General features: G+C 42.6%; 4 protein-coding genes, 1 non-coding gene and 1 pseudogene across 6 annotated transcripts; 4 read left to right on the top strand and 2 right to left on the bottom strand.

The window, feature by feature from the left end:
• Window positions 1-6686: 6686 nt before the first annotated feature.
• On the top strand, window positions 6687-9326 carry LOC147606881 (uncharacterized). Its single transcript, XM_086791240.1, has 4 exons — window positions 6687-7028; window positions 7990-8050; window positions 8180-8324; window positions 8772-9326. Exons 1-4 carry the CDS (start codon window positions 6788-6790, stop codon window positions 9021-9023), a joined length of 699 nt encoding a protein of 232 aa, XP_086647366.1. The 5' UTR covers window positions 6687-6787; the 3' UTR covers window positions 9024-9326.
• A 17081-nt stretch (window positions 9327-26407) lies between these two features.
• On the bottom strand, window positions 26408-99580 carry LOC147606877 (putative NOT transcription complex subunit VIP2; annotated as a pseudogene). The gene is made up of 15 exons (XR_015264903.1): window positions 99383-99580; window positions 99024-99124; window positions 96468-96519; window positions 95116-95230; window positions 94804-94982; window positions 94258-94654; window positions 44404-44613; window positions 44159-44257; window positions 43961-44049; window positions 28403-28580; window positions 27834-28274; window positions 27676-27728; window positions 27449-27490; window positions 26718-26862; window positions 26408-26614 (listed from the first exon to the last, which is right to left on the bottom strand). The product of XR_015264903.1 is annotated as a putative NOT transcription complex subunit VIP2 (transcript).
• Window positions 74761-76139, top strand: LOC147606880 (uncharacterized). The gene is made up of 2 exons (XM_086791120.1): window positions 74761-75562; window positions 75664-76139. The coding sequence occupies exons 1-2, from the start codon at window positions 74761-74763 to the stop codon at window positions 76137-76139; spliced, it is 1278 nt and encodes a 425-aa protein (XP_086647246.1).
• LOC147606879 (uncharacterized) lies at window positions 91693-92539 on the bottom strand. The gene has a single exon (XM_086791523.1). It carries the CDS (start codon window positions 92422-92424, stop codon window positions 91792-91794), a length of 633 nt encoding a protein of 210 aa, XP_086647649.1. The 5' UTR covers window positions 92425-92539; the 3' UTR covers window positions 91693-91791.
• LOC147606878 (small nucleolar RNA snoR35) lies at window positions 95116-95193 on the top strand. Its single transcript, XR_015264919.1, has one exon. It is a non-coding gene; the product is annotated as a small nucleolar RNA snoR35 (small nucleolar RNA).
• A 33160-nt stretch (window positions 99581-132740) lies between the features above and the next one.
• On the top strand, window positions 132741-138373 carry LOC147606876 (acetylajmalan esterase 2-like). The gene is made up of 5 exons (XM_086790948.1): window positions 132741-133121; window positions 133711-133938; window positions 134889-135079; window positions 135370-135631; window positions 137864-138373. Exons 1-5 carry the CDS (start codon window positions 132836-132838, stop codon window positions 138100-138102), a joined length of 1206 nt encoding a protein of 401 aa, XP_086647074.1. The 5' UTR covers window positions 132741-132835; the 3' UTR covers window positions 138103-138373.
• The last annotated feature ends 5806 nt before the right edge of the window (window positions 138374-144179 follow it).

The following is a 144179-nucleotide window of genomic DNA, read 5'->3' as shown; positions in this document are numbered from 1 at the left end:
ATTTTTTCTAATTTTTAAGAAATTTTTAGAGCATTTTTTATGGTTAAAAATATATTTTCAATTCTATCCATTTTCTACCGATTTTCTGCTCAAATGCAGTAGGGGCAGTATGTTGATGCATGAAATGCTCTCCCGTGTGCGTGGGACCCTCTTCGTCTCTCAAATCTGATTTTTCTCTTCTATTTTCCTCCCGCCCGTGTGAACTCTTAATAGGGATTTTTTAATTAAACATTAATCATAATTAATATTTAATTATGATTAAGCTTGGTTTAATTAAAATCTTTAATCAAAAGATTAATTAATCTTTAATCCTCCTCTCTGTTAACATAGAAGGAGGGGGTGGAGAAGAGAATTGAATGGAGAAGGAGAGGAGAGATGGGAGAGGAGAGAGGACTCCCTCGCCCTTGGGTTTTAAAAGGCGCACGTGGGGGAAGGCTGCAGCAAATCGCCCCCCCTCCCTAATTTTTTTTAAAAGCTTAAGCTTTAAAGCTTAAAAAAAGCTTTAATTAAATATTTTGATTTTTTTTTCCAAAAAGGGGTTTTTTAATTCAAAAGCTTGTGAAAGCTTTTCAAAAAAACTTGGAAAAAAGTTAGAAAAAAAGAAATTATGAAATTTGAGATAAAAATTCTCTGAAAATTTCTGAAATTGTCTTCTTAAAACCCTTTGGCTTTCCGCATTCCCGGAAAACCTTTTGGCTTTCCGAATTCCAGAAAATCTTTTGACCTTTCGGGAAACTTTTGACCTTTCACATTTCGATTTTTTTTGTCTTTTCATTTTCCCGAAACTGTTGGCTTTCTGTATTCTGAGAAGACCATTGGGATTCTGAAATTTTTTGATTGTTCGTATTCTTATACGTTCGGGGTAAGTTAAAAATTTTAAAAAATTTCTTGAAAATTAGTGAAAAATTAGACAAAGGTTATTTTAAATTTCTGAAAAATGTAGGGTTGGTGTTTGGCATGTGGTGTGTCCATTCGAACGCCCGTGACCATTCAAATTCCTTTAAAAATATATTTTTTAACCCAAAAAATTAAAAAATCTATTAAATTATAAATTTTCATTGGATTTGAGAATTGTCGGGCGGAATTGGAAATTTCGTGAACGATGGGATTCTCAGGAAAAATTAGGAATATTCTAGAAATTATTTTTAAAAATCCTAAAAATTGGTATTTTTAAAATATCAATGGTATTTTGGCAAATCTATTTGCTAAATTTTTTTGGAAAAATATAGATTGGAATGCCATAAGATAGGTTTGGTGGAATTCAAAATTAGCATATTTTGAGGCCCTATAAAATTAGAAAAAAATCATGATAATTCTTTTTCTCAAGAATTTAATATTTTCGATGGTTATTTAATGTTGAAGTACGTTTAATCGTGCGCTGACATTAGATAGATGCGGGTTATTCGCATATTATTAATACGATTATATCTCATATTAGTAGATATTTCTATTTGGATTAAGTCTAAACGATGTTTTTATGATTTTTTGCCATTGCTTAGCCATTCTTTTTGGACATGTTCCATACTTTTGATGGCTATAATCTGAGTTCAAAGTGTGCCTCACCTTTGACACTTTTCCATGATAATTTATTTTGCACTTGTTTAAGTGTGGTCTATGCTCAATTTCTTAAGCCTAAGATAAATTCTATCATGGGTTAGTTGATCTGTCTATTTTGATGGATTTTATTGGATGTTTTCCAAGTTTTATATGGACTCATCAGGTTCTGCCTAGATCACTTGTGTCTAGGGGTTTTTTAATGAGTGATACACACATGTGTTTCACTTGCTTACTTTGGAGTTTTGTTTGAACGATACTACGTTCATATACTCCGGATTGATGAGTTGGCCACCAATTTTAATGCTTCTTTTGGCATGATTAATGACCATTAGATGTCATGCATTGATTTTTATGATCAACTATAGTTTTCATGGATTTGAGGAGCTTTTATGCTTTTATCCATGGTTTTATAAGAATCTTTTGATCTTTTGGATAATTTCATGTGCTTTGAAGGTAGCATTTGCCTTCATTTTTTGCACGTAATTTTGGACTATGCTCCTTGTACTCTTGTACATATTCCAAGTCGAATACCTAGTTGCTTATGTATCTAGGTGAGTTATTTTTCTACCCTAACTTTATTGTGTTTTGGGTAGTATCATTATTAGAAAGACGCCAATAATTCAAAATTCTTTTCTAATGAAGTACTCAGAAAGAGTTATTCCTTGATGTGGTCTCAGGAATATAGAGACAGGTTTTAGTATGTGAAGTCTAGGATAAGGCCATCTTATTCCTTTTATATAGGATTTTATTCATATTTCCTAGACGGCATACTAGGGAGTTTCAAATTGTTAAGGTGCGTATGGGTGGTATCATGGAGGTATGGATCCCTCACATATATTATCTTATGGGGGATAATTTGGGCTCAGGATTACTGCTTTGCTAACATCACTTGGCATATTGACCTCAACATTCAAAGACAATCTCATTTTCTGAATTAATTTGAAGTTGTAGTGTGGGCATTCTCTAGATAAACTTCTTTTATCTATAGCCTGCATGTATTGATGAGTGTAATCTCTTCAACATTTTCACTTGTTAAAATCTCTTTCTTTTTATCTTGTTGTGTTCAGATTAAGGAAATTTGGATTCTTCCTTTGTTGGCATTTCTTTCTCTACTTTTGTACTTTAGGTGTTTTATACAATCAACTTGATGGTTTACGGATGGACACATGTGACTCATCGAGACGTTGATGAGTCTCTATGTCGATATGCGTAACTCGGGAGGCCGATAATTCCATGAGCAGATGTGGGGTACATTGGGCCGCCGATGGATACCTAGTTCCTGCTATTATAATGCCATGTTTTCCTACTTTATTCTGAATGGTTTACAATAAGGAAACTACTTTGAGTATGAATTCCTCTGATCATCCGCAGTCTGATGGGCAAACAGAGCATATGAATCAGATTCTAGAGGATATACGTTATGCATATGTCTCTGGAAAAGCATCAAATTGGAAAAAATATATTCCAATGATGGAATTTGCCTATAACAGTTTTAAATATACGGCTATTGGTTTTAGTCCGTTCATGCTTCAACCCAGGGCACCTATTGATGTCGGTCTTAAAGACATTGAGCTTGATGCATCGAGGGATTTCTTGCATGATATGTAAGAAATGCTGACCGAAGCTCAGGATTCTATAAGGAGTGCTCAGGATAGGGCACGGTTCTATGCTGATAGAGGATGCTCAATTTGGTCTTTTGAACCAGGAGCGTTGGTTTATTTAAAAGTTCCTAAAGATTTTCAGACTTTGTCAAAAGGAAAATGCTCGAATTTATCTCCTAGATATTGTGGTCCATTTTGATTTATACATCGGATTGGCACGGTTGCGTATAAACTTAAACTACCTCCACATGTTAGAGTTCATCCAGTCTTTCATATCAATAGATTGAAAGGGAAACTGGGAGGTGGGGATAACATAGTTACTCCTCAAGAACTCGTTGAAGTCGAAGAATTATCCTATGTTCCACATGAACCTGATAAGGTACTTGAATTCAGGGAAAGGAAACTTTTTAGTTGACTAATTCCTGAGGTTAAAATTAGGTGGAAAGATAGGAAAATAGAGGTTTCGACTTGGGAGTCGGTTGAGATTGTTCAGTGCAGTTCTCCTTTCTTTTCATTGCAAGAGTGCAATGTTTTGAGAGAGAGTAAGTATGTTATATGCACATTATGTGTGCATATACTAGGAGGCTAACCCACATTAGGCTTGTGAGCATGGGAGCATGGGAACAAGCTGCTCTAGTGGAGCATGGGTTAGGACTAACTTTAAGGGTTAAGGTTAGGGTCAGGCATCCAAGGGTTACACATGGGAGATGGAGAGTCAAAAGTCACTTGAGGGCCCTCCTATATAGTAGGGGCATGGGGCACACTCAAGGGGGGCTTAGGCTATGGTCTCTTGATGTTATCTTGAGGCTAGGTTATGTTATGCTCTCTTGTGTAGAGGATCATAACTACTCACCTACCATTTCACACTATAGCTACATGCTGATGGATTGGAGTTATACCTCTTGATGGTATGGGACATCAAGGTAAAGGTATGATGTACTTCGTTATAATTCATGTGTGCATCCCTTGGGCTCGGGGGTGGTCGAGTGGATGAGTTTATGCCTAATTTATGCATGTTTATGCACAATAATTATCTAGAGAGATCTTAGGGTTTTAACAACTTGGGTGTGAGATAATTCCATGACTTGCTTATAAGAGGCATTTTTATGGTCACAACGTCTATATTATTGTGTTCTAAAAGAAGAAGATGTGTTTACTTGTAAAAAATAGGATTCTCGTGCACAAGGGGAACGCCCAAGAAGGTAAGGCTTTTTTATATTTGGAACATCTATATTATTGTGTTCTAAAAAAAGAGGAAGTGTTTACTTGTAAAAAAAAGGGTTCTTATGGCACAAGGGGAAAGCCTAAGATGGTGTCTCATAAAGAGATTATATGAAATAGGGTTCTTATGGCATAAGGGGAAGGCCCAAGATGGTGCCTCATAAAGAGATTATATGAAATTATTCACAAGGGTGTGGAAAGACCCATAAACCATTTGACAAAAAAGGAAGGGTTCTCATGGGGCCATGTACCATAAAGGATGTTCACGCATGTGGACGTAAAAGAACCTTGTCAATGGGTGTTTCTAAAGAGAAATGGAGAGGATTCACATGATTTAGCGAGGATCTCATAGGTAACTTGTAAAAGACCAAGAGCTAATCATGTAAGGAGTGAACTCCAACCCAAGGTGTAAGATAAGGAGTCACATGTGGGTTGGCTCAAAGAAAAAAATATTAAAGGAATGGGGACCAAAAGGAGCAAGATGTGAAATAGTGCATGTCTCCAAGGCACCAAGAATCTAGCGGGCCATGTGGGTGTACATATGGGGAAAATCAAGGGTCATGTGTGAGCTTGGCGGTTAAAAGACTAGGTACAATGGAACTAAAAAAAAGCTAGAAGAAAATGTTCCCCACATACATGTTATCACTAGGATTAAAGTGGACATCGAGGTTGCCAAGAAGTGAAAAGAACTTAATCTGGAATGAGGTAAAGTGTGCAAAGGATTCAAGTTTGGTCACCAATGCATATATAAATGCATCTATGTACCTATGTGTGTATTTATGCATGCGTGCATTTATGTATTCATGTATTTATGATTGCATGCATGCATTTATGTATTTACATATGATGATATTCATGCATGTATGTAGACTTAAGAACTAGTAGCAAAAAGCACTCAAAGTTTGTAAATTAGGAGGGCATGGTGAAAGTGAACTTGCAATTGATAAGTGAATTTGCAATTGAAATCTTATCACTCCATTTCCATAACTTCTTTTTGTTCAACCAAATTATATGATTTTAGTAGAGTATAGTTGGGTTGCTAAGCTTGTCCATTCCAAATTTGTCTCATTGGGTAGGCAAATATTTATGTCTGGAAGCTCAACATAGCACCCACTACATGTGGGCCACCAAACTTGCCCATCCAAATAATTAGCTTGTCCCATGGGTAGGCAAATATTTATGTCTCAAACTTGCTTTCCACATTGTACCTGCACAAATATAGGTCACTCACATTGTGTACGTTGAAGGATAAAATGACAAGTTGTCAAAGATGTTTGGTGAGGGTTTGCAAGTAGATGGGTGGTTAGATAGAAAATGGTTTTGAAGGGGTTGACAGTTTGTCATAGTGTACAATCTTATCTTTGACAACATAGGGTTGCTTTTGAGGAATTGGTAAGTTTATTTATTGAAGTTTCGATTGGGAAGTATGGTAGAGAGTCCACAATAGACATTCTTACAAAGCCATGTTGTGAGGGTCACAAAAACTTCTAGAGGAGATACTCATGACAACCAAACAAAGTGGTTAGAGCATTGGAAGCAGAGGGGGAGGACCCAAGTTTGATTCTCACTGAGCGTGGTTGTAGTGGCATCATTATAAGGCGACAAGAGGAGGTCGAACTTGTGGTTGTGTGAGTATAGACATAAATCTCTCTAAAAAAAAGAAGGAATAAGGACTTTATGCTTGAGGATGGTCCCTTTTTTTTTTGAGATGACTGGAATTGAACACCACAACAAACACACACAGTACCTACTAGTCCACGGTATCGTTCGAGGAGATTCGATCCCACGACCTCAAGAAGGCACTCAAACACTTTCACCATATGGACTACCGTTTTTGGCTTGAGGATGGTCCTTCATTGTTTGATGATAGGTGTGTCTGGTATGAAGGAGTTTACACACTTCCTCATCCGTAAAATTTTTGGGGAAAAAAGTGTGCCGTGTCTCCAAAGATCAGGGGAGAATTGCCCCGCCCAAGCTTGTGCACATGCGTCCACCGACGTTCTTGAAAAATATGTGGAAAGGCTTGCCTAGGCTCGAGGGCATGCGACCGACGTTTTCGAAAAAGATGTGTAAGGGGCCGCTGAAGCGCGTGGACATGTGATGGACATTTCCGAGAAATATGTGTAAAGGCTCTAATAAGACGTTTGGGCTTGCGTACATGAGTGCTATGTTGGTTACTTCCATAGTGATGGGTATTCATACCAACCAACCCACCCCCCCCCCCCCCCCCCCCCCCCCCAAAAAACACACACACACACACACACACACACACACACAACCCCCACCACCCCATTGGTGTAATCGTCACAAGGGGACGGACAAAATGCGTTCATGCACATAAAAGGCAGGAGAAACATTGCGTCCGCCATAGCCGTTCGAAACTTGCAACAAGCGAACAGGTTTTCGTCATGGCAGCTGCACCAGCCTCCTCTTCTCTGCACCTTACCCTGCCTGCCTCCTGGAGCAATCCACAGTCCAGCCTATGGGCGGTGAAGCAACCGAAGTTCTCTCTATGCTTTCATGCCCCGCAGATTCGGCCTCTCCGACGCAGCTCCGCCCGCGTTGGCGTCGAATTGGCCTCCACCTCGCCCATCGCCGCCGAGGCCCCGCCTCCCGCCGCATCCGACAGCGAGATCCCCATCGAAAAACGTAGGTTCCTTCTTTCATCTCAGCCATTTTCGCGCAAATCAGACTATTTAGGGTTCCTTTCTCCTGCTAATTTGGCTCTCTAGTTTTCCTTTTTCGTGCTTATCAGGTTAAGTAGAGCTGACAGGCATTCTTTTATATGCGAATCCTGCTAACCAGAGCTCACAGTTCCTCCATTTTCGTGCTTCATTTTCATGCTAATCACACTAACCAGAGCTCACATGGCCTTCGTCTTCATGCAAATCAGGGCCTTCATCTTCAAGCAAATCAGACTAACCAGAGCTCACATAGCCTTCATCTTCATGCTAATCTGACTAACTAGAGCTCACATGGCAATTTCATGATAATCAGACTAACCAGAGCATTCATGGCCTTTGTTTTCGTGGTAGCCCTCATTAATCAGGTGAATTAGGGCGTCATCTAGCCAACCATTAGCTCACATAGCCTTCATCTTCATGCTAATCTGACTAACTAGAGCTCACATGGCAATTTCATGATAATCAGACTAACCAGAGCATTCATGGCCTTTGTTTTCGTGGTAGCCCTCATTAATCAGGTGAATTAGGGCGTCATCTAGCCAACCATTAGCTCACATAGCCTTCATCTTCATGCTAATCTGACTAACTAGAGCTCACATGGCAATTTCATGATAATCAGACTAACCAGAGCATTCATGGCCTTTGTTTTCGTGGTAGCCCTCATTAATCAGGTGAATTAGGGCGTCATCTTCACCTTAATGAGCCAAAATGGTTGGCCTTAAATTGATCTACAAGCATTCATTCTACATGTGTGCGGATATGCACCCCGCGTTTGTGCGCCGGTGCTCGCATGGCACCGCAGTTTGCAGCCACAGCTGCATTTTCACAAGAAAACTTTTTTACTGTTGATTTTACCTCTCAAGCAGCTGCATTTCCTGCAGGATAATGCTCTCAATTATATCTACAGAGCTTGTTGTTGTCCACAGGTTTTCCAGCGTTCCCTACTGTGCTTGACATTAATCAGATTCGTGACATTCTTCCGCACAGGTAACATGCTGCTGCACAAAAAGGGCCATGCATTAGCTTTTTTTTATTGGTATGCTACTTCGGTATATGCTTTTTTTTTTTCTATACATGCATGTAAGGGTAGCAAAAGTTTTTATCCCTTGTATGCAGATTCCCATTTCTTCTAGTAGACCGGGTAGTAGAGTTCACCCCTGGTGTTTCAGCTGTTGCAATAAAAAATGTGACTATCAATGACAATTTCTTTCCTGGGCACTTTCCTGAGAGGCCAATAATGCCGGGTGTACTAATGATTGAGGTAGAATCTGAAACTAGAACCTAAATTTTCTATGTCAAATGAGTAGCATGCTTTCCTGCATGCATGATGCAGGCAATAACATACACACTTTTAGCAATGCAGGCAATGGCAACATGCAAATGGCCTACATACACATAATGCATGATGTAGGGAATGGCACTCACATTGCCTACACTTCATGCACCTTCAATACATGCATGATACAGGCAATGTTGCATGCACATTGCCATCAGAAGCATGCAGGCAATGTCAAATTCACATGGCCCACATATGCATGATGCAGGCAGTGGCACACGCACTCTGCAACACATGCATGTTGTAGGTAATGTCTCATGCACACTGCATTAAATGCATGATGAATGATACGTACAATGATTGCATGTCTTGCCTTGTCTAAGGAAGTGAGGCTCATTTATCTGAATCTGAGCTATTTGATACATCATGCAGGCAATGGCACAGGTTGGAGGCATCGTGATGCTGCAGCCTGAAGTTGGTGGCTCAAAAGACAGCTTCTTTTTTGCAGGAATCGACAAAGTGCGATTCAGGAAGCCTGTTATTGCTGGGGACACGTTGGTCATGCGCATGAATCTGGTGAAGTTGCAGAAGCGGTTTGGAATAGCAAAGATGGAAGGAAAAGCTTATGTTGGTGGTGAAGTGGTTTGTGAGGGAGAGTTCTTGATGGCCATGGGAAGTGAATAAGTTACAGGCATGCTTACATTAGGCAAGCTCATCTATGGTACATCAGCGTATACACACAAAAAGGACCCTCTTCCCTCATGTGGGAGAGGATTTCAAGTAGGTTGTGTAGTCACAGTTTATGACAGAATAAATTGGTATTGTTATCCTCAACTTAGCAGGGCCAATTTTGTAGAGAGAGTGATTCTTCAATGAACTTGATTTAGCAGTCTTTCAATCATGTTATTATAGGTCTCCAAATCCATCTTAAACTCCTGTGAATTGCAAAACTTTTTTTTTCCTTATTGAACAAGCAGTTTGATTATCTTTCAACTTGTATTACGGTAGTGCCTTAATTCTAATGTGTAGTGTGTGTATAGAACAGGATGTAATCAGGACATAAATTCATTGTATGGGATCGTTAATCACCTCTATTATCCTCCACCTATAAACTGGATTTTTTCGTGGAGAGCTTGTGTAATCTCCTCAAAGATGTCTCACCAAACCTGCTGTCCTTATAGTTTCATGTGAGTGGCTTCTTTCAAGGGCCATCAATCATTCCTAGTGCTTGTAAAAACATCTTGTCTGTCATGCATCATTAGTTGATTATTTAAAGATTTGCCAGTAGCCTCTCGTGAGTCGGATGGTTTTTTTTTACATCTAGAGAGTTACACATGCAGAGCTAGGGTTTGAATTATTTGCAATATGGCTACATGACTGCATTGCTTGTTATCACTTTTATCTTTTATCCTTGCTTGCTATGTTTCCTCTGGGTATTTAAAATGATTCTGTCTCAAGTGTTCTGTTGATGTTTTGACAGAAGGGTAGTTCTATCAGAACAGACAAATGATGCAATATGGCTCCATGACTGCATTGCTTGCTATCACTTTTATAACGATTCTGCCTCAGTTGTTTTGTTGATGTTTTGAAAGGGTAGTTCTATCAGAACAGACAAGCAATGGTCGTCTCCGTGTGAGAAGTCAATGTTCTGTAAGGGTAGTCCGTGTAAGGGATCGAGGAGAAAAAAACGCAAGGGCAGTCCCAAAAGTTCCACAAGAACAGTCTCTGTGTTAGGGATCAAGAACAAAAATACAAGGGTAATCCTTGTTTGCATTTTCACAGTTAGAGTTTGTATGATTAACGCATCGATACAATGAAAGGGGAAGATTGAAACAATGAGGAAACAGAAATCAGGTAAGATCTGTCTTCGAAAGAAAGAAATCATTTCATATCTGAGAAAGGTGTTTGTTCATTGCTGAGTATGCTGCAAAATCTTTTAGGAAGATGGTGTATGAAATCTAAATCTGTGAAACTTTCCATCATTACACCCTTGGAAAGTAGGAGCATTACACAACCCAAAAGGCGTCACCTTGTACTGCACTCTGTTATTAAAAATGTGCACTGTGATAAAATTTTCTTTTTTCTATCCTGGGTGCAGTGGAAAGCTGGTTGTACCTCCTATACCCATCTATAAAGACAGCTATACATTTCATGCAGGGCTATGTCATCTAGCACGGTATTCATCTATAGTAAGGGAAATTGGTCCTTAATAGTGTAAGCTGCACACGCTCTCAGCTTCGTGTTCTTCTTGACAATCACTATCGACAATAGCTAGTCAGTGTGGACGCTTCTAAAATGAATTCAGCTTTCAACAGATTATCAATCTCCTCTTTCACCCTTTCTGCATAGTTTAGATTCATTATGTACCTTTGCATCCTTACGCTGAGCATCTAATTTCAGAGGTATTATGTGTTGGCATACTTTTGGATCCACCCCTTTTAGTTCAATATGCTCCCCTTCGCATCCTTAGGCTGAGCATCTAGTTTAAGAGGTGTTATGTGTTGGCATCTACCCCCTTTAGTTCAATATGCTCCCCAAGCAAAGATAACTTTGTATTCTTGAAATAATCTCTCCATCTGCTCCTGAAACTCCTTGGGCAACTTTCTATGCCGAGGTTTACCTCTATGTTGCTTGGTCCTTGGGGATTGCCCGTTCCTATGTGTCTCGAGGTTCCTTCTCATTTTTTCTTTTCATCTCTCTTTTCCCTTATTTGGACTCATAAAATTGCTCTCGTGATATAGCTTTTTTTGCTACTACATGTTTCCACTATCAACAAATCAAATTCCCTCCATTGGAATGATATCAATTGCTATTAATCTTTCTTCTACATCTTTTGTCGGCATGTTTGTATAAGCAACTTCAGGTCTTCTATCCTTCTCCACCTTTTGCAAGTTTTTAAAAGTCATGATTGCCTGTCCATTGATCCTTAGGGTCAATTCCTTATTCCAATCATGCATAAGTTGGGTTGTTCTTATCCATGGATTTTTGAGTAACATCAAGTATGAGGTATCCACATCCATCACTATGAAATTTGCCCAAAATTCCATGCCTTCAATTATTATTGTGATTTTCTCAATCATGCCTAAGGGCTATACTGTTCTTTGATTGGCCATTCTAACTAGAAAGGGGATCAACCCCTCTATAATGTGCTCTTTACATTGCAAAGTCATAGTTGGCACTACATAATAATGTATCAGAGTGGAGTACCTTCTTGCTAAGAATCATCATGCAAAATCTTTCCTTCCAAGGTCTCTCCTTCCTCTGATCTCGTCTTAGGATCTTCTTAGATGTCTTCACTTCCTTCTCTTTTGAGTTCTTCCTTGAAGTTCTCTTTTCTTTAGCCTTTGGTGTGCTTGCCTTCTCCAAGCTGTCTATTGCATTGCAAAGTCACAGTTGGCACTACAAAATCGTGTATCGCAGTGAACTACCTTCCTGCTAAGAATGCCTCAGGATCATCATGCAAAACCTTTCCTTCCAAGGTCTCTCCTTCCCCTGATCTTGTCTTAGGATCTTCTTTCTCAGTTAGATGTCTTCACTTCCTTCTCTTAGTTCTTCCTTGAAGTTCTCTTTTCCTCAATTAGATGTCTTCACTTCCTTGTCTTTTGAGTTCTTCCTTGGAGTTCTGTTTTCCTCAGCCTTTGGTGTGCTTGCTTCTATTCTTGCTACCTCTCCCTTGGTAGCTCTTTCTGCGATCTTGTGTGACCTTGTTACCACCTCTATCTCAGGTTTTGAGCATCTCGTGACAGCAAAAAATAATCTTGGGTCTTTGGCTTGTTAGCACCTCCTCTAGCTCTCTCGTGATTCCTTCTAGTTTCTTTTCCAAATCTTTTCCTTTTTTATTGAATCTTTTCTTTTCTCTCTTCACTATCAAACATTTTAGCTCTCCAACTTTTCTTCTTCTCCTTGGACCTCTAGTGTCCTCATTTCTCTCAATGTCCTTTATTTTCTTTTTTTTTCTTCTTTATTAGCTTGGCTTCCAACTTTAGAGCTTTCTCCACTAGCTCTTCTTGGCTCTTGGTAGGGTGATAACACTCTACTTTCCAGACTTGGAAGACCTTCAAGCCCTTGAGGAGCTAGGATTGTAGATTTTGATTCCACTTTCCTTTTAAGTTGGCATAACATCTTGTTACATTTTAAGTTGTTCTTGGAGGCTCGTGGGAAGAAAATAAGCTAGAGCCTATGTAGTTTCTCAAGACAAAACCTACAACAACAAGAAGAAGAGTATCTCGGTATCTTATGTTGAGATATCAAGCTCAATTAGTGCGGATATAGATGACACACACCACAATGATAGCCTTACACTTACACCAATGGCATGGGTGTTAAGATAATTTAGAGTACCTACTATCGGAGGCTCCAACATGTATAGTCAAAGTCCCATAAGGCAACCCATCCGTCGGCCAAGTTAGGAGCATTAGAGGCTCATGGGAAGAAAATAAGCTAGAGCCTATCTACAAAAAGAAGGGTATCTGGGTATTTTATGTTGAGATATCAAGCTCAATTAGTGCAGATATGGATGACATGCCATGATGATAGCTTTGCACTTACACCAATAGCATGGTTGGTAAGACATTTAGAGTACATATCAGAGGCTCCAACATGTACAGTCGAAGTCCCAAAAGGCAGCCCACCAAGTCAGGAGCATCAAACAGACACATTCAATAGCATTTAATATTATTATGTGATTTTTTGTTGGCGACAACAGTCGACCTGTTGTAGGGATAATTCCCAAAGCCTATAAATATAAAGCCTCAATTTGGTCATAGATCATTTTATTCCCAAGTAAATCTTTGCAAGTACTTGCTAGTCAAGGATAACAACAATAGTCACAACAAGATGGAGCACTATCATATCTTGGGAGCTGTAATGCTCCTTGCATTATAAGCTTGAGGACTTGTAAGACTAGAACTTTGATTCTCCACCCAACCATATCCCAAATAGACCCTAAACACATGGTTATATAGGCATAAGTGATGCATGACCTTCCATCTTTAGCCCCTTGACCTTTCATCATTAGCTAGGCATTAGCTAGGCATGGCCTTTTTACTCTCCAATGCCTCCTTAACTCCCCCTAGAAGGGGGTGCCTACTTTTATGGCCTTAGGGCTTCCCTTGTGCACAATCTACATCCCTTTTACTTTAACCTTAATGCTTATTAACCATTTCTTTAGGTATTTCCAATTTGAAATCCCTTGAACCTTATTTATATGCAAACCTTTTAGTCTTACCTTATAGCATTTCCTATCAGTCTTATAACATTTCCTCCCCCTTGAAAAAAAGTTTTCGTTCTTGAAAACAAACTCGAGAAACTTTTTCTTTAGTGTAGCCACTCTTTCCCAAGTTGATCCTTCTTCTAGTCTATCTTTCCACTTTACTAAACATTCTTTAAACATAGAATGTCTAGTTTTCTTTTCTCGATATTCGAGAATCTTTTCAGGCTCATTTGGAAGAATAGGTGGTTCTATGAAATCAACTATTGCTTCTTTTCCAATGATGATATCATTGTTTTCCATCTTGCATTTTAGTCTACTAACATGAAACACATGATGCACTTTGGATCCTTCAAGTAAAGCTACCTTGTAAGCTACACTTACAATTTTTTAAAGTATTGTATAAGGACCACAATACCTTGGACTTAACTTTGGAACCTTTCCACTTTTTAAAGTTTCTGACTTTTCATAACCTTTACATAAACTAAATCACCTTCCTCAAAATTAATTGATCTTCTTTTACCTTTCTCATAACTAATAGAACAATCTTGCACTTTTTAACGTTGTAACATTTTACATGTCTTTGAGAAAGTCTTTTACATTCTACAATTTTTCTTTTTGTAACCCAACTACTATGGGTTCTCTAGGTTGAAATCCATACATTAGCATGTCTGCGTGGAGTGGATGATGTCCGGAAGGTGAGGCTGAAGCCGCCTGCTCTGCTGATCGCCTTATCTAGGACCTTGTAGGCTGTGCCTAGCAAGGTGATCGGTCTCCACTGTCTAATCTCCAGTCTGTCTCCTCCCTCTTTGGGGATCAAGTGAATCAACCCCTCTGCCATGCTGTCCGGCATGTCTCCTGACTCCATGATCTCCTGGAATGCCAATCTGAAACCCCTATGCAAGAGACCCCAGTACCTCTGGAAGAAAGCCATTGAGAGACTGTCCTCTCCTGGGCATTTGCCCCGAGGAAGTGCCTGAAGAGCCGCCTCCAGTTCCGCATCCGAGAAGGGGGAGAGAAGGGAGTGCTGCAAATGGGCCGGCACAACCGGTCTCGTGAAGCTCCAGACTGCCTCCCGAGCCTCTCTCACCCTGTCATCTGCTGGCTCAGCAGAGAGCAGATCCCTGTAAAAATCTGTGGCGATCGCCCGAACACTGGGGGGATCCACCACTACCTGGCCATCAGCCTGCCGAAGATGCCTGAGACCCTCTCGTCTGAAGCGAGGCCCTGTCACCTCAAAGAAATCCCGAGTCACTCTGTCTCCAGCCTGTGTCCAAAAAGATGCCCGAGCATGGAATCAGAACTCCACTCTCCTCTCCTCGAGATGGATCTGATCTCTGTGCGAGCTGACTCCATCTGCTCTGAAATCCAAGGGCTCGTAGGATCCCTCTCTTGAAGTCTCTCAAGGGAAGCTAGACTCCTCCGCAGGCTCCTCTCCTGCTCTCTGAAAGCCTCCAGACGGTCCAGGGCAGCCTGTCTGAGCATCCTACTGATCTCCTGCAAACCCCTGTCAAGATCGCTGGCTGCCGATCCTCTCCTGAACTGAAGCTCCCGCTAGACCTGCTCAACTCTGGTCGTAATCTCGAGCTCCTCTATGAGACTATCTGGAATCCGGACGCTCTGGCCTTGCTCTCCTCTCGTAGGGTCCTCGATCTGGAGAAGCACTGGAAAGTGGTCTGAAAAAGAAGAGCCTGCAAGTATACCCACAGTGCCACCTCTATTGCAAGCCCACTCATCAATGTAAAACCTATCGATGCAGGAAAGGTTAACTCCTGTGGCCCGTCTATCCGAGCGCGAGAAAGATAAACTCCCCTGCATCCTGCCAAACTCCGAGAGAGTCCACGGATCGTGGCCTCTCACTTGCAGCACTAGCTCCTCCCATGCAGCGAGCTCCGGCCCATGAATGGTCTCCTTGCTGCCCCCCATCATGTCCTCTGCATCCTCCAGCATGTTGCAATCCCCCCCTAGGCACCAATGGTCTACCATGGGGAGGGACTGCCTAATGGTGCTCCAGAACTCAGCTCTCCCGGTCGCCCCATTAGGGGCGTAGAAGTTGAGGAAGCCAATGCGGTCTTCCCCAACCCAAAGGATGATCCACTGCGCTCGACCCTGAACCAGAGTGCCAGAATCCACAACCTCGGATAGAAGCTGCTCGCTGACTGAGATGCATACTCCACCCTGGTTCCCCTGGAAGCCATATGCCGGTGACCAAAAAGTGTGACTCTTGCCTGGCAAGATCTTCCCGCAGGTGCGGGTGCGCCCGGCAGAAAGGTGGTGCTCCCTGGATGAAAAGGATATCTATGGGCCCTCCAACGAGAGCCCTCTAGATCTCCTGGTGAAGTCTGCCCCGACCAATGTAACAGCGAGGTCCACCAAGACCCTGGATGTTCCATGAGAGGATCCTCATGGATGAGCTATGGCAAGTGAAGCAGCCGCCACTGGCTCACCCCTCTCAGCCGGCCCGGATGAGCTGCCCTCCACTCTGTGAGTCTTGGGCACCAGCTTGGAGGGAGAATAGTCACTGTCTGTCCGGGTGCAGAGTCTCTCCAAAAAGAGGGTGACCTGTCTCTGTGTCCAGCCCCACTCCACCTTCGCCCTGTCCAGGGCATAGGCGTGAGACCAATCCTCTGCATATATGTATCTAAAGGTGGGCTACATCCTCGGGGCGGCATGGAGGAGAATCAGCAGCACCGCCTCAACTGAGGTGTGGACCGGATCCGCCCGCCAATCTCCTATACCAAACAAGATCATGCGGGCTGAGTGTAATCGGGTCTGCAATAGGTCCGTGAGCCCCAAGTCACTGAAGTGGTGAGAAAACTCCAGTATCTAATCACACAAAAATTCCTCTACAGAGTTGCAATCCCATGCTGTGTCTGGGGCAACACTGAGAGGAAAGGAGAAGGCCACCATGCTGCTCAAAACTGAAGGAGAACGAGATGGATGGCACACCACGCATACTCGCAAGGGCGCGACCAGTGTCTCGAACGGGCCAGCATCCGGGCCAGCATCCAGCTGGAGACACCTGAAGAAACCGTAATCCACTGGGAGCCCCATCACTCGTGGGGGTCCCCCAGGGGAGGCTGGGGAGAGAACTCTGTGTGTGGCAGGCGAAGCTAGGATGGCCATCTCCACCGACCCGGAGTGGCGGTGGAACTGAACTCTGGCCTACCCAGCTGCGCTGCCCCGGGGGCAGTGGGTGGTCTGCAGGAGTATCCTGGAGAGGCCGAGGGAGGGATGGTGGCTCGCGGAGAGGAGGGGGGAGAGCGAGGAGAGGATGGAGAGGCATCTACCAGAGGAGAGGTGTCAGGGGGGCCGCCAGGGGAGGCGGGAGGGGGGGGCTGGGGGGGGGGAGAGGGGGGGTGGAAGGGGGGAGAGGGGAGAGGGGGGGCTGGGGGGGGAGAGGGGGGGTGGAAGGAGTGCTCTCCGAGTGAGGGGAAGAGGGGCCGGGGGTCGCGGAGTGCGGCCCGGGATCCTCAAGAATCTGCTCTCCATGGAGGGGGCGGGGCTCGGGGGGAGGCGGGAGCGGGGTCTCCACATGGGGGGCTCCACCGGCGGCCTCAACAGGCACTGAGATTGAATCCTCGTCCATCGGGGTGGGACCTGCTGGCCGCCTATCCCTGACTGGAGCATAAGTGCGGGTAGGTGTCTAGACGCCAGCCTAGTCGCCTGTCCGCCAGCCTGTCCGCCAGCCTGTGCTGCCTGCTGGCATCTGCGACGGTCCCTACGGGCCGGGCGTTTCCGCCGGCGAACCTCCTGTCATCCGCCAGCCTCCTGGGTCTGCGACATCCTCCGCCGGGGGGGCCTGCTCGATGATGGCGGCTGCTGAGACGAGCCAGGGATGTCCGGTCTCTGAGGTGGATGGCCACCCCTCGGGCCTCCTGAAGGGGGTCCAGAGGCGGTAGAACGTGAAGGATGAACCCCCTTGCGGGGACAGGCGCGTGCGAGGTGGCCCATCTCCCGACAGATGTAGCACTGGTCGAGGAGGCCTGAATACTCCATGCGCTGTATCAGATGTCCTCCAGAAAGACAAGGGAGGAGGATCGTCTTCGGGGGACTCCGGTGAAACGGAACCACAACACGAATGGCCGGGAGTCCTGCTGCCCGAGCTATCACTGAAACCGCTGTCTGAGGCGTCTTCATCACCTGCCCGAACGCCTTGCCAATGGATGACAAGAGGGGCAAGTACTCCCTGCGGAGTCCAGGAAAGCAGATAGTGATGGGGAAACCTGTCGCGCCTGTTAGCGGGTCAGAAGCGGGGTCGAAACCGTGAGTCCATCGTGCCAGGAACGCCCGGGATGAGCGAAGGGCAATGGGGCTCCGAGCCAGCACCGTCTGAGCTGCCTAGGGGGACTCGAAATCCACCTGGTAGTAGCCACGTCCCAAAAAAATCGACGCTGACGATCTTGGCAAGCACGCCAACGAGGCTGCCTTGCAGAAGGTCGCGAAGCTCTCTCCGCATCGGACGGCTACCCACTATCTTGCAGACCAAGGAGAAGGCCTCAAGAGCGGATACTGTGGAAACAAACAACTGATGATCTGCATCTGTGAACTCCAGACGGGGTAGTCGGAGCGGCTTCCATGGAGTCCTCCATAGGGAAAAGGCCAGAGACCGGGGTCACCAACGGGAGGGACACAGCCCTACGAGGAAACGGCGAGGCGGAAGGAGAGAGGATAGCGGGGGCGGAGCGGCGGGGGGGGAGGGGGGAGCTAAGGCGGGGGAGGAGAAGGGCTTGCACACACATCAGTATAGCAGGCAGAGAGAGGGGAGGGAAGGGCTTGGGGGAGAGGGAGGGGCAGGCGACAGGCAGCGAGGGGGTGGGGGGGCATGCGCAGGCTGAGAGAAGGTGGTGGGGATGGCGCAGAGAGGAGGAGGGAGGGACTAGCGCAGCTGCACAAGAAGGAGAGGGAGCGAAGGAAAGGCAGGAGCTGGGGGCGCAAGGAGGCGAGGTTCGTAGGCAGGCCACCGTGTTCCTAAAGCTACAACTTCAACCAACTTAGTCCCAAAGTTGTTGGGCACGGCTCTCTTGCTTTAGATCTATCTTACTAAAATATTTAACATCTTTGAGTTGATCAAACAACTCATCTATCTTGGGAATATGAAATTTATTTTTTATTGTGATTGAATTCAATCCACGATAACCTATGCACAAGCGCGTAGATATGACTAATGTGATGAAAAATTTCTACATGGACATGTGTCTACTCTACAAAAAGTACTCATAACGATTTTGAAGCAAACATCTTTAAAATTCAATTTTAACCAAAGATAAGTTATGAGAATAAAAATTCTCAACAATTTGTTTTATTATGGCAAAGCACAATCCTCACAAAATATAAAATTAGTAGGGCTCAATAAAAATATAGAATGTTGATACAAAAATGAGCCGAGCTCAATAAAAATACAGAATCTTTACAACGTTGTCTCTGGACATATAAAAAATGCCTCTGAGCGGTTTCGAGCTCTGTAGTCTCAGCCTTGGCCTCCTCCTTTGACTCAGCCTTGGCCTCCTCCTTTGACTCAGCCTTGGCCTCCTCCTTTGACTTAGCCTTTGGCGCCTTGGCCTCATCCTTTGTCTCTTTTGTTACCTTGCCTGCCTTGTCCTTGCCCTTGCCTGTGCAAATGGAAGCTTCCTCTTTGCCTTGCCCTTGCTTCCCTTCTCATCAGCAAAGGGACTCCCTGTTTAAAATTGAAATGCTTAATAGGGGAATGAAACGGCATCTTTTTTCTCTTCTTTGATGCACTAGTGCCAGCAACTGGTGGAAGTGGCGAGTCAGGGTCATCAGGCGTAATTGCATTATTGAGGATAATGTTTATTGCCTTTGCCCGCACACTCCATAGCCAGAACTCGTCTAAGAGCGAAAAGACTACAAAACAACATAAAAGTCAATTAGAATAATGCACGATCTCTCATGAAATGAACATAGAGAAATTATATTACAGTGACACAAGAAACTTACACAACTGTCAAAATTAGTGTACTTGGAAAGGAGGAACTTCCAGAAATTTGCGAGCCATAAGAGTGCGAATCCTTTTGTATAGGAACAGGTTGGTTGAGAAATATTCACTCTATATCCTTTTTCAATTCAGGACATAGAGTTTCAATCAATGCAACCGCCCTCTTACGTGCCCTACAGTCAATGATATAACAAATGACTTAAAATCAACAATTAGGAAGAAAGAAGGAAACGATATAAAGAATGACTTAAAATCAACAATTAGGAAGAAAGAAGGAAACGATATAAAGTAAAACAAGCAGACCAATGCCCTTTGAAATTGAGCAAGTAAACAAAAAATATAAGAAACCTAACACAGGCAACCAATAACTTAAATTCCATCAACAGCTTGAAATCCAAAGAAAATACATACTTCTCTATATATGGCAGCACAACAAAGCAAGTACCCGGACTAACTCCCTGGAAATAAGGAGCAAGGTCCTCTTCAAACCTCGACAGGTCAATCAGGATAGTTGATACCAAAGGATCACAAATATATACTTACTTTGCCTGGTCTGGCAAAATCTCTTTCAATAGTACCCTGCAGATTGAATTAAAAACATTAGGAAAGTAAAAAAGAAATCAAAATAAGAAAGCATTCAAAAAAATGCGAAGAGTACAAACCTTAAACAAGTAAGCACAATACTGATATTGATCTCTCTATTCTTTTCAACGAGCATATAAACATCCGTTGGAGCGTTATGGAGGTACTTCTCCTACTCAGCGTTGTACAAGACATTGCATAAATATGATCTGACCAGGCACCACCTTTAAGTCTGTCGTTATTCTCTCCCTCCAAGTTTAGAAGGTTTTCTGCCAATTTATCCCTAACGACATTATGATCTGACCAGGAACCGCCTTAAGTCTGTCGTTATTCTCTCCCTCCAACTTCAGAAGGTTTTTTGCCAATTCATCCCTAACGACATTCTCTTCTAATAATGTCACGGCATTCTCTTCTAATAATGTCTCCTTTCCCTTCAAATATGCCCCCTTTACAAGCCTCCTCAGCCCTTGTGGACCTGGTGTTGTCACCTCTTCAATAACCACCTTGTCAAAAGCCATGTTTCCTCTTCAAAGCAGCAGGAGGAATAGAGAGGATTTCTGATGCCTTCCTATCCCTGAATGGTAGAGGTCGCATGAACTTATCATACCTATACGTAACTGTGCTTACTAATGTCATGTCCTTAGTGTGACCCTCCTGGCATGGGCAGCACAAATGTTACTATCATTTAATAAGTCTATAAGAAAGTCCTCACATGACTCTTGAAGACATGCGAGGGCGCTACTCTGCCATTTAAAGTAACCTGTCCACTTTATTCTATCGCTAATGGATCTGACAATCCTCAAGAAAGGAGCTTTGGGGATGAGGAGATTGACAGCTACCTGCACCTTCCTTATCTCCGCAAACATTTTTCTTTGCCTCTGCAAAGTGACCCTGGCCTTTGAAATATTCTTGCTAGTGCTGGGTTTGACATAGGAAGCATAGGTTCGCTTGTGACGTCCTTTGGAATTTCCTCTTGAAGATCTGGAACCGGAACTGGATTCGACGCTGGCACTGAAAACTCTCCTAATGGTCTGTTTTGTGCGCGCCATTGCAATACTAGAAAAGAGAAGGCAGAGTAATTAGCCAAAAGTCACATGACCACCATCCACCATGTGATAAGGTGAATCCAAATGTGGACCAACGTTCATTTCGCGTAGTGAAAGAAACAAGAACTTATCAATAAAATTCACCCAATCGTCAGGGAGCGATATGTCAATTCAAAAACATGGAGAATAGCCATTTCGCACCATGAACGAAATCAGCGAAAGCAAAGGGGAAACAGAGAACTCGTCAATAAAATTCACCCAACCACGGAGCGATATGTCGATTCTCTTGGATTAGTAAGAAGCAACCCAGAGTGACACTTTCTTCAACTGAAGCTAAGTACAAGGTTAGAGATCCAATTAGACTCGAGATTGGGATATTGTGACTTCAATTGGACTGGAGATTGTGACACCAAAAAGTCAATTTCTGAATGTTTCCTTGGATTAGTAAAAGAAGCAACCCACAACACTTTCTTCAAATGAAGCCGAGTACAAGACCACTTGTTTTACTACATATGAGACAGTACAATTGAGGATTCTAGCAAAATGGGAGTTCCACTGAGGTCAACCACACGACCTTATGATGCGACAATTAGAGTTCATGGCCATTCCAAAGAACTTTGTGTTTCATGCTCGCACAAAGCACATTAAGACTCAATACATTTATGTGCGACAGTTGATCGAGGATAAGATTGTAGAGCTAGAGTACTGTTGTACAAGATACACACCTCAGTATGTATCTCATATTGATGTATGGTGCACATTTGTACAGCCCCCATTATGAGGAGAAGCCATTGATGCACATGTCTTTATGGAAAACCGAGCTTAGATACTAAAAGGAATCATAGTTATGATCATTAATGATTAGGAGATAACTAGGGTGGCAAATAGAGGTTTGTGCGTAAAGCTACTCTAGTATGAGGTGTGAATCACATCATGATACAAGCATAATGTCATCATGTGACTTAAGCATGATGTCACCCATGATATCATCGTATGATGTCACCCATGACATCATCACACATATATGATGTCACCCATGACATTATCGCATGATGTTATCCATGACATCACTTACATACTCCCCTTTCATCACCTATAAAAGGAGCCCCTTTGTTGTAGCTTTTTAATGTGTGGAATCCAATGCTTGTGATGATATATTCCCTATACTCTCAGTAGATAACACCATCATATTATACCTATCTCTTGTTTGGTATATACACAGAATTTCAAAATTCTCTCCATTCTCTCTATTGCATTGTCTAGTGTACTTTCTCTTGTATTTTTTTTCGTTGTGCCATATTCTTACAACACCACCCCTCAATGTCTACCCAAACCAATGAGTGATAGCATCAATAACGCCCATCAATATTTTAAGATGAAAAAAAACATATATATGTAAACTAAAAATAATTGGTATTTGTATCATGTATCCAAAGTCAAAAGATTATTTAAAAATCATAGCTTACAATTTGGTGAACACTAAATAAGAAATATTGGGTGCTCCTCTAATTGAGACTTGTTCACAACCACATGTCCAAAAAGTACTACTTTGATAATCCAAATGCTACTTTTCTTTGTGTTCAAAGAATGCAACTTTCTTTCACAATAGTATTTTACAATGTAAAAGAAATCCAACCATTTTCTTTATCAAGTGCATTTGAAATAATAATGGATTGAATAGAAAAACTAGGACGTATAGAGCATTCTTGTTAATAACTAATAAACCTTGTTATATCTTTCCAAAAAGGTAAGAGTTGCAAAATCTTCTTCACTGTGAGAAGAATGAGGATTATCTTACATCGCAAATTTTTGGAAAGTAATTTACAAGGCCGAAAAGGGTGAATTTTGCATGGCTTTTAGCAAAAAACTTCATGAATATGACTCTTTATTTTTGCACATCAGAAGGCAACAAACACTTTCTAAGGTTTCATCACATTTCTTTAAAGGGTCTTCTACATACAATATATCTTGCTTTCCTTAACTATTACAAGGGTGGTGGTGTGATATAAAAATAAAGTTGGGGATAATATTAAAATTTGACCTACAACTTGACTCGATACAGAAGTAAAGTTTTATGCAGATTATCGTGCACAGAGCTTTCTACTAATAAGACATAACATCTATTTACTTACGTACAAAGAGACTTCAACACACTGCATAATTTCATATAGCTTAGGTTGATTCACATCACCCACCACCAATTTCCTTTCACAATCTCTGATGAACACCCATCAAGGAAGATGTAACAAAGCCCGTAAATAATGGCACGAGCATGAGGAAGAGGGCCATGAGCCTATAGGGCTAATTGGAAGGCCAAACAAGTGTAAATAGTTGAATGGGGTCCCATTGGCATGGTCAAGTGTGAAGGCCATGAGTTAATAAGTGTGAACAAGGGTCCAAGTATAAAAGACAATGTGTAATAGTCTAATCATAATTAACCAATACTAATCAAGATTTATAGCTTTGAGCTCTCTCAAGCTTTCATGGTGGCTTCTCCCTTGAGAAAGCATGTGAGCCCTCCATTCGGAGTGCTAAATGCTAACAGTTGCTTGTAGTGGTATCAGAGCCTCCACTTTGATCCATTTCTTGCATCTTTTCTCAGTTTTCTTCTCCATTTCCAAGCCATGTTTGTAGCTTTCCTTTCAATCCAAGAAGCCCTAGTTATGGCCATTTCTTGTGAGATTACTTCCATATATAACTAGCTCAAATCCTACATTAGCCATATGTTATGGAGCACTTGTGTGAAGTGATTTGATGGCCACAAAACCCACTGGATACTGGCATAGATTTGCGATTTTTCAACAGTATATTTGCTTTGATTGGATGATGATTACACATTATGTGATGCCTATTGAGAGATTAGCCATGGTTACTATACATATTAGAGATCTTTTCTTGCCAAATGGAGCTTTCTTTTGCTTGGATTGAAAACTTTTGATCAAGAGACCAAGAAGAGCAGTGGATTTCCAAGAAAGCCACATTCTCAGCAATCTCTACAAATTTGAAGCTAATCAAGCATTGGTGAGTACCTATATTCAATCCCTCATTGTATTTGGTGATTCTTGGCATCTAAGGACAAGATTTAGGATTTATCCCAAGAAAACCCCAAATTCTTGACTTAGAGTTGAAATTGGTGATTCAATCATGCTATTGGCATCTACCATGAATGTAATATGCTTCATATTGATTGGAATGGCTGCTTTATGAGCCAAATGTCAACCCTAATGCACTAGATTGGGAATTTGTGAGCATTGAGGCTATAAGCTTGCCATTGAGTGATTTCATAGGCCATTCACATGCCTCTGAGCCTTATGGATATGTGGTTACATGCTATGTGATGTTAGGATGCCTATATTTCACATGAGATGCCAATGGGGATGCCATATGATGTGATGATGGTTTTTCACACTTCACATTGTCTTTTGGTGGTGTTGATGAGATTGGAGCCACTACATTTTGGATCACATAGGACTTTGTTTGAGAAGATGCTTACACTTCTTCAACAATGCAAAGAGAACATGAAACGTGCTCAAGAGAGGATGAAGGTTTATGAGAACCGACATAGGAAGCCAATGGAGTTCAAGAGGATTTTCTGTTTTTGAGAATCCCTAAGTCTAGATATGCTCCTCTCAAAGGCAACACCAACACTAAATTTGCTCATCGATATTATGGTCCATACAAGGTCTTGAGGAAGGTTGGTGAAGTGGCATACCAACTCTTGCTTCCACCACCAAGATTACATGATGTCTTGCATGTATCTCAATTGAAGCCTTATGTGAGACCGGAAGTGCAAGTGTTTGATGAGTTGCCACCCATGAATGAGTGTTGCGCAGCAGTGGAATACCTCATCAAATGGAAGGGTTTACCAGAGGAAGAAGCTTCATGGCAACCCGCATCAATGTTGGAAGGGCATGAAGAGGTTTGGCATGCAAATGAGGGATGAAAATGGAGCGGACAGCAGTGAATATACTTGCTGGAATTTCTGAAAATTCACTGTTATGCAGCCTAAACATGGTGGATATGGATCCTCATCTTTTGGAAGCTTCATGCATGTGAAGTGTCAACCTTGCACACTTGTTTGGGACTGTTTTGAGAGCATTTTACACAGTTTTCATGAAGCCTATGGAAAGTGATGCTTCCAACCTTGGTGAAATCATATCCAAGTGTGGCTTCTTGATCTCCAATGCTACACTGAATGATGATGATGCCCAAGTTTTGAGGACGAAACTTATTGGGTGAGGATGGTTTGTAACAAAGCCATAAATAATGGCCACGGGCATGAGGAAGAGGGCCATGAGCCTATGGGGCTAATTGGAAGGCCAAACAAGTGTAAATAGTTGAATGGGGACCATGGACATGGTCAAGTGTGAAAGCCATGAGTTTATAAGTGTGAACAAGGGTCCAAGTATAAAAGACAATGTGTAATAGTCTAATCACAATTAATCAATACTAATCAAGATTTATAACTTTGAGCTCTCTCAATCTTTCATGGTGGCTTCTCCCTTGAGAATGCATGTGAACCCTCCATTCTGAGTGCTAAACCCTAACAGTTTCTTGCAAATGAGACTACCAATTACGAATAGTAGCCCAAGATGGGTGCTGCCTTCTAAACCCACCCGTAGTTAACCACCCACACAAGTCATATATTTTATCAATGAAGACATGGACATTCGTGTGTAAAATGAAAACTTACAAGAAGCCTTCAGTTCAAGGTAGGAATCCTGTAGAAATGGATAAATACATAGAGAACAGGGGAACAATTATACATTCCCATGACAACATGAACCTTGAACAGGGGTAACTTATAAACATTCCCATGATGAACTCCATAACTTTCGGCCAACATAACCATGGTGTGTGACTTACCATCTGAACCCACTAAGCGTCCAAAAACTGGTAATGCTATTACCTTCATAAAGATGAAACACATTTAAACATTAAAAACTGAATAAAGCTGGATAGACGAGTGATAGTAAAGAGCCTTTTTCAACTTCATCAATTGAGAGAGGGAAAGAGGGATGGAGGAGGGGCGTGCGTGGGGTCTGTTAAATAATTTGACTACTAAAAATTGGTTCTGCATACCATTTTGAAAGAACTTCCTTCTGCCATACCATCTATTTAGAAGGCAAGCAGAGAATCCCAGCCGTCATCAAGAGAGGAAGAAGGGAGGGAGGCTGGCAGCCTTGACGTAGCTCACCCAACATGCAGGGAATAACTGTAGGCTTCATTAAAACTACCCTACAACAAAAAATTAACCTAGGACTTTCACAGATCAGAAAAATAACGTGAATTTTTTTTTTAAGGAAAAATCAAATGGACAAATCGATCTTTCCCTTTCTAACATCTCATTATAATTTGTGCTACACGTTACAAAGTGGTTGACTTGCAACCAGTTCTATCGACAGGGGGGTGGGGGGTCCTACTAATGCTGGGGAAGTTGTGGTATATTTTCCACCATCTCATACTGAAGCACAAAATGATCCTGCAAGACAAAACTCACTCAGACCTTGCAGTGCATGTGACTCAAATTAGGAGCCCAAACACAATCAGCCTGGAAGATGCCAAAAAAAATTTGAAAACCTTACCTTCCTCCCTATCTCCCAAGCACTGACATCAAAAAAGAAGTACGACCCTCGCTCGTAGGTGGGTGTTTTCACAAGAGGCTCCATGTCAGGTACGCGTATAAACCAAGTGCGTAGTTCTTTATGATAGAACCAATTCCTTTTGTACCTGAAAATTTATCATGTACCATCTTGAGACCACAAGCATAGGAACAATGGACTCCACAATGTAACTAGACCTTTGTGCCAAGCAATCACCAAAACATCTGTAGAGATTTCATCATAACCCACACAAATGCTTCATAGTTATTTGTATACAATGGCCAATTCAAAAGGGGCCCCCTCAGAGCACATAACAATGGCTACGTCATGTCACGTTATCACAGCAAACATGTACCAACACCGCAGGACTTTATATCAATCAAGGAGCTTGTAGATTTTGTCACAGGTGTGGTCCCTGAACACCTCAGCACGAAGAGTCAAAAGTGGTCTTTAATCCCATTCCAGATATTAAACGCTCACATAGAAACTTAAGCAGAGTATTCTTAAGAGCCATTTGAAAAGGCTGACCATATAGAACATGTAGCATTTCAATCTTCACATTCCAAAGCACCCAATCTACTATCCTCGCATCAGAGAGAAAGGCCCAAAGCCAGAGCCGAATTTCAAACATTGTAAAAAGCTTAAGAGCAGACAGAGACATGCATTGCCATGGCAGTCAAAAGAGACAATGGTAATCTTTTTAGCACACTTACAACTCACTCGCAGCATAGATTTGGGCTTCATCATTTGGCATGCTGCAAAGCCCAAACAAGAAAGATAAAAGACATTAGTCATGTCACACCATATGAATGTTCCTTGACAATCATGCCTACAGTTTGAACATATCCTTAAGACATCCCGAAACCTTGTCAAAAAGAAAGCAAAGAGCTTATGAAAGCTGCTCAATCTATGCACTTGAAGGTGTGAAAAGAATCCACACCTGTAAAATATGTAGAAAAGAGTACCCTGCTGGAACTTTGTGAAATACCCTGGCTGCACCATCCCAGATTTGTCAGGATAAAAGAGTACCTCAAGAAAAACCTTTATAAAAAACTTCTGAAGATCTTGCATTGTGCTTGCAGAGATATTTACACCAACCTGGAGCGTGGGAGCTTCATGGACATAGCACTGAGGTAAAGTGAACTCTGGCTCGCCTTTTGCAGGCCCCTCAGCCCATGGTGAGGCAAATGTCCTGTACAGATTATCCCTAGAATTAAGATTGAGTCCTAATGTCGTAAGGTCTGTACCAAGAGCTAAAGTCGTCAGATCAGGATTTGTCATCCTGATCACACCCAGCAGACCGAGAAGACCAAAACGATCAATCGCCATTGTCCGCAGTCCCTGTTCTCTAGAAGACTGGCCCACTGCAGCCAGTTGTTGATGAGCACCTAGCCTATACTGTGATTGATTATGCTGTTGCTGATACTGCTGAACAAGCTGGTCATATGAACCTATCCCGGATGTTGGGTTACCAGCTGATCTCAAGCTAGATATGGGTACCTGACCACTGTTTGCACCAGAAGGTCCAACTGCTTGAGCCTGTAGATCAAACCCCAGAGAAGTCAAAATGCATCACACCAACCTGAATTGCTCACATGATTAGCCCAAAGAGGGCAGAATGTTCATTTCAAAGCAGCACCAATTTAAACCTTGGCTGCGTCTGATACCTGAAACATTTCAGCAGCGGAGTGCATTTGCAACAAATCAGAAGAGTTGGCTCCTGTAAATGATCCAGATGCAGAGCTTGTAGACATGATAGGCGATCCCTGGTGTTGTGAAGGCTGTTGCTGCTGTCTATGCGGTACATAAGAGCCTCCTAATTGTAAAACCTGCTGACCTTCCAATCTGCACATTGAAAAAAACAAACTAGTTCAGTTGTATAATACCAAATAAACACCCATGCTTGTAATCATTTCTACTCCCCAAGTTCACCACATACTTAAGCTGTGTCTCCTTAGCCCAAATGTTCTATTGATGTCGATCAGTGTAGGTCTAGCCTTAAGCTCGGGGTGCTCACAAAGGGAGCTATGGTTGGGTCATGAGCTAGCCAGCAACCCACCTTTGTGTGGGAATGGGCCCAAAACAATGCAAAGAAAATACGGAAGATTGCATACATAGTTGCCATGCATTTCAAAAACGTCTCATATGTTTGTGAAACATTTCAAATACGTTTCAAACCTTTATGGGTGCACCAGTGTTACAAATCCCACGTTCTCTAGCAGGTATGCAACCTCTAAATCCTAATAATTGCAATTAGTAGGTTAACAAATATTCAGCATAAATAGGAGAAAACCCTAATTGGGAGTATAGACTATAAAGGGCTTAGCCAATGCTTGGGTTGGCAAATGTGAATTAGAAAGGCCTAAGGGGATGCCTAAAGGCACTAATCGAAGGATTAACACGAAATCCCCAAAGAGGTTTATACCTAGAGAAGTAATTGACCACATGGCAAGCATTTGGGCAAGAGGAGGAGGAAGAGAGAGAGGTTGGCACGGGGGACGGGCGGGACGGGGGGGGGGGGGGGGGGGGGGGGGTGGGGGATGGTCAAGTAAAGTGTCGTGCATGAGAGATAGACCACACTATTGCTATGAGGTAACGAAGGAAGCTAGCTCCTGAAACCGATCCCGTCAAGTGGGAATAGACTCCGTTGGACACCCATACGCGTAATAGCACAACAGCACTAGGGCTGGAACGGGCCGACCCCCCCCCCCCTCAATATATGATATATTATTGGGAGTATTTAAGAGATACAATGCTCCATGGGTTCAATGAACCAGATGATGTCCCATGTACAACTGAGATGAATACAGTTACCAAACAAGAGACTTGAAGTAGACGTTCGAAGGAGAGCGATCCACTTGAGGAAGTCTAGTCTCTACGGTCCTGTGCCTTCACTGGACTCCGCAGAGAGCGCCCCACTGGTGTTCCAGGACCTTGCACAAACAGGCGCTCCCGTACTAACGCCTGGCTCTCCCGATCTCGGCACCCATGGACCGTGGTTCTCCAGAAGCTTGACTACCCGGCACCGACGGGTGTTAGCAGCAAAGAGTATCCCTTATAAGATTTACATCAACGACCTTTGCTTAAATCTCAACCCACTTACCTTGCAAAATAATGGATATGGCCTTCAGAAGTAGTAGGCATCCACGTATGAAAGGAGAAGTCTCTTATTACTGCTGTTGCTGCCAGCCCGCAGGTGAGAGAGTCGCTTGTAGCTTGCTAGTGGGAGAACAAATATCAGAGGCGCCTAAGTGCAGCTGCATAGGGCTAGAGAAGGACACCTGGGCGCAGCCGCCTGGCTGGCAAGAGAGAGGAGTCCTGTGCGCAACCGCCTGCTAGGTGGAGAGGATGGCGTCTGGGCGCAGCCGCCTGTTGGCCAGAGAGGAGCGAAGTCTGCACACAGCCGCCAGCAAAGTGGAGAGGGTGGTGTCTGGGCGCAGTCGCCTGCTGGCCAGAGAGGAGCGAGGTTCTGCACACGGTCACCTGCAGGGCAAGAAGACAGCCAACTGCAGGCAAGATGAAGAAGGTGGCGTCTGGGCGCAACCGCCTGCTCGCCAGAGTGGTGTCTGGGCGCAGCCGCCTGCTGACCAGAGAGTGGCGTGTCTGGGCGTAGCCGCGCCTGCTGGCCAGAGAATGGTGTCTGGGCACAGCCGCCTGCTGGCCAGAGAAGAGTGGGAGGACCCGGAAGGCAAGAAATAGCCGCCTGGTGAGCAAGATCAAGGTCGCCTATATGTAAGCGATGGAGAGGTCGCATGTGCAGTCCGGATCCGACACAAGGTGGTGTCTGCATAGCCGTCTATAAGCAAGAGGAGGATCACCTACGAATGATGGAAAGGGCACACGTCCAACAGCTGGCCGGCCCCCCTAGCTTGCATGGAGGCGGCCAGTTCCAAAGGTTCCAAGGTGGGGGGTGGGTAGGTGGCCATGCACCCACCCCCACTCACATGAGGGGTTCCCTTTCCCACCATGACTCAAACGTGGGTGCCCCAAAATGGGTGCCCACCCTTCAAAAGTACTATGAAACATTGGGAAGGGTGCCCACTCATTAATGAGTGTGAAACTGCACCTTATAAAAAACAAAGGTTAAAAAGAATGCTAAGAAATAAACAAATGCAATACACTTACCACTTGTTCACACGCAATAAAACTCATCAGAAGATAGCAAATTTCACGACTCACTGGCAGGCGTCCCCGCTCAGTAAGTGGCACGTCAAACAGGCAAACACAAGAATACAAGTCATGCGAAAACAGTTCCAAACATGCAAAACATGAATGCATGTGCAAACAATTATCATGGACATATCTCCCGTTCATGGAACAAGTACTAAACATTTCTGTCGGGCACAATGATGGCACGACGACAGAAAACATAAATCCCAGTCTTCCTATGGAGTGACAATCCCATAGGTAAGACACAGATCCAGGCATGAGCCTCCCTATGGAGTGACAATCCCATAGGCAAGACACGGCACAAATACTGGCTCTTCCATGGCGTGACAATCCCATGGATAGAACACAGTCCAGGTCATACACGGGTGGCACCAGTCTAGCTCCCGTCCATACGACACATCCTACTAACACACGGGTGGCACCAGTCTGGCTCTCGTCCATGTTATGCAAAAATACTGGCCCCTTTACATGAGACACCGGCCTGGCCTCAAGTGAACAAGACACAAATCTGGAGATGGACCAAATGGTCGGCCAATTGGTGACATTTCCTCGGGCTTCTAAAGAGTTGTCCTCAACTGAAAAGCCTCAAGATATGCCTGCAACAGCTGTGGGTAGTCAACAAAATAATCCTCATTTATCCACTTTGAATCAATGGGCAAATAATTCTTGAACTTCACAAGGTATCTCCTGGAAAGCTTTCCTGCAGGTAGCTTCCTCTCCTTATGGAAGACAATCTGTTCTGGCTTGAGGATCTCCTCAAGCTCATCAATCTCTGGTGGATCTTCTGTGACAGGCTCGTCAGGATCAAGCCCGACATATTTCCGGAAAAGACTCACATGGAATGCATTGTGAATCTTCCAACGACTAGGTAAAGCAAGCCTGTATGACACTTCATTGATCTTTTGAATCACCTTGAAGGGTCCATAATAGCGAGGAGAGAGCTTAGGATATGATCCTTCTCGTCCTGGCCTCTTCCGAAGCCTAGCTTTCTCAAATTTCAACAAAAACCCAATCACCTTCTTTGACTTGCATGTCCCTTCTATGCTTGTCAACAGCCATTTTATGCTTATCTTGTGACCTTGCAATGGCTGTCCGTACCTGAGCAAAGGCTACATCCAAGTCACGAATATACTCATCTGCTGCAAAAATCTCATCCTTTGTACTAAGGATGGGTGGCAAGACCACTCTGCCATAAATAATCTCAAACAGGGCCTTTCCCGTGGAGGCATGGATCGTATTGTTGTAGGCAAACTCAACAAGTGGAAGATACTATCTGCCACATAACACTTCAACAAATCCAACACAGCTGAATTTGCAGCTTCACTTTGGGCATCCGTTTGGGATGATAATCTGATGAAAACTCAAGTTTAGTGCCCATGTTATCAAATAAACCGCTCGTAGTCCTGGGATCTCTATCCCCAACAATGGATTTAGGCATACCATGATGCTTGAAAATATTTGCAAGAAAAAACTTCACCATATGATCAACTTAAATGGTTTTCTTGACGGGCAAGAAATGAGCTTGCTTGCTAAACCTGTCCACAATGGTCCAAATAGCATCATTCCCATGCTGGGATCTAGGCAAGTCCATAATAAAATCCATAGTAATACTTTCCCATGGCTGCGAGGGAATAGGTAATGGCTGAAGCAAACCTGGAGGTTTTTGCCTGTCAAATTTCACTTTTTGGCAAGTAATACATGCATGTATATATGCCTCAATGTCTTTACGCATGCTAGGCCAAAAGAAATATCTCTCAATCATGCGTGTAGTAGGCATGATACCTCTATGACCAGCATAAGGTGGAGCGTGACATTCGTCCATAACCTTTGGACGCATATCCTTCACCACACATAAGGAGTTATCCTTCATAAGTTAACCCTCTTTGATCACATAAGAGATATGTGAGTGACCAGCCATCAAATCAGTCCATAAATGGCAGAAATCAACATCCAAATGATACAAATCTCGCATAGCAAATAAGTCCCCATGAGAGGTCACTGAAACTGCAGCCACATAAGGCCTCCTGGATAATGCATCTGCCACCACATCTTTCTTTCCCGGAGTATGCACAATCTGAAAATGAAACATGGAAAGAAAGTTTGCCATTCTCATCTGCTTCTCCGAAAGCTTTGTTTGAGACAAAAAGTATCTCAAGCTTTGATGATCTGTCTTGACTACAAATTCAGCCCCAAGAAGATAATGTTTCCATATCTTTAAGGCATGAATTACAGCCAAGAGCTCTTTCTCATAGATATCCATATGAAGCTGAGCATCATGCAAACAACGGCTCTCATATGCAACTGCATGCCCTTCTTGATTTAGGACAGTCGCCACAAGCATCACATTCCACTATGAATGACCTTTGTAAGTCGGGAACAATCAATACGGGTCCACATATGATAGCATGCTTGAGCTACAACAAGGCATCTTGTTCTTTTGGGGTCCATTTGAAAGTGGTTTTCTTCTTTGTGAGATCATGTAGAGGGGTGGCTACCATAGCAAAATGCCTTATGAAACGCCTATAATATGAACATAATCCCAGAAAACTACGTACTTGATGTACATTTTGCAACTCTGGCCAATTCCGAATGGTTTCTATCGTTACAGGATCCATTGTTACTCCATCCTTGGATACAATGTGACCCAAATAATGTATCTCTGAAAGAAAGAACTCACTTTTCTTGGCATTAATGAAAAGTTTATGCTTCCGCAACTCTTTGAAAACTGTGACCAAATGAGTTCTATGTTCCTGCTCATTCTTGGAGAAAACCAAGATGTCATCAAAGAATACACCTGTGAATTTGCGATGGGATCGGAATATCCTATCCATCATACGATTGAATGTGACCGGGGCATTGGTGAGCCCAAAAGGCATCACCAAAAATTCATACAATCCAAAAGCTGTCCTGAATGCAGTTTTGTGGACATCTTGTGGCACCACTCGTATTGGTGATAACCACTCTTCAATCAAGACGGCTGAAACAAGCCGAGCCATCAAGCTTATCCAAAATGTCATCAATACGCCGGATTGGGAATCTATTCTTGATGGTAAGCTTATTTAAAGCTCTATAATCCACACACATGCGGAATGACCCGTCTTTCTTTTGAATAAGAAGCACGGGAGAGCAATAAGGTGAGGAACTTCGCTGAACCAAACCTCTCTCTAAAAGCTCATTTACCTGCTTCATGATCTCTTCTTGTTGTGCGGCACTCACACGGTATGCAGGTTTGTTAGGTGGAGAACTACCAGGCACAAGATCTATGCGATGATCCTCGGGCCTTTGGGAAGGTAATTCACCTGGCAATGCATCAGTAAAACAATCGTTGAATGCATGAAGAAAATTCAGCCTATCATGAGTCAAAGCATCCACATTTTGATGACTTGGTACAATGCTATCACGAACAAAAACCAAGTACGCAGAAAGACTCTTTTTCATTGCTTTATTAATCTGGATGCATGAGTCAAAGCATCCACATTTTGATGACTTGGTACAATGCTATCACGAACAAAAACCAAGTACGCAGAAAGACTCTTTTTCATTGCTTTATTAATCTGGATGTGAGATATAAGTGGGATCGAATCCCCTTCCTTGCCGGCATCAATGATATGCATGTGACCTCTATGCATAAAAGAAATCATGTTTGTCTTGTACTCTTTGTGGGGCTCAAGCCTATGATGCCATGGCTTGCCCAGCAATACATCACATCCATTAAGTGCTGCAGCTAAGAAATGCTCATGATCAAGGTAACCCTGGATATGTATACGCAACTTCCCTATTAGGGGGGTACCCTGCACCTCTTTACCAACAAAGGCAGCTTCTGCTTCAATTTGAGTTCCCATGTTCTCAACCTCAATACCCAAGGCAACTGTCATTTGAATAGAGATGAAGTTATGGGTTGCACAATCATCAAACATAAATAAGGCGGACTGATCCTTGATTTGACCCCATGCTTTGCATACCATCCGTTCTTTTGCATCATGTTTTGTGTTTCCCTGTACATCGGGAACTGCATGCACATTAGCCTTGGTTTGCTTGTCCTCATGCTTTGGTTTGCGGTCAGAGCATTGTCTAAACATGTGCTCTTTGCTGCCACAAGAAAAACATTTCCCCTCCTTGGCATATTGCTCCCTTTGCTCGGGGGTCAAGCCAAATTTTTTCTTCTTTGGCCCATGATCTTTAGATGAGGTATTTTCAGCTTTACCTCGCTTCCGGATCTCCCGAAAGCTCTTTTTAGGTGGCTATCCACCTTTTTGCAGATTTGGGGGACACCCTTATCTTTGCCCTTTGAACCGCCTTGATCTTGCTTAATTTTGAGCACCAATTGCTCCGTAGCAAGAGCAGAGGCTATAAGCTATTGCAAAGTGTGTTTCGGGTGCAATTCAATGCCCGAACGATAAGTTGGTTGCAATCCGGAGCGAAACTCTCTCTTTCTTTCATCCTCAGTGATTTGCATAAAAGGAGTTACCTCAAGCAACACTTTCCAAAACTTATTGGCATACTATTGCACACTTTCATTATCTCTTTGCTCAAGTCTATCCCACTTTTGGGTGAGAGTTTGCTCCGCATTAGGTGGCAAGAACTGGGCATAAAATCTGTCCTTAAACTCTTTCCAAGTGCAAATGGGGTCTTTGGTGATCTTTTCAGTGATCCACCAATGAGCAGCGGTCCCTTTTCGTACCGCGACAACTATGATAGTGGCTAGTTTGAAACATCGGTTCCCCTTCTTCATTTAGTATTAATGTGTGAGGAGGGGATAATTACGTGACGCTAATCCGTGAGATTAGGAGTCTAATCTACCAAGGTCAAAGGAGTCCTAAGAATAGAGGAAGGAGGTTGATACATGTTTCAAAGGTAAATCTAGGTACACTGGCTGTCATGGTTGGATAATTATTTGTAGCAGCAATAGTCACTATATAAGTGAGGTATGGGTTATTATCATTATTGATTGTTGGTCTATGCCTGGACCAAGAGTAGTCACACTGGACATGCAGTTCTCAAATAGCTTTCCGAAGGCTTTAGCACGCAGGTTGTGGTGGTATGGCACGTGAGGGGTGATTGGCATGGATATGTGGGAGTGAGCCTTAGCCCCTGGCTCGAGCAGATGCAGGCCGTGGTTGGGTGCATACACCCTTCTATTTGATTGTACGAACTTTGTGTTTAGCCTGTGATTTAGGTGATCCTTAGGAGGAGTATTACAAGTATGAATGCATACACAAATGGTCAAAGGAAAATCTCACAGCTTTCGAAGCTTGTAGCTAATAAAGTTTTCAAGGAAAAGGTTAATTTGGTGACACTTGCCACCTCCTAGTTTGTTGTGTAGCACCCATGACTCTCCTAGCAAACGACCTTGATATAATCACTTTCTACTGGTCAACCTGGTGCTCACGTTTGTCGTTGCGTTGCTCGCCGACCTGCTGTGCATCACCATTTTGATCAAGCTGGCTTGCTTCACCGCGCCAACCCACTGCAAATGGTTGTTGTGAACCACCCGTGTTGAGTAGAAAAGGGGTGCCCCTTTCCCCCTTCCACTCATTCATCAACTCACTCATTGAAAGCAGTACGATAGTTTGTAGCATGCAACAGCTGTGACTAAGTTTTTATGCATTCATCTCTTAGTAAAATAAATCACATTTTTATTTGCAAATCTTTTTCAATCAAGTATCTGCTTTATTTGTTGTAATCTTTCCCACTAGAACCCCCTATCTGTGACCTTTGTAAGCATAGTTGCAATGAAATACGTTTCATACACTGGAAAAGGCATGAAACATTTTGAAACCGTTTCATATATCTCATGCCTTAGAGGCACTGTATAGTGAAGTTTGGGCTGTAGACTCTATTTGTTCTTCAATGAGAATTAAAAATGAGGAATCAGATTAACCTGCTTATACAAGAAGACAAATAAAATCATTCTCAGAGGCAATGTACAGTGAAGTTTGGGCTCTAGACTCTATTTGTAACTCTGTTCAATTCTTCAATGAGAATAAAAAATGAGGAACCAGGTTTCACAATGGAAGCTGTTAAATTTTCATGATGGGAAATCATGAAGATGACAAATTTCACATGTTCTAGAACGTTTCCTACCTTTACCCCTCCTAAAGGTAGGAAACGTTTTTCTCTAAACCCTAATTATTGCAATTAGCAGCTTAACAAATATTAAGCATAAACGGAGAAAACCCTAACTTTTACGGGAGATGTCACCAATTGGCCGACCATTTGGTCCATCTCCAGATTTGTGTCTCGTTCACTTGAGGCCAGGCCGGTGTCTCATGTGAAGGGGCTAGTATTTTTGCATAACATGGACGGAAGCTAGACTGGTGCCACCCGTACGATACTGTATGATACGATACGATTTTTATTTTTTACACTTACAACCTATGGAGCTTCAAGCTTGAATGTGAGGGAAGGTTGGGAGGGGAGGAGTTTACAATGCTTGAGGAATCTGAACATGGATATGTGTCTCTCCCAGTTGGATCTCCCGATTGTCTCCAAAAAAGAACCTAGATGGGTAATGCAATACCAACGGTCTCCCAGTGTAGCGTTTAGGACTAAGGGACCGTCCTTGCACAAATACGAGCAATGCATCTAGGGTGATAGGTTTAGGGACTCCTCTCTAGATCAAAATGGCCATGTCCAAATCTTCTCCTTCGTTATCTTTCCACTTAAAATGAAGAAGGGGAACCAATGTTTCAAACTCGCCACTATCTCCCAAGTTGATTCCTCCTCCGCCCCATCTTTCCACTTATAAAAAAAACAAATTGCAAAAAAGTGACGTGGCCATGGTGCTATGGCACTGACACGTGGTAGGATAACAATGCATGGCCACCTTACAAGCTTGGAATGATGCGACTAGCTTTTGGAAAGAAAAAGATTAAAAGCTTTTTAAACACTAAAAAGAAGAGAGATTTTATCATTAAAAAGATGCATTTTGCAAGGTAGGAGAACATCTAGCGCATCCCTGAGCCCCCCCCCCCCCCCCCCCCGACTGTGACCTGCCTACGAACCCTCGCATCCTTCAGCCCCCCCCCCTCTCCGCCTACATGCTCCCCCTTCACCCCCTCTGCCTCACTTTCCTCTCCGACTCCTCACTTTCCTCTCCGACTGTGCCCCGCCTCTCCCCTTTCCTCTCGCCCTCTCCTCAACCCGCCCCCCCCCCTTTTGTTTTTTGTTTTTTCTTCTCTCTTTCCCTCCTCCCCCCTCCCGTTGCCTCTCCTCCATCGTCTCAGTCCGAAGCCTCTCCTCCCTTTCCTTCGCCCCCTCCGTCATCTTCAAGCAGATATCTCAGTTCTTGGGGTTCATTCTTCTCTCGGTAAGTCTCGGCTTTTTCTGGCCTTCCCAGAAGGACTCCATGGCAGCCGCTCAGTCATCCCCAACCAAGGCTGCCGTTACTTGCTTATCCTTTTCGGAAGCAAACCTTCAACTTCTCGCTACGACTATTGCATCATTAGAGGCTTCTACTCTGGTATGCAAGATTGTCAGTAGCCGCCCAGCGCAAGGACAACTCAGAGATCTTTTGCAGGTGCGTCTCATTGGTGGGCCTGCGAAGATCATCCTCTAGGACGCAGTTACTATCACGCTAAGTTCGACTCGCCAATGGTGTCAAATCGCGTCATGCAGCTGAGCCCCGTTGCACTGTCTACAGCCCAGGCCTTCTTTGCTTCGTTAAATTTCAGTTTCGCCACATATCGCACCTTTCCGACAATTTTCAAGTCGTGCCCAAACCGACCACGGATCTTTCGACCCATTCGGCTTTCCCACCCATGTTGCCTAATCGGGTGGAAGGTTCCAGCAATATCCTTATCGGGAAGCAAGAGAGGAGCTTATGGAGGGATCTGGCTTCTTTACAGCGGCTTCAGGAGAGTTATAGCTCGTGGATTGAGATTCAGTTTGTTGCCACCTGCACGGAGATTAGATCGATAAAGGAGACGAGGGTGGAGTACATGTACCATGCCAGAGTTTCCTTCTAGACCCAGGCCGCGACAGAGTCACAGGGATTTCTTTGAGATGGCCGGCCTCCCACAGGAGGAGAAAGGACATTCTTGCACGTTGCGTGGCCAGGATGGAGCTATTGTTTCTGATCCCCCCCATGTGAGAGCCATCACCACGGATTTTTTTCAATCTCTTCTACGGGTGTGTCCCATTATCCCCACAGGTGATGGACGTACACGAGGGGGTCTGGCCGCACACGAGAGAGGTGGTTACCCCCTCTCTTTGGTCCTCCTTATTGACTCCATTTGCTGTTGAGGAGCTAGCAGAGGCATTGACGGCACTTCCCAGGGGCACCAACAATCATACACAGGAGAAAGAGGTCAATCTAGAGGCAGAGGGAGCCAAAGAGGCCGAGGTGGTTGGCAAAGAAATCAAAATGCAGATAGCATAGAGTGCTATTACTGTGGCAAACCAGGACACATGGCAAAGAACTGCTACAAAAAGCAGAATGACATTAAAAGTGAAAAGTTACAGCGAGGCAACTATGTGATGACAAAAGTGAGCAGTTGTTTGTGATGCAGCACATGCAGATGGTTGAGCAGGGTCTACAAGTACGGTTTAATCCTCAAGGATGTTTTGTGGAAGACTTCAAAAATAAGTGTCGCCTGGTTACAAAGGGTAACAAAAATGACAGAATGTTTACTTTGGATGTGAACATGCCTGAGATAAAGACAGCCATGTTTACGCATGGGACAGGTGTCATTGCAGATATTGACATATGGCACAAGCGCATTGGTCATGTGAATGTACAGTGACTGAAGTCTATGAAGGCCCAAAATATTGTTGCAGGTTTGCCAAAGTTTAAGGTTGACAGTATGCATAAGGTATGTGAAGCATGCCAACTTGGTAAGCAGGCTAAACATGCTTTCCCACATGAAAAGCATATCAATGCAAGGTCATTGGATGTCATACATTAAGATGTATGGAGACCGACCAAGACTGCAACAATTGCAGATTGCAAGTACTATGTTACATTCACTGATGACCACACTAGGAACGTGTGGGTTTATTTCATGAAGGAGAAAAGTGAGGTATTTGCTCACTTTCAGAGATTTAAAGTCTTGGTCGAGAAGGAAAAAGGCATGCAAATAAAATGCCTAAGCTCAGATGGTGGGAGAGAATATTCCTCCAATGAGTTCAGCGATTTCCTGAGAAAGCAAGGAATCAAGAGACAGTTTACGTACAGGTACACGCCGCAACAATAGAATGGTGTTGTAGAAAGAAAAAACAGACACATTGCAGAAGTGGCACGTGCTTTGATGGCTGAAAAGAATATGCTACATTACTTTTGGGCAGAATGAATAGCAACTGTTGTGTACATTATGAACAGGACACCCACTGCAGCTGTTCATGGTAGGACTCCTGAACAAAAGTTTACAGGCATAAGACCGGATGTGTCTCACTTGAAAGTGTTTGGGTGTATTGCATATGTGCATGTTCCCGATGAAGTGAGAACAAAGTTGAATCCAAAGGCAGAGAAATGCATCTTCATTGGTTATGCTATGGAGCAAAAAGGTTATAGATGCTATAACCCTACCACTCGTCAGATGCGAGTAAGCAGAGATGTTGTCTTCGATGAGATGAGTAACTCGTATGCACCAATAGTGAAGGCAACAGAAGATGCAAATGTAAGAAGGGCTGATATTGCACCACATGTAGAGCAGCAGTCCACGAGTGCTGAGTGGACCTGGGGAGTCCTCGAGCAGTGGATCTAATGTTAGCCCATGGTCAGGCGGGTTGAGGAATGATGCAAGTACACATGTATCACAGAAGGGAAGAAAAAGGTAGATAAACCTTTTGTGCCTGATTTGTCAGCAAGTCACTCATATGTGGATGGTGACTCTAGTGGCTCTCAGCAGAGCCTTGATGAGGAGCTTGGCATTCCGTCTGTGATTACTCCTGGTGTAAGGAGAACCAAGGTTGTTTTGAGGACACCTGGGAGTGATCCAAGTATACGCAGGTCTACGAGGGTTAGATACCTTGTTGACAGGTTGAGATATGATGGATATAGAGCCTATCATTATGCTTACATGGTAAAAGCAATACGTGAGGTTGAGCCCACTTGCTTTGAGCAAGCAATTGGAAATAAGAAATGGAAAGATGCCATGGATGAGAAGATGGCAACATTGGATACAAATGCAACATGGGAGTTAGTGCCTTTGCCTAAGGAAAAGAAGACAATTGGATGTAAGTGGGGGTATAAAGTCAAGTACAATGCTAATGGTTCCGTGAGCAGGTATAAGGCAAGATTGGTTGCCAAGGGCTATGCGCAAACTTATGGCATAGACTATGAGGAGACATTCAGCCCGGTTGCAAGAATGGCAACTGTGAGAGCTGTCATTGCTATGGCTGCAGCGAAGGGTTGGTCTTTACATCAAATGGATGTAAAGAATGCTTTCTTGCATGGTGATTTGCAAGAAGTGTACATGCTGCAGCCATCAAGTTATGAGAGTGATGCACATCCAGATTTTGTGTGCAGGTTACGCAAAGCCTTGTATGGCTTGAAGCAGGCACCCAGAGCATGGTCAAACAAGATCGAGGAGTATCTTGTTACCATTGAATTTCAGATATCCAATGCAGATTTTTCACTATATGTGAAAAAGCTAGATAGAGGGATCATCGTGTTAGTCATCTATGTGGATGACTTGATTATCACTAGTGATAGTGATGCAGATATACATAATGTCGGGATGCTTTTGAAGCAGAAGTTTGAGATGAAGAATTTGGGTGAGCTGCGGTATTTCTTGGGCATAGAGGTGGTGAAATCACCTCATGGCATTTTGCTATTGCAGAGGCAGTATGGCTTGGACATGTTGTCCAAGTATGGTATGACAGGCTGTAAGCCTATTTCAATGCCCTTGGAGCAGAACACGAAGCTTTCCGCAGATACAAGTGAGCTTTTGGAGGACCCTACTACATACAGGCGCATAGTGGGTAGTTTGATCTACATGACCATTACAAGGCCAGACTTGAGCTATGCTGTTGGACTTGTGAGTCAGTTTATGCAAGCCCCTAGGAAGCCACACTTGGATGCGGCTAGACAAATCCTCATGTATATAAAGTCCACAGTTGATTATGGACTTTTCTATGAGACTCGTACGGAGATACAATTACATGGGTACATAGATGCTGATTGCACTGGTAGTATTGCAGACAGGAGATCTACTAGTGGTTTTATGTTCTCATTTGGGAGTGCTGCTGTGAGTTGGAGCAGTAAGAAGCAGCCAACAGTTGCCTTGTCGAGTTCAAAGGCAGAGTACAAGAGTGCTGCTATGGCAGCTTGTAAGGTAGCTTGGTTTCAGAAGCTACTTGGTGACATGGGAGAGCCCGTGGATAGGACAGTTGTCATATATTGTGACAACATAAGGAGCATATAGTTGGCTAGTAACCCAATATATCATGCTAGAACGAAGCACATTGAGATGCATTATCATTTTGTGAGGGAGAAGGTTCTAGCAGGAGATAGATCTGGTATATGTCAGTGTACAGAGGATCAAGTAGCTGACATCTTCACGAAGGCATTGGACACAGAGAAGCTCCACATGTTTACGAGCTTACTTGGAGTGCAAGGTGTGGAATTGAGCTCGAGGGAGAGTGTTGAGATATTGAGCTCAACAAGTGCTACGGCGGACATTGATAACCCACCTGGATAATAGCTTCCGCATCTACACCACTAGCATGGTTCGTGAGATTATGGGTGATATGTGGCCAGTGGGATGACAGGCTATGTGACAGCCATTTTGGATTACTAGAGACTGGCATAGTTATAACGCCAGCTCATTTAGTCGGCTTCACATTATGGACCGACCCTTGTATGTTGTAGTAGTTGAGTACTAACCCATATAGTGTGTACTCTTATCTTTATGTTATGTTGGTTGAGTAGAGAAGAAGTAACATTTCCCAAGAATTGGAAGGACTTCAAGAAGCAGTTTTATGATCAATTTTTACCTAAGAAGTTTGAAGATGATGTGCACCTTGCATGGAAAAGATTGCAGATGGAAACACATGAGACAGTTGATCACTATAACAAGAAATTTTGCGATGCATATCTCAAGATTACTCCTTTTAAAGAGATTTTTGAGAAGTCTGTAAGTTAAGAAAGTATCGGCCCAGTTTGCATGACAATGTATGCCTGAATGATACCAACCAAGATTTGATGCATTCAGCTTCAATTGCTACCAAGGTCTACATGGTAGACGAACCAAAGAAAGCACAACTTTTGAGACACTTGCAAGAGCTTCATTTTCCATCGCAATGATATGGGGGTGATGGGATTATATGAGTCCGTGATTAGACAGGTAGGAGGACCAAGACTACCCGGTGAGATCGCCAGCACACTTGGGGTCAAATACAGGTGCCCACTCTCTCCAACTCTATCCGGACTACACATTGATGAGATCTCTGAGTTCATTGACAGGCTGGGAAATAGAGGATAATGGCTGGCCAGGACAGTAGTGCCTATTTTTTGTACACTGAAGACAGTCCTTGTTTCACATTCAGCAGAGGGACTAAAAAGACACATCAATTCTTTATAGGAAAATAGGGATCTTACAATGAATCTTGGTAAAACCAAGATTATTATTTTTAATACCTCACATCAGGTTGGGTGTATGACAAAGACTTAATCATAAGGAAGAGACCATATATATGTAAAAACTCCAATCTCAAAAGCATGACAATCTGTACAGCTAATGTGCTGCATTCCCCCTTTTAGTTTAAAGCAAGTAACCCTCCCTATAAATTCACATGCTTTATGTAGCTGCATGCTCTGCATTCTGCCACTATAACAAACTCCATGGGCACTCAAACATCAGCCAAGGAAACCACTACAAACTTTCCAAGATAAACATGAAAAAAGATCACTCATTAGTGTTGCACATGTATTAGTAAAGTGAAAAGGTATCATTGACATTCAAAACAGCTATAACAAGCCTTTCAGCCATTTACCCTATCAGTTAAGCCATTCGTGAGCATTTAGCTCTTCTGAGGTGCCATTATGCAGGAATCAAGCGTGATGCACACGAATTGTTTGAAAGAAACAAAATTGAGATACTTCTTAGCCTTACCGCAAAATGCTGGGATTGCATCAATGCAAGAGCAGTTTCATGTTGTGGATCTTTTTGATGCAATTCTGTTGTGAAATCACCATTTCCACCTAGACCAAGATTTGTTACAAAAAAGGCCTCTTCAAACATCTTTCTGGCTCCCAACAGGTACTAATCAAACAAGCATCTAAAATCTCTGAACAAGTATTAACTGCACACCTTTGAATCCTGGCAACGCAGGAAAGTCCTCATTTTGAATGCTGAATTCCTGACTCTGTTGAACAATCGGATTGACACCAACTTGCTTTCTCAAAGAGGCTGCATAAAGCATAGAAGATGAGAGGTGACAAGCAAACTCTTCCTTAGTCTGTTACATTAACTATCTGGTGGCATAACATGGAACAATATGTAAGAGTCCATAGTACTAACAAGGAAGACAGTTGAGAAAAAGCATGTGCACAAACCTATGCCTCCTTGAGATCCTGCAGAGCTTGGACGAGTTGATAGCTGTGGAAAATCGTTCAAATCAAAAGCTACCCCATCATTTGAAGAACCGTCACTCACCAATCCCATAGAGGTCAACTGTCCATTTCCTGCGGCAGGTTGTCCTTGTGCAATACTTCCTAGTGAGTTGGAAAAATTGCTCCCCAATAGTGAGACCATTTGTGGAGATGCTGCAAAAATGTAGTATATGTACAACATTTTAAGAAAAAATGAGGTCTAATCAATTAACTCCCCCCTTAAAAAAGGTTATTTACACAACATCTTAAAAAATAATTTGCCTACACAACATCTCACGCTATACCTTAAAGATTATTTACTGCTACCTGCTGTGAATTTTAATTCAAATTCATAGCATCATAAAAATAAATAAAATCATTAATTAGCCAGTTTGTAAATTTCAGAGACCGTTACCTCCCAATCTTTATACTGCAGGAGGCATGAGAAAAATAACTCGTAAATTCCTCTTACCGTTCTTTCAAAACACTTGACCACCCACAGCATGTCAAAGTCTTCCCTGACATATGGCCTAGCTCTGACTGCATTAAATGCCACTAGAGAATAGCCAAAGAAACTTTGCTTCATTCATCAGGTATATCCCACTGGTATCAAATGCATTCAACCTTAAGAGGTAGGAAGGTTTGAATCTGGATCACCTCAAATGTAAGCAAACAGACAGGGAAGCTAAATGCAATAGTCAACTTGCATAGGCATGTGTATGAATATGAGTTGAGTTTCACTCAGTTTCTAGAACTTTGAAAATGGATGACAGCCTGTGAACTGACATCCAAGAACAGTACATGAGAAATTTCTTAGGGATGCACAAGCCAGGTGATGGCACCCTTGAGAAAGGACTCACTTGACATAAGCGCACTGACAACCAGTTGGTATTAATAGTGACTTGGAATGAACTTTGAGAGTCACCCTGGAGAGTTAAGATTTGCAGGTTGATATGAGATCAAACACGAGCAGCAATTGAGGATGTTCTATTTCTAATTGCAAATCTCAGACAAAGAAACTAACAATTGTAGCTGATGGTGCTACAGTTGTAAAACGCCAAACATTTGATTATGTATGGATATCAGTTGAGGCATTGATTGTTATGGGGTTAAAGTAAGAGTGTAGGCTGAGAAGGTTAAGCTACACTGGCCAAGAACTTATATCAACATCAAGGTAAACTCATGTAAATGGTCAAGCCTTGAAGATACCTCTCTTTTGGAGACCTCAAGGTTTATCATCTAGGCATCAGTCCATTCACTACACACGGGAGGATAAGTGAGATTGCTAAAGAAATCAACATAAGAAGGGTGTAAAGCATATCCATTTTTTATGTAATCCAATGAAGAAGAAAGTTAAGTGCTGAAAGCAATTCAGAAGTCGAGTTGATTCGGTACATGTTATACACATAAGAAAATAGGAATTGAGATATGAAAAAAAGACAACATACATGTGCTTGTGAAAGTAATGGTGAAATTGAAGGTTAGCTTTGTGAAATTTCTAATTGAATACAAGGATGTATTTGCAGAACGTTTAACCTTGAAGAAGGCATGCATTCTCTGCTTCTTGGGTATACCCAAAGAATATTTCCAATTGGGCACTCACTCAGCTCACATGATAAATATGATCACTTGGTTGCGTCTCCACTCTCAACTTCTGCACAAGTTTGGTATTAACGAAGTTATGAGTACTACCATATGCTCAGTCTTCCCCAATACCGATCCATACATCCATATAAGATCATTGGGACGGAAGACCAACATGTTGAAGTTACCTACCATGCACGGCGCACGCACTATGATCTAGAACTGTAGTATCAACAAAGGAGATTCTAGGGTTACCTTTTACTTTGGTCATGTGAGCTGCCTAGGGCGCTTTCTTCGCCTATAGATAGTTTGCTCTCATATGGCCCTTCTAGCCACAAATGAAGCACCTGCCATCTCGAAAAGGTCGAAGACCTTGATGAGTTTTCTTCTCTTTCTTCACATTGGAATCACCCGAAGCCTAGGATTTTATTCTGTGAAGCTTTCCCAAACCTAAACTTACGTTTACGGTCGAAACCCTACTCAGAATTTCATGGAGAGTGAGATTTCTAAGAGACCTATTTTTTATTTTGATTTTCGCTAGCCATGGTCTCCTCATAAATTCTAGCATACTTGATGGCATCCTCAAGCATCCTGCTATGGTTATTATTCACTTCGAGTTTGTGATCTCGGGCAAGACCACAGATAAAAAGTCCGCATAAAGTAGTAGCATCCACATGCCCTACACGAGACTGCAATTCCCTAAATCTTTGTAAATACGTGTCAAACGACATGTTGCGCATATCCAAGTCTGCAAACTTGGCCACAACATCAAACTCGTCCTCAGCCTCGAGGAACTCGTCACAAAAATGTGCCTCAAAATTTGCCCAAATAGTAGGTTTATCTCCAAGTTCTCTCTACCAAGTAAGAGCCTTCCCCTTTACGAGACCCCTCACCATCTAAATCTTCCGTGAGTCTGGAAAAGGATGAAACTTGAAGTGCACATTCCACCAGTTGAGCCAAGAGTCTACAACCTCATGTGTCCTCTCTTCTTCTTGCCTGCAAAAGCATCCGGCATGAAAGAAAGCGCGTCTGCAACCGTACTTGGAGTAGGGACCAATCCAAAAACTTCCCTATGTAAGTGTCACGTGCATCCCGCACTTGGATGCCACGTGGACAGTTCTGTACAGTAGGTGCAAGACCTCGATCGGTAACTCATCTCTTCTGAACCCTAGTCCAGGATGAGTCAGCTTACAGTTACAGTAGATTGTGTATGGTTGAGAAGACTATTGGCTGATCTTCGTGAGTGTGAGCAGACACCCACCACCATTCTCACTGATAGCCAGAGTGCTATGGCCGTGGCACGAAATCCAGTATTTCATGCACGTACCAAGCACATAGAGATTCATCTATGTCAGAGAGGGGCTACATGCAGGGGAGATCAGTTTATCTTATTGCCCTACACAGGATAATGTTGCAGATCTATTCACAAAGGCTTTACCTCGAGAAAAGTTTGAAGCTTTCCGCATAGCTTTGGGCTTACTCTCATACAAAGAGTGATCTGCTACCTTGTACAGGTTCACACTTCCACTACAGGGGGGATTTGTAGGCATATGCTCACTTATGGTAGTGCTATGTGTGAACAGGGCTTAACCAAGGGCACTTTTTCCCATGTGGTTTTTCCCCTTGGACATCAAGTGTGAAAGGACACTCTAACATATATAATATTTTGTACTTCTATATTATATGGATGTGGCACACATGCAAGGGTTGACTTGCATTTTGTGTATACCACACTTTTGGCTCTCTCTCTCTCTCTCTCTCTCTCTCTCTCTCTCTCTCTCTCATTTTTGTGTGAGCTTCTCTATTCTGCACCTAACCCTAATGTGCAGGTTTGTGTGTGTGAGTGTGTGAGTCCAACATCCAACAGTTTTGACATACCTGTGGTGTTGTATTTATGCATCCCGCAAACAACTATGGTTGCAATCGCGCCTTCTTTCACTCTGGATGCTTTTGCGGGTGAGAAGAAGAGAGGACACATGAGGTTGTAGACTCTTGACTCAATTGGAGGAATGTGCACTTCAAGTTTTATCCTTTTTTAGACTCGCGAAATGTTCACATGGCGAGGGGTCTCCTAGAGGGGAAGGCTCTTACCTAGTGGAGAGAAATTGGAGATAAACCTACTACTTGGGCAAATTTTGAGGCACAGTTTCATGACGAGTTTCTCGAGGCTGAGGATGAGTTTGATGTTGTGGCCAAGTTTGCAGACTTAGGATATGTGCAGCATGTCATTTGACACGTATTTACAAAGATTTAGGGAAGTGCAGTCTCGTGCAGGGCATGTGGATGATACTACTTTATACGGATTTTTTTATCCGTGGTCGTACTCGAGATCACAACCGTGAGGTGAGAAATAACCATAGCAGGATGCTTGAGGATGCCATCAAGTATGCTAGAATTTATGAGGAGACCATGGCTAGCCAAAATCAAAATAAAAAATAGGTGTAGCAAATGGAGAGGAAAATAGCATACACGAATTGAAAGCTGTGGTCGAGACGACACCAGATGGGGTCCCAAATTACCCACTGAAAAGCGCCCCCCCCAAACCCCCCAAGGGGCCCCTGCCTTGCAAGCAAGAGTATTTGCTTTATTTCTTTTGGAGAACTGAATACAAGCTGAACTATGTCCACACGAGTGAGCGGACAAACTGACTGACTGACCGCCAAACGCAAGGACAAAGTGACCAAACGTTGGGTAGAACTGTGCATAAGCTATAGGCGATTGTGAAGCTATCTTCGAAGAGAATACATCGGCCCGAGGGCCGAGACTAAGGGTTGGTATGCTGAGAACTCTGGGAAGAGACTGAGCTTCGGATGCCTTGGGCTTGAAAGCACAAAGGAATGCTGAAAGTATGCAAAGGCTGGTTGCCTAAGCACACATGCTTGATTGATGTTGAGAACTGGGATTTTTAGCTGATGATTTATGAACTATGGTTGGCTCGCCTTTATATATGTCCATAGTCGGCTGGCATAAAGGCTGTCGGCTTGATTTAAATCCGCCACAAGTGAGTTTATTAACATTAAATGCTGTTGGTAGTCGTGATGCTTTCTCTAGCTGCTGGCCGACTGCTGTCAGCTTTGGCCGATTGCTGGCAGCCTTGGTCCATTGTTGTCAGGTTGGCTGATTGCCGCCCAGGCTCTATCTAGGGCTACTGATTGGGCCTAAATGATGGCTGAGGGTATTTACACCCGTTGCAAGGCTGTCCCCTCCATGGGTTGGCCTTGGGCTGGCCCCTGACTTAACATGCTCTAATGCATTCTAACCTAAGGTTGACATCTACATGAGGACTCCTTGTTGAATTCTCCTAAGTGGGTTAAGAGGACTGACCTGACATTGACCTGACAGACCTCTATGGCTCGGAGATTGACCTACGTAGCTCGTGCTTGACATGTCTCGGACTAGGGCTCACAAAGGGGTCACGACATACGACAAAATATCCTATCAAAGTACTACTTATGTACATGTACGGATTGGCACTGCTCCATGTCCGGATCTCGGAACATGCACACCTGACGAAGATCACGTACAAGACTTGTACACTTGACCCTGGATGCTTAGAGTGGAACCAAGACTGCCCTGTACTCAGCCTCACAAGTAGATGTAGCGACAGTGGGTTGCTTTTTACTCAACCAAGATATGCATGAACTGCCAAGAAAAAAACAATTCCCACTGGTAGATTGCCTGGTATAATAATCACCAGCCCAATCTGAATCGTTGTATGCATAAAGCTGCAAGCTACCCCCCTGGGATAGAACAAACCAAGATCCAGGGTACCCTTAAGATAACGAAAAATGCATTTGACTGCTTGCCAATGCTTTGTGCCTCGGCTGTGCATGAATTTGCTCAACAAAGACACCCCAAAAGATATGTCTCGCCTCGTGTTACACAAGTAAATGAGGCATCCCACTGCCTGGCTGTAAATGCCGGCCTCAAAAGGCTCTCCAATATCATGCATAGTAAGCTGTACACCTGGTTCTACCGGAGTAGAAATGGGCTTACATTCATCCATGTGAAACGTTTTTAGCAAACTTTTTATGTACTTAGTTTGCTGCATAACAATGTCATCATCTGTATGCATAAACTGTATGCCGAGATAGTAGTGTAAAGGCCCCAAATCTGACATATCAAATTCAGCTTTCAAATCTGAAATTTGTGCTTTGCTAGTACCTGTAATGAGCATGTCATCTACATACAAGATGACTATGAGAATATCGGCATCGGTTTTCTTCACATACAATGTACTTTTAGCTGGACTATTCTTACAACCTTGGCTGGTTAGATGAGCATGTATCTTATCATATCAAGCTCTTGGAGCTTGCTTTAACCCATACAATGCTTTGTGTAACCTGCATACTTTATGTTCCTCACCAGGAACTACAAAACCAATGGGCTGATTTACATATACTTCCTCCTGTAAATCCCCATTTAAGAATGGGGTTTTGATGTCCAATTGATGCACTTTCCATCCTTTATGTGCAGCCAATGCAATCACTGATCTTATTGTGGTCATTCTCGAAGTAGGAGCAAAAGTCTCTTCATAATCTACTCCCTTTTTCTAGGAGTAGCCTTTAGCCACAAGTCTTGCTTTGTACCTGTCAATAGTACCATCAGACTTTCTTTTGACTTTGTACACCCACTTTGTTCAAATGACATGCTTGCCTTTAGGCAATTCCGCAAGATCCCATGTATTGTTCTTCATTATAGAAGAAATTTCAGCTTGCATAGCTTGCAACCAATACTCATTCTCATGTGCTTCTTCATAAGAAGAAGGCTCTTCTAAATCAAAGAGACCACCCATTGCTAATGCAGACTCCCCACGATGTATATTTAGAGCATGGTTGGAACTAGCCCTTGTTCTACCTGTGAGTGGAGCTGCAAGTTTGCTTTCTTGCAAAGTTTTCAGCAACCATCTTGGCACTGACTTGGCTGTGTCTATGGCTGTTTGCTCTTCCCTGACAAGATCATCCACTTCTTCCATAGAAGGGGGCTGAATGGCTGGCTGTTCCACATGTTCTACATGAGGATTTTCTTGTGTAGGGGCTGGTTGATCTGAATTTCCCCTAATTGCAATGGGTAAAAGTCCATCAAACATGTCCTGTATGCTTGTATCATTGCTTTTATACAAGTTGTACATGGGCTGTTCTGAATTTTCAGCAAATACCACATCTCTACTGACAAAAATCCTTCGTGTAGTTGGATTATAAAGACGGTATCCTTTGCTCTCATTGCTGTAGCCCACAAAAATGCATTTAATTGCTTTGTAATCTAGCTTTGTTCGGAGTTGTTCTGGCATATGTGCATATGCCAAATGTACGCATATAATCCACTGTTGGCTTTCGGCTATACCAAGCCTCAAATGGTGTTATGGTTTTCAAAGCTTTTGTTGGACACCTGTTCAACACATGAGCTGCACGCATTATAACTTCCATCCAAAATTTGTGAGGCAACTTTTGTGCTTTGACCATGCATCTTGCCATCTCCATGAGAGATCTATTTTTCTTTTCAGCTACACCAATCTGCTGCAGTGTATAAGGCACAGTACATTGGTGTTTGATGCCCTTTTGAAGCATATAATCCTTGAATGCATTTGACATGTATTCTCCACCTCTATCTGAGCGGAGTGTTTGGACTTTACATCCACACATATTTTCAGCCATTGCTACAAAGTGTCGAAAGCATTTAAACACATCTGCTTTCGCTTTCAAGGAGTAAGCCCAAGCAAACCTAGAGTAGTCATCAATGAATGTGACGAAGTAACGATGCTCCCCTATGGATGGTGTCCGCATAGGACCACATACATCACTATGTATGAGCTGTAATTTACTTTCAGCTCTAACAGCTCCACCTTTGGGGAATGGTTTTTGTTGCATCTTTCCCAAAATACACTCCTCACATACATGTCTTGGTGGAGACTCAAGAGGCGGAATATTATCAACCATATGATGCTTCTGCAAAAGCATCAAACTCTGAAAATTTACATGCCCAAAACGAGCATGCCATAGCTCTGCATCATGCATAGCAGGAGTGTGGGCAGCCACTGTATTTGCATCATAAGTGCGCTTGTCATAGCTGTCCAGCTTATACAAGCCTTTGTATCGTGTTCCAGAAGTGACTATTTCATAACCCTTTGATGGGTCTTTTACCAAACATTTCCCATCTTCAAATTCAACCTTTAAACCTTGGTCGTTTATGGCTGAGACGGAGAGCACATTTTTCTTTATCCCTGGAACATACAATATATTTTTCATACATATATTGGCACCATTGGCTGCAATAAGTATGACATTACCAATTCCCTTTACTGGATATGTAGTATGATCTGCACATGATACAGTGCGGCCATTTGAAGCATAAACCAAGTGCTGAAATACATCTTTGCATGAAGTGATGTGGCTCGAAGCACCACTATCAAAATACCATGATGCATTCTGTCTCTCAGATCTCTCTCTCTCTCTCTCTCTCTCATATTTCTGTGTGAGCTTCTCTATCCTGCACCTAACCCTAATGTGCAGGTTTGTGTGTGTGAGTGTGTGAGTCCAACACCCAACAATTGGTATCAGAGCTGAAAGCTGGCCCTTAAATTCTGTTGTTGGATGAAAGCCTGCGAATTTTCATCGACACTATGTTTTTCCTTCGTCGTCGTCCGGCCACCAGAAACGGGCGGCATTAGTGGGGAGCCCACCACCGCCGCTCAGCCCACTAGCAGCTCCTACTCCAGCCGGCGGCGACCATTCCGCCCGTCAGCACCTCCGTCCATCGGTGTTCCGTTCCGGCTGCCCTGCATCGCCTCCCGTTCGACGGCTTCTGTCGCTACTCCGTTCCCACGGCTTCTGGCCGTCGACTCCTGTGCGTACACGTCCGGCTCTCCGCTCCGTTGCACCCGCTTTCGACATTTCATTCCGGCCTTCGTCGCCCAACAGCGACTCCCCTCGCCGTTCCGTTCCGGCCGTCCAGAGCCGAGTCTTCACACCTCTGTCTCGGCCGCCCATAGCTGCAGCCATCCGCTGGTAGTCATTCCAGCCATCGTTCGCTAGTAGTTGCACTCGCCGCCGTTCGCTGCTTCGTCACAGTAGCCGTCGGCTCCGTCTTCACCTGGTCCCGCCTCTGACTGGTCCGGCACCTGCCCAGTGCCCGCCTCTGCCTACGCTTGCCTGGCCTAACACCTGGCGCCGCCCCGCCTCCGCCTGCCTCGTCAGATGTGTGCACCAGTCTGCAGATCTCCTCGACACCTGCAGCTCTACACGGCTCCGCCTGGTTGCCACGTGCATATACCCACATGCAGCGCGCCTGAGCCCCGTATGCAGCTCTGTGCTCTGTGCTCCTCGACAACAGTTGCAAGCCTCTCGACTGGGTGCTCCCCGCCTAGCACTTGCTTCCTCACACGTACTGCCAAAGGTATTCTTCTTGCACATTTTCTTCCAAATACAAACACAGATTTTGCAGCCATTCCAATGCAGGTCATATGCAGATTTTGCAGACACTTCTGTGCAAGTCAAATTCAAAGGAAAATTGCAAGTGCAATTTGGGGGATTTCTCAATTTGAGGCAAAATTGAAAAGTGCAATTTGGGGGATTTCTCAATTTGAGGCAAAATTGAAAATTGCAATTTGGGGGTTTTCAAAATTGAGGTCAAAATCAGCAAATTGAGCCTCTTTCAGTTGCAAAAAATTGGGGCTTTTGTGAAAATTGGCCAATTAAATGTACATTGAAGCGATTGGAGTGCATAAAAATTGGGGATTTTCAGATTGGAGCATGTAATTCGGCATTACAGCTGCGATTTGTCGCGTATGTATACACATTGTGTGTAATTGGACAATTTGGTGCAGGTTTACACTTGCTTTGGTTTGCAGGCATACATTTGCACAGGACATTTGGTTGCCTAGCAGTGCACATTGGTGCTTGATTTGCTTGCAGGTATATTTTGTTGACATGGCACAGAATGCTACAGATGGATTTGGTGTGCTCACCCAGGAGGACAAGCTGGATGGATCTAACTACTCCCTTTGGAGTTTCATGATGAATTTGGTTTGTGTTTTCTTTGTCTAATAACATTCCACCAAAGAGCTGCACTACCTACCAAATGATTAGTAGCACATAATTTGCTGGTAGCCAAAGGGCTTTGGAGCATCGTGTGTGGTGATGACACACGCCCACTTACCATACAACCAGCCATGCCTCAAAGGGGAGGTGCTCAAAGAGCTCTTGATGTAGAACCTGCTCCCACACAAGAGCAGAAGAGATGTTACTCTAGAGATACACAGGCCATGTCATTGATAGCCCTTTCAGTGAAAAGGACTATTATTCCGCACATTTGTTCATGCAAGACATCGAAGCTTGCATGGGACACATTGGAAGCAATGTATCAGGTACGCAACGAGGCAAGAGTTGCCTACTTGAAGAGGCAATTGGATCTTCTTTCTATGGATGAGGGTGACTCCATGGCAGATCATCTCACCAAAGTGAAAGATTTGCAGGAACAATTGCTCAACATTGATGAGGTTATCCCAGACAGACAAATGGTCACCAGCACTCTTCATTCTTTACCGCCTTCCTACTTGGGCTTTCACACCTCTCTCAATCTCTCAATGAGAGGAGGTGGTGATCCCGTCACTTTTGAAGAGCTCGTGGGTTTACTCTTGCAGGAAGAGCAAACAAGAGCAAACTTATCGAGCAACCGTGGTGGAGACAAGGCATTTACAGCCAAGAATAAGGGTAAAGCAAAGAGCTTTAGGCATGGGGGACAACAGTTTAGCAAGGCTGGTCATGGACAGCCCTCTTCTAGTGGTGAAAAGTCTGACAAAGGGGATGCAAACAAGCCCAAAAAGAAGGAAAAATGTCACTACTGCCATAAGCCTGGACACTACATCAGTGAATGTAGGAAGCGGATTGCAAAAGAGAAAAGGAAAGAAGCAGGCAATGCAGTAGCAGACTCTTAGGATGCAATAAACATGAGGTTTAATGAAAAAGACCACTTATCTCTCGCATATGTCAAGCCAACCAAGATAAAACAACACCACAAGCTTAGACAAAAAATACTACCTGCGATATCAGAACATTGTTACGACCTCCTACAATACTGCTTAGATAAGCAGGGTGGACAATGCCCCTTTCGGATCATAGCTTCTAAGGACTTTCCACACGCTCTCCACTATTAAAGCCAAAGGCAAATACCCTTTTGCAAGAGAAGGATAGTGAGAAGATTGAGGGCTCCCCCTCCACTATAACCACCTACTCGCAGATAACCACTCCTAACCTGATAGAAGAAGCATTCTAGATGGCATATAATAATGCCCCATATCTCTATGCATAGGCCATATGCATAAGCCATATGTAAAGGCCATATGCATACGGCCTATTCATATGGCATATGCATACAACGTACGGCCTATGCATAGGCCATATGCATACGGCATACGGCCTATGCAAAGGCCTTATGCATAGGCCGTATGCATATGCAAAGGCCTTATGCATAGGCCGTATGCATAAGCTGTATGACGTATGCATAAGGCCTATGCATACGGCCTCATGCATAGGCCCTATGCATATGGTATACGGCCTATGCATAGGCCCTATGCATACGGCCTATGCTTACCTAAACCCTAAACCTAATCCCGGCACCCAAGGGTGCAAAAACACGAATAGAAGAAGCATAAACAAAGAGGGCTTACCTCTACTACCTGAATCCGTATGAAAGGGATGTGTGGCCTATACCCTTGGAGGTCATTCTCTTGAATAGACCTACAAAATATTATCATATAAAATTAAAACATTAGCTCATTATGCATAATAGGGGCTTATGCATAATAAGGCTATACATAAGTCTTATTGCAGAAGCGGGCTAGCATAAGAGGCCTATTTCATAAGAAGCCTTAAGCATAAAGAGGGCTATGCATAAGCCCTATGCATAAAGAGGGGTATGCATAAGTCCTATATGCACAAGCCCTTATGTATAAAGAGGGCTATGCATAGCCTAGCCCTTATGAATAGCCCTATGTACAAAGAGGAAACACCAATCCTCCAAGCATTTCCAAGCATGTACTCATAGACATAAGTCCCCACGGAAAGCCAAGTCCACAGTATCACATGAGTGGCATCAATCCCCGGCATAGGCAACTGCCATGGACATCAATCCAATATACATACATAATGAGAAAGCACGGGTGGACAAATTGGGTGGCCAAATGGTGACAAGGACCTTGGTTGTCACGTGCACCCATGCACTGTGGTACACAGTGACACACTGGCTCATCAACAGTGCAAGAAACATGTACAGAAGTAGTACCTTGATAGGATATTTTGTCGTATGCCGTGACCCCTTTGTGAGCCCCAGTCTCGGACATGCCAGGCACGAGCTATGTAGGTCAGTCTCCCAACCGTAGAGGTCTGTTAGGTCAATGATAGGTCAATCCTCTTAACCCACTTTGGAGAATTCAGCAAGTAGTCCTCATGTAGATGTCAGCCTTAGGTTAGAATGCATTAGAGCATGTTAGTTGCACAGGTCAGCCCCAAGGCCAACCCATGGAGGGGATAGCCTGGCAACGGGTGTAAATACCCTCAGCCATCATCTAGGCCTAGTCGCCAGCCCTAGATAGGGCCTGGCCAGCAGTCAGCCAGGCCAAACAACAGTCAGCCAGCTTGATAGCAATCAGCCAAGGCTGAAAGCCCTCAACCAACAACAAGGAAAAGCATCACGACTCTCAACAGCATTTAATGCTAATAAACTCACTCGTGGCATATTTAAATCAGGCCGACAACGTTTACGCCAACCGATGAAACCGATCCCGTCAAGTGGGAAAGACTCCGTTGGACATCCACACGCTTAATAGCACAACTTTAAAACCACAAATATGAAATGGACAACTTAAAACAACTTGAAATTTAAATGAAATGAAATGGAAAATGGACACCAGCACTGGGGCCGAAACGGGCCGACCCCCCCCTCAATATATGATATATTTACTGGGAGTATTTAATGAATACAATGCTCCATGGGTTCTGAGAACCAGATAATGTCCATGTACATATGAAAACAATACCAAACAAGTAGGCTCGGATTTCGATGATGAATACTCGAAGCAGTACGACCACTGGTGTGGTCCAATCGCTACGGTCCTGTGCTTTCACTGGACTCCGCAGAGAGCACCACACTGGTGTTCCAAGACCACGCTCAGACAGGCGCTCTCGTACTAATGCCTGGCTCTCCCGATCTCAGCACCTTTGGACCGAGGTTCGCCCATATAGCTTGGACAACCCGGCACCGAACGGGTGTAGGCCGAGCGGGACGAATCTTTTACCAGATTTAAACATATAATACTTTACTCAAATCTGAAAATCACTTACTTGAATATGGTTGATAGGAAACCAATACTTGTGGTTTGCTGAGGATGAAACCACCCTTGTTGAAGAAAGAGTAGCCTCGTGAAGACTCACCACGATAAATTCCACCACAAAGGGCACAGCCACCTACTGTGAGAGAGAAACTTCCACTTGCAGGTGGTGGACAATGTCCAAGAAGCAAGAGACCACTCGTTGACGATGCACACGCAGCCTGTAAGGACTGGACCACACAGCCAGTTGCTTTGAAGGGCTGCGTAGAAAGGAGAGGATGTAGTCGCCTTGTGAAGGTAGCCCACGTCCAAGAGCAGCCACAGCAATACCTTGTAAAGGGGCAGTTTCAGCAGTCGCCTAGGGTAGTAGGCGCATGCAGGGAAGGTGGAGATGGAAGTCAGCCGCCTGCTGATGGAAGACAGCCGCCTGCAGCAGCAGGTTCCGTCACCTGTAGAGGAGTATGCGCAGCTGGCAGAGCAAAGATGGAAGACAGCCGCCTGTGAGCAGTTCGCAGCCACCTGCAGCAGCATGTGTAGAAAGGAAGCGACCGGCTGTAGAGGTGCACTCAGCCGCCTGGTTGCTGTAGGAGCAGCCTGTAGGAGATGACTACGTGGAGTAAGCAGCCAGCTTGTAGCAGGGTTCAGCCGCCTGTAGAGGGGTATGCGCAGCCAGCATCCAAGGATTCTGAAGCAATCGCCTTCATGAAGAGTATGCGCCAAAGGAAAAGATGGTCGCCGGTTGTCTACGTGAGAAGGAAGCGATGGGATGATGTTTACGCTTGATGGAGAGCCATATTAAATAAAATAATGAAGTGAAGATAACCTTAGAGATTCTACGCATGCATGTGGGGGTCTAGTGGGGGTAGGTGACCATGCCCACCCCCACACTCACTTAAAAGTGAGGCTCCCCACCTTGGCCCCAAAGTGGGTGCCCAAAGGGGGTGCCCATTTTTAAATAAGTGTGGACCCCTAACCTTATAAATCAAAGGGTTAGAATTTAATAACATTAAACAACAAGTACCATATACTTACCACCTGTTCACATGCACTGAAACTCGTCAGAATACAGAGCACACTTCACGACTCACTGGCAGGCGTCCCCGCTCAGTAAGTAACACGTCAAGCAGGCAAACACACGAATACATGTCATGCGAAAACAGTTTCAAGCATACAAAATATGTGTGCATGTGCAAAAAGTAACATGGACATATCTCCCGTTCATGGAACATGTACAAAATATCTGTCGGCACAAAACTGGCTCGACATAAAACATAAAAACCTGGTCTTCCTATGGAGTGACAGTCCCATAGGTAAGACACAGTTCCAGGCACGAGTTTCCCTAGGTGTGACAGTCCCATAGGTAAAACACGGCACGAATACTGGCTCTTCCATGGCGTGACAGTCCCATGGATCGAACACAGTCCAGGTCATACACGGGTGGCACTGATCTGGCTCCCGTCCATACGACACCATCCTGCTAACACACGGGTGGCACCAGTCTGGCTCCCGTCCATGTCAGCAAAATACTGGCCTCTTCACATGAGACACCGGCCTGGCCTCAAGTGAACGAGACGCAAAAATGTGGGAATGGACCAAATGGTCGGCCAATTGGTGACATCCCCCCGGGCTTCTAAAGAGTTGACCTCAACTTAAAAGCCTCAAGATATGCCTGCAACAATTGCGGATAATCTGCAAAATAAACCTCATTTACCCACTTGGCATCAATAGGCAAATAATTTTTAAACTTCACAAGGTATCTCCTGGAAAGCTTTCCTGCAGGTAGCTTTCTCTCCTTGTGAAAAACAATCTGTTCTGGCTGGAGGATCTCCTCAAGCTCTTCAATTTCTGGCGGATCTTCTGTGACAGGCTCATCAGGATCTGGCCCCACATATTTCCGAAATAGACTCACATGAAAAGCATTGTGAATCTTCCAATGACTAGGTAAAGCAAGCCTGTAGGACACTTCATTGATTTTGTGAATCACCTTGAAGGGTCCATAATAGCGAGGAGAAAGCTTAGGATATGATCCTTCTCGTCCTGGCCTCTTCCGAAGCCTAGCCTTCTCAAATTTCAGCAATACCCAATCACCTTCTTTGACTTCCATGTCCCTTCTATGCTTGTCAGCAGCCTTTTTATGCTTATCCTGAGATCTTGCAATGGCTGTCCGCACCTGACTAAAAGCAACATCCAAGTCACGAACATATTCATCAGCTGCAAAAATCTCATCCTTGGTACGAAGGATGGGTGGCAAGACCACTCTGCCATAAATAATCTCAAACGGAGCCTTTCCTGTGGAAGCATGGATTGTATTGTTGTAGGCAAACTCAACAAGTGGAAGATACTTCTCCCATGCACTCTTTTGATCTGCCACATAACACTTCAACAAATCCAACACAGCTGAATTTGCAGCTTCACTTTGGCCATCCGTTTGGGGATGATAAGCTGATGAAAACTCAAGCTTAGTACCCATATTATCAAACAAAGCCCTCCAAAATAGGCTTGTAGTCCTGGGATCTCTATCCCCAACAATGGATTTGGGCATACCATGATGCTTGAAAATATTAGCAAGAAAAAGCTTTACCATATGATCAGCTTTGATGGTTTTCTTGACGGGCAAGAAGTGAGCTTGCTTGCTAAACCTGTCCACAATAGTCCAAATAGCATCATTCCCATGCTGGGATCTAGGCAAATCCATAATAAAATCCATCGTGATACTTTCCCAAGGTTGCGAGGGAATAGGCAATGGCTGAAGCAAACCTGGAGGTTTTTGCCTGTCAAATTTCACCTTTTGGCAAGTAATACATGCACGCACATAAGCCTCAATGTCTTTACGCATGCTTGGCCAAAAGAAATACCTCTCAATCATGCGAGTAGTAGGCATAATACCTCTATGACCAGCATATGGTGGAGCGTGACATTCGTCCATAACCTTTGGACGCAAATCCTTCACCACACATAGGCAATTATCCTTCATGAGATAACCCTCGTTGATAACATAAGAGGCATGTGAATGACCAGCCATCAAATCAGTCCATATATGGCAAAAATCAGCATCCAAATGATACAAATCTCTCATAGCAGATAGATCTCCATGAGAGGCCACTGAGACTGCAGCAATATAAGGCCTCCTAGATAGTGCATCGGCCACGACATTTTTCTTTCCTGGAGTATGCACAATCTGAAAATGAAACATGGAAAGAAAATTTGCCATTCTCATCTGCTTCTCTGAAAGCTTGGTTTGAGATAGAAAGTATCTCAAGCTTTGATGATCTGTCTTGACTACAAATTCAGCCCCAAGAAGGTAGTGTTTCCAAATCTTTAAGGCGTGAATTACAGCCAAGAGCTCTTTCTCATAGATATCCATATGAAGCTCAGCATCATGCAAACGACGGCTCTCGTATGCAACTGCATGCCCTTCTTGATTTAGGACAGCTCCTATGCAATCACCACAAGCATCACATTCAACCACGAATGACTTGTGCAAATCAGGAACAATCAATACTGGACCACATATGATCGCATGCTTGAGCTGCAAGAAAGCATCCTGTTCCTTTGAAGTCCATTTGAAAACAGTTTTCTTCTTCGTGAGATCATGTAGAGGAGTGGCAATCATAGCAAAATGCCTTATGAAACGCCTGTAGTATGAACATAATCCCAGAAAACTACGTACTTGATGTACGTTTTGCGATTCGGGCCAATTCCGAATAGTCTCTATCTTTGCAGGATCCATTGTAACTCCATCCTTGGATACAATATGTCCCAGATAATGAATCTCTGAAAGGAAAAACTCACTTTTCTTGGCATTGACGAAAAGTTTATGCTTCCGCAACTCTTCGAACACTGTGACCAAATGAGTTCTGTGTTCCTGCTCATTCTTGGAGAAAACCAAGATATCATCAAAGAAGACTCCTGTAAACTTGCGATGGGTTCGGAATATCCTATCCATCATACGATTAAAAGTAGCAGGAGCATTGGTGAGACCAAAAGGCATTACCAAGAATTCATATAATCCGAAGGCTGTCCTGAATGCAGTCTTATGGACATCTTGTGGCACCACTCGGATCTGGTGATAACCACTCTTCAAATCAAGTCTGCTAAAGCAAGCTGAGCCATCAAGCTTATCCAAGATATCATCAATACGTGGAATTGGGAATCTGTTCTTGATGGTAAGCTTGTTCAAAGCTCTATAGTCCACACACATACGGAATGATCCGTCCTTCTTTTGAACAAGAAGTACAGGAGAGCAGTAAGGTGAGAAACTGGGCTGAACCAAACCTTTCTCTAAAAGCTCGTTTACCTGCTTCATAATTTCCTCTTGTTGTGAGGCACTCACTCGGTATGCGGGTTTGTTAGGTGGAGAACTACCTGGCACAAGATCTATGCGGTGATCTTCGGGCCTTTGGGGAGGTAATTCACCTGGCAACGAGTCAGCAAAACAGTCTTTGAATGCATTGAGAAAATTCAGCCTATCATTAGACATAGCATCCACATTTTGATGATTTGGCACAAGATTATCACGCACAAAAACCAAGTACGCTGAAAGACTCTTTTTCATTGCTTTATTAATTTGGATGTGTGATACAACTGGGATAGAATCCCCTTCTTTGCCAGCATCAATAAAGTGCATGCGGCCTTTATGCATAAAAGAAATCATATTTGACTTGTAGTCTTTGCGGGGCTCAAGCCTATGGTGCCACGGCTTGCCCAACAATACATCACATCCATTCAGAGGAGCAACTAAGAAATGCTCATTATCAAGATAGCCCTGTATATGAATACGCAACTTCCCAATCAAAGGGGTAACCTGCACCTCTTTACCAATAAATGCAGCTTCGGCTTCAATCTGAGGTCCCATGTTTTCAACCTCAATTCCCAATGCAGCTGCCATTTGCATAGAGATGAAATTGTCAGTTGCACAATCATCAAACATAAAAAGTGCGGGCTGATCCTTGATTTGCCCCCAAGCCTTGCAAACCATTCTCTCTTTAGCATCATGACCTGTATTACCTTGCACATCAGGAACTGCATGAACATTTGCTTTGGTGTGCTTGTCCTCGTGCTTTGGTTTGCGATCTGGGCATTGCCGAAACATGTGGTCTTTGCTACCACAAGAAAAGCATTTTCCATCCTTAGCATATTGCTCTCTTTGCTCCGGGGTTAATCCAAATTTGTTCTTTCTTGGGCCCTGTTCTTTATTTTCAGCTTTACCACCCTTGTAGGACTCCCGAAAGTTCTTTTTAGGTGGCTGTCCACCCTTTTGCTGATTTGGGACAGCCTTGTCCTTCCCCTTGGAACCTCCTTGATCTTGCTTGATCTTGAGCACCAATTGCTCTGTAGCAAGGGCAGAAGCTGTGAGTTGCTGCAACGTATGTTTTGGGTGCAATTCAATACCCGATCTATATGCAGGTTGCAATCCAGAACGAAACTTCCTCTTTCTTTCCTCCTCAGAGATTAGCATGAAGGGAGTCACTTCCAGCAACACTTTCCAAAATTTGTTAACATACTGTTGCACACTCTCATTATCTTTTTGTTCCAGCCTGTCCCACTTTTGAGTGAGAGTTTGCTCTGCATTGGGTGGCAAGAACTGAGCATAAAATCTGTCTTTGAATTCCTTCCAAGTAGAGATGGGATCCTTGGTGATCTTTTCGGTGATCCACCAATGGGCAGCAGTGCCTTTTAGAAACATGCTAGCATGGCGCACCTTCGACTTTTCTGTAAAGTCCTCATCGCTAAAAGCAATGTCGAACTGTGCCACAAACGCTAACACCTTAGAAGCATCATGTTCACCATGAAAGACATCAAATTTGACAGATTTATCACCTGCTTTGAACTCCTTAAGCTTCCTGGCATGAGGCTCATGGTCCTCTCTTTTTCTTTTCCCCTTATCCAACAGGGTAGCCCTGTCTGCATGGGCTCCATGGGCCGTCAAAGAAGCTTCATGGGGCACGGTGGCATGTGCTCCACGAACTTGAAGCTCAGATGCATGTGACTTACCTGCATATGGCATAGTCTCTCCATGAGACAACTCAGAAGGCAAAATTTTTCTGGAAGCAGACCTGTCACCATGAGATACATATCTTGCATGCATGTGACTTTCATGCCCTCCATGAGCACTGGCATACATAAATCTGTCGGGCTTAGTGCCTTGGGGAGAGGATGCATGTCGAGAGGTGACAGTCACCTCTTCCTTTTGCATATAAGATTTCAGCCTCTGGGATGCGGGATCTCCATGCTTTGAACGAGGTGGATTTCTGAATTTTAGTTCTCCGTCATCCCCCTCTTTGATATCACCTTTGCGAAGGAGATAGGCAAGTGCCAACTCCCTTGGTTTCTTGCCCACTTCACGAGCCATTGATTCAAAGGTTACATCAACCATAGCATCTGCCTTCCTGGCTTCAATAGCACTTTGTAGATGAGGATCTTCATGCAAAAACTTCAATTCTTGCTCTTGAGCCTGCAAAAGTTTTCTCATATGTTCCATTTCAGCCCTCATAGCATCAGGGTCTTGTTCAAGCATAACTGTCTTTCCTGGAGACAGTTGACCTTTGGATTCACTATCCATAACCCTTTCAAGGGGCTTGTGCCTACCTCGCAGGGCATCAGACCCACGAGAAGCACTAGATGGACCTCTCGAGTTTGGCACTTCCAAAGGGTTGCCTTGGCTGTCCATTGTGTTCAAAGTTTGCTAGAAGCGGGATGTCCAGTACACAGGTTCGTTTCCCCACTAGGAAGAGGGAAACAACCTGGCTCTGATACCAATGAAACCGATCCCGTCAAGTGGGAAAGACTCCGTTGGACATCCACACGCTTAATAGCACAACTTTAAAACCACAAATATGAAATGGACAACTTAAAACAACTTGAAATTTAAATGAAATGAAATGGAAAATGGACACCAGCACTGGGGCCGGAACGGGCCGACCCCCCCCTCAATATATGATATATTTACTGGGAGTATTTAATGAATACAATGCTCCATGGGTTCTGAGAACCAGATAATGTCCATGTACATATGAAAACAATACCAAACAAGTAGGCTCGGATTTCGATGATGAATACTCGAAGCAGTACGACCACTGGTGTGGTCCAATCGCTACGGTCCTGTGCTTTCACTGGACTCCGCAGAGAGCACCACACTGGTGTTCCAAGACCACGCACAGACAGGCGCTCTCGTACTAACGCCTGGCTCTCCCGATCTCAGCACCTTTGGACCGAGGTTCGCCCATATAGCTTGGACAACCCGGCACCGAACGGGTGTAGGCCGAGCGGGACGAATCTTTTACCAGATTTAAACATATAATACTTTACTCAAATCTGAAAATCACTTACTTGAATATGGTTGATAGGAAACCAATACTTGTGGTTTGCTGAGGATGAAACCACCCTTGTTGAAGAAAGAGTAGCCTCGTGAAGACTCACCACGATAAATTCCACCACAAAGGGCACAGCCACCTACTGTGAGAGAGAAACTTCCACTTGCAGGTGGTGGACAATGTCCAAGAAGCAAGAGACCACTCGTTGACGATGCACACGCAGCCTGTAAGGACTGGACCACACAGCCAGTTGCTTTGAAGGGCTGCGTAGAAAGGAGAGGATGTAGTCGCCTTGTGAAGGTAGCCCACGTCCAAGAGCAGCCACAGCAATACCTTGTAAAGGGGCAGTTTCAGCAGTTGCCTAGGGTAGTAGGCGCATGCAGGGAAGGTGGAGATGGAAGTCAGCCGCCTGCTGATGGAAGACAGCCGCCTGCAGCAGCAGGTTCCGTCACCTGTAGAGGAGTATGCGCAGCTGGCAGAGCAAAGATGGAAGACAGCCGCCTGTGAGCAGTTCGCAGCCACCTGCAGCAGCATGTGTAGAAAGGAAGCGACCGGCTGTAGAGGTGCACTCAGCCGCCTGGTTGCTGTAGGAGCAGCCTGTAGGAGATGACTACGTGGAGTAAGCAGCCAGCTTGTAGCAGGGTTCAGCCGCCTGTAGAGGGGTATGCGCAGCCAGCATCCAAGGATTCTGAAGCAATCGCCTTCATGAAGAGTATGCGCCAAAGGAAAAGATGGTCGCCGGTTGTCTACGTGAGAAGGAAGCGATGGGATGATGTTTACGCTTGATGGAGAGCCATATTAAATAAAATAATGAAGTGAAGATAACCTTAGAGATTCTACGCATGCATGTGGGGGTCTAGTGGGGGTAGGTGACCATGCCCACCCCCACACTCACTTAAAAGTGAGGCTCCCCACCTTGGCCCCAAAGTGGGTGCCCAAAGGGGGTGCCCATTTTTAAATAAGTGTGGACCCCTAACCTTATAAATCAAAGGGTTAGAATTTAATAACATTAAACAACAAGTACCATATACTTACCACCTGTTCACATGCACTGAAACTCGTCAGAATACAGAGCACACTTCACGACTCACTGGCAGGCGTCCCCGCTCAGTAAGTAACACGTCAAGCAGGCAAACACACGAATACATGTCATGCGAAAACAGTTTCAAGCATACAAAATATGTGTGCATGTGCAAAAAGTAACATGGACATATCTCCCGTTCATGGAACATGTACAAAATATCTGTCGGCACAAAACTGGCTCGACATAAAACATAAAAACCTGGTCTTCCTATGGAGTGACAGTCCCATAGGTAAGACACAGTTCCAGGCACGAGTTTCCCTAGGTGTGACAGTCCCATAGGTAAAACACGGCACGAATACTGGCTCTTCCATGGCGTGACAGTCCCATGGATCGAACACAGTCCAGGCCATACACGGGTGGCACTGATCTGGCTCCCGTCCATACGACACCATCCTGCTAACACACGGGTGGCACCAGTCTGGCTCCCGTCCATGTCAGCAAAATACTGGCCTCTTCACATGAGACACCGGCCTGGCCTCAAGTGAACGAGACGCAAAAATGTGGGAATGGACCAAATGGTCAGCCAATTGGTGACAACCGACCAGCGGTGGACATATACTGCACCAAGCGACCTCTAGATGACATCTGCGCCTGTCTGTATCAAGGGAGCGGAGGTGCTACCCCCCTCTTGAGCATCAGGCAATGCCCCAAACCCATGTCCTGCTGAAGCTGAATGAGCCATAGCAAGAGTTGGCTCCAACTCAAAGGCATCGAGATAAAGCTGCAATACCTGAGGTGAATCTACTAAGTCACCCTCCTCCATCCACTTCGCATCCATTGGTGAATAGTTCTTGACTTCACAAGATAGCGACAGGAAACTTTACCTTGTACCTTTCTTTCCTTATGTGCCAGTATCTGCTCTGGAATAAGAATCTCATCAAGTTCCTCAACTTCTGGCTGAGCCTCATCTGATACATCCTTAGGCACATCCCCACGGAAAGGTCTAAGTAGATTGACATGAAATGCATTGTGAATCCTCCAGTGATCTGGTAACTTCAAACAATAGGCCACCTCACCAATCTTTTCCAATACCTGAAAAGGTCCATAACAGCGCATGTTCAACTTAGGGAATAAGCGCTCTTTACCCTTCATCTTTTTGAACCTAGCTTTCTCAAATCGCAAAAGAACCCAATCACCCAATGCAAACTTTAATGCACGTCTATGACGGTCTCCTGCCTTCTTTTGCTTTTGCTGAGTTTTTTGGAGTGCCAACTTAACTCTGCTATAAGCTGCATCCATGTTCTCCACATACTGGTCAGCCTCAAAGATCTTATCCTTTGTGTGCAAAATGGGTGGTACCTTCTGTTAGAAGTCATCTCCTGTCTATTTTTATACACCAGGGCCTTTGTTGTGGGTGTGCCCGCCCTTATGAGGTGTTTTCTCATTTTTTCCCACTCTTCGTATTTTTCTCCATTTTTCCCTATTTTTTCCATGGCTTGGGTGGCTTCCCAGGGTTGGCAGGAGGGCCCATGTGCTGGCCGACTGATGGTACTGGTCCACGACTCCATACCTGAGATGGCCGACTGCTGACAACTGGCCAACAGGCTGTATTTGCTGGTCGTGGAAGTTCAGGGCCAATCGACTGCCTTTCGCACAGGCCGACTGGGTATTTGGGGCCATATAAAATGGCCCCATGGCCCCCATTCCATTTTGTAGTATTCTCGGGATCTTCTTATGTATATAGAGCAGAGTTACACGCCTCTATCTCGCTCTCTCTCTTGTGCTGTGATTTTCTGTACTGCGTTTTGCTCGTGTTCCCAGATATGGTCATCATCTCTGCTGCGTATTCTGACATGGTATCAGAGCCTAGGCTCTAGATAGTTCTTGGGATTTGTGTGAGCAAGAGGGGGCTGTTGTGTTGCTGATTGGTGGACCGTACGGGACTGTTCGGGAAGAGGAGAAGCAAGAGGACGGCGGGCTGATTTGCTGGACAGCCACTTGCAGGTGTTAGTTCTTCTTTGTTCCCACCCACCCACCCTTTTTCAGTGTACATCCCCGCAATGGCAGATCTGTTTGAGATGGCCGAGAGGCATGTGAAGATCCCGACACTCCCCACGTTCCCAGTGGACAGTCAGTTGGAGGGGAACAACTACGGCATATGGAAGGTTATGATGGAATCTGTTTTAGAGTCTTACGACCTCGCTGATCTCGTCATTGTTGGGGTTCCACGGCCAGAAGTAGAGGAAGGGGAGTTACCGTCGATCCAAAAGGACCAGGAGGCTCAGACACAAATGTGGGATCGTGTCAACGCCAGGGTCCGTTCGTTTATCTCTCAACTGCACACCACAGGTAATCAATCATGTAAAGCTTATGACGCTAGCCAGAGGTATATGGCAGCATTTGGCCTCTCTGTAAAACAGGGTATCGCCCATGAAGAGGATTTCCTTGGAAGTACAGATGCGGGTTATGAGCCCTGCAAAGTCGTGATGATGCGGGAGCATATTAACAAGCTGCAGGCTCTTCAGCAGGAAGTTCTTCAGGCTGGGAAGGAGATATCGTCAGAGGACATGGCCATAACGTTGCTGTCACACTTGCCCTCTCAGTACTCAGCATTTTACTCGTCTTTGATTACCAGTGGCAGGCTCAGCACCATCACATGGGAGGAGCTTGTGCCCATGATCCTGGACCAAGAGGAAGGATTCACGAACCCTCCTCAAGGTCGAGGTTCGGAGGCCTTAACTGGCCAACGGTCGAAAGGCCGTAACACGGGCAAAGGGAAGGATTCGTCGGAGAAGTATTCTGAGAAGAAGTCCGTTACTGACCGCGAGAAACTAAAGGCAGAGAGGACCTGTAATGATTGTGGCGAGAAAGGCCACTATTGGAGGCAGTGTCCCAAGCGGAAGACCGAGAAGGGTGAAGATTCCTCAGCAGCAATCATGAAGACTCCGGCTTTTGTGCACCTGGATGTGATGGACACCGATGTTTTATTTTCTTCACGCAGGGAGGAGATTGGAGGATTCTCCGCAACGGATACTCGGGAGTGGATTCTAGATAGTGGTGCTTCTAGGCACATGACTCCTTCCCGTTCCGGTTTACAGGATCTCTGCAGGCTTTCTAGTCACATTCTTAGTGGGGATACATCCACTATCCCAGTTCACAGTGAGGGCAGGATGAAGATAGTTCCCGATGGCAGAGGGGGGAAACATTCCTCCCAGGTGTTGTATGTTCCGTCACTTGGTTTTCATATGTTGTCAGTGCATTAGGTTTGCAAGACTGGCGTACGGGTGGAGTTTGATGAGCACTTTGTTGCTCTCCGAGACAAAGCAACAGGCCAGGTAGTTTGGGAAGGCGGAGTGGAGAATGGAGTTTACAAGCTTTCAACACTCTCTCCCCCGGGTCCTCAGGTATGTGATGAGTGGCAATCTGGTAATGGCCACTTAAGTGTGGATACGCTGCAGGTACAGGCTTTCCGAGACCAAATGGTGGATAGCTTGCCAGTAGATGGCAGCAGTTGGCAGGAACTCTCCAGTACTGATGTTGGTAGTTCTTGTGTTTGTCAGCCGGAGGAAACTGGACAGGTAACTTATGCTCTGATGTCTCATAGTATTCGGGACAAAGAAACTCCTGTAGATGAGGATGTTCTTTCCACGGGGACCTTTCGGAAAGCCGGGCAGGTGGCAGTTGATTACTTGCAGAAGGAGGTGGTTTCTCCAGGCTTTGTGGTTCCGGATTCAGAGGGGGTGGTTGACAGGTTTCAGAAGGCCTTGCGTGGTCTTCAGCAGGTTTCCAGGACTTGGTTTTGCACCGTAACAGGTGTTGATCCTTGTGAGCAGTGTGATGCCTCTTTGACTCACAAGCAAAATGGTTCATTGATCTGGTTGATGGACACCAAATTGGACGGGAGCTTCCTAATGAGGCAGTTGAGCTCATGGTTACAGATGACTCTTTGGGAGGTAGGATTGCGTTTCCTGTGGTTTCTGCGGCATGCGAAGGATCATGGACTCTTGTACACAGGAGGGGGATTGTTGGATGGAGTCCGACTCCACGGTTGGAGTGACTCAGTTTGGGGAGGAGATCCGTACACGAGGAGATCTACTTCAAGCCCAGGCGTAGTTTTTTGGAGCAGTAAGAGACAGTCATCTTTTGCCTTGTCGATGACAGAGGCAGAGTACCGGGCTGTTTGTGATGCTGCTTGTGAGGTGGTGAGGTTGCAGAGGTTGCATTTTTGCAGGTTTGGGCTTCCACTGGAGGAACCCATGGTCATCCATAGGCACTTTGTTCGTGAACAGATCGTTGCTGATGACATCTTGCTAGAGTTCTGTTCGACGGAGGACAGCACGATGGACCTCTTCATGAAGTCGCTATCTCTGGATTTGCTCAGGCGGCACCCCAAATCCCTTCACAGCCAAGAGCTGAGAGGGGGTGTTAGAAGTCATCTCTTGTCTATTTTTATACACCAGGGCCTTTGTTGTGGGTGTGCCCGCCCTTACGAGGTGTTTTCTCATTTTTCCCCACTCCCCGTATTTTTTCCCATTTTTCCCTATTTTTTCCATGGCTTGGGTGGCTTCCCAAGGTTGGTAGGAGGGCCCATGTGCTGGCCGACTGATGGTACTAGTCCACGACTCCATATCTGAGATGGCCGACTGCTGATAGCTGGCCGACTGGCTGTATTTGCTGGTCGTGGAAGTTCAGGGCCAGTCGGCTGCCTTTAGCACAGGCCGACTGGGTATTTGGGACCATATAAAATGGCCCCATGGCCCCCATTCCATTTTGTAGTATTCTCGGGATCTTCTTGTGTATATAGAGCAGAGTTACACGCCTCTCTCTCTCTCTCTCTCTCTCTCTCTCTCTCTCTCTCTCTCTCTCTCTCTCTCTCTCTCTCTCTTGTGCTGTGATTTTCTGCACTGCATTTTGCTCTTGTGTTCCCAGATCTAGTCATCATCTCCGCTGCGTATTCTAACACCTTCCCTCCTTCCACAATCTCAAAAGGCGCCTTGCCCGTCGAGGTATGGATGGTGTTGTTATAGGCGAACTCCACCAAAGGAAGATACTTTTCCCATTGTTGCTTGTGCTCTGACACATAACACTTGAGAAGATCTAACACTGTGGAATCAGCCTCTTCCGACTGCCCATCTGTCTGTGGATGAAACGATGATGAAAACTTGAGAGTTGTATCCATGTTGTCAAACAACCCTCTCAAAATAAACTTGTCATCCGTGGATCATGGTCACTAATGATGGACGATGGCATGCCATGATACTTGAAGATGTTCGCCATGAACAACTTCACCATGTGATCAACTTTGATCTTCTTACGCACGGGAATGAAATGAGTCTACTTACTGAACCTGCATATGATAGTCCAAATCAAGGTTGGATCAAAACATACGTACGAATCCAATCCGTACCGTACATCCGTACAGCACGGGGATCCGTACGTACGGATCGATCCGTACGTTTTTTTTGGTGGGGTTTTCGTTGTTCGCCTGCGATAAACGTTTTTTTTTGGGGGGGGGGAGGGTTTGCATTCTTTTGGGTTTCGCCGATAGCGTTGGACTCCGTACTGCCGCCAGCGATAGCACCTGGACTCCGTACAGCCGCCAGCGCACACCTTCCGGTACAGTCTCTCTCTCTCTCTCTCGTGGTACAGCTCTATTGCTGCTTTGTGGATTTCCGCAAGGCATTTGACACAGTACCACGAGAGAGGCTCTTTCAACGCCTGCAGTCTCTTGGCATACCAGCAGATATGACATGGGGCATCTATGCATTATATGAGCAGGTTTTTGGGCGAGTCAGATGTCCAGGAGGTATGTCCGAGACTATTGCTAGCACCATTGGTGTGAAGCAAGGATGCCCACTTTCCCCCACGCTATTTGGGTTATACATTGATGAGGTGGCTGACTTCATTACACGGGGAGGCGGAGATGGAGTTGATTTAGCAGGTACCTCAGTACATATTATGCTCTATGCTGATGATATTGTATTAGTGTCTGAGTCCCCCGGTGGTCTACAGCAGCATCTACATGCACTCCATGATTTCTGCACACAGAGGGGTCTTACTGTGAACCTTGGGAAAACCAAGGTTATGGTCTTTCATACATCGAGACAGGGCAGGAGTCAGCTGACATTCACTCTCGCAGGATGCCAGGTGGAGGTGGTGACATCATACGTGTACCTAGGGGTTACCTTCTCTGCAGCAGCCACACGCTTTACCATGGGTTCAGCAGCCAGAGCTAGATTGACACGGGGATATGCAGCATTGGCTATGCTAGAGAGACAGTGCCACCAGGCGCATTTTCAGGAGCCCCGGACGAAGGGGTGGCTATTTGACACATTAGTCACACCGGCATTGATGTATGGAGCAGCAGTATGGGCGCCAGGCCTTGCTACCCATTGGTGGACACAGATAGAGAGACCACAGGCCCTCATGATGGCACGCATGATACGCAGCAAACCGTCAGTACCTCATGACATTATCCGAGCAGAGTTTGCTGCGCCTCCTATGATGGTAGAGGCCATATTTCAGACTATATGCCTGCTAGACAGATTCAGAGAGATGCCACAGGACAGATTATCATACAGAGCTTTTCAGGCATCTAGACAGTTGGCTGAGGCAGGAGACAGAGGATCATGGTATGCACAGGTCACACATTGGTTCTCACAGCATGGCCTAGACATGGATCATCTACCACCATTCCAGTATGACAGGGATGCACCACATATCCGTCTCTCTCATAGTGAGAGGAACAGAGTATTGAGACAGGATCTATGGCAGCTCTATACACGAGAGACATGGATATCGCCTACACAGCCTCTTCCACCGAAGATGCTATACTACAGAGATCACTTCATGAGTATCACTGATGATGGATTTATAGAGAGGCCTAGATACATGGAGGGCTTTTTACCACACGGCTCCCGAGTGGCTATTGGTCAGCTCAGAGTTTCATCACACCGATTGGAGATTGAGACTGGCAGAGCAGCACGGATCCCCCGAGAGGAGAGGGTATGCAGATTGTGCAGAGAGGAGGTGGAGAGTGAGGAGCATTATGTATGCAGATGCAGAGCATATACAGCCATCAGAGAGAGATATCCCATTTTATTCAGAGAGCCACATTCCCTACGCCAGATCTTTGAGGCAGCAGACCAGCGCATACTGGGGAGATACATTCTAGACATACAGCGCCATAGAGAGACATTATTACAGGCTCAGACAGCTCCAGAGGGGGGGCGACAGACACAGATTACTACATTTTTTCAGAGATCCATACCCCTCCCAGTCCCTACACGGCAGGGAATTACTCTCCAGAGAGCAGAGACACTTAGAGCCCGCAGGAGACAGAGGACACCTGGCTTTCGGACACCACGCCTATACCAGAGAGAGATGACAGAGATCAGAGCTCAGTTTCACAGAGAGAGTGAGGAGCGACTGGCTCGCTTCAGAGCACACCCAGGCATGTTCTTCAGGGAGCTGTGGACACCCCCTTCACTGATGTATACCATTTTATACCCCCAGTATGGTACAGGATGGAGCTAGCTAGGTTGCATATCATGATTGTATACTCCATGCATATAGCTTTGCATTCTCCTAGTAATAGAGCTCCATCCCCTACACACCCAAATTCAGCTTTTTTATTCAGTACTTTTTCATTTTGTTGGGATGACAGAGGATACCCCATACATGTACTCCGATTTGTCTCATAGGCCGAGTTCGGTCTTTTGGAAGACGTTAATAAAATCTCTCTCTCTCTCTCTCTCTCTCTCTCTCTCTCTCTCTCTCTCTCTCTCTCTCTCTCTCTCTCTCTCTCTCTCTCTCTCTGTGCAGGCCTTCCCTTTGCTTCGCCATCTTCTGTGTTCTTCTGCTCTCCTCCCCCTTTGTTGCCACCGCCCTCCCTTTGCTTAGCCATCTTCTGTGTGCTTCTGCTCTCCTCCACCACCACCACCACCACCACCACCACCACCACTCTCTCTCTCTCTCTCTCTCTCTCTCTCTCTCTCTCTCTCTCTCTCTCCAGGCCTTCCCTTTGCTTCGCCATCTTCTGTGTTCTTTTGCTCTCGTCCCCCTTTGTTGCCACCGCCCTCCCTTTGCTTAGCCATCTTCTGTGTTCTTCTGCTCTTGTCCCCCTTTGTTGCCACCGCCCTCCCTTTGCTTAGCCATCTTCTGTGTTCTTGTGCTGGCACCTTCCGGTACATTCTCTCTCTCTCTCTCTCTCTCTCTCTCTCTCTCTCTCTCTCTCTCTCTCTCTCTCTCTCTCTCTCTCTCTCTCTCTCTCTGCAGGCCTTCTCTTTGCTTAGCCATCTTCTGTGTTCTTCTGCTCTCGTCCCTCTTTGTTGCCACGGCCCTCCCTTTGCTTAGCCATCTTCTGTGTTCTTCTGCTCTCGTCCCCCTTTGTTGCCACCGCCCTCCCTTTGCTTAGCCATCTTCTGTGTTCTTGTGCTGGCACCTTCCGGTACAGTCTCTCTCTCTCTCTCTCTCTCTCTCTCTCTCTCTCTCTCTCTCTCTCTCTCTCTGCAGGCCTTCCCTTTGCTTAGCCATCTTCTATGTTCTGCTGCTCTCATCCCCCTTTGTTGCCACCGCCCTCCCTTTGCTTAGCCATCTTCTGTGTTCTTCTGCTCTCGTCCCCCTTTGTTGCCACCGCCCTCCCTTTGCTTAGCCATCTTCTGTGTTCTTGTGCTGGCACCTCTCTCTCTCTCTCTCTCTCTCTCTCTCTCTCTCTCTCTCTCTCTCTCTCTCTCTGTGCAGGCCTTCCCTTTGCTTAGCCATCTTTTGTGTTCTTGTGCTAGCGCCCCCCTTTCCCCACCCACGCACCCACCCACCCAGCCACCCACCCTTGCTCAGGCCCCCAAGGCAGCAACATAACTCTCTCTCTCTCTCTCTCTCTCTCTCTCTCTCTCTCTCTCTCTCAGAGCCTTAGGCCACCATCTGTGGACCATGCACTTAGCTCTCAGCCTCTCTCTCCCTCTCCCTCTCACTCTCAGCTGAGCTGCCCACTAAATATTATGCATTGCAATGTTGCATGATTGCTGAATCCTGATTGAAATTGTATGGTATTGTGCATTGAATTTGTCAGAGCAATCATGCCGAAGCGAGAGAACCCATACTGGAAGGAGCACACAAACGTCATTCGCATTGTGACTACTCCAGGGCAGGCAGGTAGTGGCACTCGACAATGGCAGTGCAAGTACTACAATTTCACCCTCACGAGTACAATTACTCGTGTCATCAAGCACCTCACAGGCATTGGCACCACCAACAATTGTGCAGGGTGCAAGAGTGTGCCAGAAGCATTGAGAGGTCAGTTGATTGCTGAAAATTTCCCTGCAATGGGGGCAGCTGGAAGAGGAAGAGGCACACAAGAGACACAGGATGCGCTTCATGATGCTCTTCTTGGGGACTTGGCCGGTCCATCCACGCAGGTTGATGAATCTCAGCCTGCCTCTTCTGAGCAGGCATCGTCTGCCAGAAAGAGGCCTTCTGTCATGCAAGATGAGAATGAGGGTGATACACATACGGAAAGGCAAACCACCTTGCCTTCTCGTGTGCATGCACAGTCTTGGGTCAAAGAAAGGCAAAAGGTGGCTGAGATGGAGATTGCTCGCACTCTCATAGAGTGCAATATCTCCTTCAATGTTTTGAGGACTAACCAATGGAAGAGGATGGTCAGAGCTATAGCCCAGGTTGGACACACGGAGTCATGGTCAGGGCTTGAGTACAAAAAGATGCGCACCACGATGCTTGATGAGCAAAAGGCCTTGATAGACAAGGCATTGGTGCCAGTGAAAGCAGGTTGGCAACAATTTGGTTGCACTATCATTTCGGATGGCTGGAGTGACACACGGCGACGACACATCATCAATATTCTTGTCTCTTCATGTCTTGGTATTTCTTACGCGCTGTGGATGCTGGGAAGGTAGGCGAACGCATCACTGCTGAGAGTATCTACGAGCATATTCGCCAAGCAATTGCTGAGGTTGGTCCAGAGAATGTGGTGCAGGTTGTAACAGACAATGCTGCTAATTGCAAGGCAATGGGAGACATGGTGGAGGCGGAGTTTCCTCGCATTGTGTGGACTCCATGTGCAGCCCATTGCCTTGATTTGCTTATGGAGGACATAGGCAAGCTGAGTTGGGTGCAACCCACAGTTTTTGATACCACGAAGATCACTAAATTCTTCAGAAAGAAGCAGCAGGCATTGGCTATCTTTAGGAGCCACAGCAACCTAGATATGGTGCGGCCATCCAAGACAAGATTTGCCTATATGTATTTGGTGCTACACAGGCTATTCAAATTGAGAGATCCACTATTACAGACAGTTGTGGATCCAAAGTGGAGAGATATGTATCATTCACAGACAGAGCCCACCAAATACATACAGAGACGGATACTGGATGAGACCCTCTGGACGGATGTGCAAACTCTCTTAGTGGCTTTGCAGCCAGTATTTGTACTTCTGTGAGTCACAGACATGGAGGGCTCCACTTTGGGCTTAGTGTACCACCTCTTCATGCAGATGAAGAGTCATATTGCAGCCTGTACGTCCCTGACACAGAATTGGTAAGTAAAATCTTGATTCTTGATGGCCGATTACAGAATCTTGATTCTTGAGTCTTGACTTACTAATTGCTCTACTTCTCTGTTTATTTTACTCTTGCAGCCGAGATGATATATTGGCTATTGTGGATTATCGCTGGGGGTATATGAGTCGCCCCATTCATGGGATGGCTGCATTCCTCCATCCTTTCTACAAGAGGCCACTTCTCTTTCATGATAGGGAGCTGCTCACCTTACGAGATAGGTACATTAATAGTATGTATGATGTGGAGCAGCAATTGGAGATTGATGCGGAGCTCTACAACTGGGTCAACAACTTGGGACCCTCATTTGCTGCTTCTAACGGACAGGCACCCAAGTATGGACGGGCGGGCGGCCAAGTGTGGACGCCCGATGACCGGCCAAGAGCCTATAAAAGGGTGGCCAAGGTTAGTTATTGGATATAGAGAGTCTCGCGAGTTTGTGAGAGCTCTATGGTCTTGGAGCCTGGATCTAGTGCAGACGTGTACCTGCTTTATGCAGCCGAGGCCGGCCGCAATCTCGAGGCCCGCGAGGGCAGCTTCGTGGCGGTATGGGACGTCGCGAGGAGGAGATTGGTCGGTACGTCATCCTAGTTAGCTCAGCTCGTGGCTCGGTGGGGACAGCCAAGACTGTGGGCTCGCCCACGGCTGTCATGGTTGGGAGGTGAGTCAGGCCTGCACCCCCTTGCTTGTTTGTTTGTTTGTTTGTTTGTTTGCAGGATTCGAGTTTCGAACCAAGATGATCAAGAGGGGATCCGTGGGGATTTGACAATACTGCTCTTTCATCTCATCAAGCTCATGATGATAAGCAAGTGAAACTGCTGAGACCTGTGGCTTGCGTGACAAAGCATCTGCCACAACATTTGCCTTCCACATCCACAATCTGAAAGTGGAACATAGACAAAAAGTTGGCCCATCTCATATGCTTCTCAGAAAGTTTAATTTGCGTGAGGAAATAACGCAAGGTCTGATGATCTGTTTGCACAATGAAATCAGCCCTAAACAAATAGTGTTTCGATGTAGAAAGGCCATGAATTACAGTTAACATCTCTTTCTCAAAAGCCTGTTAATTGCTTCTCGGCATTCTGTAGTATACGACTCTCATAGGCTATAACATGTCCTTCCTACATGAGAACTGCCCCAATGTTGTTTCCACATACATCACACTGGACAACAAAAGCCTTTCGGAGATCCGGTAATACCAATACGGGATCCGAAGTAAGCTTTTCTTTAAGCTTTTTAAAGGCCGCAATTTCCCGATCAGCCCATCGAAACGGAGTTCCCTTCTTTGTTAAAACATGAAGGGGCGAAGCAATCTCAGTAAAATAACGTATGTACCGCCTGTAATAGGAACGCAAGCCCAAAAAGCTGCGTACATCATGCACAGTTCTCAAATTTGGCCAATTGAGAATTGCTTCCACTTTTGAAGGATCCATACGGACTCCATCTTTAGACACGATATGCCCCAAGAAGTGTATCTCTTCTGAGAAGAACTCACTCTTCTTGCCATTAATGACCAACCTATGCTTCCAGAGTTCTTCAAACACAGTGGCCAAATGCTTCCTATGCTCCTCCTCTGAACATGAATGCACAATCATGTCATCAAAGAATGTACCCATAGCAAAAACCCCATGCTTAGAGGTGGCGGGAGTATTTGTCAAGCCAAAGGGCATGACCAAGAACTCATGTAGCCCAAAGGTGGTCCAAAATGCTGTCTTATGCACATCCTCGAATCTAATGCGTATCTGATGATACCCGCTTTTCAAGTCTATCCGACTAAAGACTGTGGATTCCAGTATGCGCCAAGAACCATCTTTCTTTTGCACTAAGAGCACAGGTGAGCAAAAGGGTAATGAGCTAGGCCAAATCAACCCCTTTGTCAACAACTCCTATACCTGGCTCATAATTTCCTCTTGTTGGGCTACACTAGCACGGTACAGTCGTCTATTTGGTGGGGTACTCCCCGGAATAAGATCAATAGCATGATCTTCTGGCCTTTCTGGAGGAAGTTATGACTCGGAAAAACAATCTTGGTACTCATGTAGAAAATCGGTCCTGTCTTTATCTAACATAGACAAATTAGATTTAGACTCATCATCTTTTGCATCCTTTACAAAAACCAAGTACGCAAAAAGATGCTTTTTCATTACTGATGAAATGGCCGAAGCCGATAAAATAGGACCAAATTCCCCTTTAAGCTTTACATCTAAAATATGCTCTCTCTCTCTATGAGTCGAAGTAATCTTCCTGTTGTAAGTATCCACCACCGCATGTACTCTATGACACCATGGCATACCCAACAAAACATCACACCCATCAAGTGGCATGATATAGAACTCCTCACAGAAGGCTTTGCTTTCTTAGACTTGGGCTCCCCTTTAGTGTCAGATACCTTTTGGGACTTACGCTTGGGACAATTGAAAGACATATGTCCCTCTTCGGTACAGAAAAAGCATTTCTTAGCATCCATCAAAGCATGTCTCTCCTCAAGAGTTCTCTTGGGCATTGGTAACTTCTTATACCGCTTCTCTATAGGCACTGTTGCATCACGCGAAGCATGCCCTAACTTTTCAGTTTTCTTGCTTGTGTTTTTGCTACCCTTAAATCCAGTTGAAACTCCAGTGAGTAACGCATTCGCCGTCATGGCATTCTCTATCATCTACGACGTATTTGTTACTCGAGTCTTTATGCAATAGTCACGCACTCCAGTGAGTAACGCATTTGCCGTCATGGCATTCTCTATCATCTGCGACATATTTGTTACTGGAGTCTTTATGCAATAGTTACGCACTTCGTTGAGAAACCCACAACAATACTTCTCAACCGGCTCAGACAATGGCATTGCACGATAAGAAGTAACTGGGAGTAAAGCTTCCCAAAACTTCTTGTTGTAATCCTCAAGATTCTCACATTTCGATGCATCCAACTTATGCCATGTTGTCATTACATCCACCTCAAATGTAGATGTAATGACAACATGGCATAATACTTTGCATGATGATCCACCAACGTTGGAACCGTTTTCTTGAGAACCTTCCTTGGTATGTGCCCCCAAATGGCATCCGACCCTCGAGGCTACTATTCCCTTTGGTTTTGCTGAACAGCGACCAATCCCATGGGAATTCTACCCTGGCTCTCCTTGGACCTATGCACCTTCTTGGGACACTTCCGGCGAGCCTAATGCTCTGATACCAATTTCACATGCACGGAAACTATGTATCTTCTTTTAGCCCTAAGCAACTGAATAGGAACCTTTATGCAAGTCACCAACAAAGATAGAAAGGAAGAAAGTTATATTAAATGTCTTCAAAAGACCCAATGGGTCTATGAGACCACAAGCGATACAATAGTGTCCATGTAATCTCATCATGTTACAAAAGAGAACAAAGACTAGAGGTATGAGCCGGAAAGTCAAATCCAAGCCATATGATACAAAATGGAACCATCATCATCATACAACCTATGGAGCTAGCCCCCCGGGGTAGGAGGAGAGGGCCATCAAGGATATCAAGCATGGGGTTAGCGGGTAGAAGGCTCTGTAGTTCCGTTGGGCATGGGAAGGTGGCTCTGTGCCTCTCCAAGATCTCCTCAAGCTGGGGCTGATGGGAGAGAGAGAGCTGTATTTTCAGTATATTGTATAGTACAAAAGCTGTCCATAGGACTGTACAAAATCTGTGGTGTGAGGTTTACTGTTATTACTTAGTATTTCATCCATTTATCTGTGTATTTAAGACTGAAACTAAAAGTAGACTTGAACACAGATGTTTGATTGATTGATTGATTGATTGATTGATTGATTGAAATTGTGATACAACAGGCTCATTATATAGGAGTTCAAGAGACACGAATGAAAAGACACATCCCATGACCAATAGTCATGACTCTAGGCGAAGAGACACATCCTTTGGAGGACGAATAGCTGCAACCACTGGATGAAGAGTTGCAACCCTAAAGCGAAGGGGTGTGACCAGTCGTCGAAGGAGTGTGGCTCTTGATGAAGAGGCATGTCTCTAGAGCGAATAGTCGTGACCTTCTGAGTGTAGGGGTCCTCTGTAATCATGTCACTTCAGTATGAGGAGACTGTGTATAATGAACTAAGTCACGATCGTGACATTCCCTCCCATTTAAAATAAAACCCTTGTGATTAAATGAGAGTCGGTCGTCTGCCAAAGAATTCTTGGAGGAGTTGAGGATATTGTTGCATTTCTTCATCTGTCTGCCAAGTAGAATCTGACTCATCCAAGTCCATCCACTTAACAAGAAATTCTGTAGTAATCTTCCGTCTTGTTTCTTTCTGACGAACGTCAAGAATCTTCTCAGGAACAAGAATAATGTGATCATCTTCGATCTCAGGAACATAAGAAGATAACTCCGGAATAGATGAATCTCCTTGTATATATTCCTTGAGCCAAGAGATGTGAAATGTCGGATGAATTTTTCCCCAAGATGGTGGAAGATCCAACTTATAACTGACAACTGAAATCTTCTTTATAACTTTAAATGGACCATAGAAACACAGTCGCAACTTCGGAAAGACTGACTTTACTGCCTTATATCGATGCGGTGCAACATAAAGCAAAACCAAGTCACCTTCTTGAAACTCAGTATGCCTTCTGTGCTTATTCGCATACTTCTGATATTTCTGCTGAACATGAACCAGTCTGTCTCGAACTTGCACAAGAATATCTTGCATTTCTTGAATCAACTGATCTGCTAATGCCACCTTGTGTTGAAGAACAAAGTTTGTCGGCACAAGCGGAGTGTGACCATATGCTGCTTGAAAAGGAGTCATTCCAGTGACTGAATGCGGAGAATTGTTGTAAGCAAACTCCACAAGAGGCAAATATTCTTCCCAAGAAGCTAATCTTGTGTTGAAGAACAAAGTTTGTAGGCACAAGCGGAGTGTGACCATATGCTGCTTGAAAAGGAGTCAAGCCAGTGACTGAATGCGGAGAATTGTTGTAAGCAAACTCCACAAGAGGCAAATATTCTTCCCAAGAAGCTAATCTTGTCTAAATATAATGTCTAAGCATTTCTTCCAAAATTTGATTTACCCGTTCTGTCTGTCCATCTGTCTGAGGATGATAGGCAGAACTGAACAAGAGATTCGTACCAAGAGATTTGAATAGGGAAGTCCAAAAATGTCCAGTAAATTTCGGATCTCTGTCAGAAACAATAGATCTTGGCAATCCATGAATTCTAAAAATATGTTGTACGAACAACGCTGCAAGATCTGGAGCAGAAACTGTCTTCTTGCAAGGAATAAAATGTGCCATTTTGGAAAACCGATCAACCACTACTAAAATTTGAGCATTGCCTTTCTGCGAACGCGGCAAAGTAGTGATGAAATCCATGCTTATGCTTTCCCATCTTTCCTGAGGAACTGGCAAAGGCTGAAGCAATCCTTGAGGAAGTTGTCGTGAAGCTTTCATAATTTGACAAGAGTGACAAGCTTTAACAAACTTAATAACATCCTGTTGCATCTGAGGCCAAAAGTATGTTGCTGATAACAAACGATATGTCTTGTTAATTCCAAGATGAGCTGCAAAGGGTACTTCATGATGCTCTTGAATAAGGAGTTTCCGCAAAGATGCATTGTGAGGAACACAAATGCGATCTAAGTAATAAAGTAAATCATCTGCAATTGTATATGCGGCAAACATATTCATTTCTGCAACAGTAGGATGAAGAGATTTGAGAGCTCGAAAGACATCTCCAAAGTCTCTATCTGTCAAATACTCATGCTTAAAACATGCAGGAATCTCCATCTGCACATTTGAGATAGCAAAGTTCGTAGCTCGAGACATGCGGCTCAAAGCATCTGCTACCACATTCTGTAATCCAAGAACATAGAGTATCGCCATGGGAAAATTTGCCAAAAATTCAACCCATCGTCCTTGACGAGGATTCATCACTGGCTGAGTAAAGATGTAAGTCAAAGACTAATGATCTGTCTTAACCACTGAATCTGCACCAAGAAGATAATGCTTCCACGTTCTATAAGCATGAACAATTGCCAAAAATTCCTTGTCATAAACGGGATATCGCATTTGAATAGCCGAAAATTTATGACTATCAAAAGCAATAACACGATCATTCTGCATAAGAACGCCTCCAGATGCTCTATCCGAAGCATCGGTCATGACGTCAAACGGCTGAGTTGGATCCGCAATAGCCAAAACAGGCGTAGTTGTCAACGCATACTTAAGATCATTAAAGGACTTTTCAGCTTCAAGTGACCATTGCAATTTACCAAGAAAGATCGCACATCTGAAATTGTAAGTGGTAAAGGCCAATCAACAATGACCTTTATCTTCTTAGGATCAACTGCAATACCATGTCCAGAGATGATGTGTCCAAGATATTCCACATGATCTTTGAAAAACTGACTCTTCTTCTTGTTGATGTACAAGACATTCGTACGGAGTACGTCGAAGACAATCTGCAAATGCTGCTTGTGATCTGCTAAAGTCTTACTGAAGACCAAAATGTCATCCAGATAAACGATGACAAACTTATCCAAGTAAGGACCAAAGATGTCATTCATCAAAGTCATGAAAGTAGCTGGGGCATTGGTTAACCCAAAAGGAATGACCAAAAATTCATAATGTCCATACTTTGTTCTGAAAGCTGTCTTATACTCATCTCCAATTCGAATCCTGATTTGATGATAGCCTGACTTCAGATCAATCTTCGAAAATACCTTCGCACCAAGCAACTGATCAAAGAGCTCATCGATGCGAGGCAATGGAAACTTATTCTTGATTGTCTGCTTATTAAGGGCACGATAATCAATGCAAAGTCGCATAGATCCATCCTTCTTCTTGACCAATAAAACTGGAGCACCAAAAGGACTTTTGCTTGGACGTATATAACCTTTATCCAACAACTCTGCCAATTGTCTCTGAATTTCTTGAGATTCTGAACAAGAAACTCGATAAGGAGCTCGAACTGGCGGTGGTTGTCCAGGGATTAGATCAATCGTATGATCTACAGAACGTCGAGGAGGCAATGTCGTTGGCAGCTCGTCAGGAAATAAATCCTTATAAGGTTGAAAGAAGGGCTGCTGTAAATAAGAAATATCTGATGGCGAGGATTCCGATTGGTCAACTGTATTGTCTTCTGCTTCTCGCAACATAACTAAGGCAGAAGTGCTGTCGCGTTTACGCACTAAGCGTTTGACTTACATAGCAGAAACCACAGTAATCGGCTTAGAATTAAACAGACCTCGTAATTCCATTTCTCGATGATTATGATAAAGTCGAATGGAATGATCTCAAAAGCTGATCAAAGGATCATACTCATATAATCAAGACTGTCCAAGAATCATGTCATAGTGTGACAAAGGCATAATAGAGAAATTCAGCTGATCTTGATAGTCCTAAATCTGAAAATGCAACTGCTAAATCCGTTTACTGCAATGCAAGAAAGAACCATCTGCAAGTTCCACTTGGAAAACTTCAGCACTCTGCTGAGTAGGTAATCGTAACTTGCTGACGAGAGTAGTTCCCACAAAATTAGTTGAGCATCCACTATCAACAAGAACATTGATAGGATGCTGGCCAATAAATCCCAATAAGCTCAAAACTTGATTGGAAAGGTTAACAGGCACTGAAGTATGGTTGTGGGCATTCAGCATTAAAGCACTGACAACTTTAGAAACTCGTACTGCATGAACCACCTGCTTGCCTTTTTCTGGCGCAGAAGGATGATGATGTCCTTCTGGGAAACATTCCATGTTGAAATTCTGGCGAGAATTACGCTTTGGGCACTCATACCACCTGTGTGGTCCATTGCAAATCGTGCAAAGACCTGGAGGGTTGGCTTGAGAGGTAGAAGGTGCCGATGTAGAGGCTTGCTGACCTGCTGAGGTATCGCAGCGAAAATTGCGGCGATTGTTGGGTCGGCGACCTTGCCATTTGCGTCCTCGATTCCGATTGTTGTTGTTGGAAGAGGATCCTGTTTGGTAGGCTGCTGCTTGACCTGAAAATCTAGGCCGAAATGGCTGTTGCCGAGTAGATTGCTGACCAGAGGATTGGGAATATTGAGAGTCAGGTTGAGATAAATTTCCTCTGCGATTGTGCTCGGAGAAACGAGCACTGTTTGAGGACCGATTGCCAAAGAAGGATGTCCTGGGTTGTTGTCGTAGATCTCCAAGGCGCTCTACATAGGCAATGGCAGCATCTATGGTGAGAGGGTTAAACTTCTGCACATCTTCCTAAACTTCTTCACATCTTCCTGTAAGTTGGGTTCAAGCCCATCGATGAAGCTGTGTAGCTTGTCAGCGGGGCTGAGGCTCTCTTCCAGAGTTAAACGTTGGAACTCTGTGATATACGCGGCTGAAGATCCTGTTTGCCTCAGGCAGCGGAGAGCAGACCGGGCATGGTAGTCCGCACTGGCAGGTTCAAAGGCCTTGCGTGAATGGGAGAAGAGATTAGGGTTAGACATTCATGTGGGAGACATACACAAAGAGAACAAGGGAGAGAGAGAGAGAGAGAGTTGTGGGGATAAGTCAACTCATGGGAATGAGTGTGTGACTCCCCTATCACACATGTATATTGCACTAGTACACATAGTGCACTTAGTACATTAAAAGTACTAAGTGTACTATGTACTATAACTTATGGGCTTGTACACACTATAAGGGTGGGCATAATGCCTTTACCCCAACAACCTCCCACTTAAAGGCAAAGTGCCCTTAAATGAAGGAAAAGAAAAATCAGCATGTACATGATAATATACAAGGCCATATCAAGGCTGAAACTGGCCTCATCCAATGCCCATCAAGTGTCTGCAATGAGCAAACCGCTCCGGAGGCAAACTCTTTGTCAACAGATCAGTCGGGTTGTCATCCGTATGAATCTTAACAAGCTGAATTTGCTTGTTCTCTATCACCTCTCTGATGAAGTGATACTTCACATCCACATGCTTCGTCTTTGCATGAAAGACAGGGTTCTTTGCCAACTGGATGGCACTCTGACTGTCACAATGCAACAATGGAATATCCCCTGTATAACCCAAATCAACCACTAACCGAGATAGCCATAATGCCTCCTTGCAAGCCTCTGTGGCTGCAATATACTCGGCCTCTGTAGTAGATAAGGCTGTGCACTTCTGCATCCTGGATATCCATGACACAGCACCTCCTGTGAATGTAAACACATAACCGGTAGTAGACTTCCGGTAATCTGGATGATTGGCATAATCCGAATCCCTGTAACCATGCACTAATGCATCCTGTTTGCCAAAACAAATGCACATATCCTTTGTGCCCTTCAGGTATCTCATGACACCTTTCACTGCTTCCCAATGCTTCTTGCCAGGGTTGGCCATGTATCTAGAAACCACTCCCACTGCAAATGCAATGTCCGGCCTAGTAGCAACCATGGCATACATGAGACTGCCACAAGCTGAAGCATACGGAATCTTGGCCATATCAGCCCTGCCACTATCTGACTGTGGGCTGTCCATAGCACTGAGTTTCACATATGGAGGCAAAGGAGTACTAGTCTTCTTCCCCCCGTCCATATTGAACCTCTGCAAAACTTTGCCAATGTATTCCTTCCGAGACAAATACAACACATGCTGATTTCTGTCCCGAAGTATCCGCATACCAAAAATGTGATTTGCATCACCCAAATCCTTCATATCAAAGGTTTGATGCGGCCTCTGCTTCAAGGCATCCATCTCTTTACGAGATTTCCCGGCAATCAACATATCATCAACATACAAGATGAGGATCAATAGACTGCCATCCAAAGCTTTCTTGGTGTATAAGCAATGATCTATGTCACTTCTCCTAAATTTCTGGGATTTCATGAATGTATCAAATTTATGATACCATTCTCTTGGTGCCTGTTTGAGCCCATAAAGACTCTTTTTCAGCTTGCATACAAGCTTCTCCTTTCCACTCACTGCATAACCCTCTGGCTGCTGCATATATATCTCCTCATGGAGATCACCGTGAAGAAAAGCAGTCTTCACATCCATCTGAATCAAGTCCAGATCATCATGTGCAACCAAAGCTAACACAGCTCTAAGTGTGGTCATTTTGACCACTGGAGAGAAGATCTCCTCAAAGTCCACACCATATTCCTGCTTGAAGCCCTTAGCCACTAACCTGGCTTTGTATCTTGGCTTTGCATCAGGTGCAACTTTGAGCCTGTAAACCCACTTGCATGGCAAAACCTTCTTGCCTGCAGGCAAATGCACCAACTTCCATGTTCCATTTTTTTGCAGAGAATCCATCTCTGACTTCATGGCACGCTCCCAAAGAGCCTTGTCTGCCCTCTGTAAAGCCTCCTTATAACATGAGGGCTCCCCACAGTCAGTAAGCATCAAGTAGTCAACCCCTGGAACAAACCTGTCAGGGGCTCTGGAGGGTCTTGTGGACCTCCGTACCCAATGACCATCATTTGCAGGTTGCTGTCCAGCCTGCATATCACCCATTGGTGGCTCCTGTTCCATGCCATAAGGCTGAAATATCATGCCCGGTATTTCTTCTAACTGTGGTATATCCATAGGGATATCTTCTGCCATCTCTGGCTGTCCATTTGGACCATTTTCAGCACCATTTAAGGGCTGGTTTTCCTGCTGTAATGGCTGATTTACAGCCCTTTGTTGTTGTCCATGATGTCCATCATCATCAAAGATGACTCTGCCAGGCTCCTGTTGCCTTGCAAGCTCCTTATACATGCATGTTTCATCAAAAATGACATCATTGCTGCGTATAATCTTTCTATTCACGGGATCCCAAAGTCTATACCCCATTTCACCTCTGCCACCATATCCTAGGAATATGCATTTGTGAGACTTAGGATCAAGTTTGGTGCGCATTTCCCTGCGTATGTGCACGTACGCAACGCAACCAAACACTCTCAAGTGCTTGTATGACGGAGGCTTTCCTGTCCATACTTCTTCTGGCACTTTCCCACCAAGCCTCGTGTTAGGTGACCTGTTTATAAGGTGAACGGCTGTCATAACAGCTTCAGCCCAAAAACCATGAGGTAATGCAGCATGTGACAACATAGAACAGACCTTCTCCTGAATGGTCCTGTTCATCCTCTCTGCTGTCCCGTTTTGTGGAGGATCATAAGGAGTAGAGAGCTCCCTCTTGATGCCTTTAGCATCACAAAAGTCCTGAAACTGTTTGGACATATACTCTCCACCATTGTCGGAACGCAAAGCCTTCAGTGTTTTGCCAGTTTGATTCTCAACATGAGCAACAAACTTCTGAAACACTGAGAATGTATCACTCTTCAAACGAAGAGGATAGACCCACACCTTGCATGTGGCATCATCAATAAAAGACACACAGTATTTTGCCCCTCCCAAAGAAAGCTGAGGCATCTCACATACATCTGTATGCACAAGCTCTAACTGAGCATCTTTCTGTCCAAGAGCTTTCTTGTGGGGGCACTGGAGTTGCCTGCCATATATACAATGCTCACAAAACTGAAAACTTGAAAACTTTAGAGAAGGCAAGTAACCCAAACGAGACAATTGCTCCATTCCCTTGACACTCATGTGTCCCAACCGGCTATGCCACATAGAGATTTCCGGTTGCATTTACATTAGCATGGTGACAAACACCTACATGCATGAAGTAAAGAGTGTCCACCTTAGAGCCTCTGGCAACAACCAGTGAGCCCTTACTAATTTTCCACTTTCCACGACCAAATGTGGTAACATAATCAGTATCATCAAGCTGTCCAGTAGAAAGCAGATTCTTCTTGATCTCAGGCACATGCCTGACATCATGGAGCATAAGCTGTGAGCCATCTGAAAACACAAGCCTCACATCACCTCTGCCAAGAATCTTGCATGCATGGTTATCACCCAAATAAACCACTCCTTCATTGCCAGCAGTATACCTGACAAACAAGTCTCTGCAAGGAGGCACCTGAATCAATGATCCATGAGTGCATACCATGACCACCTGTAAGAAGTGAATGGACATCAAGTGAAGACGTAAATAGGACCTCATCCTCACTGTCACCTGCATGTGACACATTGATTTCTTCAATCTTGACTCCACTTTTGCCCTTTGGCTTTACATCTTTGGCTTCATCCTTGTCTTTGTCTTTGCCTTTTTCCTTTTCTTTTTGATCATTTTTCCATTTGTAGCATTGCTTTTTAATGTGTCCCTTCTTGCCACAATAATGGCATTCCAAGTCCTTTTTGGAGCGAGACTTGCTCCTTCCCCGTTCTTAGCTTTTTCCCCTTTGCTGGGATCTCCCACGTGCATTCATTGCATTGGACTTTCCAACAGAGTTGTTTTTCCTGTTCATCTCTTCTTGAAGAAGAGCACCCTCAACATCTGCATATGACAGCATAGCATGCGAATTGCTAGTGGCTGTCCTGAATGTGTCCCAACTCTCTGGCAAAGTGCATAAGAGAAAAGTGGCTTTGAACTCATCGTCCATTGCCAACTTTTAATTAATGACCTGGCTGACAATACCATTAAACTCATTTAGATGGACTGCCATAGACGCCCTTTCCTTTATCTGAAGACCTATGAGTTTCTTCAACCAATACACTTTGCTTGAGGCACGTTGCTAGGCATACAAGTCCTGCAATCTTTGCCACATTCCCCAAGCTGTCTTCTCTTCACGAATGCTGAAAAGTAAAGAGTCTGACACAGACAACATGATAGTAGATCTTGCCAGCTCATCCATATCTTCCCACTCTTCAGCAGTAAGAGAAGCGGGCATCAAGAAGCTTGAAGGCTTACATAACTATGATATTTGGCAAACCCAGTGCTACAATGTGTTGCTCCAGAAGAAGCAGCACAAGCCTATCAAAGAAAGAGGTGTGATGCCCGCTTCTCTTACTGCTGAAGAGTGGGAAGATATGGATGAGCTGACACAGACAACATGATAGTAGATCTTGCCAGCTCATCCATATCTTCCCACTCTTCAGCAGTAAGAGAAGTGGGCATCACACCCCTTTCTTTGATAGGCTTGTGCTGCTTCTTCTGGAGCAACACATTGTAGCACTGGGTTTGCCAAATATCATAGTTATGTGAGCCTTCAAGCTTCTTGATGTGAAGCAATGAAGAGCTCTCACCTATGGTTGCCATAGCAATATGCAACCTGTCAATGCCTGACTCCCTGCAAAATGTGCAAACACTGCACCAAAAGCACACAAAGTGCTCACAGTTGTTCTCCCAAGCTTTATCTCCCACTGCGGAAGCAAGAATGCAACTTTTCTCCCACTTTATGTGATGAAATCACCAAAATCTGGCTGCTGCAGATTTAGGACAGCACCTTAAATGTGCTCTGTTGCCCTTCCAAAGTACTGTACAGCAGTACTAAGTGCTCACCAATGATGTACCAAACCTGTACCAACAAGTACAACAACTGAAATTGAACCTTTTCCTCACTCAAATCAATGTACAGCCATGCCAAAACTTGCACAAAGCTGTGCCAAATCTGTACCAACAGGTACAGTAGCAATAAATGCTCTCCTGGCTGTCCAAATGAGTGAAAATCAGACTTTTACAGTCCCGAATACTGTATACAACAGTTCCGAACAGAAATTGGGCAAAAACCCCTTGACTGCAAGCTGATTTCTGAGGATTCAAGGCATAAATGTCTTGCCTGCTGCTTTGCCAAGCTTAACAAGCATAAAATCTTGAAAAGCCCCTTGATTTAAGATCAATTGCTGATCATACATGGTACATTGACGCACATGAAGGCATCCAAAGTCTTCGCGATGCTTCCCCCTGGCCACATATACATCCAGTACATAAAAGCCCCTTGATTTACAGGCACATTGAGTGCTTGTAAGGCATCAACACATTATCCACAGCATCAAATGCGATTGCCTGCATGCAAATCAATCCAATCGGCACAAAAGCCCCTTGATTTGCACTGCAATTTGCTGCAATTTTGCCCGAATGTGCGATTTCTCACATCATACAGCATGTATGACTGCTTAATTGCACAAATACATTAAAAGCCCCAAATTTTGACATCCAATTTCTTGCAAATTGATCCTGATTGTGACCAATGTCACCCAATTTTTCCAATTTTGCTCAAAATTGAGCAATTCGACACTTGTACCTGCTCAATTGCAAATCCCAAAAAAAAATTGAAGCATGTACCTCGTAAATTTCTGATTTCTGATGCAGGAAAAGGGGGGAGGGCTTCGTATTTGCTGCTGTGCAGTTGGGCAATAGCTGAGGAGCTCTGAAACCAACGACCCAGGTCGGCTTCCAAGACTTCTAATTCTCCAAAGTTCCAACACTTTCCTCAGCAATCAAGGAACAGCCAGGTAATAAGGCTGAACCCTGAAGTCTTCACACGAACCAAAAAAAAATCTCGGAAAAGTCTCTGCACAGCCCGTTACCACTTGGGCGCAGCAACGCACCATGACAAGGTAGAGATGCGCGAGGAGTGAGTGGGGCTAGTCGATGAAGCCAACGAACCAAGCGCACCATCATAACTCCTCAGCGGGGACAGACACACACACGGCAGAGACAACGATCTTGGGAACCGAGGGACGGAGACGTCGACTCAATGCTTGGCGATTCGCTGTCTTTGACTGCAGGAAGCCTGCTCCGCCTTGTAGACGTCTCGCTATCGACAATACAATAGAAAGATTCGAACACGTCTCCGTCTGCCTCCAGCGCTCATACGCGTGTTCGCCTGGCTATGCGCCTGGTTACGCCAGAGTATGGACAAAGGCCTACGTGTCCGCCTGAATTGGACACCTGGCGCTGCTGCTGTAGGCGCCTGGTTGGCAGGTACAGTAGCGCTGGCCTTCTCGCTACCCCAGCTTCTTGATGCCACCGACTAGACCTCCTCCGGCCTCACTCACTCACTGCACGCCTCACAGAAATCTGATAGAGCCGTCCAGCAGTGAACTAATGGAGGCGGTGCCTAAAATGATGGCAAATCTACCGAGGCCGTTGTCCATCTCCGATTTGTCGCCGTCCCCAATGCATGGCTCTGATACCAGTTGAATGGGAGAATTAGGGTATGACCAGCATCGCGGAGGGCGCACCGGAATTTATCCCAAGTAGGAGTGTGCTTACCATCTGCAACACGTCGTTGCCACCATAGAAGTGCTGTATCCTTGAGTAGGGAACTGGCTAAAGCCACCTTCTTGCTTTCGACCAAATCGGTATTGGTCAAATATACCTCCATTTTGAATATCCATTGGTCAAGCACGCGCTTGTCGCGGCGACCATTATAAGGAGCAAGCAGTTTGACATCGAGTTTCTTTTTTTGTGCAGCATTAAATATTTTATAAAGAAGTTGGAGTTCTGCATTGTTTACCTCGGCAGTTGGATCTGGTTCATCTTCATTTTCTGCTACCGAAGTCTCTGAAGAAGATGGTTGTGGATCACTAGCTGGTGTGCGCGCTGGATGGGGCCGCTGCAACTGGTCAAGTCGTCTGCTGATGGTAGAGAGACTTGTCGAAAAAGTCTGCTGAAGTGTCTCCATCTGCTCGCGTAATAATGTAATGGCCTGCATTTGCTCGTCTTGTTGCTGGCCCTCCTCCTCTGAGATAGATGGCATGTTGGGTCTGCTAGAGGGAGTAGCGCGGAGAAGCTGGTGAAATATGTGGTACTGCTGGAGGAGAGAGTGACAGTGAATCGTCTCCCAATTCTGCTAAGAAATTGGAGCCTAACTCCAAAGGCTCGAAGTCTTCCACCTCGTCGAGAGGAGGTGTCTCTGCAGGGGTTAAGGGAGTGTAATCTGGCACAATGAGCTCGCTGTATACTCGAACCAAGGGCTGAAGCGAGATGATCCGGTTTACTGCATCCACACGGCACTCGTCCAGGAAATATGCCAAATGTGGGTACCGTCCCAAAATAAACTCGTAATGAGCAAGATGGTGAGCTGGACACGTCAAGTAAATATGCCAAATCACCCACGCCTGGAACTGAGTGGCATGGCAGTGACTCACGTATAATAAAAAGTCCAGGGGACCTGGTACATGAACTGGAGCCGGAACAGGTTCTGGAGCCGGAGCGGGCGCAGGTTCGGGTGCCGGAACAGGCTCTGCAACAGGTTCGGGTAATAGGGCGGGCTCCGGTGTGGGTGTATCGGGTATAATAATTATTTCCGGGGCTGGGCGAGGATTCTCGGGCAATATGGCTTTCGGGACCTCGTCTATGTACGAGATGTAAGGCGCGGGCTGATTGCTATTGGGTTCCATTGGACGCCTTGTTGAGAAGGGGAATGTGTGCCAGAGTGGAGAGAAGTCCCTGGCGTGGCAGCGTGGAAGAGGAGCGCACCTTTCCTGGAACGGCGTGCGAGAGAAGCGAATGGGCTGGCCGGCGGACGAATTCGTTGCGCTGGCCCCATAGTCGCTCTTTTTATTTATTTATTTTTTGATGTATCAAAAGGGTACGTGGGTTAATTTTAAAAAAAAAGGGCCGCCCAAGTTAATTAATGGGCTGGCCGGCTGGTCGTTTTATTAAACCCACGAAGGGCTGCGCTGGCTGAATCGTGGCGCTTATTGCACAAGCGGCCAATAGCGAAGAGGTGCCATCGCTTGGGAAAGGAGTGCCGCCAAGGTGAAGGAGTACCTGCCGGCTGATTTGATGACCATTCGTGTGAAGGGATGCGAACCCATGCACCAAAGGGCACAACCCGATGAAGAGGCACACGAAGGGCTACCAGCAGGCAATCTCTCCACACTTACCAGGTACGCCACACACACATCTGTGCATCTGTCTTCTATGTATGAATTGAGAAAGAAGGTTTAGGTTACCTCATGCTCGTAGATGTAGGTTCCATCTTTCTTCTGCTTCCATACAACGCCGGGTAGGGGAGTAGAGCGGAGAGGGTGAGAGGCTCACAACCGTAGGCCCGGGAAAAAATTTTGCTCTGATACCACTGTGAGGTTTACTGTTATTACTTAGTATTTCATCCATTTATCTGTGTATTTAAGACTGAAACTGAAAGTAGACTTGAACACAGATGTTTGATTGATTGATTGATTGATTGATTGAAATTGTGATACAACAGGCCCCTTATATAGGAGTTCAAGAGACACGAATGAAAAGACACATCCCATGACCAACAGTCATGACTCTAGGCGAAGAGACACATCCTTTGGACAAATAGCTGCAACCATTGGATGAAGAGTTGCAACCCTAGAGCGAAGGGGTGTGACCAGTCGTCGAAGGAGTGTGGCTCTTGATGAAGAGGCATGTCTCTAGAGCGAATAGTCGTGACCTTCTGAGTGTAGGGGTCCTCTGTAATCATGTCACTTCAGTATCTGTAACCATGAGGAGACTGTGTCTAATGAACTAAGTCACAATCGTGACATGTGGCCTTTGGCCTTTTTTTGGTGCCTTGTCTCACTCATCTTCTACGCAAAGAATAGCCAATGAGGCTTTAATGCCATGTTAAAGTTTCAATGATGATGGCGAGCTCACTAAATCTAACAACATAATACTAACTTGCATGAAATACACATCCTGGTGGATTGTCACTACTCTAGTGCACATCCTGGCGGACTGTTACTACTTGACGTCCAAACCAGCTTTGAGAGCCTCAAGAGGTGAGGGAGACTCAAAGCAGAGCCTGCAATCTTTCCCCCTAGTCATGCGGATTTACCTGCACTTTCACTACCTAGGAGGTGCTTGTAGCCACAGCTGTTCGGCGGGCCCTTTCTTGCCTTCAGGGGCGGTAGTCTCTTTAATTCTCAGTCACCCGAAGTGTGCACCCTCCCCCTCCCCGGGCCTCTTTCCCGATGTGATCTCCCTCCAAGAGTGGCCAGCCAGAGAGGGAAACCCCCTCCTTTGCATTGTACTTTTGACCTCCTTGGAAAGCTATGTTTCACTCATGGGTGAACTCCTTTTCTTGACTACTAGAAGAATTTTTTCATGGGGAAATTTTTTATTTTAAAAAATAGATTAAACAAAGAAGTAAATGGTAACATCCTAAATTTTCCTCAAATTATGGAAACAGAACTTTCTACCTAAAACAAGTCAGCTTTTACAAGCACATACATGAATTGGAGATAGAGAATCCTTTCTACCTTGTTGAAGAACATTACTTAAAGGTCGTCCAGGACCTTGCATACCAAGCCCTCCAGACACGTTGCTTGGCCCTAGGTTCACTCGTGAACCACTAAAACCGGGAATGCTGAGGCCGGTCCCTGAGTTGATGGTTCGGCCCAGACTCCCCCCCAGAGCTCCACTAATCATACTGCCAACTGAGCTTGTAATTCGAGGGCCAGCACCTCCAATCATGGATGGAGAACCTCCCAATCCAGGAACTGTTCCTCTATTATTGACAGCTCCTGAACCTGGAGATGGTCCAGAAACAGAGGTGACAGCTCCATTCATACTACCACTGTACGCACTGCTTCCCCCAACACTTAAACCCGTTCGACTTGCTATCCCACTGTGCCCATGCAGCCCTCCATGGGATATCTGAAAGTCAATCCAAGCAAATCATAAATTTAATCAGATAAACAGCACATCAGTTATTCAAATGAAATCATACATCCTGTAGATGCTAAGCACATCTTATGATGCACAAAGTAATGGAAATAATGTTCACAGAATAAACTGAATCATGCCTGTGACATCGAAACCGGTAAGTTATTGGTAGCAAAACGTCCTGTTGGTAGGCTTCCTGATGGTTGGTGAACAGCACCAGCAGGTGCGGCTCCGAGACCAGAATTTCGTGATGACAATGAAGAAGGCATTGTAGGCATATTGTAACTCCCATGCACATTATGCAATCCTGGAATGCTGCCTGAATCATAGCCAACCCAAAATAATCAATCCTGCATGAATCAAAGAAATGTAGTGACTCCCTTTTTTGATATAGAAAGTAATATTAGAAACTGAATTTTTTATGACCCTTTCAAAGCAGCACACATTAATACCTGTGTGATGAAAAACAGGGGCTGAGCCGGTTTGAGCAGAAAATGATGAAGCAAAAGGTCTTGCTGTGCTGTTAGAATCGAGTAAGTTTGAAGCTGCTGAGCTGTTGAGCATGGACTACATTGAACAAGAAAACCCAAATCAGATACACAACACTGCACCATTTAAACTTTGCTCTTCAATACACAGTAATAGCAGACAATGAGACCCAGGGCCTATATAGTCAAATTTCCAACATGAAAACACTTCAACTTGAGGAAAATTCTGTGGAAACTCGTTTTAAGAAAATTCAAATAATGAAAAGGTCCAGGTAAAGAACAGCTAGATCAGCTAGTGTTAGCCAATAATCTGTGTTTTCCTGTGAAAGAACAGCTCCAAATATATACAGGTGTGGTGTCTTAAAAATTCAGCATTCTACCTAGTACTACACTTGAACGAGTCTCCTACGTGATCTGTATACTCAACACATGATTCCCAACTGCCTTTCTAACCAAGAGGTCTTTGCAATCACAAAAGAGTACACTCCAGCCTCCTACCTCAATTTCGGAGAGAGCAGGAAATTTGTTGACACTGAAGGTCACCCATGGAGCCTGTAGGCTGTGGCCAATAAATGTTGCCATACTTCATACCCTCAAAAAATGACCCCACTATTCATATGGGGAGAAAATTAGAAGTGAAAGTAAACCAATCATCAGACATTCAAGCATTTCCATACGCAAGAGAGCTTGTTCCCACAAGAAAAAAAGATGGCTACTTCTTGTGCCTTCATATTGAAATGTGAGCATGCGCATGCTCTGCTATTTCTTCTGTACATCCATAATTGATTACATGATATTCAAGAGAAATAGGTGCAAATTCTGAGGCACCCAAAATAGTCTATGATTTACTGATTTTCACTCAGCTGAAAAATGGACTCCAATAATTTCAGGATAGGGTATGCAACTGCATGATATGCATTTCTTCCCTATGACATGCCACCTGGGTATGACAAAACCCTATGATAAGACCTAGAAAATGAAAGATGTGATAAAGTACATCATACAGTTCCAATCGTATAGCAATCATTGCCCAATATAGAGGGAACTTGGACTTGTATAAAGGTTACTTGCTCGTACCAAGGGTGGGAAAGAATAAATGTTAATGGAAAATTCAACATATTTCCCAAACTTGACCAAAACCAAAGTGCAATCTTGATTCCATGAGAGTCTACTCACAAAGCTTTGAATTATCGACTTCATCCTGCATAGCATAGACTACTTGCTACGACATCGCCACTTTGTACTACATAATAAATGCAGCAAAAACCCAACATGCGAGATGGTTTGGAGAAGATGGAAGCTTTGTTGCAACTCACCAAAATGAATGCTTGAGCCCGTATGTAAAATATGCAGATGAACACAGAATGCCTACAAAAATTCAAGGAGGAAAATTATTAATATTTTAGGGTACAGAAAACAGGTATGCTTCCCTCAAAGGCAACAACAGCCCCAAGCTTGCTCATAGGTACTATGAATCATACAAGATCATTCCTACATCCTGCTCTTATCCAAGAGCATACACTCTCTCTAGCTCTCCTCACTCTCTATCCTTGCCTCTCCCATCTATATTTCCTCATTTATAACTCTTCCACCTTTTCTCAAGCCTAAGATAGTAATCCATCTCTCTTGTTGTAAAAAGTAATCGTGTGGTAACCGTCTCCAAACACGAGATTGTGACCATCAAAATGACACATCCAACCCTGCAACTTTGCCCTCTAAATCTGTTTGTAATTCTGACAGAAGTCTCTCTCATGAAACCCGTTTGTTTTTCCACTCTCCAAGGATTTTTGAAAAATTAATGACCCAATTTTTGGATTTGTTAAACATGGATCTAGTGCCAAGCTATGGTGGATCAAACCACTTAAATCAACTCCATAATGGTAGTATTAAGATAGCTAGGCACTTAATCAAATGAAGCTCAACAAGACCGTAATGCTCAATCACACCAAATCTATTCCATAAAACTTACACAAAAGGTGAGGCGAAGTACAACATTTAAAGCCAAAAAGGCTTCTCTCCACATCATGGCTTACGTCACTCATTTGACCTCATTCCTCACATTACTCAATCTTAACGATCCTAGTCGCACTATCCAACTCACCAATCACAATTATACACTCATATGGTTCTAGCTAGCACACGTGTGAACACACACTCACACACACACATGGTGCATACACATGCACACAAAGCTATTGAGCTTATAGATTCAACACCCTCCCTAAGAGCGAAAATAGGACACACGTGATCCCTCTCACAATCTAACAATCATGAACTCTCTCGCCACCCTCATAACTTGGTGACCCCTCATCACACTACTGTCACTTATGCACACAGACACACAGCTCATCAAGGCTGATACAAAACATTTTAGGCTTTACTTGGCCAAGGCAGCACACCCTTGTACAAATACATGGCACACATCGCCATTAAATATCCATGCTGCTCATGGGCAACTCACACACACATACGAGTGCCTCAACTTGGGCACACAACACACAAGGAGCTCTCGGCCACTCCCATGCCACATCTTGGGCTCCAAGTTTGGGATCCTCTCTGGACCCAAAAGAGAATCATCTCAATCTCCATATTGATTCTCCATTGTTGATGACAACACCACCTCCTTGAGACATCTTTCCTGGCAACGTGGTTCCCAAGACCACCAAAAAACCAGATATGACTCCATTTGGGCATCTTCACACCAACGAAACTTTCCACATAAACGCATGTGAACACAAGCTCAGAACAAGGACGCTTCACACTTGTACTTAAGGTTTGTTTGAACCTTAAGTTAATGATATTTCAATAAAGATGCAAATCATGAACTCTCTTTCATGGATTTTTATGTTTACATGCATACTTTGGACTCAATCTAAAGTTATCATACATCATTCTGCATCCAATTCGTGTTACTAACAAGGCATACTGTAGCATTGCCCATCTGATTGTGGAACATATCCACTTGTTCAAGAATTCCAAATGCTATTGCTATCTAGATACAGCATGAAAATAAACTAGAATCCATGACTTAGAAAACTGATGCTTGAGCAAGTCTAAGCCACAATCTGAATGGCTGACCTATTGCTTATGCTTGATCGTATACTGGTAGCAGAAAACACTAGCACGCAGTAACTGTCACAACAGAGATTGTTGAACACCTTGAAATCACCAAAAACAAAAGGCAACCTCATGACTCAAACTTCAAGAAATGACTAAAGGGGGCTTGAGACCCTCAAACACCTGAAAGGGATCATTTGACCATAAAACTAAGCGCATGTTGTATGCTAGCAACTGGGGCAATTCTTGTCTCACCAAATCAATAAGACACCCATGTAAAGCTGGTGTGGAAAAAGCCCGTTACAAGTGGGAAGAACCCGCAACCTCTGACCTAGACAGACAAACAGCTTTATGTGCAAGGTCCTATATTAACTTGACGATGTACATTCATGAGAGGCTAAATTGTGATTTGTAACACTTGGAAAATTGGACTTGATACTGGGGATAAATACCTCTAATGATGACTTTACAGCAAGACAATTAAGCGATATACCCCATGACAAAGTTGTTAAAATTCTAAAACTAACTAGAAATTTGTGGTGCCTCTTGGCTGAAAAACACAGAAAATGATGGCGTATGAGAAAGCTTACTCGCATGGTGTACGTATTTGAAAGAAGTACTTCAAATATTTGACAAGATCCTTGAAAAAAAAAATACAGGGAAGACAAAAACAAGTGTGTGCGTGCGTGCGTGTGTGTGTGTGTGTGTGTTTTTATGCCTGCAAACATGTGCGTGCGGGCGTGCGTGTGTATGTGTGTGTGTGTGTGTGTGTGTGTGTGTGTGTGTGAGAGAGAGAGAGAGAGGGAGAGAGAAACCTCTTTGGCATTTGCATCGTGGCGAAATGGGAAATACATGATAGACTCGTAGTCATAGAACGAAACCCCAGTTTACTTTGAGGCCTCTTCTGCCAACATCTCTGCTTTTAACACACGGGCATCAGCTTACAAGTGTTCATATCAGTAAGCAGAGCCAACTGTAAGCAGAAGGCAGCTAGCAAGGCCGAAGCAAACGCAATGTGCTAACCCTAGTGTCCTCGAGAGAAATGTACATCCAAGGCTAGGGTTTCATCTGTGAGGTCTTCGAGAGTAACTAATTAGGGTACGATTGCCTTTGAGTCAACCTGATTTAACAGTACGAAGAAGAGAAAATATGCTGCACAGAGTTGAAATCTAACCTGCAAAGAAGCTCGGGTCGTGGCGAGAACCTGGCAACACTGGGTTGAAGACGGCGACAGTGGGAGCTCTGAGCTTCTGCCGACGGAAACAAAGGGATAGATGATGAGCAGGGGAGAAATTAGGGTTTGCAAAGCTTCGTGAGAGCGTGAATCACAGTAAAAGCTCTTCCGCCGAGCGCGAGGGTTTCCTTCGTTTTTTGGTTTGGAGCTGCAGACGATCTGACTTGATATGTAGCAACAATTACATGTATCACTCAAAGGGGTTATTTAAATAATGATGCAAAAACCCTTTATTATTATTAGGACAACCCCACAAGTAGTAGGGAGAGGGCTGGGGATATGTCCCTTTAAGCATATGAATCAAAAGTGTGAGAATTTTATCATGACACCTTAGACCTTGAGATGATTGACTCTCAGTCTCTTTAATGCCATATGACTGTACCAAATGGAAGTTGAAATCACTATCTCAATGGAAGTTTAAACCACTATCTCTCGTGTGCACAATTTGAATTTCCTTATCTTAGGATATCCCTCCATCTTGCATCCGCATTCCTTTTTCTCTGTCTTACTTGTGCCAATAAAAGTTGATCACATAATGATCACAAAAAGCTATATCTCTTTTATCTTCTTCTTCGATTGTTGTTTTGCATGCTATCCTCTGATGAAGAGTTGTACTTGCTAAAACAAGTTTGTAAAAGTGTAATCATCTAGTGTTTTCGGCACTTGCGTTTTAGTTCCATCAGCATGCCTTACTAGTTTGGTTTGCCCCTCCATGTATGGGTTTGCCCCTCCATTATGTCATTGCTGGCTAGACCAAGTCGAAGTGGTAGAGAGAACAATTATTGCTTACTTGACATGTTCTATGAACATGTCAGCTATATACGCTAACTTTGCATGCACATAGGAACACACACACACACACACAAGCAAATATATCCTCGTAGTGATTCCAAAGGAACATAACTTCATGTGAATAAAAAGAATTTGTAACACACACACTTCTGGTAGTACTGATAAAATCCATGCCTTGAGAGCTTTTCGGGAACCTAATCACCACATTGAAGAACCTGCCAAATCTTATCTTGGAAGGGGTCATAGCCTCCTTCAAGGAAGAAGAAAGGAGAGGGGGACAACTCCTTCTTCACAAAGAAAAACTTCAAAGGTAAAAGGTGTTCTATCTATAGAAGGAACAATCATGCAAAGAAGGACTGCTATGCCAAAAAGGCTTGCAAACATTGTGGAAAAACTAATCACAATGAGAACAATTGCTTTCACAAAAATACAAAGGCCAATGTCACACAAGAAGAAGAAGAAGAAAAAGCTTGCAAAGAAGATATAAACTTTGTAGAGTATGAAGAGTCATGGGTCTCTCAAGGTCTACTACATAGAATGTGGCTTGACCACCATCGTAATCTGCTCCAAGGATAGAACCACGCACAACTTCTAGTGAAACTATGTCATAGGCATAGATTTAGTGTGTTCTTATGAGTTGTTTGCACTTTTCTTACGTGATGCACTGTAGCCACTTACAAGTGTGAGCTACTCATGTGTGTGTGTGTGTGTGTGTGTGTGAGAGAGAGAGAGAGAGAGAGGGGAACTTAAATAAATAATAAATAATAAATAATCATTTGATAATTAGATAGAGTAGCTTCTCCAAGTAAGTTTTGATCTTTTTTAAACAAAATCTTCCAAAGCATGGTTTAGTATTTGAGAAATGCTTACTTCCAAACTTGAACTTTCTTAACTTTTCATTAGTAGTGATCTAACTTTTTGATGTAGGAGTAGCTTGTCCAAGTAAGTTTTGATCTTTTTTAAACAAAATCTTCCAAAGCATATTTGAGAAATGCTTACTTCCAAACTTGAACTTTCTTAACTTTTCATTAGTAGTGATCTAACTTTTTGATGCAGGTTTTGCAAATGACAGACTTTATACTAATGTTGGACAAGTTTGAGAAAGTGACATATATAGACTCACTATGGATTAATAACCATAGGTATGTACATATTTGTGATGGCCCAACCCAGGAAGCTCTAAAGTTCATCAAGTTTTTCACCAGTAGACTGAAAAAGAAGTTGGGTGATGACGATAATCTCGTAAGTCAAGAGATCCTAGTAAAAAAAGTATTGGATTTCCAAGAGAAAAGAACTCGACACTTTGTACGATAGGAGTGTTTAGTCAAGTGGAAGGATAGACCAGAAGAAGGTTCTACCTAGGAAAACGTAAGCACACTCAAAAAGAGGTTCCCAAATTTCATATTCGAGGACAAAAACTCCTCTTAAGGGGGGAGTAATGTTTCAACAATGGCATTACTGCTGGGAGCCTAGAGAGCTCAACCATCTAGACAAGGCATGGGCCACGGGTTTAGGGGAGCCAATACGACTAGTTATGGAGTTAAGGGGTGACTGGGTACTAATAAGAGTGGCCGGGCACACCTTGTAAGAGGACTGTTCCTAGTGCATCATTACTAGCATCCGTCTCTACCATAAAGGGTTTATTCAGATCGACAACTTGGAGAATGGGAGCTGTAGCTATAGCTACCTTAAGTTTTTCAAAACGTCTTTGCTGGGAATCCCCCAAACGAAGGTCTTTCCCTTTCCTTTAAGCTGATTTGTCAATCAGAACGACTATCTTAGCTCAGTCCCTTCCATTTTCAACACAATGAAAGTTAATGGGAAATCACATCCGGCTATCTGGATTTTAGAATTTCGGATGCTTAATTATTTTGTAGAGAATAAAGAAATAAAGAGGGAAACTAAACTATAAGTGAGTTATGGACCAAGGATAAAGGTGAAATCCCCACACTTTATCTTATCCACTTGTATATAATTCATTTTCTCTACTTTCTAAGAACCATGCCTACTTTTTCTTAAACTATAATTAATCTCTTTTGATTTTCTTATGTGGATTCTTCATGCTATGCTCTAATGTGAATTTCTTTGTGTATATTTGAGTTCCTTTATAATTATGAGTGTATAACACAAGGTTAAGCTCTATTATTATTGTTGTGGGTGAGGTATCCTAGATAGAAATTTCTTGTGTGAAAGAGAATACTTTCTTACTACACTTTAGACTAGAGTGGAGGGGAGACATGGTAGGAAACAAAAAGCTATGAGAGATGAGATTTGAGTGATTAGTAGTGATTGGGGAAGAGGAAAAGTGATAATGGTATTGATTAGGGAAGAGGAAAAGTAAAAGAGAAGGGTGTAAGTTGAGATAAGTTATGTGAGACCCAATTGAGGAGAAACTGTTTCGATTATGAGACCCAATTGAGGAGAAACCCTTTCCATTGTGCAAATCTCAAGGATCTTGGGTAGTAGTAGACATTTGGAGAAGAAACTTCATTCCTTCTTCTTAGGAAGTAGTAGACATTTGAAGAAGCAACTTCATTGCAAGAGGAGCAAACATTAGAAATAAGCAGGATATATATAGCTCCAAGGAACAAATTCTAATATCAAGGATTGAATCGCTATAGAATGATATGATGCACATACCACTATGGAGAGAACACAAAATCTTGCTACTTGGATGAACTTCCAAGTCACATCAATGGAAAGTGGATTCAAAATATAATACCTTGAGGTAGGGATAACACTGTTAAATGATATGAGTGGTCATGATAGCATGATTGTTTTGCGAGGGATAATCCTAATGTACACCCTATCATAGGAGGATATTGAAATAATAGATAAAATAAAATTTATCACAACAAGTACTTCTTAATACCCCCATCACTATCAATTCCTTTGATGGTTACACTTAATAAAATATAAAATTTAGCTCTTCAAAAAAACTATAAACTTGATATAATATAATAAATTATTTATCCATAAAAAGAGTAAATTGAAACATATTAAAAAAACATTTCAAGTGATAAGAGTAAAATTTGGTTAATCCTATAGTTCTGCCTATAATTGACTACAAGTGTAGACCTTGGGCTTATAGATTTTTGTTTAGGGATAGAGATCTGGCAAGAGTCAAATGGAATCTTCATTTCGCAACAAAAGTATGCACGAGAAATTATCAAAGCATTTGGCATGGCTAAGTGCAAGTCAGTGGTTACCCCCATGGAGCTTGATGCAAAGGTTTCTATGGAAGATGCTTCTCCACTTGTGGATATGAAGGAGTACATGAAGTTGGTGGGGAATTTGATCTTTTTGTGCAATACATGGCCTAACATCAGCTTTGCAGCAGTTGTTGTCTCCTTAGCACGTTCTCAAATCAGCCTTGAGAGAACCACTGGTGGGGAGTTTAATCTTTTCGTGCAATACATGGCCTAACATCAGCTTTGCTGCTATCCTTAGCAGGTTCTCAAATCAGCCTTGAGAGAACCATTGGTGTTGAAATACATCGAAGATACAATTGGGTATGGCATCAATTAGGAATCAAGAAATTCATTGACTAGATTTTGTGACTTGGATTGGGTAGGAGATTGTAATAGTAGGAAATCTTTGTCAAGTTACTATTTTCTTATTGGGTTCAGAATTACATTCTAGATCTGGATCACTAAGAAGCAGCCTCTATAGTGGCACTTTCTTCTATAGAGGCTGAGTAAGGCATCATGCTTTACTTCATGTGAAGTAGTTTGCTTGATGATGGTTAATTTGAAGCAAAAAGTGCTAATTTTTGAGCCAAATGAAGTAGTTTTTTTAAAATTTTGGTAGTTTTTAAAGCTGAAATTTAAAAAAGGACTTATTTTAGCTAGGTTTTTATGCATTTAGGGATTTATTTTAGGAGTTTAATTTATTTTTAGGGTGTACGGTTTAATTTTGAGCCATTCTGATGTATTTTTTTTTCAATTTTTTTTTCCCCAAATAAATTGATGGGAGCTCGAGAATGTGTTGTTAAGTCTGATGGAAGTGCGGGAATCTATAAAAGTGAGTAGATTTAGCAAATATATCAAATTTAGGAGTAAAAATAAGTGAGAAACGACCACTTTTGGGTGCTTGGACATTCGAGACATGAAAGGGTGCATTTTTAGTGTGAAGTGTCCTTCAAGCTTAAGGGAAGGAGGAGGTTGTAAGGAGAAATTATGAATTTGAGGGTAGCACCATTTTGGAGGAGAGGGGTAGATAGAGTTAGATATGTTTGAATAGTGCAAGGAGATAGTCAATCTTGGGGTGTTAGGCCATGTCAGACATGATGGAAGTATCTATTCTACGTTTTGAGGCATGTAGGAAAATTTATTAGTAGTATTAATCATTTTAAGGATAATTATTAAGTTTTATGAGACGGGATAATCATTGATTAGAGTAATTAGAGATGGATTAGTATCAAGGAGCAGGAGATTGGGAGTCTAAAGTACTGAAACAACATAGTCTCTGACTCCATTGTGTTCAAATCAACCATTTGTTAAGGTAATGCATTTTGTTACTAAGTGAAAATCATAATAATTAAGGAATATTAAGAGTTTGAATGCATGCATTTGATCACTAAAATTAAACATGATTAGTAGCCATTTTCTTAATCATGATAGAATTTTAATTAATCGATAATAATTAAGGAATATTAAGAGTTTGAATGCATGCATTTGATCACTAATTAAACATGATTAGTGGCCATTTTCTTAATCATGATAGAATTTTAATTAATGTTTCTAATTTTAAATTAATTTCTAAAATAGACTACAAATTAATAATTAATTAAAATAGGTGGATTAATCAATGAATTATGCCTAATGGACATAGACAGAGCTATATTTGGTATTAATCTACTTGTGATAAAAAATTAAATAAAAACTTGATTAATTTGATAATTATAATTAAGAAATTATATGATTTTTGGATATACTACCAAATGAGTTAGTAATTATTAATAATTAGTAAATTATATTTAATTAAGACTAATAAATAAGTAAGTAATTATTAATAATTAGTAACTAAATTTTTAGATATACTATTGAATAAGTTTGTAGTTACTAATAATTATATATAATGTGTAAAATATTACCAAAAATTAAGTAAGTGTTAGAGAATCATTCTAAAAGTGTTAGATTATGAAAATGTACTTTCTAAGAAATATTATCTAATTTTCTTTAATTCTAGATAATAATTTAAAAAATTAATATCTCATAGAGGGAGAAAGGAATTAAAGAAATTTTTGAATTGGGTAGATCAGACAAGTTGGCAAGTCTTGTAGAGTAGAATCAACGTCCTTGAAGCTAACGATGATCAAGAAGTCTATGAGTTGTCCGCAAGTGAGGTGGATATTTATGAAGCTCACATCCGAGAACTCATGGATAGTTTATATATGTAGGATATATTAAATCTGGTGTGCAGGTGGATCTGGAAGTGGTGGTGGTGAAGAAGATGGATCTCTTGGTCTTGTTTAGCAAAGCAGGAAGGCCAAAACACTTAGAAGTACTAAGGGCAGATATCAAGGGATCCTCAGGGCAAGGGCGAGCATGTGTGCTCAAATACAGATACTGCTTTGGCCCAACTCCACATGCAATATATTGTGATTGAGGAGCCTAGGCATTTCACCACAATGTCAAGCAATATAAGAATGAGGTCAAGGCACTAAACTGGCCAATCAGCATTTGGAGAAGCGTAATGCTGAACTTGAAGATGAAAAAGTTCATGATTTGGCCAAGATTACAAAATTACACGAAAAAGCTATTGCTTCTACTTAGCTGAGAGATACTTTCAAAAAGTTGGAATAGTATGAAGAAGAACTTCAGCGCCTGCAACATGAACATACATAGTATGTAAATATGAGTGAAGGCAAAGGAAGAGTTTTGGAGGTGCATGCAAGTCAACTTAAAAATTCAGTTCAGGTTCTGGAAAGGGAGATGGAGCGATGTTTTATATGCGTACAAGAAGCAGTGAAAACTTTACGCTCCCATAATCTTCCACTTCCCTCTAACTAGCAAACTGTGCAGAATATCGTGGCCCATTTTAGTACAAAAGTGCCACCTTTGAACCAGCAACTGCCTCCGAAGGATCATCGTCAAGCAACTCCGAATTAATGCGGTAAACTTTGAAGCACCCTTCTTGATACAAAGAGCCTACACACAAAGGCCAGTCCTCTAAGGGTTCAACTCATACACACAAAAAAGGTGCCATTACCTGACTATATGGTCAGAGTGACCATTCAAAGGTCGCGAAGTAGCTTGAAGATCTTCCAGAGTCCGACAATTTGGAAGCCTACCAACCTCGTTCTTTTTCCCATTATCTAAATTCTCTATCTTAATCTTATAAACAAATCCTCTATCTTAATCTTATAAACAAATTCATCCATCTGCTCGCATTATAGATGTCAATTTCAAAAACCCATTCGATAGAATTGGATTAGGTTTCCAAGAAAACTTTTCTCAGGAAGATACAAAATCTGGTTTTGTCATTACTTATCCTTATCGTCAAGTGGGTTTGTATCTTAATCGAAAACACCTTATAACACAAAGCGCAATCACTTTGAAGCATATCTACACAAAGAGAGAAGTAGAAATATATGCAAATACAAATGGTTTGCCGACTAGTCTTTTGAATACTTTTGTCTTTGTGTTATTCATTTATGTTCTTTGTCTATAATGTGTTATCATGAATAACGGTACATGTTGGCTATCTTATGGCAATAGAGGGCAAAAAGCTAGACCCATGGGATTGGACGAGATTAGGCTGACCCTGTAGATCTGGTCAAAGTTATAATGGATTAAAACTTGAAAGAAAGAGGTCAACTAGACCCGAGATTGTGGGTGCTTTCCAAACATGAGACCCAATCTGTTTGCAAAATTTAGATACTTGGAAAAAACATGGATTAGATTTAGATTTAAGGAATTAGCGAATTCTTGGTAGGATTGGACACTCTTGTATTAAGCCTCTGGGAGCCCCAATGGATCCTCCTTGTGAGAATCCAGAAGAAGACATTTACTTGGTGGAATCAACTTCATTTTCGAGTGGAAGGTTTAAATCGGGTAGGGGTCTCACATTGGGTATCAAATCTAGGTTTTCCATTTTGGAAATGAAACTTACAATATTTTATTGGGTTTCATTTTAGATAGCCCAATTTATGATTTGCCCTTGCCTTTTTGGGATTACCAATTTATCTTTTAAGCATGACATGATGGCATTCACCTTCTAGCATCTCTTGTCTACTACTATTGGACTAGAGGAGAGAAGTTATCTTGCTTGACATTACGAGGAGCTCTACTTTCCTACCCATATTCTCTGGAGACAATGATGGTATTGTGGTCATAAGATCAGTGCCATGGTTAGCATCGAGATGTGGTCAAATAATGTCTCACTTAGAATGATTCTGATTCACATTGGCATTCGGAGATCAAATTTTATGGACCTATAAGGATCGCTCTTAGAATTTATCATAGGGTAGAGTTCTTTACTCCTATGTACAGCCCATAGCATTGAAGCACTCCCATATGTCTCAAATAGAGTTTATTGAGGGGTGTCTAAATGTGCTTATAAACGATCTATGTATGCAAGAATCTTAGTTTTTTCTGCTAGATTGTAACCTGTTTAAAAATAATAGATATATGATGTCTCCTTTCTATATGTTATATAAAATTATATTTCATTTTAATATGTAAATTAAAATTTAGTATGTCCCAAAACTTTTCTTCTTCCTTGGAGTGACAAGCGGTCCAAGTAACTTTTGACAGTGATAGAGTGATGGTGGCTGTAAATTTTTATCTTAATTATCGAGATTTTTATTTTAAGTAGCCTTATCAATCTTTGTTTATATGGAATGCCTAGATTTTGGAAAGGAATATAGAATTTGTAGTAGAAGTCTTTTTACCCTAGATGAGTATTTAGGTAGACTTGAGCATGTATCTTCCTCACATAAAGTTTAGATGAGTATTTCGCTAGACTTAATCACATGAGCATGTATCTTCCTTACATAAAGTTTGTAATTATAACGATTATAATTGTTTCCAACTTTTTGGATTCTAGGGTTAAGTTTATCCCCCTTGGTTATGTAATAAAAACTTTTGAAAAAATAAAAGACATCCTTTTCTTATTATGTAATAATTACCAAAATTTTGAATTAAGAAAAGTATAGGCGAATATTGTTGTTTCCAAATTTTGAGGTTTTTCCCCTTTGGCATGTAATAATTTTTTTTGAGGAAATAAAATACATTATTATGTAGTTATTACCAAATTTTAAATTATAAAAATTTGTTTATTTCAAAAGAATCGTGAGGCGTGGCCATCGTCAAGCTTGAAACTTTATACTCGTAATAGAGCCACTAGATAACAACATTAAAGAAGTGCTCCATAAATCTCAACCTGTACCCTTCTAAGGAAAAGGCAACAACCTTGGAGAGGTAATGTTAAATTGGATAGACTCCATGGACGATTACTTTGATATTGTAGTGTACAATGTTGGGAGTAAGATGGCTCTTACTAGATTAAAGATTACTAATGCAGCCCGAAGCAATTGGAGGAATTATCTTGAATCTAACAATCTTAATTAGGACTAAATGAGATAGATGGACATAAAGAATTTCCTTCATTAGAGATTTTCCTCCCCTGAATGAATTCATAGAGCTCTCCCAAGCTGGCACATCATCATCTTACATAAGCCTTGTCAGATATGCTCCAGGGAATGGATGATGAGAAGCTTCTCCATGGGTTTATAAGAAGATTGGATCCTACTTTGGATAGTTCATGCAAATCCTTCATCTAACTAAAGGCAATTAGGATGGCAAAAGATTTTGCATAAGCCTTTCCCAAAGAGACGGCCCAATAGAAGCTCTTTTTCCCCCTCCTCTAAAGCAAGCTACTTCAAATTCTAGTATGCCCAAAATAGGGGTCATGACTGGAGCCCAAGTGTTTGAAGCTATTGGGCTTAGAGGTCATGACTCTTTCTCCCAAATGCCAAAAGATTCGCAATTCTAGCTTAAGAGAGAGCATAACGGCTTTAGACATGCCAATAACTAGGATATTTAATGAATGATTACCTAAATGCACGAGTTTCTCCTCCGACTCCTCCTACTTTAAGATTTTTTTCCAGAGACCTATAGTTTTAGCCTAGGATAATCAAGGAACTCCACCTTAAAATTGGAGAAATCAGAGGAGGCCAATTCTAGTTCAATCAAGATGCTTCTAAGGTCATGATGATAACTAACCGCGAGGAAGAAGAGAAAGGAAAAATCCATGCCACGGAAAAGCATCGAGGTTAAAATCAATAGATCTCTATAATTCAAACCCCTGCCAATTTCCAAGGTAAAGATTTTAAGCTTTTAGTTGACTCGGGGCAACACTCATTCTTTCATTTTGCTTGGATCTGTGCATAAGTTAGTAATTGACCAAAAGCACTGTAAACCAAATGCAAGTGGAATTGGCAAATGGAAAATTTCTTTCATTTTGTTTAGATGTGTGCGTAAGTTAGTAATTGACCAAAAGCAGTGTAAACCAATGCATGTGGAATTGGAAAATGGAAAAGTTCTTTTCTCATTCCATGAGATAGGCGCAATTCCATTCTCCTAGGATGGGAACCTAACCGAATGTAAATTAAGGATCTTGCCCTTAGGTATGTATGATGGGATTATTGGTATGTATTGGCTCACACAAAACCAAGCCAATATTCATTATAACAAAGGAATCATCTCCTTCAAGGATCTTCAGGGGGAACAAGGTGCAAAAGATTGGACTAACTGGAGCTCTTACCCTACAACTTGTTAAGGTGTCAAATTTATTGAAGGGACTCAAGAATGTTAACCCATTCCTAGGGTTAACAAGAGCTACTACCATTATCTTACATCAAGGAGCCAAGGTAGATACACCAAAAGGTCATACATTCAAGATATGAAGCAATGGTGTCCAAATCTATAACTTGGACGGGCACTCGTAATGGTCCGATAGAATACTTAAGGCGATTACCGCTTCAATAGCATGTGGTAGTAAGTTAGGATGAATTCCTAAGTGATGTACTTCATGGATATATTATGAGAGTAGTCATTGTAATAGCATTAGATCTCTTATGAGTCATGTGTCTGGCCGGCCACAATTTAAGTGTGAACACTTATGGCCATGTATATAAGTGAATATCTCTCATAATATAAGGATACTCTCCCATTGTGCAATAGAGTCTTGCTCTTGCTAATCTCTCTCCCTAATGCATGCTAGTGAGTGTGTGTGAGTGGAGTGAGGTGAGAGGAGGGACGAGTATCTGTAGTTCAACGTGGCGATGTGACAACGCTTGTCGGAGGTACAGTGGAATTGCTTCTCAAGGAGTTGTAGAGCTTGGAGACCTCAAGGGTTATGAGCTCGGCCATTGGAAAGATCCTCACGACAGTTGCGGTTCACTAGGTAATTCTTGTTGGATGTGTTTCAAGGGAGGCTAGGGTGAACCATAACATTTTTGGCGCCGCTGCTGTCGAGAAGCCATCCCTTGGCTTTTTCCATTGTTTTTCTCTAATCTACGCATTACTCATTGCGCATTGTCTTGATTAATGGTTTTCCATGAAAAATATGTGGATTTGAAGGTGATTTTTGTGTGATTTGGTGTAGAATAGCTCTCTTTTTTGTTTTTGTAATAAAGAATGTTTTTTTGCTTAATTTATTTTTTTAATTTTTGATAATGCGGTTTTTAATGTTCTTAGGACTTGCACATAGCGTGTATTACCATTGCATCAAACAATACAATAGAATGCAATTTTTAGTGAATGTTAGCTCTCTTTAGAGTTAAACATAGAAGTAGAATCATTAATTTTAGCTTAAATTGTGTGTTTTTTGTTGGAATTGTATGCATTAGAGTGTTAGCAAGCATTAGGAGTAGCTTAATCTTTTAAATTGGATTTTGTCAAAGAGTAATTAATCCACTTTAAGAGGCAAAAAGATTAGAAAATATATTTTTTGGGGTCTAATTTGGTCATATAAGCATTCGAAATTAGTGTTTTGGGAGCATCTAAATGCATCAAAACATCTAACTGCATCAATTTCTTCATCAATTGGAAGAAATTGGCTCTCTTTTACTTAATTTTGCATAAAGAGGAGACATTAATTAAGAGTTTAATGAATCTCTAATCATACATTAATTTACACATTAGTTGATACACTTAGCTTAGCAATTCCATAATCTATCCAATGATGTGCTTAATGGTGTGACTTAATTAGTGATTAGTGCTTAATTAGAGCCCTTGATTAGTTTAAAAAAGAGAAAAGATTAGTGAAAAGATTAATCTTTGATTAATTTCTAATCACTTTTTTACATAACTCATTAAGGGTAATGAGCATTGAATGAGTAGATACCCATGAGTTGTCAAATTATCCATTTTGGGAGTCATTTATGAAGGGTGTAAGGGGGTATTATAAAAAGGTTGACTTTTTTTTATTCCCACTTGCCTTTTTGGGAAAATGCCCATATCTCCTTAATTTAAAATTAAAAAATATTTCACCCAAAACAAGGAAATTCAAATCTCCCTCTAGACTTTCAAAAAAATAAAAAAATCCGCGTGAGCCATGTGTGAACCATTTTTACACTCTCACGCCTTAAGGGTTCACATCTTAGGAGTCCGCGCCAAAAAAAACCCATGTGAGCCATGTGGCTCATGTCGTGAACCATTTCTACACTCTGATGCCTTAAGGGTTCACGTCCTAGGAGTCCACAAAAAAAAAAATCCGTATTATGAGCCACATGGCCCACACCGTGAACTATTTCTGCACTCACGCCTTAAAGGTTCATGTCCTAGGAGTCCGTACCCCAAAAACAATTCGCGTGAGCCACATGGCTCACACAGTGCAACATTTCTACACTCTCACGCCTTAAGGGTTCACGTCCTAGTAGTCTGCGCCCAAAAAAAATCCATGTGAGCCACGTGGCTCACATCGTGAACCATTTATACACTCACGCCTTAAGGGTTCATGTCTTAGGAGTTCACACCCTAAAATAAAAAATAAAAAATAAAATTCATGTGAGCCACGTGGCTCATGCCGTGAACCATTTCTACTTACGCCTTAAAGGTTCACGTCCTAGGAGTCCGTGCCCCAAAAAATATATTTGCATGAGCTACGTGGCTCACGTCGTGGACCATTTTTGCACTCACGCCTTAAGGGTTGGTTCACGTCCTAAGTGTTTCACACCGTGAAGCCTTATTGTTTAACATTGTGAAATAGTTCCGACGCAAAAATAAAATAAAATCCGTTCACGTTCTAAGCGTTTCACACCGTGAACCCCTACTATTTCACATCGTGTAACAGTCTCCGCGTAAAAAAATCAAATTTGATAAAATCCGTGAAGTTTGTTTCATACCGTGAACTGTACCCTGCTAGTTCACGTCGTGAAAGGGGTCCGTTCATGTACACAAAAAAAAGACTGGAAAATAGCCCTGTTTCAAGACTTGTATCTCCTAAACTGTGAATCCGATGAATGCGCTCTAGTGCTCTCATCGAGCTCTTTGAAATTGGTTGTGACCATCCGAGGGCAGAATCGATCCTTTTGGCATTCGACCAGCAGCCTAAAAAATTGGCCCAAAAATCAAGGCAAAAAATGATTCCTAAAGCACTAAAAATTCACCCAAAATAACGCGAAAACGACTGCGAACCATATTCAGGCTACTTTTTGAGGGTCTAAACGACAAAAATCACGAAAGACTCAGAGAGACAAAGTTGTAGTACTCAAAAAATACTACAACTCTCTCATGGAGAGTTTTTCCAAATTCCTTTTAAAACACCTTCAAAATCAGGCTGCGAGACAAGAAAAAATTCTCAAAAAAAATTTTGCATCTTTAGACAGTGATGAAAATTAGGTTTTAAGATCTCCTCTTCCATCTGGGATACTAGCATGCACTTTTTCTAGAAAAATATCCATAAGAGGTCATTCACATGCGTGTAGCACATAAGTTGATTAGGGTAAATGGACACTTGTTTGACACAATAAAGAGTACACCAGGCCTCTTGAGGCTGTAAACGGGCTGTGAGAAAATCTAAATAAAAAATAAAAAATGATGCTCGCCCATTAAGGAGCAATTGACAGCGTTAGACATGGCAACGATAGAGGAACTACGTGGGTTGACACTCTCGCTGAACCCAATGGCTGACATCTTCAAGCCATTGAGATCCATGTCCTCCGAGCTACAACTCCCAATACCATTGCCATGCCGACATCAAGCATGTCATTGGGTATTACACCCCTTGTCACTTCAATCCCACCGGGCTTTGGTCCTTTACCTAATATTCCTCCAAATCCTATAGGTACCAACCATTTACAACCCCTAGATGCCCACACCTTGGATATATTGACTCATCTAGGAAGGGGGGTTGCCCAAGGACTAAGTGAGTCCCTATCCACACAAGAGCACTTACACACGGCCTCAATGACATACAAAAATACGACCGTACAGATTTCAAAAATCATGGGCAAATATGATGGAATGACTAATCCTGTTCAATTTATACAAATGTTTGAACAACAATGCGAAGCCTTTGGGAATCTAAACTACCCACCAAGGTACATGCGTTGAACCTATGCTTAGTGGGAAAAGCTACCTGATGGTTCATCACATTGATGCCTACGTTCAAGACAAACTTCAAAACCTTGAAAATAGCCTTTATCCACGGCTTTTCGAGACAAGGTGATTGGTGGAGTGCAACGACAGAACTCTATTCAATTGAGCGAAAACAAAACGAAACCATTAGAGACTTTATTCTTTAGATAAAACTCTTGGACTCACGATGTGTCATGGGAAAAATTAAACGATTCTCAATTGAAGAGATGTTTCATGTGGGCTTAAAGAAAAATAGCTTACACAACTTGATCATTATATCTAATCCAAAAACATTTGATCAATGTTGTAAAGAAGCAATACGGTTAGATGACAACATGATGAAAGATAATCATGATACGAGATGTTCCTCATCTAAACCAAGTGAAGCAATGGCTAACGAAAATTTAATCTCGGAGTTTTCATTCCCTAAATTCTATGCAGCGTTGCTTAAAAGCTTACAATCGACATCTCTAAGAGAGGATGGGCTCCTCCAAAACCAAACATCCTTAATGCCTCTCCAAGTGATGAGCAAAATGCCTTGTGTTTAGTGCAATCACTATACGACCATCCCAATTCCCATTTTGCGTACAAGGCACCTATTTTTCTGTACTGCATATATTATATAACCTTTGGTCATAATACTACCTAGTGTCCTAATTCATCAATAATTGACTCAAAACCTCCATCTCCCATGCACCAAATAGAAACAATCAAAAGGGTAGAAACTTCTCAAGAAGCAGTTAAGCAAATACTTTAGTGTTTCTATTGTCATGGACCATACAAAGTGGCTGATGGCACAGTTTAGAATACTTTCATGCCCACAATCACTGACACTTTTTGTAACCCCTGGGTGAACTTTGTGGCATTGACCACATGTTCCAAGATTGCCTAAGGCAAGTTGCTTCACTACAGCTTGTCTCACACAGAATATAACTACAAACACCTTAAGTGTAAAAACGAGCAATTGTCTATGCACGGTACCCTTGAATGTGCTTTAGTGATTGCAATCCAAGGCCTGAGAAATGGTCAAAAAGAACACAAAAGATAACACTTTGAAATGCACTCCAGTGTCGTCTATGTCTACGAGTCCGACGAGACGGCATGCAGCTTCTCCTCTTCCACGTCCACCGAGGAGACATACCTCATCCCAGACACACTCATGCACACCCTCACAGCCACCATCACGTGCTCCCTCAGAGCCACCGTCACGTCAGGGCTCACAGCCACCGTCACGTAGACAATCCCCTAGTCGTGACTCCACCCACAGCAGTAGGAAGAGTGGGAGTGGAGGATGCGGCGGGTGCTTTGGTGGGGGAGGTGGGGGAGGTAGTAGGGCACGCGGTGAGAGAGGAGATAGAGGGAGAAGAGTTAGAGGAGACAGTTCGAAAGAGGAGGAGATGAGAGAGGTGGAGAGAGTGATCTGCTATGATGTGACGGATAGGGGCGGGATAGTGATGGATGCGAGGGGGAGGGAGGTAATGGAGTACATGCGTGGGGTAGTATCAAACTCGTATAGAAATTGTTTTATTAAATTTAAAGGTCAAAATAGCTGATTAGTTGGGGAGGTGATAGAGGCTGTACATAGTCGGTACCCCAATCCCCCACATGCTACATTCTCGGATGTATGGGGAAGGATGCGAATAAGGGAGATCTTAAGTAATAAAAGATCTCACCTTAAAAAACTCGCGTACGATGACCGGCTAAATGTAGCTGCGGGTGGCTATCCTGCTGAGAAACCTGCCACTGCGCACAAACGCGAGTGGAAGGAGGCAAAGAAACGAGCAGAGGGTGGCATGAAGAGCAGGCAACATGTGGAGGCACGACGGATCTAGATGGAGACCATTGGATCTTCGCATTTTGGATCTGGCGGCGTCGAGTCATGGGAGGCAGAGTTCGTAAGTATCTTGCCACTTTATTTGATTGTTTACTTAATTCATTGATTCTATGATTGTTTTAATCTTACAAATTGTGTTGATTATGATACAGCGAGACGACGGGTTACGGGGAGGAAGCCCACAACCCACGATACTGCGTATGCTCGCTGGCATAGCAGACGTGACACATGGGCCATCTTCAGAGCCGAGGGACGTATTACGGACGCGCAGTTCGAGATGGCCATGAGACCATACGGTCGACAGGTACTTGAAAATTCTAAACGAATGATTTTGGTTTATTGAATTACATATATATATACTTATATACTATATATTACTTGAACAGGCACAAGCTGCTGATGATCCACCCGCCGCCACTGTAGAGGGTGGACGTGAGCACTACTCATCGGACATTCCGACCGATGTGAGCTCATCTGAGCATGGAGGGAGCATCGAGTCATCATCTGGGTCTGAGTAGTACTCAGACTTATAGTATCACATTCCATATTGAGGATGTGGTTGTATATATTTTTTTGTAAACTGAAGCCATGGGCTACTTCAAGATATGGAATCCCTTGTATATATGTGTGAAATTTTGATAGTAATATTGAATCGTGAATCGATAGTATTACATTCATGTCTGTCTTGAATCGTGTATTGACAATGTATGCATTCATGTCGTTCTTGTCTTAATCTTCCTCGTGCATATGTTCTTCGTGGATGGTCTAATGCACCAAAAAAATAAAAATCCAGAGAGTGTTATTGGGTGCTGGAATGCTGGAACAGTATTCAGGCACCAAATAGCACTCTCTGGATTTTTTTTTTGCTCTCTGTTCACGTGTATAAACGCGTCAAAACTGCTAAAAGTCGCGTGTATATACGCGGATAATCTGTAAAATATGCGTATATAAACGCGTCAAAACTGAGAAATACGCGTATATAAGCGCATCTACATTAACAAAACGTGTGTATAGACGCATGTATCAACGTGTCTAAATGCATCTGAACTGAACAGAATGCGTGTATACACCCGTGTATGAGCGCATCTGAGCAGTCCTATACACGCGCTTTTACACGCATGTCTCTGGCCGCGATGATACACGCGCTGATACACGGGCCCGCTACTTTTTTTCACAAGTCATTTTTAGTGGCTAGGAGCGCGGGTATGAGCCCGATCCCTTGCAGTGACAACTAGAATCAGTCCAACACATTTTGCTAACATATTTTCATGTATGACCTACTTGCTTTGGACATGCACCTTCCATATATATGCATGAGGCTACAAGTATGCTTATGTTAACAATGCTTGTGCACATGTATAGAAAGTGTGGGAGTATCAAAGGTGTAGAAAATGTATTCTCCAGTGTGTTGTGAGCATGCAATATGCAATGTAGTGTTACTAAAACTCAATAAAGCACTATTGCCCACAACTTGAATTTTTCTAGGGATGTTTTGGTATGCAACACACTTATTACAAAACACGACAAGTGAGGAGTCATCATTGAAGCAAAAATTTTATTTTGTAAGGTATTCAATAGGGACATTGTTTCATGGATGACATTGTGAGCACACTCACTCCATTACCTCCTGGAACAGCATGGTAATACCCTAGCATGCATGTGCAACACACCTCTAGAAAAATTCAGACAAGCCAGGCACCTGAACAAAAATTGGCTGCACAACATGTGTAAAGATGCTCACCTCTGTGCTTGGAGTGGCATCTGAGCCTAGCTGCATGTTGAACTTCTTGCTTGGTGTAGTAGGTGATTTGGGTGAAAGAGGATAATGCCCCTTTCTTATAACTCCTTTGGCCTTGCTGTAGCTGAGGAAGGAGAGGAGGAAGCTAGCACCCTGTGAGATTTCCTGGCTGGGGATGGCTCTGGAGAAGATTCAAAGCCTGAGGAAGTAGGAGAAGAAGTGGGAGAGGAAAATCTGCCTGCAGCATTTCCCTTGTGTGTCCTGGTGTCTGACCTCCCTCTCGGCTGCTTTGTTGTTGCTCTCAAGCTTCTAGCATTTCCACGTTGGCAAGCTTCCCCCCCAGACGAGGGCCCCTGTTGCTGCAACCGACGAGCACTCCTCAAATTTCCATGCTGGCAGGCTTCCCCCCCAAATGAGGGCCCTTGCTGTTGTAACCGACGGGCACTCCTCCTGATGGTTGCAAGACATGCAAAGGTAGTGCCCCCACTCCTTTGAATTGAATAAAATAAAAAACTTTTGGAAGTCTTTTAAAATTCCCAACACTCCTATGGGTACCAATTGAGCTACCTCCCAGCTCCCAACCCTGAAATCTGGTAGCTAGTGTACCACCTATTCATGCATATACCCATGAAGCATTATCCAAGTCAACCTTGTATTATTCTGGACACTTAAATGATTCTTCAAAACCTATGGTGTAATCCTCGAAGGTGAAGGTTGAGGTTCCAAAATTGGTGGAGGTGATGACACATTTTGTGCATTGTAAATCCCCTTTGAAATAGGTTGTTGTGCCATTTTCTCAACATTACATTGAGGTGTTATAGTAGGCATTATGGCATGTGGTTGTGATAGAGCTAGTAAAGCCAACTTCTAAGGTCTAGAAGGACTACTAAGGGTTTGTAAACACATGTGGCACTGTGAAGCCTCATGACCATAACATCTACAAAAGGTACAATTCCCATTATAGCGTGCCCTTAGAGAACTAGACACTCATTGGTCAAATTCCCTTGTTGGTAGATTGAGCACCATTGAAACTTTCTCCTTGGGTACATCTGTAAATTTTCAAGAGATTTATGTACCTTCATCCCCTCCTAGAGTGCTTTCATAAAGTCTTTGAAATTCATCTCCACTAAAGTGTTACCTTTAGCAATGGGTCTGAGAGTAAAAGTGCTATGTCGAGTGACCCTAGAAGCAACAAATTTAGAACCTGGTGCTTTAGCTCCCTTGACCATCAAATTATCTTCTAATTGGATGGCATTTGTTGTGACTTCATCCCATGTAGTGATTACTCTAAATGACTAAGCCATTATAGATCGCTTCATGTTTAAGACCATGGATAAATCTATCAAGCAGTTGATTATTTGAATAGTGTTCATACAGAAGGCAATGAGAGTTCAAATGCTTGAGCCGACTAATAAAATCTTGTACACCAGCTCCTCTTCTTCTCTCTCTACTTTGTGTAGCTCTATGAAGCTACACCCCATAAGATTCCTCTATGTGCATAAATTGCTTCAAGAAAAATATCCTAAGAGCAATGAAGTTCAAGCATTCCTTGACCCAAAGAGTTATGTACCAATCCCCATTCTTTCCATCTAATGTTAGACTAAAGGCATTGGTCTTGGCAACCTCATTTCATTCTCCTAAGGCCTCACACACTAGATCAAATACCTCTAGATGTCTTCTAGGATCACCATCTCCAATGAATCTCTGAGTTATCTTGGCTATTTGGGCAACCATTCCATAGTTATGTCAACCCCCAGATCTCATAACATGCACTATTCTCTCAACTACTGTTCTTCCTAGGGCTTGTGCAAAAGCAACTGGGTTTGTGGGGCAGATCTGATGTTAGCATGACATGTGCAACAGGTGTAAGTGTAGCATGCGACTATATGAGGATACATTTGTCTAAATCTCTAGGTGGAGCTGGATGTGCAACATAAGGTGTGTGTCCTACTAGTTCCCCAACCAATAGGTGCTGCAGTCATATGGGAATTAAGTATAGTTGGTCTCATAACAGGAATTGGTGGTGCACTCACTCTAAGAAATGGATGTGGGTGCACTAGAATGAGATGTGACAAATGGTGGATGTGAAGTTAATAATCCTCTCTTAATGGTCGTAGTAGATGTGTAAGCGTAAGGAGGACTATGCGAAAAGTGGGGGTGGCTTCTAGCATGGTGTGGACCTATGGCTCATAGGTAATAATGATGTGTTAGTTTTATCACTCGATCAGGTACTCGATTTGGTAGTGCACTAGCAGTGCCTTGGGTAGGGACAACTCTAGGATCTAAGAATGCGAAGCTCGTGCTAACATGCTCTTGAGACCCTACATGGCCTTGTGGGACAATAGATGTGGGTGTGTCCATGGTATAGCCAAGTGATACTACAAAAGTAGAATCTATTGAGCTCATAGGGGGTGTTACCATTTCACTCGTTGTTGGTGCTCTTTCTTAAATGTCCCAACTTGCATCATAGGTCTTTAGATCCTTTCATGTTCAATGATCCTATGTATGCAATTTCAAATGACCTGGACAGAACTGATTGAACAATCTCTTTTGAAAACTAATACCATAGATTTGAGCTGTGCCTAAATCCAAAAGGGTTTCGATTCACCATGTCATACTCTCATTCTCTTGTAAGAAGACATTGGTCCAAAACTTACATGTGCCTAGTTCTTTCCTCGAGGTAGATGGAATGTTATTGTGTGTGCGTAGGTTGTTGGGCCCTACTTGTGTGCTCATGGCTTTGGATATAATGAGATGTGTAGGATACTATTGCGCAATTGTGCCAATTGCAAAGTCTCTTCTTCTTTGTCTCTAGTAACCTTGATTAGCACCTCTACTTCCTGCACTTCTTCTAATGTTCTACCATCAGGCATAAGCATTTTTTTAGGTGGTGGGTCAATGGTCATAGTTGTATTAAAGGTGCATGGATAGGGATATCAACATGAATGCTCCCTACTTGTAACATAGGGACTACACTGGTGGGTGTCCTTGTGGAGTTTAAATCAACTCCTCCATCATGTGTTTGGTATGTACTAAAGTTTGGTTCAGAGGTAGCAGTTGAGGTCAAACCTCTAAGGTAGCTGGCTACATGGATAAAAAGACTAGTAGTAGCTAGCCGGGCTAGTGAGGCCTAGTTAGGGTTCTCACTTCTTAAGATTGGGGATCCTTCCATTGACTCAAAGTTTGATGAAGTATAACTCTGGCCCCTATTTGCATGTCCTTGTACAATGCTAATTTGGGTTTCGATCAAAGGTCGATAGCCTAATGTAGGGTACTACGCGCCTAGCTTAATAGATGCATTATCGTCTAAATAGGACTCTAATACACGTCTCTAAACCGTAAGTGAAAGTGAATCTAGGCTTACTAGGGTCCAAGGAAGCACACTATGAAGTTTGATTTTTTGGTGTTAAGGAAACGTGTCCAAAATAGGTTTTAGATAGTTCTTGATACCTTGCGAAAGTTTAGGTATACACTTTTTTGGGGTACTTGGGCACCAATTTGTAGTGAATTCACTATACAAAATGTGAATTTTTGGGGGTGTTGTACAGGTTGCACCAATGTGATTCCCACAGCCCAAAATATGAATTTTTGTGGTTGTTGTACAGGTTGCACCAATGTGATCCCCAACGGTCCAAAATGGATTTCTATAACTTTAAGGTAAGCACTTTTCCCAAATTTCCCATACTCTTCTCTAGCCTACCTTTTCCCTTTTAGCCTTTCTCTAACTTTTTTACTCTTTATTTTTCGAGGGTGTTACGGTTTGCGATTCCACAACTACCCAAAAGAGGTGTTGTAAAAGGATTTCTGAATTTTTTCCTTCTTCCAATTTGTCTCCTTTGACTTGTGGCCTAAAAGCTTGACAAAAATCCTATCCACATTAAATATGGCTAGCTAATCAAGACTAACAACTAGTGTCCCAAACTATAGGGAGATTAAGCCCCACTAATTTGCATTATTAGCACTAATGCAAAAATGTTAAAAAAGAAGAAAAATGTAAAAACTAATCCACCCTAAATCATTTTTTCTCGGGACATGGAATATACATTTCATAGAACCAGCCTAATCTTAACTATAGCTACCTTAATTGGTTTGTTAAGAATGACAACTGAAATAGGTAAGGGTTGGCAAGGGAGTTGGGGATTGCTTAAGATCATGCCCCAAGGGAAAATTTGATTGTTAAACCGCAGCCACAAGTGACATTCATAATGTTGATGCGGGCCACCTTACCATCTTCAACAATTTTTTCCAAAGTCACTAGAAATGTTGGATTTCATTCTTGGAATGTGCTTATATTGTATTATTTTACATGTGTGATCACCGCTTATGTATTAAAGGCACACCATGGGATCTTATATGGAGAGTAGGTGTTTGTACAAGCTAGAGTAGCTGAATGAGCCCTAGGGCCTAATTTTTAACTTTGGTCACCCGAGTGTAAACCCTAGAAGCCACACATAAAAGGCAAAAGGTAACTCTCACCACTCATTCTCTTATGCATAATCTAAGTGAGTTATTTTTTCCTCTCCTCCCTTGCTCATATCTTGTGTGTTTCGAGCTCTTATGTGCTCCATTGTGTGTGTGTGTGTGTGTGTGTGTGTGAGAGAGAGAGAGAGAGAGAGAGAGAGAGAGAGAGAGAGAGAGAGAGAGAGAGAGAGAGGTCGAGCTTCTATTGGAGTGCGGGCGGTAGCAAATGGAGTGGAGCTCTCAAGGTGCTCTAGCATGGCAATGCTATCTACGAGAATCCCAAGCGACCTACGTTCATGAGGTGAGTGACACATCCCGACCGTGCATTTGTGTGCTAGGCTAGGACTTGTTGGTTTCTCAACCGAGCTATTGTACTCCCGAGTGTGAAAAAACAAAGCCCCACGATATGTGGTTGCACCATGTACTCTTCCCATAGTGCTAGGGCTATTGTACTCCCGAGTGTGAAAGGACAAAGCCCCACAATATGTGGTTGCACCATGCACTCTTCCCATAGTGCTAGGGCTACCCATAGGTGGCGCCACCACGTTGCTGGTGCCACTTATGGGTGAAGCCCCCATGACATGTGGTTGCACCCTGCACCCTTCCCATGGTGCTAGGGCTACCCATGTTGTTGCACCCTAGCACCCTTCCCATGGTGCTAGGGTTACCCACCATAAGTGGCATTGCTACCAGCAATAGGCGAAATAGCCCCATTGCATAGCCATAGTGCATTTTGAATGCTTGATAATGGTTTAATTTCATGAGATTTTTGTTTTTGGTTCAAGAATGAAGTAGGAAGGAAACCCCCAACAAATGGTATGTTTTGCTGCATTGTGATTACTTTCTGTTATAATTTCTTGTTAATTTTTGTTGTAATTTCTTAATAGCTTGGAGAATTAATGTTTAGCTTTTGCTTCTAACTTATACAATTTCTATTGCAATTTTTGTTTAGCTTAGGGAATGAATGTTTTTTTTAAATTTTGGGTGTGTTTTAGTTTCTCCATAATTTTTTTTCATTTTATACATTCACACAAAAGAAAAGAAACATTAAATTAGGCTACAAATTGAATCAATTGGGGTAAACATACCTCAAAATTGGGTTTTGGGCATATGATATATCCTAATTTTGACTCCTTGTACACATAGAAGTTGGAGCCTCTTCCCCTCCCCCTTTTCCTGGATGGATCTCTCTATAATACTCCTCTCTACCCACCAAGGTTGTGAGAAAGGATAGGATTTTAGCATTCAATGCTTCTCCCCCTTGGAAAAATCTATCTTGCCCTTGCAACATCATTGTTTGTGTGTAAGCAAGGAACTCAGGACTAGTTATCATCTTCTTAATATCTTCCTTCGTATAAAGTTATTCTTTGGGTTCTTAAAATTTTTTTTATAGATGGGTTCCACTAGACCATAAGGGGTAGCCATAGATTATGAGATATTGGCACATATGCTTATAGGTAGACTCAAAATGTTGTTGGAGTAGACAATATTATTTTTCTCATTAAATTATTCTAAAATTATGAAGTTCAAAATATTAGAGTGAACACTAGTTTGATTTAGTAAGTTTTCTTTCCTTGTGTACTAATTCTAGAGTGAACACTAGTTGGATTAGATAATATTATTTTTCTCATTAAATTATTCTAAAATTATGAAGTTCAAAATATTAATTTTATTGAAGGCCTTGTGTCTGTATCTTCATATTTATATGGTTCAACATTTTCTCAAGTAAGTAGAGTGAACACTAGTTTGATTTAGTAAGTTTTCTTTCCTCATGTACTTATTCTAGAGTGAACACTAGTTGGATTTAGTAAGTTTTTCTTTCCTCACATACTTATTCTACTAAGAAATTATGCCAACTGTGTTAGAGATTTTTCTCATTATTGAATGCATTTTAAAAGCTAAGATATTAGAATTATGAAGTTTACAAATTTACAAAGATATAAATTCTTCTACAAGCACTACAAGGGATCGGGCTCATGCCCGCGCTCCTAGCCGCTAAAAATGACTTGTGAAAAAAAGTAGCGGGCCCGTGTATCAGTGCGTGTATCATCGTGGCCAGAGACATGCGTGTAAAAGCGCGTGTAGAGGAGTGCACAGACGCGCTCATACACAGGCGTATACACTCGTTCTATCAGTTCAGATGCATTTAGACGCGTTGATACAAGCGTCTATACACGCATTTTGTTAATTTAGATGCGCTTATACACGCGTATTTCTCAGGTTTGACGTGTTTATACACGCGTGCTTTACAAATTATCCGCGTATATACACGCGAGTTTTAGCAGTTCTGACGCATTTATACACGCGAATAGAGAGCAAAAAAAAAAATCCAGAGAGTGCTATTTGGTGCCTAAATGCTGTTCCAGTATTCCAGCACCCAATAACACTCTCTGGATTTTTTTTTTGTGCATTAGACCATCCACGAAGAACATATCCACGAGGAAGATTAAGACAAGAACAACATGAATGCATACATTGTCAATACACGATTCAAGACAGACATGAATGTAATACTATCGATTCATGATTCAATATTACTATCAAAATTTCACACATATATACAAGGGAGTCCATATCTCGAAGTAGCCCATGGCTTCAGTTTACAAAAAAAAATATACAACCACATCCTCAATATGGAATGTGATACTATGAGTCTGAGTACTACTCAGACCCAGATGATAACTCGGTGCTCCCTCCATGCTCAGATGAGCTCACATCGGTCGGAATGTCCGATGAGTAGTGCTCACGTCCACCCTCTGCAAAGGCAACGGATGGATCATCAGCAGCTTGTGCCTGTTCAAGTAATATATAGTATATAAGTATATATATATGTAATTCAATAAACCAAAATCATTCGTTTAGAATTTTCAAGTACCTGTCGACCGTATGGTCTCATGGCTATCTCAAACTGCGCGTCCGTAATACGTCCCTCGGCTCTAAAGATGGCCCACGTGTCACGTCTGCTATGCCGGCGAGCATACGCAGTATCGTGGGTTGTGGGCTTCCTCTCCGTAACCCGTCGCTGTATCATAATCAACACAATTTGTAAGATTAAAACAATCAGAGAATCAATGAATTAAGTAAACAATCAAATAAAGTGGCAAGATACTTACGAACTCTGCCTCCCATGACTCGACGCCGCCAGATCCGAAATGCGAAGATCCAATGGTCTCCATCTAGATCCGTCGTGCCTCCACATGTTGCCTGCTCTTCATGCCACCCTCTGCTCGTTTCTTTGCCTCCTTCCACTCGCGTTTGTGCGCAGTGGCAGGTTTCTCGGCAGGATAGCCACCCGCAGCTACATTTAGCCGGTCATCGTACGCGAGTTTTTTAAGGTGAGATCTTTTATTACTTAAGATCTTCCTTATTTGCGTCCTTCCCCATACATCCGAGAATGTAGCATGTGGGGGATTGGGGTACCGACTATGTACAGCCTCTATCACCTCCCCAACTAATCGGCTATTTTGATCTTTAAATTTAATAAAACAATTTCTATACAAGTTTGATACTACCCCACGCATGTACTCCATTACCTCCCTCCCCCTCACATCCATCACTATCCCGCCCCTATCCGTCACATCATAGCAGATCACTCTCTCCACCTCTCTTATCTCCTCCTCTTCCGAACTGTCTCCTCTAACTCTTCTCTCTCTATCTCCTCTCTCACCGCGTGCCCTACTACCTCCCCCACCTCCCCCACCAAAGCACCCGCCGCGCCGCATCCTCCACTCCCACTCTTCCTACTGCTGCGGGTGGAGTCACGACTAGGGGATTGTCTACGTGACGGTGGCTGTGAGCCCTGACGTGACGGTGGCTCTGAGGGAGCACGTGATGGTGGCTGTGAGGGTGTGCGTGAGTGTGTCTGGGATGATGTATGTCTACTCGGTGGACGTGGAAGAGGAGAAGCTGCATGCCGTCTCGTCGAACTCGTAGTAGGCATAGACGGCACTGGAGTGCCCTGGATACTCGCGGTAGGGGTATAGACACCATGCATGGAAGGAGGGGGATGGGCATACATGTACTCTGTAAGCTCAATTGGACCAGGATGGTGCCCAAAATGATTTAGCATCTCCATCAGCCAATTGCTGTACGCAAATGGATCGGATGAAGAACCTGGAATATCCATAAAGAATCTGCAAAAATAATCCTCATGTACATCATGGGCTGTCTCTTGACACACAAATATCATCATTCAAGTCACCTATCAGCCTGCAAACCATAGAAACAGGAAACGCAGCGTCAAAAAATGTGTGTATACACCCGTCCAGAAATGCATGTATATCCGCGTGAACAGACTGTGCAGACAGGATACACGCGCTTTTACACGCGTTTCTACACGCGACCTGTGCAAAATTTTTTTTGAAAGGGACCGACTCCAACAATGTGTCCTTATAAAAGGCCCACTGTCGCCCCTGTCAGAATCATTCACCCAAAATCGTGTGCACAGAAGCAAAAGGACGGAGACAAACCCAAAAAGCAAAGAGAAAATAGCATAAACAAATCTGAGGAAGGAGACAAGGCAAAGGACAAACTAACTCACCTCTGGAAAAGTGAGTCTTCTTTCTTGGTCGGCTTCCTCCCATGTGTGCTCCTTCTCTTCTCCCTCCTTGCACTTAGGTTTCTTTTCTGTTGGAAGAGGCGAAAACGAAAAAGAACAGTATTGTTAGTTCAAAATCTTTATTTGGGGAAGGCAGGCTATTTTTAGTTTAAACAGACCGTCGCGTTTATAAACGCATGTATGTTCGCGTGTATGATAATTTAGCTACGTTTATACACGCGTTTTGCAGGAATTACCTGCGTTAATACACGCGATTTTTAAGAAATAGCTACGTTAATACACGCAATTTTTAGGAAATAGCCGCGTTAATACACGCGATTTTTATACTTTCATTAAAAACATATTATGATTTTGTGTTTTCTGGTTTGTACATAGGATGTCATCAACCTCCTCAAGCAGTTCTGGGGAAGACGAGACAATGCGTCATCGTAATCGCGATGTGTGGTTGGGACAACGGATCAAATGTATGTGTAATCGATGTCAAGGATGCATTGTACGAGCACAATACTATTGGCTATATATATTAATTATACATATTGACTTTATTATTCTAACTTTTATTTATATTTTAACAGGTTTGAAAACATCGGGTAAACATGCATAACCTGTTTGTGGCCCTTCGTTAGTACATGAGTATGCTGACGGTTTGTGTAAGACCATATTCGATAATCATCATCGATTTCTCCCCTCAGATCATCCTAAATATGTTGCTAGTAAGAGTAACATTCCTCCACAAACACTTCGTACAAAAGATTGGAAGCGTATTTGGGAGTCTACAAATATTCTTCCTCCAGATGGTATGAACAGGTATAGTAATGTTTTTTCAATCTTGTTTTGTGTAGTCTCTAATTGGATTAAAGGTCACATAGAACAATCCCTTGTGTAGGCACTCCATTTTTTTTTGGCTACCATATTGGACCCATCTTAAGATCAACCATCTTCTTGATCCCATGCACATCTTCAAGAATGTGGGATCTGGTATTTGGGAACATATTATTGGTAAACGAGACAATGTTAGCGTACGTGAGGACTTGCGGGTCGCAGGACGTATGCGTCAAGCTTGGCCACGAGAGGTGGGTGGGCACGTTCATCTTCCGCCTCCCTGCACCATGGAGAAGCAGGTAAAGCAGGCCATCACCACTTTGCGTACTCCCACTGGATGCATGAGATCATTGAAGGGAGCCTTTACAACCACTAAGAAAAGAGGCGTTGAGCAACTATATGGGTTGAAGTCCCACGATTGGCACAAGATGCTTCAAGTAAGTGTTTTCCAAGTCTTGTACGTTGAAATTAAATTTTGTAATGCCATAAACCATACATACATGTGCTCTTATGTGTGCAATTTATAGTACCTACTAGCATCGACGACCATTGTGCAAATAAGAGTTTGAAAAAATGTATTTATAAGATGGGCAAGCTTGTGAGGTATGTAAAACCCATGTCAGATCACCCTTCATTATACCTTGCAAAATGAACGTGCATGAGGTATAACGTACTATTTATTTATTTTTCAGATATGTTAGTTCCAAAGCAATTGATCCAGCCACGTTGGATGATGCGCGTGTTATGGCAGTGGAGGTGGTTTGTTTGGTAGAGGAGACTTTTCCGCGAACCATTCTCACAAGTCAACTACATCTCATTGTGCATTTAGTGGACGAAATCGCTTTATGTGGTACTGTGCATGCACGTTGGATGTTCTTCCTAGAGCGCTTCATGAAGACCTTAAAAGACTTTGTGAGGCAAAGTGCAAGGCCTGAAGGAAGCATGGCCGAGGGTTGGTTGATACAAGAGTCTCTTGTATATATTTCAAAATTTCTTGGTCAGGTGGATAGCTCTTTGCCACGACTATGGAGCAATGAAGAGGACTTGAGGATAACCTCTATTGTGCCTCAAGGAAAAGGACAGAATAAAGTAATTGACAGAACATTGATTGATGATCTCAATTTCACTTGCATCCTTAATAGTGATGTGATGAGCAGATGGGTTACAAGATATGAGGATGCAAAGACAAAAAGGCAAGCAGAAAGAGCTCTCTTTCAGAGGCAACATGGCTCTCGTATGGCGTACCTAAGCATCTAGCAACACTTCCGAATGATATCCATGTTGATTGGTTGCATGAGGAAATGGAGAGAGAAGAGAGCGACGAGGGGCTGCATATCACGGCAGAAGAATGGGAGTATGCACGAGGATGCATGTTAAAGGTACATAGAACTAATGTTTTGCATTAGTTGTAAGTGATTTGCTTTTAATATTTATTCACATTGCTTACACAAATATTGCTTCTATTTTGGTCCAGTGCACTATGTTCAATGCTATATGGTGTGAAGGCAAGCATTTTCTAACACAAAGAATTGATGAAAAGAGGAATACACAAGATTGCGGTGTCATTAGTAGCTTTGAGGGAGCTAATGGAAAAATGGATGATTATTGTGGCATAATTCAAGACATATTTAGGCTTGACTTTCGTCGCTTCTTTGTGTATGTTTTGGATGTCAAATGGCAAATGAACGTGGTGGAAAAAGGGCCTGATGCAATGATAAAACGCCATGCAAGTGGCTATGTAACTATTGACTCTACAAAGTTTTGGCAAACAAAGAAAGATAGGCTTGTATTGCCACAACAATGTGAGCAGGTATGCATTTTTTTACTAATGTGTTTCATGTACATATATATCTAAGCTCGCGTACCCCTTGACTTTTGATATGCTAATTAATTACTGTAGTATGTGTATTTGAGTAGGTTATCTATCTACCAATGGTGCACGACATTAAATGGTGGTACGTCATCCCTATTGCACCACGTTCCAAAGTGATGTATAATACATTCACTGATATGGAGCATATGGAGGATGTAACAAGCCGCAATGAAGATGATGTCGAACATGCCAATGAAGATGTTGTGATTGATGATCAAGAAATAAGAGATGATCATGATAATGAGGATGAGCGTGCCATTTCTCATGATCATGAGAATGACCCTACCATTGAGGATGATGGTGATGTTGATGAGGATGATCAGGACATCGATACCATTATCAATGGAGTACAGAATATCGATAGTGGAATAAATTTAATCGTAGCCTTACAAATTGATCAAATGGATATTGATGTTGATCGTTTGGCAAGGATGGATCTTATTGAAGATGAGATCGAACCCTAACCAATCCGTCACTATATCGTTCTAAATTGATGACATTTCTATTGTATGTGTTGTCTTTTAATTATCATCTCATATGCATGATTTATTTTTGAATATATTTCATTGTTGTAAATGCATGTAGTGGGATTGTGTAATGATATATACTGTAATGTACTATGAGATGGTTTAAAGAAAATTGTTCTTAATTTTGTAAAGGAATTCAGTTTTTCTTCAGTTTTTCTTTGCCAAGCGTGTATTAATGCGTGTATAGCAGCGTGTATGGCAGCGTGTATTGATGCGTGTATTATTGCATGTATTTAAACGCGCTTATACATGCATTGATAAATGCAAATATACACGCGAATGTAAATGCCAAAATATACGCGCCGATTCTATTCAAATACATGCGCGACCATACACGCGCTCGTAATTTATCGTGTGTATGAAACGCGTGTATGACAGCATTGTCTTGTAGTGAAGGTGGCATGCGGCTACATTATCTGACAACATACTACATAAAGAATATGCTTTTAGAGATTATTCATTGTAGCCATATTGGTTAGAGGCCTAAGATAAAATCTTTAATAAAATACTTATGTGAAGCTATATCACACTTAACAATTGAAAGAAGCTAAATAAAGCACAATATACTAGCTTTATATTCTTGCTCATTAATTATTCAAATGAATATTCTAAGTTTGAAATTATTGTGAAAAATAATACAATGTCACTTTAACTCCTATTTTCTCTCGTAAATCTATTTCTTGAGATTTTAAAAAGAGTTTTGATCAATCCATAGACACGCATATCACATCCTAACAAATTTTCTTAAAAATGTTACTCACCTTTACCCTTTTTAATGATTGTATAAGTATTGCTAGCAACTCTAGTATAAGAGCACCATTGCTTTTCCTCCGTTCTTCACGAATTCCCTTATTTAAACTACAATATAATTTTAAATAAAATCGATGTGATTCTTTAAAATGTTTGCATGTTGAGAGAACAAAACATATAATCTTGAAAAATTCATGTTGAAGAAAATATTAGAGCATCACTTCATGATGGTTTCCACATGACATGCATAGTACATGCCAGTTTTAGTGATATGTTTTATGTGCCAAAATCGACCAATTATTGTGAGGGATTTCTTTTTCCTTTTAATTTTTTTTCTTACATTGATTATAAGAAAAATTTTGCCTATTTATTTAAAGTAATTTTTTTTTGTGTGATGTCTAAAGTAATTTCAAAGAAATTATTTAGAGACTTTATAGTAAAATTTCATATACCTATTTTATTATTATGATGTGCACATAATTGATGTAGCAAATTATGTTTTTTCTCACTGAGGGTGAATAATCGTAGGTTCTTTTAATTATATATCTAAACACATATAAGGTACATAGGACCATAGTAGGTATATTTAAGGATCCAAGCTGGAAAAACATTTAATATAGTCTCATTAAAACATAGGCACGTGTAAGATTGTTTTTCTAGTCTCAGTAAAACATAGGTATTGTCAGATTGTCCTTCTATTACATGGACCTTGAATGCCATGTAACTAAACTCTCATTCACACATTCATCCATTATGTAAAACTTAAAAGGTGATTTGACATGAATTGATTTTAATTTTGTTATACTATAAAACTAGTTAATTGATATCTTTGATGAATGGAATATTTAAAGATCACTAGACAATGCCATTGATGAGTATTGATATGTGAATAATCTCTTATCTAAGTTATTTTTTAATTATGATCTTGTCATATCATCATAGAATCATAGATTATAGACTAATAAAAGGAGAAGATGAAAGACATGGATGGAGATTAGTCTTGAGGACACACATAAGAAAAGGGAGTAAAATCTCCAAAAGAGTTTGAAATCTTTTTATCCATTTAGAATTATCTTTAAGAGAGAGTTCGCTCCTCTCTAAACACATTGATTGACATGTCTAAGCATGAAAAATAGCATTCTTAATACAACAAAGATTGCACTTACCATATTACCAAAGCACACATTTCAATGGCCAAAGGACCCATTAAATTATCTTTGCATCCTTGCTCTTGAAAATGACCTCTTTCCTCTACATAAACTTGACAATGTTTGATAATATTTCAAAAATAAAATAATCTATGAATTCTAACAAATACACTCACTTTTTGAAGTTCAAAAAATAAATGAAGTGGTGGAGAGTAATCTATGCATACCCTTACTGATGTTGTTGGTGCCATCCAATTCTCCATATTGCACATGGGCTCATTCATGTGATCTAACACTTTCAATTGACCCCTTTGATATTGTGGATGCTAGTAACGGAAAAATACGAAAGTGTACTTGATATTGGGTTGAAAAGTAGGACAATGGTGTGAAGATTTGGTGAGAGTGGTGGGGTAGGGCATATTAGGTGGTGATGTGATTTTACAACAGACTTCTGTGCTTATGCATAGTTTGAGTGTCTTTCAAATATAAAGTGGTCACAAAATTGAACCTAGTTGAAAATGAAGGTAGAACAACCTCACATTTATTATTTGTTAGCATGGTAGGCAACCCAAAGGTTTGGAGGCCAACTTCCAATGTCTTTAAGAAAATGAAGGTAATCATGAGGGAAAATAACTGTGTAGAGGTTTTGTGTTGTGGTATAATTAGGTCATACATTGCAAAACTTATCAAAGGATGGATAGATGGTCAAAGTAATGAAAGAGATGATATGCCTTGCTTAGTAGTGTTAATATGAGACCTCCTATATTGGCCCTATTCATGAAGGGCCATCAATCAAAGGGGGCAAATGTGAGGCTTTGAAATTCATTGTGCGACTTGTTATTTAATGCTATGGAGCAAGGCACATGGGTGAAAGGGGTCATAATAATGAGGGGCCAAAAGTTGTGTGTATTATAGCGGATCCCTCATATAGGTGTAAAGCAAATGACGGATGTCCCCCTCTTCATGACCTTACCTAACCTTAGGGGCAATAGCATAGTGGAGTGAATGGACCTCATGGTCACTAATTACCTTAGTATAAATCTAAGTATAAAGGAAAGGGCTCTTATATATGATTATGGCATTGCAAGGGTAACCGTAAGATAAATCTTAGTATAAAGAAAAGGACGCTTGGGATAGATAGTTATGGCATTGAAAGGTACAAGGCTTCCATATGATTTTTTAAGCAAACCCTTGAAAAGGTATATTTATGTTCTTTGAGATATCAAAAGGAGTGTTGCATAGTATAAAGCAAAGGAGTCAAAGGACCTTATGGTCACCCACCTTAGTGTAGCAAAGGGCTAATGCAAGGTGCAAGGCTAATGGGGGGTTCATCATCATCAACAAGTGCAAGTTGGAGGATTAGCACCCTAATATGCCTATGTATGGTAGTTTCTCTTGTGGGAGTGGTGAATGCAGGTTGCTCCTACCCTGCTGTGTTTGCCTTTGGGGACTCCCTCACTGACACTGGCAACGCCATCAAAACCAACCCCATCTTCTTCACCTCCAATGACAGACCATACGGCGAGACTTTCTTCAAACGGCCCGCCTCGCGATACTGCGATGGCCGTCTCGTTATCGACTTTTTAGGTTAATCATAATTACCCTTGTTAATCGCATGCTTTTTTGTACTCTCTAATCATAACCCTCTCGATCTAGGCGCATATCTTTTCGATTAATGCAGCACTGTTTGAAATACTCAAATCGAAATCGTTGATATGAATATGAGATTGTACATATAACCAAAAAGTCGTAATATTATTATTCTACGTCGATCATCTTAATTATTCGACCAATTTAATCTTCTGGATTAATTTACTGATACTACTCTACATTAATCATCTTGATTAGGGACTAATCATCTTAATTCTGAATATTCAATGCAACTATACTACTCTACATTAATCATCTTGATTAGGGTTCGATTAATTTACTGCAGCAGGAAAAGTGTAAGGGACGACGAATTATCATTTTGCGAATCGATGTGAATAATACGACTAAAATTCAGAAATACTATTCTACAGTAATCATCTGTGATATGTAGAGACTAATTTGCAGGATGGATTCACTGCAGCAGCGAACTGCAGGCGTATAATTAGCCCTAGAGATGCATGGGATTAATAATCGATTGTGTGATTAGGGACGACTAATTATCGATTGGGATTAATGTGGATTGCAGCTCAGTCCGTGGGCTTGCCATTCTTGAACCCTTACTTGGCGTACAAGGAGGCTGGGACGGATTTCTCAAACGGTGTGAATTACGCGGTCGCCGGCGCCAGCATCCAAGGCTCCGGCACCCTGCTATTCGAGGGCGGTGTAAACATAGTTACGCGCGATAATCTGGTCAGCGTGCAGCTCGGATGGCATCTGCAAACCAAGCGTTTGGCTGCAAGCAGCGCACCTTCAGGTGTCTCATATCATTAAGACATTGTTCTTAAGTAACTAATTAACCATAATACTACCTAATTGTTCTTAAATAACTATAACAATTATAATACCTAATTGTTCTTAAATAACTAATTAACCATAATACCTAATTGTTCTTAGATAACTATAACAATTATAATCAGCCTTACTACCTAATCCTTCAATAATAATTGTAATCAACCATAATTATAATCAGCCTTACTACCTAATCCTTCCATAATAATTGTAATTAACCATTGTTCTTAGATAACTATAACAATTATAATCAGCCATACTACCTAATCCTTCCATAATAATTGTAATTAACCATAATTACAATTAGGTATTTATGATATCATAATTAACCATAATACCTAGATTTACTATACCTTACTACCTAATTGTTCTTAGATAACTATAACAATTATAATCAGCCTTACCTAGATTTACTATACCTTACTACCTAATTGTTCTTAGATAACTATAACAATTGTAATCAGCCTTACCAACTAATCCTTCCATAATATCATAATTAACCATAATACCTAGATTTACTATGCCTTGTTTACTGTATATACTTCTACTAAACTAATCATAATACATTCACTATGCCTTGTTTTACTATATATAACTCTCCTATAATAATAATCAACCACAAATACCTAATCCACTATACCTAATTCTACTATAACTAACCATAATACCTAATTATACTATAACAATTTTAATTAACCATAATTCCTAATTCTATTATAACAATTATAATCATAACTATAACTAGATATGACACCTTCATGTATGATATCATAATTAACCATATTACTTATTTCACTTTAACAATTATAATGGCTTACTATAACCATAGTAAAATGTTTTAATTTGTTGAGAATTGATAGTACTTTTCTTTTTGGGTGTGATTTTTTTTTCTGGATGTGATTTTTTGACACCTAGATATAAAGCTGCCTAGCCCTCAAAGCTTCTCGGAGGGTCTCTATTTTTTAAACATTGGGGGAAATGACTATGGTTCTGTCTTCGTAAGCCAAGACGTCCGAATTGGTTCAATGAGGAAGCCTTTCCTTACAAATGCAAAGGAGTTACAACTTGTGCCTACTGTAGTAGGAAGCTTGATTCAAGCAATTGAGGTACAATGATTTTATATGGCACCCATATAAAAATGCACACATACCTGTTCTATTGGGTGGTGTTGTTATGTGTGGGGTGGGGTGCCTTCAACTTAGTCATACTCCCATATAGCATTCAAGAGAGATTAAAAAAACCCTTATCTATGGATTTTGAGACTCTTGTTACATCTCTTTTGTACCAATCATTATTTAGGACCAATCATTCTCAGGACTATATATTTCTAGAGAATCTTATGCTCTAATATAATCTTCACATTTCCTAACAACTCAACTACCATTGCAATTTTCAGACCTTGTATACAAATGAAGCAAGACAATTCCTTATTGTTAATATTGGGCCTGAAGGATGTGGACCCCTTTATTTGAAGCTATTCAATGGCACCTTGGATGAGCTAGGTTGCTTGGAAGTGGTCAATCAATTGGACCAAGCTCATAATAAGATGTTATTGGATGAGTTGGACAGGCTCAAGGAGAAGTATGCTGACATCAATATCATGTATGTGGACTTTTACACTGCTTATACAGATGTTGTGGCAAATCCTAGTGCAAAGGGTAAGTGCCTGCTTTACTTTTTTATAGTTTCCACAAGTTAATTATGCTTAAATAAAAAATTATTTGTGATCTCTTTTTTTTAAACAATATCTATTAAATTATTAGAGCTCCTAATGTTGATTTCAACCTTTTCAATTTCTATTGCTTTAACTCCCACCTGAAATGGCCAACATGGGACTTTTCCTCCTCCTCAATATGATAGGTATGTATAAAAGTTGCATGGGGTTGCAAGAAAGCACATAGTAAACAAGCAAATTATAGATAACTAAGCTCTCAAACATAACATGCTGAAAATTGAACCATCATTGACTCAATGCACTAAAAAAATCTCCATGGAAATGATGAAATATCTTGTTTCATAGGTAGTGATATTAGATTTTATCCCTCCTTTCTATTTTAGTGTAGCTTGATATTTAGTATATAGTATAAAAGAAGTATCTTATATGCTAGCTTGCTATTTAGTATCTTATATGCTAGACATATAAAAGAAGTATGTGGACATCTCCCCCTCCTCCTCCTCCTCCTCAAGAAACTAAGTGTTCACACTCACCCACTGACATACGTCCATCTCCCTCTAAAGAAAACATAACCATAAATGTTTAACTAGGCCTTTTAATAATGAGTCAGAAGTCTCTCTTCCTCACTGACTCCCTCCTCCCCATGTGCACACACATGTATGTGCATGTGTGTGTGTGCACATGCATGTGTACGTGTTAGGGGGTTTGGGATGTATAGAGAAAGCAATAGGGTGAAGTTTGGCTAGAAAGAAAAGGAGGAGTCAAGATGAGATATATTGACTAGAACTGGAAGTGGTATTCTTAGAGTGAGCCAAGTGAGGATGGTCACTATGTAGGGTTAATTAATATGGAGTTGTATGTGTTGGGTCACTATGTGAGGATGGTCACTATGTAGGGTTAATTAAAATGGACTTGTATGTGTTGGGTCTCTTTACTCAATATTTTCCTATTATTATTTTAAAGATTAGGGAGGGGAGGGAAAGGAGGAATTTCTATGCCGGAGAGCCTCAAAATTATGTATTTCTTGCTAGGATTTATTCTAAAATTGTCAACGACATTGAAAAGTATTTTCATGGTATTTGTAAACAAATATCATGTTAAAACTAAACCAATGCACCTGTCAATAAAGGGAGCCTTGTGGGATTTCCCTAAAATGACTTCTTTACACTTTTGAGAATGTTTAAAACGTACTCATGTGTATTTACATTCCAAGGGGGGTGTCATTTGGTACATACTATGTTTAGTGAGTGCATCCTTTGTGCATGCTTTGTGCAAGATCTAAATTGAGATTTATCCTTTTTGCACAAGTGTGGATTTTCTATGCACTCCCTTATGAGGAAATACTAAATTTTGTACCTTGGTTTACCACTTACGCATAGGTATTTCGAAGGTCTTTAGACATATAAATAGTCTTGCCCGTTTTATATATGTTATTTCACCTACTTCAAAAAGTGTGTGTTCTTAATGTGTTGTGTGCACATTAGATGAATGGAACCCCCATGTCCACATATACATGAAATTCTTGTATTTTTTTGAAGGAAAAAAGAAAATGTGTTGAATGCCCATGTGCACCCATCTTCTATATTCTAAGGTAATTTCTATGAGATTATCTAACCAAGAGGAGGAGACATACTCAAGGCTAAATTAGATGCATACCCTGCATGTAGAGATCTTAAAGAATATTTTTTCATCCACATCTTAACTTGTCATTGAAACTAAATTAGATACATAATGTGAATGTTAGAGATCTTAAAGAATAGTTTTTTCATGCACATCTTAACTTCTGTCTTTATGCATTTTAGTATTTTTATTTATAATATAAACTAAGATAAATGTAATACAAGTCTCACTGAGGAGCCTTTCACACTTATTATAGTTATAGCTTTAGAGTGTAAAACTTAAAAGAAGAGTTTACATTGGTAATGAGTGTTACTGAGCTCAAAGTAAAAAATTATGGATTATTTTTTATGGCATCACACGATGTAAAAAAATCTAACTGATTTATCTTTATTAAACAACAATCCTCCTTTAATCTGAACCAAAACTATCATATACAAACATGTAAACTAGTTTTGTTAATCTATATGGTGCATTAATTATTGTTAATCATTCTATAGCTCATGTAAACTAGTTCTGCTAATCTATATGGTGTATTAATTATTGTTAATCATTCCATGGCTCATGTGTTCTATTTTTCTTTCTTAAAATTTTCCAGGATTCAAAGAAGCTATAAATTCTTGTTGTGGAGCTGGTCCAGCAGTAAAGGACGAATTCAAGCTTAGGAAAATCTGTAGTAGATTTACATATGTTTGCCCTAATCCATCACAATATGTGGTATGGGATGGTATACATACTACAGATGCCTTCAATAGATATTTTGTGAATCAACTCATTGCTGGAAACTATATTATCCCAAGCAATGGTTTGTCATGTGCAACTCAAGTTGAGGAATAAAATATATATATTCCAATTCTAATAATAAATTGTGGTATAGGATGATATACACAATACATATTCCTTGATATTTAGCAAATAAACTCATTGTTAGAAACTATATTTGTTGACATACATAAAGGCAGTGATGTGTGTGAACACACTTAGGACCGTCGGGGCACTTTTTCCCTCCTTAGGAGGTTTTTTCCCCCGGCTTGTATATACGCCCATTATTCTAGGGCTAACTTATCTTTGTACATTGACACAATCTAATACACTATGTGTTGTGTGCATTCTTGCTTCTTCTTCTCCAAGATTTGTGCGCTTTCTTGCAACCCTAATTCCAACAATTGGTATCAGAGGGGTGCGTCAATACAATGAGCGTAAACCAATGAGCGTTGCGAGCAAGGGTATTTTATGAGCAACAATTTCGAGATAATAATAAAACCTTATTTCCCTATGAAATACAATACCTCCTGAAAGAGGAGCCACAAGAATATGCTTTAACTGGTTGGCTACTTGGAGTTGTTTAATAACAATAAAGAAGAATGCAAACTGGCATGTCATGACATAGAACTGGAATGCAACAAGGTTAGTTTGTTAAAGATTGTCCAAAGCATCATTTTAAATATTCTTAGATACATGGGATCTCACATATACACCTTACTCACACATATAGGTAGACTTATGCATAAAGCTTGCATATATCCAAACTCAAGAAGTGCTCCTTCATGAGAAGATAAAAGCTGAGTTTTACTATGAATGATAAGGAGGGTTTGAATTTAAGAAGAAGACATCATCTATCAATAATTAAGGTCATATGTATTTAAGACAATAAGAAAGTGTAAGGTGGCACAAACAAGAAGCTTCAAAAAGAGGGTAGTCCAATTTGTGAGTCTACGTGATGGACTAGTCCAAGGGGGAAGAGGGGGCTATAGGATTGTCCAAGAGAGCAACATGATCCAATGCATGAAAAGATGGAGCTAGTGCAAAGTGTGACACCCTCAACCAAGGTGCACATGGAAGATACATCAAAGGAAATAAATAGGCAAACAATTAGGTCCTTGTTACATGTTTGTAGTCAATACAGAGAAAAATTTTGAAAAACGCATCATCAACAAAAGTATTATAGATGGATTTAAGAGATATATTGGGCAAATTTCATCATGTCTAGGACTATGTGCAATTTTAGTAAAGGTCCATGAATGTGATATTAAATCATCTAAGTTGCCAACAAGAAGGTTCATTGTTCTTTAGTTCAAGTGAGAACCAAATTCATGCGATGTGCATGATTTCAGGGTTCTAACATCTCTAGCGTTAAACATACTCATGTATCTTATGAAGCTACAGAAAAACATTAATCATCAAGCTACAAAAAGTACCAACAAAACAAGAGAATGGCTTGTGAATCCTTTATGACATAGACCTGCAATCCACCTAATACAAGAGTCAAGTAATACATCATCTATCAAGCTCAAAAAATGAAGCTATGAGTCTGTGTGGGGGGACAGGAAAGCATGAATCCACATAATCCAAAAATAGCGCTATGCAAAAGACTACTTCTCATTTGCTTCATCATCAAGAAAAATACACCTTCTCCTACGTTTCTCCCGTCCCAATGATCGATCATACGATATGGTGCTTGTCATGTGTATTGCCATTGCCTCTGCATAACATGGTAACTCACTTTAAACTTCCATGACAACATCAAAGAAAAAGAGAAAAGAAAAATGTAATAGAAAGACATGCATGTTTTACTTACTAGTCGGATGGTGCATCATACACTTCATAATCACCAGAGGATGTGTCACTTTCTCCAAGGTCTGCCACCTTTTTTGTGCCATAGATCTCCTCTATATATGGTGAAAGGTAATCCTTGCATATCTCCTCATCATTATCAATGTATGCTAGTAGAAGCTAGGGAGTAAACTCAAAGTGATGATTGAAGTACTGGGTGGAGAAAGGGGCTGGCCGTGTATCTATATAGGCCCGTATACGTGGAGTGACCATGAAATGACTGCATAAGTCCTTGGTCATAGTTAGTGTCACCACGTTTGTTGTGTGAGTTGGCCCATAAAGACATGGCCCACCATGTCAGGACATGGTGTCCAAGAGTAAAGGCTACCTACTCTATGTGTGGGTTATGATGATAAGGTGGATAGAAAATGAATGGAACTCATCGTAAGTGTGTGTGTGTGTGTGTGTGTGTGTGTGTGTGTGTGTGCGCGCACATTAATTGAAAAATGCACTCAAGTTAATTAGGTTACAAGATTGAGACTTGTACTCATAGAGAAACTTGAGATGCGATCGATTGATTCATTGATTAGAAAGACTCCCTTTTACATGAGATGAGTACAACATGGTCTGATTTGCTTTATGGGATAATATCTTTGATGATGTGGCTCAATGCTAGGTATACTCAATCCCTACCTCTACTAATGCACAAGACACCACAAATCTCAACAATCTCAAAGTACACAATAATAGAGATAGAGAAGAATAATGTATTACTAAAGTGATATTACTAAAGTGATATAATAGATAGCAAATCTCCACAACCACGTGTCCTTATCATTAGGAATTTTTTGGACCCAAAGAGGGCCTCTTGGATTAACTTTTGATTAGGAATGGACCAATAGGAAGAGGGCTGGGTGCACATTTTTGACTTCTTTGACCCTAGGGGGCCTAGGATTTGGTTTGCTAATGGGGCCTAATTACTTCTCTTGTCCCCCTACCTCCTGGGCCCAAACTTAGAGGTCCCCCCACCTAGAATCGTGTAGATTAAAAACCCTAAAAATTAACAATTTTTATTTTTTTCCCAAAAGTGTGTTTTCCCTCTCAAACTTCCCCCCAACATACTCTAGGTTTGAAAGCTCATTTTGAACCTCTTTCTTCCTCTTCTAAGCTCTCCATTGCTGTAGAAACTCCATACCTCTCAAGCTCTCCCTCCTTCTTAAGCTCCCTCAGTCTCAAGCTCCCTCTCCCTCTTTCTTCCTTTTCTAAGCTCTCCATTGCAAAAACTCCATCCCTCTCGAGCTCTCCCTCCTTCTCAAGCTCCCTCCCTCTCAATCTCCTTCTCTCTCTCTCTCTCTCAAGCTCCCTTCCTCTCCATTGCTGTAGAAACTCTATCCATCTTTAGTCTACTCTAGGTTCAAGAAACCTATTCTCAATCTCTAACCCTCTTTTAAGCTTTCCATTGCTGCACTGAAAACCGTGAACTTTCTCTCCTCTCCACTCCTCTGTTGTACAACAAGCTTTTCTTTTCCCTTCTTCTCTTTTCTTACCACTATGGCCTCTTCCAGTAATGTGAGAAGACCTAGGGAGAAGGTGGAAGAGCTTGTGCTGCATAACACAAGAGATGAGAATGGAGTTTGGGCTCCAACAAGATTCAGGGTTGGGGCTTGGGTCTACATGCAGCCAAGCTCTAAGTGACCACATCGAGTGCATCAACTGGGAAATATGCTACATCATTGGAAGGGGCGGCTACAAGGCTTCAAGCATACTAAGAAAAGGAAGGACTGGTTATCATAGTGCAACATGTGTATACCCTTGGAGACCTGTACATTCAAGGCCAACGACCAAGGTTTCCTTGAAACTGTCAGTGTAATATAAACATAGCTTTAACAACATGCTAATATTGGATTTTTTGTTTCAAATTTTCTTATGATTCTCCATTTTCTTATGTCTCTCTACAGATATTTTTCCCTCTAATTATGTTGAGGAACAACCACTCCAAAGCCTCACTGGAGTTTTCTATGCTATGCATGCATCTATTGGAGAGGCAATGTTTGTATCTCAAACCCCAAGTGATCAATATCTTTTTCTTTTCTCACTCATATTTTGTAGATAAGAAACCAGGTTTATTTGGCAAGCTAGAAGAGATTCCCAACCCCCTTCTTAACAATCTCGAATGGCCCAAACCTAATGCTTGGACCATCTTATGCTTAAAGTTTAAGATGGTAAGTGATATCAAGACATCACTCAAGTTTTCAAAGGCATCTAGGTCAATAGGGCTAAATTGGTTTTGTCCTTTACATATTTTTGTGCACATGTTCAATTCCATGCCAATGCACCAAACAAAAACAATGTATATTTGTATGGTCTGACCTCATTCAAGGATTACTAGGAGAGGGTTGGGAGGTTAATGAGGGGTCACATCAAGGTGATGTGTACAAGTGAAATGTAGTAGAATCTATAGTGTCTTTCAGGTTCTTGAAGACACGCTCTATTTTGTACATGCGTTTGCAGCACTACCAAAGATGGATGCAAAAGCACGGGTGTGCGCTTTTGCCGCACAGGTCGTAGCTGGGGACTTGCCGAACACCGTATGTGAGCCACGAATGGCTACAAGCATACAACCAAAAAAGTAAGCTCAAATAGAATGCAAGGGTGTGTCACTCACCGCTCGAACCGCCGCTGTGAAGGATTCCCGCGTTGCAGCAGTGAAGGAGGAGCTGCCTCGCCGCTCTACCGCCTCTCCGCCGTCGTGCCGCTACACAATGCTCGATCGCTCTCTCACTCTCTCTCTCTCTCTCTCTCTCTCACACGCAGGAGAAGGAAACCAAGGAGATAAGGCAAGAGCACTCTTGTATTCACAACACATGAGAATGAGGATTTTAGGGTTACATTTGACTCTTATAGGTGACTTGGCCGTTCACACTTGGGCGCCCATACATGGCCGGCCGACCCTAACCCTTATCCTACTGATATTCAAGGTGCGCCTCTCATCGGCGATCACCCAATCCCTTCATCCTTAACATATGGTGCCGACAAGCCCGGCCCATGACTCAAAATATTTAAATTAATGACGTAAAACATAGTACGTCTCAATGTCCGTCATAGGTTAACATGCCCCCCTTCCTGATGTGTGTAGATTCCATCCTCGGAAGCTATGGTATGGTAAGCTCGAGAGGGTTGTTGTGGTAGACTGTCTGTAAAACAGGGAAGTACAGTGAAAGTATGCTGGAATTCAAAAGATATAAAGTGTATAAATTCAAGCATGTTAGACCACAATGGATATTGCTATGAGAACTTAGTTTAAGGGGTCACATGAATGAGCTAGTGTAGCAAATTAACAGGAGTTTAATAATTATTGAAAGTAAATCAAGAGTTAGCAAGGTGTCAAAGGTTAAACAAGGTTTATAACTGGCCTAAGTCAAGGAAAATAACCAAGCTTAATAAATAAACAGATGACCACACTGTGTCTACTCTAAGAACAAGTTAATACCATGAGCCTAGGGACACAAGAAACATCAGAGTTACAGGAGCCTTTTGCCTTTATTTTTTTTTAAAAATGCACGTGACAATTTTTACACACATTGGCGACCCTCCTAAGGCAAATCTAACATCGATCCTGGTACCATGTTTAACACAAGGCATTATCCAGGAATCTATTAGTTTACCTTAGGCAAGGCTACCCCCTACCAACCAAGGCATCGGTCTGGAGTAGAATACTCCTCGCCTACCAAGTATCAATAAGGCGATAGGCCAACATTAAAGCACATCATAGACTTGTATTGCCATTTATTGTAGGCTTTTTTTAAAAAAAAATCTATTTCTTTTAATCTTCGCTCCTGAACTATAATTTGTCTTGCATCCTTTCGACAAAGGGGTAATAGCTATGTCCTAGAGGTCAACACACACATGGCCAGTTGTCAAACATTAAGATGGTTTGATCCTAGACCTAAGACAATCGTATTCCAAGGTTAACTAAAGACGTCATGCTGCCTAGGAATATTTTCAATAAAGTTAAGCTCATTAATGATTTACACTAGCATGCAAGCAACTTCAAAAACTAAGTAGTACATTGACAATTTCCATGTGGTCATGCATGATAGTTCATGCAATTAATTGAACAGTAAAAATGAAAGAGAGTGGGTATGGAAGAATTACACCTGTATTTTGGAGATCTCCTTGATTCGATGAGAAAAATGCCCGCAATATGATGAGATATTTATGTATGAGTGTTGCGGCTATCTCAGGACTTGAAAGCGAACCCACCTCAAACTTTTCAACCTGTACAATCAACTAACAAGCACTATACCTCGAGAGGCACATCAGTGTGAAAAATTAAAGACTCGTTTAAGGAATCCAAACTA

The sequence above is a fragment of the Cibotium barometz genome, chromosome 56 (genome assembly GCF_041138505.1).
Source record: "Cibotium barometz isolate CiBa-2024 chromosome 56, ASM4113850v1, whole genome shotgun sequence".
NCBI classification, from domain to species: Eukaryota; Viridiplantae; Streptophyta; class Polypodiopsida; order Cyatheales; family Cibotiaceae; genus Cibotium; species Cibotium barometz.
Note: the sequence above shows the minus strand (reverse complement) of the source record. Positions and strands in the feature narration are given on the sequence as shown.

What these genes read in the sequence shown, in the direction of transcription:
- LOC147606881 (XM_086791240.1), top strand. Translation starts at nt 6,788, where the DNA reads ATGGCAGCTGCACCAGCCTCCTCTTCTCTGCACCTTACCCTGCCTGCC. An exon ending in CGAGATCCCCATCGAAAAAC is followed by an intron (nt 7,029 to 7,989) that starts GTAGGTTCCTTC and finishes TGTTGTCCACAG; the next exon opens with GTTTTCCAGCGTTCCCTACT. An exon ending in CGGGTGTACTAATGATTGAG is followed by an intron (nt 8,325 to 8,771) that starts GTAGAATCTGAA and finishes TACATCATGCAG; the next exon opens with GCAATGGCACAGGTTGGAGG.
- LOC147606880 (XM_086791120.1), top strand. Translation starts at nt 74,761, where the DNA reads ATGCCGAAGCGAGAGAACCCATACTGGAAGGAGCACACAAACGTCATT. An exon ending in TCTTGTCTCTTCATGTCTTG is followed by an intron (nt 75,563 to 75,663) that starts GTATTTCTTACG and finishes AGGTTGGTCCAG; the next exon opens with AGAATGTGGTGCAGGTTGTA.
- LOC147606879 (XM_086791523.1), bottom strand. Translation starts at nt 92,424, where the DNA reads ATGGAACCCAATAGCAATCAGCCCGCGCCTTACATCTCGTACATAGAC.
- LOC147606876 (XM_086790948.1), top strand. Translation starts at nt 132,836, where the DNA reads ATGCAAGGTGCAAGGCTAATGGGGGGTTCATCATCATCAACAAGTGCA. An exon ending in TCTCGTTATCGACTTTTTAG is followed by an intron (nt 133,122 to 133,710) that starts GTTAATCATAAT and finishes TGTGGATTGCAG; the next exon opens with CTCAGTCCGTGGGCTTGCCA. An exon ending in GGCAAATCCTAGTGCAAAGG is followed by an intron (nt 135,632 to 137,863) that starts GTAAGTGCCTGC and finishes AAAATTTTCCAG; the next exon opens with GATTCAAAGAAGCTATAAAT.